Source organism: Typha latifolia, chromosome 11 (genome assembly GCF_019914945.1).
Source record: "Typha latifolia isolate L0001 chromosome 11, TyphaL0001v2, whole genome shotgun sequence".
Lineage (NCBI taxonomy): Eukaryota > Viridiplantae > Streptophyta > Magnoliopsida > Poales > Typhaceae > Typha > Typha latifolia.
Window position 1 is genome coordinate 4,439,689 of NC_133096.1, and position 144,179 is coordinate 4,583,867.

Here is a 144,179-nt window from a genome sequence, read left to right on the forward strand (position 1 = left end):
AGGCTCTAATACCACTTTGATAAGCTATGATACCACTTTGATAAGCTCTAATATCAAATTGTTAAGCTCTGATACCAATTGTTAAGCTCTAATACCAATTGTTAAGCTCTAATACCAATTTGATAGGCTTTGATACCAAAGATAGGCTACGCAATGATTCTTTCAAGATCTGGATGTATTATAAGAATCAGTCTGCACGACCATAGGCAAATATTTGTCAAATATTCTCTAGTAGTCAGACAATTACGAAATAAATTGGATTAGATCTGTAACTTTCTGATCTACAACTTTCGTATTTATGCCCTTCATAGATTTGAACCATAACAGGGACAAAAACACAGAATAATGTGGGTGATGGTGACGGGTAGAGTGGATGTTAGGGTTATGGATGGGTATAGAGGTGAAGGTGGATGGTGGATGTGATTAAGGGATATAGACAAAGGAATGAAGTGGTCGAGATCCCATAAAAGAGGGGTGGCTCGACAGTCGAGGGAGATTAGAAGTTAGGAGAAGCCTTACCGACGGTAGAGGTGGAAGGATGGTGAAGAGGGAGGAGGGAGAAGTCTAGAGAGAAGATAAGAGTTAAGAAATCAATAATCCAATTGCATAATAAATTTGGCTGCCATTCACATATATATAAAGGCTAGCCAACAAGTCTTAAAATAATATGAAACCCTAATTCTAGAGGATTCCCATCGATAGCGTTCGAATGCGCTTGATCACGTTCGAACGCACCAAAACACGTTCTCTGTAAGTGCGAACGTGGTGCAGGCGTTCGAACGCGGGTGTTCGAACCCCCCCTCGACCGCGTTCGAACGCACAATATGCGTTCTCTGTATTTGCGAACCTGATGTAGGCATTCGCAAGGGCGTTCGAACGCGACTCCTCCTACGTTCGAACGCGACCTATAGGAATTTTATTTTAATAAAAATAAATGTCTAATGCAATAAGAAAATATCCTATCTAAGTGTATCAATCCACTCCTTTCCTTGAATCATCCACATCTAAGCCATGGTCTAAACTACATACGCAAAGACCTCGGTTTGAACTATCTACATCTAGGATTTGGTTCGAGCCAACCCCAACTATGACAAACTATGGGCTCGAACAAGTGGGCCCTATAGCAAAACCCACCATTGACCCCTTCTCCTCGTGACAGACAAGATCCACATGAAGATCGAGGACATGTAATTGGAGAGCGACGGAAGGTACAAAAACCACCATAGACACCTTGAGGACAAGGGGGTCGGAAGCATGGTGATGTGAACTGGGTTAGATCGAATCGTATTATGAGGACGTTGGGCTCAATGGATCGAGCTTATATGTCTTTTAATTGATTCATTCTTATGTAAGCCCTTAAGACAAGTCTACTTAAGTTATATAAGCCACTAAGACAAATTCAATATAGTCATATAAGTCACTAAGATAAGTTCAATTAAGTCATGTAAGCCTCCAAGGCTAAGTCCGAGTATGACTCATTGTATTTGACCTATATATATGGAGTGGTTGGGTTTTATTCATCCAAGCAACCAAGCATTCAGAATTAATTAAGTTTAGTTATTTTCTTATCCTCACATTTACGTTTTTATAAAATTCGTTAGATTGTCCTTATATTTCTAAAAGTATATCTAAGTTAGAAACTCAAATTCTACCTCCAACCAAAAACCACCATCACCTCCAACAACCACCCTACCTACGATTGTCTACCACTACCTTTGTCTGTCCGCCACCCTCTAACGATCGCTGCAACATCAAATATTTACCATTTTATCTTATTCTAACATTGCTCCATTATTTTAATTATATTTTTTCATCTAGATATCCAATTGACATGAAACTAGAGCCATTAGAACTCTATTTTGTGAGGCTACCACCATCTAAAATTTTATAACTTTCTAACATCTAGATCGGTCCAAATCTGGTTCGTCCAGCGCCCCCTCCATCACCAGCAACTATTAATGACGAGTCGCCAATGTGGGCAAAAGCATTTTTTAAAGAATTTTCAACCGAGTTGAAGTTGAACCCTAAAGAGATCCAAACCACCCTTAAGGACTCATTTCAGGCCTTAACAAAGGTCCGTAACAATTAGTATCAGAGCTGATGTTTCTTGGACAATAGTTATCACCCGATTCAAGATGAACAAGGAAGGTGCGACCATGGAGGACCAAGAACTCATCTCCATTCCTATGGGAGTTTCTTCGGTACCTCCTCCATAACTAGCAACTGTTGACGACAAGCCGCCAGCGTGGGCAAAAGCATTATTTAAAAAAAATATTGATCAAGTCGAAGGAGAACTCAAAGGAGATCCAAATTGCCCTCAAGGACCCATTTCAACCCTTGATAGAGGTCCGTAATAGGTTTCAAACCTTAGCTGCACTTCTCTGGGGCCTTGACTTTCTTTTTCTATTTGCAGCCATCTTATTCTTCTATATAAAAGACTGCCTATCCAGACAGGTAGTAAGTATTGTTTCTAAGATCTAACTTTTTCTAAATATTTTTGTATGAACCATAGGTGGGCACAATGGAATCTATCGTATTTTTCTTCTTCCTTCTACCTATTTTGAGACCATTTGATTGATAGGAGTTAGATGAGGGAATACAAGAACACTTGGAGTGATAAAATAAAGTATCCAAGCTTCTGATACGATTCGGACTTCACCGACGTCGTCTCGAGTTTGGATTTACCTTAGGATAAGATTGAGTTTTAGGATAAGATTGAGTTTTAGGATAAGATTGTGTTTTAGGATAAGATTGAGTTTTGGTTAGCCTATAAAAGTATGTGTAGGGCAACCAAAATTATTATTGAATATTGAGAATTGAGTTTGCCTTGCCTCCTTCATCTTCTTCGCTCTCGTTCCCTCAATCTCCCCGGCGACGCCGCTTCTAATCTCCCTCGACAGGCCAATCACCCTAGTCCCTTAGGAGTGGCCCTCTTCTCCCCCTTCTTCCAATTTATCCATCGCTATCCTTAACTTTTCCATCATCCATAACCCTTCCACCATCACTTTTACACCGGTGCCACCCCATCAACACCGGCCCTCCACAATCCACCATTACCCAGGATTTCGTGCCTTCATCCACGGAATCCAAAAACAGAGTATCCTGACGTTCGTCTACTAAACGAACGATATCTCGAGATCCCCAACTCCGATTCGCCTCAAACTAGATCCGTTGGAAAGCTCTTTTCCGGGCCTACATCATATCAAAATTTCACAGCGATCCAACGGTAGGATATTTCGGGATCTGATCTCAAAGTTCCGTGCAATATCGTAACAATCTGGTATCAGGGCCATAGCACCAAAAGAGGGTTCGTATCAAGCTGGTATCAGAGCCTATAGCCGAGGAAGGATCGTAACAGCTTCATTCAAAAAATACCAAAAAACCAAACTCTGCCTTATGTAAAGTTGCCAGAGTATCTAGTTGATCTAGAGATTCCATTGCTTCCTTCCTTCCTCGACTAATCGTCACCCTTGTCCCTATGGAACGGTCCAACTTCTCCCTTATCCTATCTTCCATTATACCAAGTTATCAACACCTACACAATTTATCTTAGTTTACCATATAACATTTATCTGGGGTTATCATCTATTAAACTATGTCCTTTGCCCAAATCACCACCACTACTGTGTTCCTCTCATTCTTCTCATAAATTTAGCCTACTCACATGCCCAATTCTACTACCAAATTTAAATTCTATGCCTTATCCTAGCCCTACTATACATAATTTCCAAAATTGAAGTCAAGATAGATGGAACCCTAATACGTTCTTAACAGAAATATACCAGGAAAGTAGTGAAATGATGTCAATGAAGAACTAGGATTTCGGGCATTGTTTTTCATCGCTGCTAGGGAAGATGACGTTGAGGTCGTCGTTGGGGCCTACTTTGACATCGTTGTAGTGGCGAGGTGGGTTTGTGTCTTTTAATTAAATTATGAGTAGTCTTACCTCCTAAGGAGCTTTTCCATATTAGAATATATTACATATTATGTATATGCATTCTATTTTGGCCTCCAATATGCATGATTAATAATCTTATATATAGATTTTTATAGTTGAGCATACTTTATCATTCACTTGATTAGATTGATCATAAATTTGAATATGCTGATGATATATAGAGATGATTAAAAATGTTATATTATATTATTATGTCTTTATGTCAAGATGATCTCTAGCATGAGTATGCATATGTTAAATATATGATTGGAGACTATATGACATAATATTTATTTTGACTCCTTACCACCTAAATTCTTGAGTTGCATAATATATTATAGTATTGGATAAATGCATATGATACGTTATTTAGAAAGAAAACATAAAATTTGATTAATAGGATAGTTGATAGAAAGCGTGAAGATACCCAAGAAGATGTGAGGTTTAAGACGCACTTGGTGGTTTATTGATTGCTCGAATATATTTGTGGTCCTATGGCTTTACGTTCAATGTCATTATTCTATATGCATAACAGACATTCCGACACATGTTGTTTGTTAAGGCATATGTGGTGAATTATCTTCACATGGTTTTCATTAGCTAAAAATGTGTTTAGTCTGGATGGATGTTGATATACCGTTTGTGGATGATAGGGTATGATTGTGACTAAGATATCGTTAGCAGATAGCAGAGTATGCTTTCAACCTTTGAGCATAATGATAAGATTGGATACTTAATGTTAATTGTATATAGTGGTTTAGTATGATGATGATATTATTCAAAGCAGACATTGGTGACTAAGATATTAAGAAATGCATATCCATTATTATCTAATATACCTAAATATCGAACAGTCATCATGCATCATATGTGATTGCATTTGATATCATAGTATGATCATAATGAGCATACATTATATGTATTATATTTGAGAAAGTTATGAAGATGATATGATTGGAGATTTATTTATACATTGTCGAGAATTATATACTTAATCAATCATGACATAATATATACCATACATTTATATATTATTGAGGATATGTGTTTATACTCATTCATGATATGATGCTCATTTCTAATTCATTTTATCTAGTACATGACTTAATCCTTTTGTTTTTCTTTTCTACCCCCAATGGTTTACTCCTTTTATCTTTATATTCTATACCCCGCCCTTCCTCCCAACCCTAATAGCGATTTGAGATATCATGAAGATACATTTTAGAGCAAAGTTGAGACGAGGTAGACGTAAATAGTTGTACAGATGTTTTTTTGTATTCCATTATATTAGATCGTGTTTTTTATATTGTTATGGATTTAAATATTAATATGAGGTGTACAGATGTTTTTTTAATAGAGCTTATTCAGACATTAATAGAAAATAGAGCTTATTCAGAAATTAATAGAGCTTATTTAGAAATTGAGTTGTACAGATGTTTTTTTGTATTCCATTATATTAGATCGTGTTTTTTATATTGTTATGGATTTAAATATTAATATATTAACATATTTATTTGGATAATAGCATGATTTTTCTTATGATGAATTATGTGAGCATAGGTGTATGATGTTCGCGTGAAAGGCCTCGCCCATCCTATTGCCTACGCGACAGTGTGTCAAGTGTGGGTGCGTGGGCGTGCATGTACTAACCAGGGGAGGGTGGCGTTACACTTATAACTCTGCATTATCTAGTAGCGTCTCCTTATTTTCTCTTATGCATATTTACTTTACATAAAGTGTGGAGTTATTTTCCCTCATGGTGCATAATTATTTTCTTATAGTGCAAGTATATGAAGTATTTAAATTCACATTTATAATAAAAAATAATATCATTTAAAAATACTAAATACTACTATTTTAACATAAATCAAGGGTATTTCTATCATTTGATTTAAACATCACTAATTTTCAATATAATTTTATTATTCTTCAAGACTTTGATATCAACTTTATGTCATGTTAAATATAATTATTACTTCTTATACTAATAAAAAATAATATCATTTAAAAATATTAAATAATATTACTACTTTAACATATACTAAATGGTATTTCTATCATTTGATTTAAAACATCACCAATTTCTAATACAATTTATTATTTTTTAATACTTTAATATCAACTTTATGTCATATTAAATATAATTATTCAAGGGTATTTCTATCATTTGGTTTAAAATATTACCAATTTTTAATACAGTTTTATTATTCTTCAAAACTTTAATATTAGTTTTATGTCACATTAAATATAATTACTGCTTCATATACTAATATTGAACTAAACTTTAAAATAACTTATACTAGTATTAGCTCTCTTCTTCTAGTATTAAAAATTGAATAATAGTGCATATTCTAGCCTTATTCCACTGAACACAGTAGTTAGATAGTAATCATATTTTTAATCTTTTTTTATCATTCATGAGCCTAAAAGCTACATATGGACTAGATAAAGAGCCAACCATTCCTAAATACAAAGTCACTTAGACCCACCAAGCTTTTAACTAATATAGTAAGCTATCTAGTCTAGACTTCAAGCTATATACGTCGCCAAACAATTTCTCTAAACTAAACGCTCCTGAGCTGTTAAACCAAGCTACAAAATTACTAAATAATTTTCTCCACAATTTGGGGTTGTAGTTGTTGGTGTCACATTTTTAATATTATTAGTACATTCTTCCTGTGTATGAAAAGATGACTACAATTGTGGATGCACTGTTCGTTGCATGAAGGGTGCCAATGGGCCGAGATGGGCTTCAATATTATTGTCTAGATAGATAGGGCCAATTCACTAGAAACCTGACTCAGGGCCTAAAACGGCTAAGAATACGGTGAGCAACTCAGTCCAACCTTACATCAACCAGGGCAGGATATCTCCAATAGACGTTAGTATAGCTTGGCCAAGCTATCATCTTTGTTTATTATTACTAGTTTCAAGTTGACCTTACAGAGTCATTACGAACCTAGAACCTAGGATGCATGATGTACCTTAAAGTTTATGCTCACAGACCGAATATTAATAATAAGGTAAATTTGCATATAACACAGTGACTTTAATGAAATTATAATTTACATCTTATATTTTTATTATTTACAAATTAAGTACTATAACTTACTGAATATGTGTAGAAAGTATTCTGCATCTGTTAGTTAAACTTAACTAAATCTCTGGATTAAGTTAACTATACTAAAAAAATGATAAAAATATTCTCAATCAAGTCATACTACGAATATTTTAATTATTTTAGAAATAAAATCTTTCTACTTAAAAGAATATTTTCTGTAAATATTTACTAAATCATAAAGCTTAATTTTTAATAATAAAAATGCAGTGCTAAAAAATAGAATGTTATATGCAAATTTTTGTACTAATAAAAACACTAAAATATAGGGTATTATTTAAAATTTTACCTTACTTTTTTTTTCCTCGTCGTTAGTATTTTTTTATTTATTTGTGGGGTGGGGGTCAACAGGATGTTAGGTATACAGTTAGATAGTCGTAAGTTAATAATTGAAGGAAAATACAGCGTGAGAGTGACTTTCCATGAAAGTATGTTAGGCAGTTGGTAGGCAAAGTTGTCTACCTCCTCGAGTTGTTGCCAGTGGCAGTGAGTCAAGGAGCGACTTTAAACAGTCAAAGTGCTGGCGGTGTTAAAAGTAGAACCAAGTGAAAGAGAAAGGTGATGATTTCTCTTAGAATTGATTGGGCTCTAGGTCACAAATAAGCCAAAAAAAAAAAAAAAAAAAAAAAAAAAGGGGGAGAAATGCATTTTTATCACCTTACACGATTTGCTTTTCATTGACGCATTACAACTTAAATATTTATAATTCTAACATCATGAGTTATTCTTAGCCCCAATGAGGAGTAATTAGTGAGATAACATAATATTAAACTAGAGGTTCTGAGTTAAAATATTGTCAGGCCTATTTGTTAGTTAAAATGTTAGCGTACTTCTTAGGCTTATCAAATTTTTCTGAAGCCTGAAGTGATAGAGAATGTTAAAATATAAATAAATTACTCTTTCCTAACAGCTTAGATTTTTAAGAGTAGTTAGTGAGTTTACATATAGAATATAAATATTACATTACTTTTAAAATTAAAAAAATAACAAACCCAAAATGCCCTTATTCCTCTTTTATTTTTATCATAATATTAAAAAGACTTATTCAAGGATATTAAAGGTATTTTGCATCCATACTTAATTTAACTCATCTCTTTAGTACCCAACTATTAAGAAAAATAACATCATGATGTTTAAAGATCTTAAAAGCAAAATGCAGAAATTGAATGATTCATATCTATATAATATAGTATGAACAATAACAAAGGCAAAATGTAGGGTTTTTTTTGACAAATTTTCCAAAAAAAAACAAAATACAAAAATACAAAAGATAGAGCAAGGCCTCATCTTATTATTAAATCATGCTTGTGGTCAGTACTAAATTAGGCCTCTCCAAGGAAGAAATTAGCCCATTGTTTGTTAATCACCAATAGAGACATGGTTACTAACATGTACATGGCTCCTCCTGCTCTTCTCCTTTTTCTCTGAGTTACCCATGTCCCATTATTGTTCCCTCACTCCTCACTTCTTGCTCCTCTCTCTCAGGCTCAAATTACTTGTTCTATGCTTTAGGTCAAGCATTAGGATCTCATTTTTCCAGATCAACTGGCATGTATTAAGTAGTCTTCATTTGATCAGGTCATCTTTGACCTTGAACTTGACGAGCAAAATAAACAGGATTGACAACCTGCTTCACTAGCAACTTTTTAGGCCAGCTCATTCCAGTAAGTTGCTAGGTAGTGGTCAAATTCTAACTAATTAGGGACTCTTTGAAATTGGTGGATTTCACTAGTGGCTTCTATGCCTTCAAGTTTGACAATGAAAATATGACCCATATCTTCATATCAGAGCCCTGGATAATCCGCAGATGTATCCTTAATCTATTTAAATGACACTTGAATATTCAAGCATCCTAGGAGGACCTCATCTTCGCATCAATATGGGTTTATTCTCCAATGTCTCTCTAGAATATTGGAAGCCTCACTTTCTTATTTCACTCGCTTATGCATCAATATGAATCTCTCCAACCCATTAAAATAAAGTTTGCAAATCGACCTAAAAGGTATTGATCTCATGGATATGCTCTCTTATAAATTATGTTGTGTTTGAATTGACGCACCACTTCTCTAGTAGAGGATGCCCCTATAACTACTATTGTATTGATCTTGTTATCGAATCCTAGTGTGGGTAGGAGAGAGGATGAATCAATGCATTTGTACGGGCCATGGATTCAAGTTGAGCACTATTGTCATAGATCTTCTCAATAGCCTCCTCTACCGCACTCGATTGAGGCTTTGCGACCTAGGATATGTGTGGTCTTGTAGGCAACCTCAAGACCTAGGACTTCTTCATGACCTAGTGTCTCATTTATGTCCCGCTCGAGGCATCCAATTTATATGCTTGCTGCCATCCCATCTCGACCTATTGCTAGGTCTCTCCTTAAATTGTTGTTGCACCTAAACGGTTGGATATATCAACTATGCACTCCCTCCCTCGATAAGCATGTTGTGTCATTTATTTATAATGTAACTTCCTTCTCAAAATCTATATTTGGGAACCATGGTGGCATTATTATTGGAGCTCCAATCTTGTCCATTGTACCCATTGTAGTCTCCCTCTTCCTCTCCCCTACTTGTTTCTTTGAGAGTCTTGTCTAGCAGCCAAAAGAAATGGATGCTCAGGTTGATGGTTGTTTAGCACCCTCTTTGGTTCCTAATGGGACCCTTGTTTTGGACTCGTTCTATCCCCAAGGGGCCCCTATGGTTGACCTTTTGTCTTCGAAGGATGTTGTTAGATCATGCTGCCCTAATTCCTCTCTACTTGAGGTGTTTGTAATTAGGTTTAGCTCTTTCCCCTTATGCCTCATATCTTTTTGATTAATCGTGCCTTTATCTCTAGGATCTTCTCTAACCTAACTCTCTTATCTACCATTCTCTCTCCTTTCTCCACTTCTCCAACCTATGCTCCCTTGTCCCTTTTCACTTTTAGTGTATCGCCTTATTCTATCGCCTTCTAATCCAATATGCTAATTTTGTTAGTACAATTTTATATGATAAAAATTTGTGGACACAAAATACTTAGAAATATGTTATACAATCTAAAAATAATGTATCAATTGGTGCGGATCAATCTCCCAGAACAAACAAAAAATGTTTAGGAAAAAATTCTAATTGGATTTTCCTTTTGGGATTTCTCTAATATGAATAAAAAATGTTCTTTACCCTCTATATAAAGAAGCTAGAGGCAAGTCAAAGGCATCCATCTCATCTTTAATTCGATCCCTCACTTGAAGTTTTTAAATTTCTATCAACTATGAACAACTATTTAAAGCCGAGTACTAAGGCAAACACCAACTACAACTTGTAGAACATTGTTAGAGCTAAGTTAGAGGCTAAGTAACTTTAATAATCCAAATAAAACTTAAAGGAGATCAAGTTTTAAACTTAGATAAGAAGCTCTATACTCCATCACAAAGCATATTTTACATATACGGTGAGAAGAGTTATATTCATACGAGTTATATTCATACTTCTAAGTGCATGTTCCTCATCAGAGATTGATATGTAGCACCGAAGGAGCTAATCTACACCGTTGACATCAACACTAACCCACTAACACGAGAAAATTTTAGGAGCAATCCATAGTGACATAGAACATATCAAATATAGATGCAATTTATTCATAGAGTTTTTAATTGCGACTTACTATGGGCAAAAGAGATAGCTTAAACACTTTGGCCATGAATAATCTAAGAGGTTGTAAGTACTTATTGCATCTACAAATCTACAAATAACATAAAATAGATTGATATGGTTTGAACAAAATCATGGTCCTTTTCCTCTGAATAAATAGATAGATTTTCTATGTTAAAATAATTATGCATGTGTCTAGTCATGCTTTTACTTTTTCTACTTATACTCGGTTTTCACCTACTAGAGTCTAATTTTTATAGTTAAATTCTTACTTGATTTTTTAGTCTTAGGAGGATTCAACTTTCCTAGTTTAAATTATATTTGACTTTTTCTTTGATTTTCTATATATTCTAAACCTAGTGAAACTAGGAGTTCTATCTCGCCAAAATTCTAGTTGGTATTAGAGCGGACCACCCTCAAATTAATTAAGGTCATTGTAGGGGAGAATCCATGTGAGTGGAATCCACATAGTTTTTGTCTGACATGATAATCAATATTTTTACACAATATACAAGAGAAATGTCTAACATTTCTACAAACAATACAAGCAAAATAAGCTCATAAAGCCATATGTCACAACAAACCTTAAAATATATATATCCATACACGTTATATATAAATACCCATGTAGGGGCTACAATTCATCTAATGTAATTTATAAAAATAAAATGAATAAATAAATTAAAAATAATCCACACCTGCTCTTCCTACAATTCATCTACTAATTTAAAAATATTTTCACCAAAAGATGATAAGTATAAAGTCTAGTAAATATACACCTCTACAATTTAAAAGTAGTATAAAAAAAAGATGAAACATGATATATATATATATATATATATAATACGCACCTCACAAACCATCAAGTCCTCTATCTTAGGCTCATACAGAGCCACAATAATAAACAATATTAGATAAATACCCATTGAGGAGGGAAAACGTCTAGTAATAATTTTGCCTACCTCTTGCTCGGTGAACAATATGGCCAATTGCCTCATAGACTAAGGGCCTTAACCGTAAGCCCATCATAGGGTCAACATTGCACATCGATGCTTTTCACTCAAGCCATCGGCTCGCAAGCATCACACCACATGTGTGGAACAAGTGAGCCATAGCTCAAGGACCTGACCTATGTGTCACAGGTACCACTAGTCCATGATCCTTACTTCCTAATCATAATTTTAAATCATCTAGTATCTAGCTTTCACACTCGTTTGTGTTATGTCTACTCAAACCGACACACACCATGTTTAATGGTCCCTCTTGATCTCAGCACCTTGACTTTTGGCTACTAAAATATATGTAATATACACATTTTGCCCCCTAACCATAGACTGAGCGGGTAAACAAGCACTATTAAGATAAGACTTAACTATATGGTAATACGTGCAAGTAGTGTAGTGATATGTTACAAACCGACCTAGTGGATAAGCCCAATTACATTGGGTGCAACGACAAGAGTGTGGTCAAGGGCTTTTACATCTAGCCTTTAGATATATATTTATTAGTTTGCTTTTGTTGTTTAGACCATATGTTAGGATAATTTTCTTTTTCAATCACTTGCATACTAGCTTAGTCAGACCCAAGCTCTTTAAGTTGGATCAATCGAGTCAAGTTAGGTCGCCACTAAACATGCTTGCGATGTGCACCTAATTGTAATCAATTAGGTCTTAACCTATTCTTTTATTTTGATGCATTAAGATTGGTTTGAGTCAATTAGACCTAAGCTAGCCTAGCTAGGCCAACCAAGCCAATTAGGGAGCCACTATATAACATGTGGTGCACCCCTAATGAGAGTTATCTTGGATTTATTCATTAATTTGTAAGATCAATCTTCTGCGTTCATGTGTTCCCTAACCACCACAAGAATGGCTCTACTTCCTCTCTATCACCTTCTCTATTGACTACCACTACTTTCACCATCATCATTGCCCACTTACATACCTCATACCCCAGGCTAATCACCACCACCACCACTTCGGCTACCCTTTCATGATCTACTCTAATAGATTCATTCCTCCATCATGAATCTATAAAAATCTAAAACCATGCATCCATCTAACCGTTGGATCTCAATTTACCTCTTAACCTTGTTGATTCGCAATAATACTAACTTTTTCGGACGAGAGTCGAATCCAACTCTATCTTCATATTTGGATTCACAACAATTGTGGGAATAGATTTTGATAGATTTTATTGCTTTGGCAGATTTCATTATTATATCCTTTCTTGGATTTGTGACGGTTTAACTTGTTATAGTGTTTTGTTCATACATCTTATAACTTTGTCGAATTTTATGGTCTTATAGATTTTTATGCCGAATTTCTATATTTGACATTGATTGGTTTTATTGACCTATTTTACGGATTCCTTCACTTCGATTTTAGATTTTGCATTATCTATGACTTTTGATTATATGACCTTCAAATCATTAAATCTCTATGACACTTATTTTCATCAGAATGTTCAAATTCTTCTTCATTAGTATTTGATCATAAGATTCTATCTTATGACCTTAGGATTTACCAATGAATCTTCAAATATTGAAATTTGTTTTCCTAAATTTGTTAATTTGCTGAATTTCTAGAAATCTAAAATATATTTTGAAAATTCAAAGATCTAAAAATTTGAAAAATGAAGTTTCTTCCATTTGAAATCTGAATTTCTGAATTTTACAAAATTAGGAAAAAATTACCAAAAATACTTGGATTTGTGACGGTTTGAGATTGACAAATTATTTTTTAGTCACATTGAGATGCTTAGATCTGGATTGTTTGGGTACTTCCGTCGCAACTTCACTCGGATTTGCATTAATCCTGACACCCTTTCCTTGGTAAACTAGAGTAGCTTGCCCTCGCTTAATGTAGTTTTCTTTTATCTTTTAAATGCACATCAATAGTTCTCTCTCTATTTTAATTAAGTTAAGAGTATAAAAATATAGAGAAATTTGCATATAACACCTTACTTTTTAACAAAGTTGTGGATTACACTCTACATTTTCACTTTTTACAAATCGAACCTAATAATTTAGTGAATATGTGTAGAAAATACCTTGGTTAGATTTAAACTAACACTGTAAAAATATTCTATTAAGTAGAGATATTTTATTTCTAAAATGACTAAAATATCCTTATTTCTAAAATGACTAAAATGCCCTTATTTCTAAAATGAGTTTGAAGATATTTTTATAATATTTTTAGTATAGTTATTTTAATATAAAGGTTTGGTTAAGTTTAACTAATAGATCTAATAGCAAGGTATTTTCTATACATATTCGTTAAATTATAGAACTCGGTTTGTAAATACTAAAAGTGTAGAGTGTAAACCATAATTTTATAAAAAGATACCATATTATATGCAAATATATATATATATAATTATTATTCTTCGTTTAATAATTTAAAATTTTAAAGTAATTGATGAATTATTACAATACTAAAGCAGATATCTTGAGTTTGAATCCTAACTCATATATTATTCAAAACATAAAAAGCTTTATTATTTAAGTCAAATCCATTTCTAAAACCTATCAAAATATTTTAAGTTCCAAAATAATGGCGAGTGTTCAAATATAGAATTGAAATTGTTCTATAAATAGTCCAATCAAAAGTAAATGCAGACCAAAATTGAAAGAAGGAATCAATAATTCCATAGAAATACCCCATCCCTTAGATAACCCTAGGTTATATTGCAATCAAACACATGCTAATTGAATACTTATTCATACTAATCTTCAACCATTTGACTAGTTAATTTTTTAAGAACCTACACTGAATCACTTGAAACTTCTTTAGCATTTGTTATATACAGTTTAACAACAGAATTATCTAAACTCAGAATTTAAAGTGCAGAAAGAAAAAAAAAAAGACAATTTTAATTTTTTTTAAATACTCTAAAATACCATAAGTAGAACTAATTTTCAGAATTAGTATTCTTTTCTCTTAAGATCCCATCTAAATTGTCCAGATTGCTTAGTCAAAGAGTTGCTTTGCTTTTGTAAAATAAGCCCCAGAGTCGTTTTGGACTCTGTGCCTCATCCAGTCAACCATGGTAGGAAGTGATAACTCCTTATCCTCACCGAACTCAGTCAACTTCACTACTTAGCCTTTCAGCTTTCTTCCATTGCCTTGTTAACAGCAATTGCTTTCTGGAAGAAAATAGTTTTACCGGTCATGTCAAGTCTCATTCATTCCAGCCCTCTTTTTAAATAATAGTATTCAGGTACCATTTTGCAAATTTGCTACTGGCAATTTAATAATGAGTTTTTTTTACCGTTCGCCTCTATTATTTTTACAAATTTACAACTGGATCAACAATTCATATAAAATTTTTCAATATTTTAAAATTTTTATTAAGTCTGAGAAAAAATATTTTATATATATTTTAGAATTCATGAAACTAAAAAAAAAAGAATTTATATAGAAATTTCTCTCTCAAATTTGATAAATCTTTTAAAAAGTTTAAAAAATTTATATAAAAAGCTGACTAAGTCAACAATAAATAGTAAGATAATAATAATTTAGAAGGACTAATTTGGTGGTCAAACACTCATTAGCAAGCTCACCATGATAAATTTGCAATAACTTTACAAATTGAAACCATCCAATACTACTTGTTTTTTTTCTAAAGTAAGCCTGAGATTCAAGGGGAAGAAGTCATAAGCAAGAAAGGCAGCTCTTTATATCTTAATTAAATATACTTATCAAACCTAATCTGCAATTAGGCCCCAAAAATAGGCTTGTTTAAGGGGAGAGACTACCTCTGCTGTGATATATATATGGCATCTTAATTATTCTGGTTATAAATTACAAATAGTACAAAGTCAAAAAAAAAAAAACCATAAAAAATTAGTCATTTCCATAGAAATGATGTTTCTTTTTAACATTACCACTGATGTGATAGTGGGCCTCTAGCAAGGGTTCTAAATTCCAATATTTCAACAGCACTATATTATTTTTAGAGAAAATTATAAATAACACTCTACGTTATGATTAAGATCATTTAAAAAAAATGTACTAGATCACACCTCGATTTAAGTTTAACTTAACAAACACACCACAAATTCAATAAAAAGTAGAATAATTCTTCTATTTTAAATAATATTTTTATGTTTTCTAAATTACTTTATCTCGTTTTATCTAACAAGAATTTTGAGATTAAACAGTGATAATTTTTTGATCCTTTGATCTTATGAGATTCGGTGTTTTAGATACGATTTTAACATTTTAAAGGCTTAAATTAATTTTGTAGTTAAACTAACCTAAAGTTCGTACATAATAGAGTCAAAAAATATGATATTGTAAATTTGTCTTATTTTTATTTTTGAATCATAGGAAAGATGTTGGGTTTTTTGTCCCCATTAGCTTGCAGACAGCTGCATTATATGCTAATCTACATAAGTTTCTCTCTCAAAGCCCACTTTTTTTTTAATTACATGTACCTTTTACCTCTAATACCTAATAAAGGATTCTCAAACCTTTAGATTAGATATCATTATGATTGATTAAACCACTTACTATCATTTTTGACAAGAAAGAAAGATAGAGAGATAATATGAAAAAATGGCAGCAATGATGAATGGCCGCACTAAAATAAAGGATATAGAGGGTGGGGGGGGTTTATCTTTAGATTTAAAAAAGAAGCAGCAGAGGACCACATCATCCTTTTCCCAGCCATGTAATGGAAAGCATTTCCCTTTAATTGTCTTCTAGATGGAGTTGATAAAGAAGATGAGGCTAAATATAAAGGGAAGAATTGAAAAGTAATGGAGACTTAGGAAAGATAGTTTTTCTTTTGGAGTTTTTGGTTCTTTCAGCTCTAATTATGCTGTAAAATGGCATTCTAACCTCATTCTAGGCATAAAAGATTTGTCTTCTTCCATTTTTATCATCCTTTTTTATGTTTTTGACTTGTCTGAACATAAAAGGATTGCCTGCTGTTTCTAAACTAAATCGCTAATTTCGACCGAAATTTTATATCGATGCATCTGACATGACATCCATATCAAGTTAAAAGCCAACCCATTCAGATAAATAATTTCCAACCTCAAGTAAAAGAAAGAAGAAAAGAAAACCAATCTTTCTTTTTCACCAAAGATGGTAGAAGCTCCACTCAGTCCTGTGATCCTTCTTCCCCTTACTTACTATTATGCAGTGGTTTGGTTAGAGGACAAAGAAGATCTATATCATTAGTTTTAGGCCTTATTACTGCTTCCAAGTATGGTTATTTCTGCACTTTGGATTGACCCAATTGATGAAGCTAAGATTTGTTTTGGTTTCTTGATCTCTTAACAAATTTGTCTTGCCTTTCACTGAAGCACTTCCATCTATTAGTTCATACGTCCAATCCGATTAGGTTTGCTCAGAAAAGATTGAAACTGACATACACATTCCATGGTGCATTTCAATTAATGCATCATTTACATATCACCTGGATCTCAACCAATTATATTAATTAAAATTTCACATTAACCCCCAAGCATGGCCCACCCAGACCTCATCATTCCATCTCTTCCTTGGATTCTTTCCTTTCCATGAGTTCCTCCTACTCAATTACTTCTCATATATCTTTGCTTTGCATCAAGGAATGAGGAATTGAGTGTGTAAAAAAGAAGGTGAGAGAGACTATATCTCCACTTTCGTATGGAACTGAGAGCTCCTTGGTTATAATTCCCAGAGACTAAGAACAAGCAAAAGTGATCCAAAGATGAAGTTTATGAAGCTTGGAACTCGCCCTGACATATTCTTCACTTCAGAGTCTGTAAGGTGATCTCCTTGCTCAGTCTCTCTACTTATTTTTTCGCCAGCTTCTTATTCTTCAACTACTTTCAATATTCAGGACAATCTCTTCAGAAGTCTCAACTGATCTCAGAATCGAAGTTGACGACTCCCTCTATCATCTGCACAAGGTAAAAACAATATTCATCAAATCAGATAACCCATTTTGATAGTTACTAGCTAGTGTACTCAATCTTGTTTAAACTGTTTGCCACCGCAGTTTCCTCTCCTCTCCAAGTGCTTGCGCTTGCAAACACTCTGCAATGAATCAGCTGACACATCTGAGGCTGCAACCATCAAACTTCCGGCCTTCCCGGGCGGCGCCGAGGCGTTTGAGATCTGCGCAAAGTTCTGCTACGGCATTACAATCACCCTCAGTGCCCTCAACTTCATACCGGCCCGCTGCGCCGCAGAATACCTTCAGATGACCGACGACGCTGATCGGAGCAACCTCGTCGGCAAGCTTGATTCCTTCTTCAAGTCTTGCATCCTGCGGCGCTGGAAGGACACAGTGCTGACACTGCAGTGCACTAGGCAGTATGCTGCCTTATGCAAAGAGCTAGGCATGACCGGCAGGTGCATCGATGCCGTCACTGCGATGATCGTAAACCACCCTGCGAAGGCTAACTGCTATCACAGAGGATGGTGGGCTGAAGACATATCTGAATTGGAGATAGACTTGTACTGGAGAGTCATGGTGGCAGTCAAGTCTGCTGGAATTGTATCAGAGAAGACAATTGGAGAGGCATTGCAGGTTTATGCAGTGAAATGGTTGCCAAACATGGCAAGCGAAGAAGGCCATCAGAGTGAAGAAGAGGTTGCAGAGGCTACCTTGAAGCACAGGTTGTTGTTGGAGAAAATAGTTAGTCTGATACCAATACAGAGAGGCTCTGTGACATGTAGTTTTCTTCTCAGGCTTCTCAAGGCTGCTAACATACTGAGTGCTTCTATGTCCACAAAGATGGAATTGGTTAGAAAAATTGGAGTTCAATTGGAGGAAGCAACTTTGAGTGATCTCTTGATTCCATCTCTGGCATACGGTAACGACGACGTTATTTACGACGTCGACATAGTTATGAACATATTGGAGGAGTTCATGCTTCAAGGACAAAGTCCTCCAACGAGTCCTCCGAGAGAAAAATTCATGAGCGAGAGGAGAAGGTCACGGTCCGCAGAGAATGTCGAATTCTTGGCGCAGGAGAACAGCAGGAGATCATCCTCTTCGTCGCATAGTTCTAAGCTGAGAGTGGCAAAACTCGTTGATGGGTATCTGCAGGTGATTGCAAGAGATAAGAATTTGCCTATGGAGAAGGTGATTGCTCTTGCTGAAGCTATACCAGATTTCGCTCGGCCTGATCACGATGATCTCTACAAAGTTATCGATGCTTATTTTCGGGTAATGTAAAATCTACAACATTAGTCTTTCAAATTATTATCTTTTGATCCTTTTATCTTACTGAAGTGTTCCTTGTTTCTGTTCAACAACCAGGCACATCCAGAGATGGATAAGAATGCCAGAAAGCAATTGTGTCGTATTTTAGACTGCAAAAAGCTCTCTGTAGAAGCCTGTGTGCATGCAGCTCAGAATGAACTGCTTCCTTTGCGAGTGGTCGTTCAAGTCCTATTCTTTGAGCAGGCTCGTGCCGCCATGTCCGGTAGCCAGATGAGCGATCTGCCTACTGGTATCAAGGCGCTAATCGCTAAGTCTGCGATCGGAGATGAACAAAAGGATGCATCAAAGCTCAGCAACTTTGGCAATGCGACGTCTTTGGACGACGAGTGGAGCATCTCAGGCTTGAAATATTCGAAATCGAAGATTGCAACTCTTAAGATGAAGCTTGCGGAAGACGAAGACATCGATGATGATTTTATACCTCGCGAGAGCCTCATGAGGAGCACTTCTTCGAGGTTCAAAGCTTTGTGCTCAATTCCTTCGAAACCGAAGAGGATGCTTAGTAAATTGTGGCCTATGAATAGAAGCATCAGTGAGAGGCACTGAAACCTTGCCTTGGCATAGTCTTTTAAGTAAATACAATGGTCATGTGTAAGTTTTCTACTATTTTCTATCAATTTTCTTCCTCTACTTAATCCATGAACAGCCTCCAGGTTCTTATGCTGTAGGTTATAAGCTTTTCCAGAGAAATGGGATGAAGCTTTTGCTGTGAAAATTGAGAATAAAAGCTCAAGATAGCTTACCACTAGCAGTGATATCTTGTTAAAAAGGTCTCTTATATATGTGTGCATTGTTTTCCTCTCTGATGATTAATCTGACCTTATATAAGCCAAGCAGATTGAAGAATAACTCCAAATATCTCTTCTAATTCTACTCTTCATTTATTCTGGTCATTCATCTTTATCATGTTAACCCTTTCATTCTTTCCTATATTTTTTATATGCATTTAAACCCTCTCATGTGAAGCTCAACACTCATTAAGAATACAAACACTATTTATTTAGAATTATATATAATTATTATACTCTTATTTCATAATACAAGTAAATATAAAAATTAGTATTCCTTGAATAAATGTTCTCTTTTAAAATTAACCTAATTTCTAAAGTAGGATACATTGAGAGAGAGAGAGAGAGAGAGAGAGAGTAACTCAAATGTTCCCCCTTGGTAATCATATCTAACAATCATGGAGTGAGTATGATTTAAGAAAAGGTAAATATATATCATCCTTCTCTGATGTGACGAACCTCTCTATGGTGGAAAAAATAGCCATCAATTTATATTATAAACCCAAAATCAACAGGCACCGAAGGTACGAGATTAATATGCTCGAATCTCCATGCGATCTCCCAAATGAAAGTAATTTAAAATATATGTATATAAAGAAGTAAGAAGTGGAAGATGTCATCTTACATCATGCTTGTATAATATTGTATAATATCTTAAATCTCCACCCTGGAGTTTAAAGATGAACTTGCTACTTGTGCTGCAAAAGGGATCGTTTTATTTAGTTGCTGGGAATAGCTAGCAATATATATGTTTGCTACCCACCCGGGGGGCCAACCGGCAAAACTCTGCCCCACATCTCCCAAAGGCCAGACTTTTCCCTACTCTTTCCACTTCATATGGTCTCTCCACTCCAACCACCTCTTCAGAAAATATATATATATATATACTTTTCTAAAGGAAATTTTTTTCTATTTTACTCCCTGCATTTTAACCACTTTAATGCTCACAACCTAAATCCAGTGTTTAAATTGAGCTCTTTATTTATTTATTTTTTTAATGTTAGGGTCTTTGAACCTTTGGATCTGATAATAATTAGTATACATAACATTATACCTATTATTAGAAGCGATTTTGCTTTTCTTAGGTGGTCCGATATTACCAAACTGTAAAAGCGAATAAATCAATACAAAAAATATAGGCACAAAAATATAAGTGGAAAGGTTTGGGATTCGGCATGGGCCAGCCTTGCTTGGGCCAGTTCAAATGAGCTATTAGATACGCGTGAACGTATTAATTGTACACATTCAATAACTCTGATCACATTTAATCAATTCATTTGCCCTATGTATTCATTTGGAATGCAATTAGAGCTATCGGATGTGTATATTTAATATGTTGTCACACATTTAATAAACACTCGAATTGACTCAAGTAGATTAGCCTATATCAGAATTGCACTAAAGTGGAAAAACCTTGAATGTGAAAAGAGAAAATAAGGAACAACCATAAGTTTAAGATATATAGTCCACAAGTTCTAAATCATCTAAGATATAGATCAATTCGTAACCAAGATTATTCCCACTTATACAACATAGTATAATATATATAATAAACCATGAAAGAATTTTCTCTTATTGCCTTTTCATTACTATCATACGCAATTCGGTTATAGGTTTTTAAATAGCAATCCATCGATCAGTGCCCACATGCCCATCTTGCACCACTAATATTTTTTATGTACTCTATTAGTCTCAACTCCGTTTGTGTATCTACTATGTAGTTCTTTGTACACCATTTTATCTCTATATGTCTAACGCATAGATAAGATCTAAGATATTTTTAGGAGCTTTTATTTACCTCAACTGGCTTCTGTTTGTCTCTCTATTAAGTCATTTTGAAGTAGAAAGCAAAAAAAAAAGAAAAAAAGTTAACTCTATAGGCATCCAAACCCTATGTTCTCCACTTAGTCAAATTAAGAGAAACTTTTGATAAATTTAGACACAATAGAAGTATCGTACTCAGATAAATAAGTTTAGATTTTAACTATTTGGGTACATTTTCTAGTATGACTAGAAATTAAAAAAAAATTGAATTGACTGTCCAAAGTACCCGTGCTCAAACCTATAGCTAAAAGATGGTCTTTGCTCCTCTTCCATTATAATTGTTATTGCAAAATTGTGCTAGTGGTAAAATCGTAAACAAATTAAAGTACTTATATTGAGACGTGGGTGATCCAAGTCAAAGGGCATCAATTAATATATAGTTCTGAGTATATATTAGTAGATATTGTAAGTAAATCTTATACCTATATTATTACTGTAATAAACTAATCCATGATTGAATTTTGTGTTAATTTTCTTTCTAAAATGACATAGGGTTCTCATGTAAAAATTATTGTGTTTGCATTGTGTTATTGTGTTATCTAATACTTTTTCTTTCTTATGATTTAGATCATACACATGATAATTGTCATAATTAACTAGTAAATTGCAATATAATTTTTTTGTTATACTTGCTAGTTGTTGTTAATGTAATTGATATTTTTTTAGATTTGCATACATTTTTTAGAAAAATGGGTAACTCTACCGGTGAACTACTACGTCTTTCTGTGCTATTTCTGGACCTTATTTTTTGCCCCAAATTTTACTATTCATATTCATAGAGGTGTGGGATCATTCTAATAAATTTTGAGCCAATTTTAATTTGCATAAAAATAAAATTTATTTATTCCTCATCGAGCTGATTCAGCATGAATTGTTATGAGTTTGTGCGCCATTTTAATCTTATTTTTTGCCCAAACTTTGCCAGTTAGATAAATTTGAGCAACTTTAATTTTGTGTGAAAAAGTTCATTCATTCCTCGTCAAGCTAATTCAGCATGAACTGCTATAAAACATAAAATCATAAATGGTAGGGTGTAAATTGAAATTCTTCCAAACATAAAATAAAAGCAGCAGCTTCTAAAAAAAATGTGAGCTTCTTGCCTTTCAGTAGACAACCTGAGTGAGAATCCTCTCTACTTTACTTCTACCAAATTGCATGCAGCTCAGCACAGTGCTCTAGATATATATATATTGGAATGTTGTTAAGACTAAAATAAGATTAATGGTCATCTAGCTCCTGACCTACAAAGCTTGTACAAAAAGACATGGATTGCTGGTTGGGTATGCACCAACTCTGGGGGCCAGATCATGACAGGCAAAACATAAGATCCAGATCTGCCTTTGAGTGATATCACTTGCAGATGATCACCACCCCATATATATATTAATTCTAACGCATGCATGCTCAATCAGCATGAGGATTCTTGGGAAAGAATAAGGCATCTTCCACTGCACACTGAGTTGGTAGATCAAACAAACACCAACCTATTAAGTCAAGGCAAAATGTTGTGGGATTTTGTATAAGGATGTCAAATAAGCCATCTAGTCCAACAAAAAGTTGCACGGCATGTAGTGGCACTTTTACTTGTCCAGTGAGTGGTCCTTCTCTTAATTACTCCACTAATAGAGTATACCACCTGGACTTCCTCAAGTTTTTCATCTATCTACTCATATAAAATAGTAGGTTATTGTCTGTAACACCATGTAACCTTGTCAGTGGAGGGTGGTGTGTGTTCCCCAGTCGTATCAAGGGGCCAAGTTGGGATTATGTTTTCCTAGTAATATATATATATATATATATTTATGAACTGGTAGAGCATGTAGGTTTGCCAACTCAATGGGAACAGGATACAGTTTTTTAGAGTTGGATTTGGTTATCTAACCTAATTATTTGTTGGTTATGTTAGTTCTATGGTTTTAATAGTTTGCTATTTGATTTTCATGATCGTAAAATTTTATTTGTATTTATATAATTGATAAATTGTGCTTCAAACTGATTTTTATTTATGTAATATGTCTAATTTTTATCTAGAGTTTTAACACAAGTTATAAGGTATTTGAAGACATAATGATCAACCTTAAAATTAAGAAAATTGTAAATTAATTATGGGAAGCAATGCATCTTGAGTTCTTACAGGCAAGATCTTACATATATAGTCATGGGGATCAATGAGCAATTTGCATATCTATCTTGTAACTACTACTATTATTTAGTTATTAGTTTGATCTACTTTTATAACCATAAGTTTTACCCAGGTTTTATTTATTTTTCCACAGTATTTCTTATATTTGAGATTGCTTATTTGCTTTTTAAATATTCTGCATTTTTATTATAATAAGAAAGTGTTTGGGACATCATGTTTGAGTTTTTTTTATTCGTATTAGAATATTTTCTTCTAAGATAAACATGATCGTTTATCTTGGAAAAATATGATGCATACTTTCTATACTTAGATGAGACTGAAGATAGCTCAAGAGGAGTAATTTAGTGTCACGAATGAATAGTAAGATTATAGACATATAGCTCAAGAGTACTCAAATCACAAGAACAATGGCAAGATTGTGCAAGCCTCTTAGGATAATACTTCTAAGGATGATAAAGCAAGCATCTTGGGATAATACTTCTACGGATGATAATTTAGAACTCGATTAAGGACATTTTATTACTTCTGCCGTTTTTCTGTTATTTTCTATTAGTTCCTGTGATGCATTAAATTTAGAAGAGAGAAGTTAAAGAGATTCTAATAATCATGACATGATAGACATCTATACAAACTGAAAAAGACAAATGTGAAGCTTATAGAAAAATTCAAAGTGGCGGCAGATAAAAGAAAGGCCAAGATGGTGGAGCAATATACGGATATGTTAAAAGATTTGGACACTTGAAGCAAGTGAAAAAAAAAACTTTGAGAAACATTGGATAACTCACTTTTTATCTCTCAATCTTTAATTCTAATGATTGTTCTTTAAAGTTAATTTCTTAGAAGTTAATTTCCATGAGGTTTCTTTGAGAGAAAATTTATTTGAGAAAGTGAACTTTCTATACTAGTGAGTTGCAAAAACCTAAGTTTACATTTGATAAATTTGATGCAAGTTTAAACTTGAATTAACTCCTTGAATCTCAAAAGAAGAAAAATAAGAAGGAATGGCTAGGATACAAAGGTAAAATATCAACTTCCCCTTCTACAAGAAAACACTATAATGACCTCATTTTGTAAAATTTCTACGTGATGCACATATTTCGCATGTGAATGATATTACTAGTATTAAGAATATTAATGTTGAACAAAATGATACGCACTCTGCATACCGAGGAATGATTTTAATACTAAATATATATTCCTACTTATCATCGATATGGTATCAAAGGTCATACTAGAAAATGGTGTAATTTGCGACTCTTGAACCACACAAATTATTATGTTCCTAGATACAATAGCTTGCATGTTTATAATAGGTTTAATGCTTTGAACGATAATTGTTCTTGATTACTTATATGCCACTACATCTATATTTTAAATAGAATTTATAAAACTAGATATTTCTTTCTCGCCCCTTAACAGACATCAATTTTCATAACGACCTACTGAAAAAAAAAATTTGGTACACAATGACCCTCTAAGCTATAAAAATTATATCACTTCACTCATTTTATTAGGATTCTATTAAATATTTTCATCCATAAGTTACTATGTGATAGTCATGTTATAAAATTATGACATATTTACCTATTATATACACATGTAGGTCAAGAGAGAATTTTTTATTAACCAAAATAGAGGTGCAATTTGGTTATTTCTTTAATTTCGCCTACCAAATTAACACGATGAGATATTTTAAATAGTTCAAAAAATTATTATGCACTAAAAATTAGTTTGACAGATCATTGTGAAAAATAGTGGTAGTTCAGGATAGTAAAAGAGAATTATTATCCCTTAAAAATGACTTGAAAGTTAAAATAAGAGTCGTATGGATTAAAAAGAGAGATATCTTTGCAGCCCTTCAACGTGGTGTTATTGGGTGATCCCTTAATTAGATATTTTGCTAGGGAAAATTTGCATTATTATTTGTATGCTCTAGCAGTATATCTTTGTGAGTGTATGTGTATATATATATATATATATGTATATATTTGCATTTCAAGATTTGGTTATTTTTTTATTATTTGTGTTTTTATTTTTTTACTTTAATATCTTTAAAAAAAATGAGAAAAATAAAAACTCGGATGCACTTCTCATATTAAGAAGTTTTTGGAGTGTCGTTCACATGTTCAAGTATAAAGTATATTGTCTCTAAATGTCAAGTTTACTCTTGGATTTATTTTATCTAATTTTATTTTATTTTTCCATTGTTATTGTAGTACCACAATACTTTCACCAAAAACAACTCTTTTTAAAGCTAGATTATCAATGATTTACCTAGACTCCCATTTGCATTTGCTGATGTACAATTATATGCAGTATCAACTATGATACTATAATAAAATGATAATAATTTTTCTCAGGATAGTAGATTGGCCAAAAACTCCTTAGTATTTAGCCTAGTGGGGCAATTTTTTTGACCCAAATAGTCCACCCCTTATTCCCTAAAGTTAATGCCAAGGGTTTTGTTTTAGACAGGTCAGCTGGCACCTCATGGTCCCTGTAAAAGTACTCTAAATTTTTTAGCACTCTATGTAAACTGTAACCCGCCGAAGAGTTCAACATTTATCTTAAACATAAAATATTGATCTTTTGGTGTTTTATTCCTTTTCATGTCATGGGGAACTCTTATTAAGTTGTGCACTTTCTACAAACTTTGTCATGGTAGATCTTACTAGCTAACTCATGAGCCAGGATGTTGTTAGACTGGCTCATGTAGTAAACTTTAATAGAAGGGGACAACAACAAAAGTTAAGCATTCCTAAGACATGTAACTTACACATATTGATCTTTTTACTAAAAAGAAAAACTTTAATGATATTACTATCAAATTTACAAGCTTTGCCATAATAGATCTCACTAGCTAACTCATGAACCAGGATGTTGTTATACACCTGCTCATTAGCGGAGCTTAGTAGAAGGGAAGAACGACAAGTCTTGAGCATTCCTAAGGCATGTTAACTTACATAGAGATTTTTTTCTTTAAAAAAGGCTTACATAATTATACTAGGATTAACTTTTAACTCATCTGCACAGGTACTATTCATTAAGCAAACTAACATCATCTTATTTTAAGATCTTAAAAGAATATTGTAAGATATTAATGATAATAGAAGAAAAATCTATGGTATTTTATAGGGAAAATTTTATTTCGCTCCCTCGTTTTTGTCTTATTTTCTGTCGACCCCTCCTTTTTATGCCTACCTAAATCAACACCGGCTTTTTATAATGTCTTTAAAAAAGCCCTCAGGGTTAGTTTTAACTCGACGGAACATGACGGAATGCCATTTTTAATTAGTTTTTAAGACATAACTTCTCAAATACCAAAAATGCCCCTCATAATTTACTAATTACTATCATGGGTCATCCCCAATTTCTCACTAGGTCTCCATGGGTCTCTTTGTGGGGGCAAGGAAGAAGATCTTTAGGAAAAGATCATCTCTACCGTTGGTCTCTCTAGAGCAAGATAAAGGTTATCTCCATTCTGGTGAGTTGGGGAAGAAAGCTTTTTCTTAAAGAATGCCTAGATAAATTTTAAGATTAGAAGAGAAAGAGAGATTAGGGAAGAGAAATTGGTGAAGAGAGTTGGGAAAGAGAGATTAGAAGAGAGATTGGTGAAATGGGGTTTTGGATGAGAAATGTTGGGTTTTCGGATGAGAGATTGGGAAAAGATGGGGTTTTACTAAATGTAAATGGGTCAGATTTACTAACGGCTATGGATATGAATGTCCAAGGGTATGCTAGTAATTTGAGCATTGTGGGTTAGTTTAACCTGGAGACCAGTTAGTCTCCGTGAAGATAGTTAATAGCAAGGGTGTTTAGTAGATAGCAAATATAAAAAGGAGTCGATTTAGGTAGGCATAAAAAAGAGGGGTCAAAATAAAAACAAGGCAAAAAGGAGGGAGCGAAATAAAATTTTTCCTATTTTATAAATATTTTCACAATTTTGTTCAATACCCATTCAAGAAAGATATGCTAGCTCAGTGTCATGCTCCATCAAAATTTTGACTTAAACCCAAGTGCCTAGTGTGCCCAAGGACCTAAACTCAAAATGTGAATAGGAGTAATTTGACCTTGAGAGACGCTAAGATAATTTGAAGGGACACTTATTTGTCTACTGCTAGATTGCTACTACACTGATGGTGGAAAGAGCAACTTGTACTAGCTTTCTTTGACTTTAGGGACAACTAATAACTCACTTACGACCCTCTTTAACTAAGAAGTGACTTTGCTGCTAGGGGTGCACCAATGAAATTTTGATCATCAATTGCAAGAAAGTGAGTAGCTTAATCCATCTTTAGTAGATTTTTGGGGAGCAGACTAGCAAAGCAGACACATTGTCTTGAGCTCTTCACTACATATTTTACATTTGTATTTTTGTCCATTCTATCTCCATATAAAGGGCTACCCCAGTGAAATGTAATGAATCTAATTTTATGAGTTATTATAATAGAAGAGTATATTTACAATTCTTGTAATATTTAAGAATTCTTGCAACCACCTTTCGCTTCTCTTAACACTACTACACTCTAGCTTGTGAAGAACGTAGAGTGTCTCACAAACTTATAAGCCTAGCAATGGTTAAGTTTATGATTGTACCATATCCCAGTTGTGATTTGCTGGGGATGTCGTCCCCTAAAGTTGCCGTCATCAATATTGCACCTGAAAGGTAGAAGAACCTCAAGTGTAACAAGAGAAAGGAGCCTTAAAGGGATTATATACCCTTGGAGGATTGCTTGTCTCTGTTTGATGAGTACTATGGTGCCTATACGACTATGTGGAGCTATTGGAGAACCTCAACATCTACTTTGAAGAGAATATGTGAGCTATAGAAGAAAGCATCCAAGTAGATATTGGTGCTTTCCTATCTCAAATCTGTGAAATTAGAACGGTGCTCACTTGACGAATTGATGAAAGAGTTGCTAAAATAACCAATTTACAAGAGTACCAATGAAGGTCGAAGAGATGAACATCTTTATATCAAAGTTGCTCTCCTAAAAAAGACATCGATACATGAAGGAGCGTCCATAAGGGATGTACTTAGGTTGTCTACTCATGAACCTTGTAATTTTATAAGCATGAGTTAAAAAGGTTGAGAAGTTCTTTGTAACATAGAGCTCCACATCAAAACCATATGCTTTGGACATGAAGATGAGAGGTCCAAACATCTACCATGTACTCCATTAATATGATGGTATTGCCAAATGGCTAAAATCAAGAAAGGCCTTTGCCAACTCGATTCTTTGGAGGACTTAAAGTGTGAGATTAAAACATAGTTTTTTGTGAAAATATTGATTTCTTAGCCTAGAAAACATGCAAAAGATGAATCATAGAGAGACCCTAAAAAACTATCAAGGAGTTCTTATTTAATGTTGTCCATATCAAACACGATAAAGAAAGATTGCCTATTCTACTTGTTTGATAGGTCACAGTAGTGGTGCACAAAAAATTAGTGATCCGACGTGTTACAATTCCAATCTTCACTACTTAGAAGCTTTTTGAATATGAGGAAAGCAATAGCCACTTCACCAAGCTAAAACTGTCAAAGTTTGGCCATGGCAAAGATGAGGGAGACAACCATAAGATTAATCCTAAGGAGGCCTCTAAAGGGCACGATAAGTCACAAAGAAAACAAATTTCTAAATATGAAATTTCAACGTTGTCCTTATAGGTTATATTGCTACAAAGGCAGTCTAACTCTTTATCACCAACGTCATGAAGCTTTGAGGCATCCTTAAAACTATCATAAGTGATGGGGATATCTAGTTTATCGGCAAACTTTAGACCAAAGTCATTAAGATTCTCGAGATAAACTTGCAGTTATCAATTAGCTTTCATTCGCATGCAAACAAGTAAAGTAAGCAAATCATTGTATTACTCAAGGTTTACTTGTGTTACTATGTGAGTGCCAACTAGCGAGACTAAGTACATTACCTTGATATGGCTTAGTTTTGCTACAATATGGAGAGCAGCAAGTTGTCACATCATAACCCATTTGAGCTCAGGACAAGCGATAATCACTAGTTGTTGTAGGAGAATCCTGTGACAGCCTAAATGCCACTCAATTCACCTCTAACCTCCAAGGAAAGAATGACATTGCAAATATATTACTGGAGAAAGCCACACCGAGAATGCAAAAATAGGCCAACATCAAACGGAAGCCTCTAGAGTTCGAAGTGTGAGATCTTAGACATAGTTCCACTCGTTCAAAATATTATGGAAAGTTCACAAAGGGCTAGTTCGTAATTATAAAAAGCCCTTTTTGACGATCAAGAAAGTGGGCAAAGCGGCCTACAAGTTGCACCTTGTCCTAGATCTTAAAATTCACCTAATTTTCTATTTCATTTGCCTCAAGCCTTATCATGAGGATCTAGAAGACCCTAGCAGAGGAGTGCCTCAGCATGCTCCTACAAGGCTGACCTTCACCATAGATAGAGGTAGAAACTATTCTCAATACTAGCACGGTATGACATCGCCACCAACAACTGAGTATCTAGTGCAGTGGAAAGGGTTGTTATGCAGAGAAACTAACTGAGAAAGAGCTGACTTGCTGTGGTGATGCAAGAACCTTATCGAAGATTTTTCACAACCAGCACATAGCTAGGATGTTTGGCATTAGGTGAGGAAGAATATTATGTCCAATCAAAATTTAACCCAAACCTAAATGCTCGAGGTGCCCAAGTACTCAAATTAAGTTATGACAAGTTGGCACACTAAGGTATTTTAGAGTGACACCTAGTTATCTACTATTAGACTGTTGTTGCTGTGATGGTGAAAGGAGCAACCTACAATAACTTTCTTTGAATTTATGATAGACCTAGGAAGTGACCTTGCTGTTGGGTTGAATTAAAGGGACCTTACCTTGATCACAGGTTGTAAAAAAGAGAGGAGCTCACTCCACCTTTTATGTGCTTAGATTTCTAGGCAATCGACCTGAAAAAGCAGTCAACTTGTCTTGAGTGTTCGACCTTACCTTTGACCTCTATGTAGAAAAGCTAACTCCCCTACAAGTAACACATCTAAGTTTAGTGTAACATAGTGAAGAAAACTGACTTCATAATTCCTACGACCTCTGTAGATTACTTGTCACCGCTATACTCAAAGACGACACATGAACTCGTGAGTCTAACAAACAAACGATTGAGTCGGTGAGAAAAGAAAAATATAATTTCAAAGTCGTCGCTTAAGTTGGGAGGCAGAGTTCATAAATACAGAATTGACAAGACGTAACCGTGGGGGAGAGCAGCTTCATGGGTCCTTCCTTGTCAGGAAGCACCTACTTGGTGGGTTGAAAGAAGAGGATACTCCATACAACGTAGCAATAAGTGGCAACAACGAAGAAGAAGAGTCGCAGCCTGGCCTACCAAAAAGACTGAGCAAAATTTATCATATATCATATTGGTTAGGTGGTACTGCACCCAAACGTGAGGGTTACTAGATAATTTAATTGTCCACTAGCTGTATGATGCCTCTTTCAGCATGGCACATAATTATTCTTCAAAAGCTACAGGCCCCACTGGAGTATTTCGCCAAACTAACTAGCTCTTCTCCTCATACTTAATTGTTTACCAAAATATCTTCGTTCTATATCCATCCTATCTAAAACGATCTATTGTTTTAGATTGTATAAGCTCAACGGAAAACTATTATATTTATATAACACCATTTTGCGTAATATAGTCGTCCTCTGCGAAATGTAATAAGTAAACCATTTTAAAATCTCTCTCTCTCTCTCTCTCTCTCTACGTATGTATATATATATATACTCTTAGAGTTAAATTTCCCACTCGCCTGTGGATGCGCAACAATTAAGCATGTCCTTAATGCCAATGCCCAACAGTGCAAGGTGGGCTCTCTTTACAGCGAAGATTTCAGAATTTATTTATAGATTCATTGGATATATGATTGTCAACAGCTCTAATCGTTCTTTCTTTCTTTCTTTCTTGTTTTTTTAGGTTAAAATGAAATCACATTATTACAATGGAAGTTGTAACAACTCAGGAACAACAATACTAGAATAATGCTGACATAGAAAGAGCAAAATAAAGACATAAACCACCAAAATTCTTCTGTGAAAAATTTATTATATGTGAGATGGATGTAGGATTTGATTTTTTCTAAGTCGATCCAATCAAGTTTTTAATAAAAAAAATATATAATCAAGTTCGAAGATAATAGAAAACAAGTGAAATCAATACAAACATGCAAGGACTTTTTACGTTGAAAAACTCTTTATCAGTAAAAAATTACGGATCCTTACCAAGAGCTAAATCTACTACACTATAAAATATAAGTACAAGATAACTTGCAACTCGCTCCCATAACTTACAACTCGCTCCACAACGATTCCTTGCTTACTAGACTCCGCGATAAACACATAAGACAGTTTTTGTCATATGTAACATGAAGTTGAATACTAACTGAAAGACAATATTCCAACATAATCTCAATAAGATAGTGTCAAATGGTCCTGTTTTTTAGCCTGTCCAAATTAGACACTCTGGACCCAGGAAAACCAATCTACTTGAAGCGGAAACACAAAATTTCTGTCAGCTTTAAGTTGCAAAATCCAGTGGTCCAAATATAAATCGTCTATTCATTCTGACAAAAGTAACCAGCAGACATACTTCAACTGGAATTTGAAGTGGTTTGCTGTTGAGGGGACCCCTACCAATCTTCGTTTGGTCGCTTCACTTTCAATGGGCATTGGCTGCATAGATTATGTCCATAATCCCGTGTTGGGTTCTCTGTCAATAGAGATGGAGAAGTTGACAATATTTCACCACCAGATGTACGGATTTGCAAGTGTTGGCTGCATAGATCCGTTTCCATCTTCCAACTTGACACTAGAATCAAACAATGTTAAAAATAAAAAACTTTAAAAAGGGGTTTAGTATTGCAAGTGTTGAAGATAAGTACACTTTAAAAAAAAAGAAAAGAAAAAGAAAACAATCAAACGTAGTATACACCATTCTTCATATGGAATCATTTGAATGGACTTTTGACAGGATCAAGTAACTAAGCAATATGTAGTAAATATACTGTCCTGAAAGAAACCATCAAAATTATCATCAATCTCAGTCAACATACAACACACTGACTAAAATAACTACAAAAAATTAGAACATTAAAACTAGCATATATCTCAGTGACACAGCATAATGAATGGGTAAAGAGAAGCCTACCACTTAAAAATTGCCAATCTAGAAATTTTCCTTAGGTCTAATTGCCAATCCATAAATAGAGCAGAAATATTTAACCTTTTAAAGAAAAAGAACACTCCACTAGAAACTATTCAACAGGAGTCTAGTGGAGAGTCTTTAGTCCTTTGAACCACAAAATGGTCAACAATCCTCACAGCAGTAACTGGGTCAGGAGATGAAGCAGCTCTCCACTTGCTAGGGTATCTCCTGCAATGGCTCAGGTGTTGTGGCCCTTTTAGTTCTTCATACCATTCAGGATCTAGCTTCCAATCCTTGGGAACCTGTTCATGGAGGTTATTGTAAGGAATATTCAATTCTTGACACGTGGAAAAAATTGCTTTGATAAAATTTCAACAATTTAAATATAAGGCAGGAAAAGGAACATGACGAGGGATGACTCTTTGCTTTCTTTCTTCTTTCAAAGCTTCGCTTGTCCACAGATGAACATATAGAACTGAGCCATCCAAAAATTCAATAATTTTCAACTAATTCTAATGGAACAGTATGCTGCTTAAATCAGCTTGTCGTGAATCCCGGTACAAACTTGTGCATGGTCATAGCTAGTAGATTTACATGACTTGCACATTGGGATGGGGAGATTTCATGACTTTTCTATCTATACTGGCATAGATTACTTTTGCTGTTCTGCAAGATTCAGCTTCTTGGCTGATATTCAAACAAGTTGTTGGAAATAATATATTTCCAAATCTTGAAAATCAAATTCCTCTATCAGGGTTTGTTTACAGAGGAAGCTGGAGGAGATTCATTACCTTGTCAATTGCAAGGGTGAAGACTTCGAGGTCACCATCCACAGTAATGTGAAAACGGGTAAATGCTTTGTAGTTTGCTATGCGGAGTGAAGAGAAGGCTTCATCAAAGTGTATGTTAAACCAATTCACGCAGATGTAAAGATAACTGCCAAATATTAGAGATACAACTGGAGTAGAGAATACCCAGAAATAGAGAAAAAGAGAACTATAATATATAATTGAAATGCTTCGGGACAATGATTGCATCCCTTGCTTGCATATGCTAGTTCTCGTTACTGCCATGACCTGTATAAAAATATTTGCAAATGAACAGAGTTACAAAGGAAAAAGAAGTACAAAAGGTAAAATTACCATGAATAACTCTACCTCAGGAACATCGAAAGCCGACATGAGATATTTTATACATGCAGGGTACAGTCCAAACGTCCATTGCTCCATACGGGCCCGAAGTCCAGTTGGATCTGGAAAGTGCTCACTTTCCATAGACCGATACCAATCATAAAGGGTATGATAACCTGAAAAATATTTGTACATGCATTTCTCTGTTAAAGTTAAATACACAACTTGTGACAATTAAAGTATTTTGCGAAAAAGTTAAGAGCTTCAACAGAAAATGATTATGATTCTAGCAATATGAAGATGATAAAAATGTTACATGAGCTTTCTATCCTCACTTATCTACCTTGTCAGAAAAATAATTCAAACATATCTTTTGCAGACTTCCACTGAAAATGCTTTTTCTTCCGGTGATTTTCTATCGTTTTATTATCCAATAGCACCATTTCTTTGCCCATCTAAAATAAGGTATTTATGTCTTTGTTTTCTACCCATTTGGTTGTGGGACAAGAAAGAAGAATGATAAGAGTAGGGATGTAAATGAGCCAAGCTTGATCAGTCTTGGCTCAAATTAATTTCAAGCCTGGTTTAAGCAATCAAGCTTGATTCGTTAATTTTTTATTTGAGTCTAATTTGAGCATATATCGAGCTCGAGTCGAGTTTGAGACTAAATCGAGCCTTTGGTGAGGTGGAAGATGAAGGCGCTATCAAAGTGGTCAGTGGATGACGTCCCAAGGGTCGTACACATAACAAAGCAGATAGAAGTGGAACCACATGGGAGTAGCCGACAGATCTAAGTTTGAACTAACCATAATACTTAAAATACTAACCATTGGATTTATATCCGACGGCCAAATGCACATATACTTGAATTGAGCCTAATCAAGCTGACCTCTGATCTTATGTTATCAAGCTTGGCTCAATTGGATTTGAGCCGAAATTAATTGAGGTGGATTCGAGCTGAGCTTAGATATGGAGAAGGGATGAAGATAAGAGGTTTATTTGAGAAAGAAAGAGAATTATGTATATAAAAATTCCTTTTTCTTTCTTCCATCCAAAATAAAGGAATAAAGGTCAGAAAAGTGTCACCTGACTAATATGTGACAATTTATGGACAGAAAATCTAATAAAAAATTAATAGAAGGGCATTTGAGAAATTTTAAATAGGTCAGGAGGTCAATGTGATGAGGGGGGAAAAAACAGGCAATAGTTTTGGCCGTCTTAGTGAAATTATCCCATAGTATAAAGGTTAGAAAAGTGGTCACTTGACTAACATATGACAATTTATGGACAAAAAATCTAACAAGAAACTAACGGAAGAAGCATTTGTGAAATTTTCAATAAGTTAGGAAGTCAATGTGTCTCAAAAAAAAAAGGGCAATAGTTTAGGCGGTCTTAGTAAAATTATCCCAAAGTATAAAGGTCAGAAAAGTGGTCATGTGACTAATATGTGACAATTTATGGATGAAACATCTAATAGAAAACTAATAGAAGGGGCATTTGAGAAATTTCATAGAGATCAATATGTCAAAAAAAAAGAAAGGATGAGGGGGGTGAAAATGGGGCAATAGTTTAGAGGGTCTTAGTAAAATTACCCCAAAATATTATATTATCTACTTGTGGTTAGCTTTCGAATTCATTTCCAAAAAGTAATTTGACTAAATTCACTTTAATTTATATACCATCACAAATATATGTAATTAAATGGGGAGCATATATCAAAATATTTTCACTACATACATATTGTAAAATATTACTTAGGGAGAGATTTTGAGGGCAAACCTATCATTTGTCAAAAGGTAGGATGACTTCCCCTTTATTCTAATTTTCTCATCCCAACTTAGAACTCGGACAAAAAAAATTATGATAAATCCCCTTTATTACGTTTCCTTACCCCCAGTCAGTCACCATCTGTTTGGTTGGTATTTTCTAAGATAAAGGGGCTAGGGATTTAACTTTATCACAGCAACCAAACACCACAAAGATAGGTGGTTCCCACTTCATCCCAGCTATATACATCCATGTTCTCTATTTATTCGTACATCCGTATTCTCTATTTATTCATGGTTATAAGTTTTGGCTGATCCCGAGTGGGATCGATAGTCAATCCCAATTCATGGCCTAAACTAGACACTACTAATATAGTGACTAGTTTCAGCTAGATATCAGCCGATCCCACTCGATACGGGTTCTCCCTCTCTTTTCTTTTCTCGCTCTCTCCCTCTCGTAGATCTCGATGATCTTGATGTTCGGCGATGCCCTCCGACTGTATCCCGAGTGGGATCGATAGTCAATCCCAATTCATGGCCTAAACTAGACACTACTAATCTAGTGACTAGTTTCAGCTAGATATCAGCCGATCCCACTCGATACGGGTTCTCCCTCTCTTTTTTTTTTCTCTCTCTCCCTCTCGTAGATCTCGATGATCTTGATGTTCGGCGATGCCCTCCGACTGTATCCGGCGACCTCAAATTAGTATTTTTTTTTCCTTTCTTATCTCTCCAGTGCTCTATCTCTCTCATTTCTCTCTCATTTCTCTCTCATTTCTCTCTTTTTATTCTTGCCAACTCCGGCGAAACCCCTCTCTACTCTCTTTCTTCCTCTTTCTGTTCTCCGATCTCTTCCTCTCTTTCTCTCTGTCCCTCTCTCTCTCTTTTAATGTTTGTTACTGCAGTAGGAAACCTACCGCAATAACAGAGTGTGATAGGGAGGTGAGGGAGAGAGTGGAGAGAGAGAAAGGGAGAAAGAGATTGAGATGGAATAATAGAAAGAGGGAGGTAGAGATAGGGAAAGAGATAGAGTAGAGAAGAAATAAAAATAAAATTATAGCAAAAAATTGCCTTGCAACAATAAGAGAGTGGGAGGAAGAGAGAGCAAAAGAGAGGAAAAGAAGAGGAAGAGAGAAAATGAAAAAAAAATCAGAAAAAGTAAATTTGCCTTCCAATAGTAAGAGAGAGGGAGGAAGAGAGAGAAAGAGAAGAGAAGAAAGAAAAAAAATCTTCTTTGGCCTTGGCAAGTAATAGAGAGGGAGGAAAAAAGAGGGAGGAAAAGAAGAGAGCTAGCTTAGTATTCATCAAACTTTTCAATAAGTTAATACATTTTTTTAGTTTTTAAGCTTCATATATGAGTAATTATTATTTTCTTATTTTTATCTTTTTTTATATATTTTTTTAAATTTTCCTATATTTCTAAATAATTTTTAGAATTTATTTAATTAAAAAATAGTCAAATCTGATATGGTTGGACAATACCGCCGATACATATTATTTTTTCAAATGGCTGATCTAGATCCTGATACCAAGTTTTGAATCCTTATTTATATCCAATCTCATCTATACATAGAAGTGATGATGATCATGATGATAATAATAATAACTAGAAAGAAAAAATGAATTGAGGGTCACATGCACTGCACATGCACTTTTGTCCCTCCTTGCCAGCTTCTTTCTTCTTCTTCTTCCTCTTCTTTTTCTTGAGTGCATGTCGTAAAATTGGCAAATGGAGCTTCGTTGGAACAAGCAAAGACCGCCTCTCAACTCATCCATTGAGTCACTTCTATCCCATATATTTAATTTGGCTTCAATAGATTAAATAGTGTAGTAACTATTATCGTGTTTTCAGATTCCTCGTGAAATTTGCTGGCCAGCGACTTTGGGTCATCGCTGCTCTAGTATAGGAAGCTTTGCCACCATTAATGGGTTCCCAAAGCTCTCGATGGAGACTACGCTCTATAACCTCCCTCCATCGGCTTCTTGACTTGCATCTGATATTGTCGTCAACGTTAGTCATGTCCAACTTGTCACGGCCAATTTCGGAATCATGACTGGCCATGTAACGTAATAGGCATAAGATAGTAAGCCTTAACAATAGCTATCAAACTCTATAATATAAAGAAACACAATTTATTTAATAACTCTACTTTAAATACTCCCCAAAGCAATGATGGTCATGCCGATGCACGTGTCATGCCATGCCACTATCGGCAAGGCATGTGTTCGACACGCCTCGATGTGCCACTAGCACACCTTTAACATATTTTTAATAAAAAGTTTAAGATAATTTAAAGATATTTTTACTAAAGATATATAGGAATAGTCAAACATAAATAATATTCAACACATAATATGATTCAATAAATTTATTAAAACTAATAATGATTCAACATTCTATATTAAGATTAGAATATATAAAATATTCAACATATAATATTAATTGATAATAGTTTAATAACTAAAACTAACATCTAGTTGAATGTAAAATGATGGAGAGGATCAAAGACTTTATTTGCTGACGCAAAAATAATACAAGAATGTTGCATTAAATATTGTCGATAATTTTTAAAATCCATCCATGATGGTATAACTTATTGTAACGTCTCACATAGTCTTTATCTTGGATGGCCGTGCCGATCGACACTTGCTGTGCCAATAATAGCATGACACTTGACATGGGATGTGCCAGTGGCACACCCTCATGCCGACTCGTGCTGCACCATGCCGACTGTCACGCGTGCTGTGCTGTTCCACATGGCCCTGTGCCAGTCATTGTGCCATGTGGAGCCAATTTTTTTCTTATTTTCATCAGTCATTATCAAATCAATTGATCAATTGATTATTCGGAAGTCTTAGATAAAATTGATGATAATAAGACTAGAGATGATAATGATGATGATGATGGTGATGGTGAAATATCGAGACTCAGTTTGGTAGCGGTGATAATGGAGATGAGACATGCCTCCCTGTTACACAATCTTCTCAGAGAGGTATTCTTTTTATAGAGAACTTGAGTTAGTAGATAGCAGGATATTAGAAGAGGTGCACCTACAAGATGATATGAGTTTATCATAACTACTATCATATCAATCACACCCATTATTATACTCTATATCTACAATCTGCATATGCTTATGGTGTGTCTGAGCTTGTATTGGTGCCGTTCATTTCCGTGTATATTCAATATTTATATCATATCATAAGAGAATTATAAAATTTCTATTTATATAAAGACTGTGAGATGTTACAACGAGCAATATTATCAGTGAATGAGTTTTAAAGAATATCGATAGTATTTAATGCAATATTCTCATGCTATTTTTGTGCCGACAAATGAAGTATTTGATTCTCCTCATCATTTTACATTCAACTAGATATTAATTTTAATTATTAAACTATTATTAATTAATATTATGTATTCAATTATATTATGGAGTGTTCAATTATTATTTAATGAATGTCTTCAATCATAGTATGTGTTGAATAATATTTCTATTTAACTGTTGCTTTATCTTTAATAAAATGTCATTTACAAAAATAATCTAAAGATAAAATATTATGTCGGTTTTAAACTTTTAATACATCTATTTAAACCAAAAACTAAACATTGACATATCAAAAATCGAAAAATATCTTTAAATATCCTAAAAAGTTTATTAAAATATTTTAAATGTGTACCAATGGTACGCAGGTGTGTGCCACTAGCACGGCGGGGCGTGCAGATGGTGGCACGGCTATCATTGCTCTTTAGATAAATATAAATTTTATAATTCTCCTATGATATGATATGGTATTGATATTGATATTGATATTAAATATACGTAAAAATAATCGGCACAAGCACACTATAAGCATATACAAATTGTAAATATAGAGTATAATAAAGGTGTTGTTGATATGATATGTGTGATTCATATAGTGATAATGTGATGAATCCATATCATCTTATGAGCATACCTCTCTTAATATCTTACTATCTATAGACTCGAGTCCATCCTTTATTTGACTATAATCATGTTGAGCTTGAGGTTGTCCATTTTCTTTCTTTTGCCTCTCATAAATTCTACTTCATGGTTGATTGATGAATAAAGTTGTCATTCTAATAAGAATATATATAATAAGAAAATGTTTAAAGTTGATTGATGATGATTTATGGAAATAGAAATTTAAAAAAAAAATAGGATCACATGACATCATATTTGTTAAGAAAATGACTAAAGTTGATTGATGATGATTAATAAAAATATGAAAGAAAGATGAGTTATACAATTAGTATCTTCCAAATAAAACTGAAGCAACGGATAATTCTTCAAAATTGAAACTAAAACCACCACTATAATTTAAGATAGAAAAGAATCCTAAGTACTAGTAAATGATTCCAAGTGCACCACATTCATTCATCATGTCAATCAGCATCTAAAAATTAAACAAATTTAATGAGCTAAAAACTTTAGCTTAGCAGATAAATCCATCTAAAAGCCAATAAACCAAGATTTACAAAAACTAAAACTCAACACTTGATCACAATAACAATATGCTCGTAATGTGAATAACAAAGCACAATAATAAAAATAATGCGATTAACAAGCTAAAAACATGTTCCATTTCACTATATAGAACTTTTCAATCTCCATTATGCTAAATGTCTCATTTGGGGGTTGTGCTCGTGGATCGATATCAATTAGAAATCATCTCAAGATGGCACTCAGGTCTTTTCCTCGTAGCTGATCTGGTTAGGTCACATTTAATATCTATCCAATCAATCTACCTTTTTCTAATTTTTTCCTTCACTTTATACCACATTAAAATAATTATTACACCTTTATTCCATAATACTAGTAAACATAAATATAGTTATTCCTAGAATAAATCCTTCATTATGATAATAATAAATAAGAATTGTTATGTTCAATCCTATTCCACATGTGAACAAGGCCCTATGGTCCGAGTGGAATAGCTCAAATAAATAATCCAAGAAAAGAACTTCACCTTTAATGATGGTTCATTTGTATTCAACACAACAACCTCGGCGAGGAAGGAGGAGCAAAGGAAAGGATAGGAGGTGGTTGTGTCAGGGAAAGAGATGAGAGGTCAGGAAATGGAACAATGGCTGAGTTTTTTTCAAATATTACACAAGCTCTCAATTGAGTTTCCCTTCTCGAGTCCTTTGGCATCCTCGGTGATTGCCTTTGTAGTCTTATTAGATAGATAGCTAAACAACCATGGCCGACGGTCATGGATGGCTCTTCTCATCGTCAACTAACCTAGTTGACCTCCTACTACCTCGAGCGGGTGGCATTGGTGATGAGGAGCCTTCCAGTGCGGTCGGCGTGGATCAGCGACAACAAAGACTGTCGAGAACTTCCTCTCTTGCATTTACTTTTTTCCTTTCTTTCGAGAAAGAGAGGGTGAGCTTGGGATTGTTTTAGCTCAAACCCAAGTGGGTTTAGGTGAGCTCGTCGATTGGCCCATCCCTGGCCCAACCCGTTGGTTTTGTTTGGGCCTTGGCCCAGCCCAAGCAGGTTAAGTGACTGGATTGCAGGCTTGCAACCCAGCCCAAGTTCTTGGGCTTCTTTTATCCTAAATTAAATTAGTTTTAATTCTAGAAATTCCATATTAAATTAAATATCTATTTGTTTATTATTAAAGGTGGGCAAGAGATTGGAATATTTTACTTAGACCACAAGTGAGTGGACTCACTCATATTTTATTGGTCTTGTGTTTCATGTTACTATGCTGCATGTTATTTTCATGCAATATAATCATGTTATCTTCATGCAATATATCATGTTGTCTTCGTGCAATATTATTTTTAGTGTATTGTTAATCCTCCGTGCAAATTACAAATATATTGATCATGAATAACTAGTAGAACTTAAAACTGTGAGAGGTATAACTTAGCGGACAATATAGATTGATTGTTCCCCAATTTTTTGTGATGACTCGAGTCTACCTAGAAGTCTAAATAATAGACCTATCAAAGATTATTGTGGTGACTTTCTTCGATGACATTGGAGGGATTAGAGAATAATCTTATACTAGATTGAAAGGCTTCCTATGATGACTATAGTCTCTCTTAAAGTTAGAGAGAAAAGATAGGGTATGTTATCACATATGATCCTAATTAGATCAGCTATAAAAAAAAGACTCGAGCATCATTTTAAGGATAACTTCTAGTTGATATAGATCTATGGGCATAAATCCAAATGAAAAATATCATATTTACTTGATATTGAGAAATTCTGTATAACAAATCTTAGAATAATTACACTTTCACCCCCTTCAACTATTACATTATTGTTTTCACTTTCACCCCCTTCAACTATTACATTATTGTTTTCACTTTCACCTGCTTATTTTTCTTCCTTACAAAGTGACCCCCTAAACTCTTAAAAATCATCAAAGTAGTCCTTCTGTTAGTCAGCTGTTAGGATTTCTATTAGAATTATAGCACATGTATGTCATGTACCCATTCTTACTTTCATAATGACACAATTGGCCTTATTTTGAGAGAGTAAAACAATTCATGCTGATAAGGTACGGTAAAGATAGGCTTTGATACCAATGATAGGCTACGGACCGATTCCTTTAAGATTGACTGGTGGAGTGAAAGTTAGGGTTATAGATGATAATGGAGATGAGAGTGGATGTTAGATGTTGTTTAAGTGATGAAGACGAAAGGGAAGAAGTGGTCGAGATCCTTAGAAAGATAGAGGACTCGATAGATGAGGGAGATTAGAAGTTAGAAGAAACCTTACCAACGGTAGAGGTGGTAGGTTGGTGAAGAGGAAGGAGATTAGGGTAGAGAAAATAGAGATAAGATAAGATGCAAGAAATCAATAATCCAATTGCATAATGATTTTGGCTGTCATTCACACCTTTATAGAGGCTAACCAACAAGCCAAAATAATAATTATTATCCCTAATTATAGAAGATTCCCGCCGATCGCATTCGAACGCACAAAATATATTCTCTGTCAATACGAACGCGATGTAGGCATTTGAACACGCCGAACCGTGAAAAATATTTACCAAATATTCAACCGGATGATGCGATGTAGGCATTTCATGTTCTCTATATTTGGAACCTAATGCAGGTGTTCACAAATGCGTTCGAATGCGCCCCTAACCGCGTTGGAACGCGACCTACAGAAAATTTATTTTAATAAAAATAAATAACTAATGAAATAAGAAAAGACCCTAACTAAATGTATCATACTTTTTTTAGAGGGGCAAAAATGACATTTTGCCCTTTTCTTTAACGTTATTTAATGTTTGATAATTTCTAAGAGTTCTAGGTGTCAAAAGTGACGGGTGAAAGAGAAAAAAGAGTAATAGTTTAAGGGATGAAAGTGTAATTATCCCTAAATTCTTAAACATGTTAGTAGTTATTATTCACATTATCGTCAATTGTGCCTTATTATTTTTGTTGAGCATGCTTAGTATTACCTATGCACTATAAATTGTTGAGATTTGAATAAAATCATACTTACGAATTATGGACTTTATTGGCTTTTCGGTGGATTCACCCTACTGAGCTAAGATTGCTAGCCCATAAAATCGCTCCCTGACTCCTTTAAGAATAAGCACTAGTGACACCCAAGGAACATATTTTCAAAAGAACATTTTGAATATCATAAAGGATCAAATGTTTCTAGCAACCAGGATGAACCTTGTATGAGCTTTGACCAAGACGGTATGCATTACTCATGGTGGCATAAGTACTAGCATGTCTGTGACACCATAGGAACATATTTTCAAAAGAATATTTTGAGTATCAGAAAGGATCAAATATTTCTGGCAACCAGAATGAACCTTGTAAGAGCTTTCATCAAGATGATTATGCATCACTCATGTTGGCATATATACTAGCATGTCTACTACAGTTTTAGAGGATGAAAATTGGCTCATCACGTGAATTTATTTGCAAAGCTTATAGTTCTATGTTCAGTAATTCATAGTAAGAAGAGATGAGATTGTGTACCTGAAGTTGCTAGTAGATGATTCCGAATACAAATCTCAATACCCAACTCTAGCAGCAGCATTAAAATTAAAGCTGCAGTCATATGTACAAAAACATGAAGACTCCCAATAATAGCCCGTCTTCTTCGTGACAATTTTGATGGAACAAATGAATATGATGCCATCAGCAGCGCTAGACATCCTACTGAAGATACGTAAGAGTGTTCCAACATATAAAGGAAAGCACCCAGTATTGTATGAAGGAAGCTTTTTAAGCGGCCAGACCAAGATTCCTCATTCAAGATCTGAGCAAGGTTGCACTGCAAAATGAAGCAGAAGAATAATTCTTCCATATCGATTAACTTCCTTTACCTAAATTAAAGTTGGTCGCAGTTCAAAATGCAACAAAATAATTACTACAATTGATCTTCAAAAGAAACTGTTCAACTTCATTTCTTCTCCGCAGAATCAACAATGATGAAATGGCATAAGCATTATTCTTCCTTTTTATAGTGAATAGGAGTTCGAAAGATCACAGTGCATAGGGGTTAGTAGAGAGATTAGCTTTTCCGTCACGACTTGTTTGCCGCATGTGCTCTTTTACCAACAGGCTGCTTAGACCATCATTTGATGGCCTTGGGCCTGACAAAATAATGATTACCTTGTAATGTATCAAAAAATTAAATATTATTTGTTCTTCAAGTGCTTTTGTAACACCTAGACATAAAAAAACATGTTGCCCTAGATTCTGTCAACAAAGGAAATTGATGTGACGTGTCATGCCTAATTGGACTTGGTCATGAAACATTGAAACTTCTGCTTAGTTGTGTTTCATTAGCTGACTAGCTAACTTTTCATCTGAGTAAGCATGTCTCAAGAGTTCCACAACATTGATTTAGAAAAAAATAAAAATTCATTTAGCTGGTCACTTCTGTTAAAAAATATTTGGACTGTCCCATCTAACCCCATTCATTAGGGTCTCACCACTATTCATTTCCCTGATCCTTTTTCTCAGCATTTGAATGATGGTTCAAAGCTCTTAAAGAATTCTTTCTGTTGACTCTTGATTATTAGCAGATTTCTGGAATTTATTGATTAGCCTCTAAATGTTCTTTCAAAGTAATATTTAGTTTTCTTCTGGTTATGCAGCCTTCAAGCAAAACCCAGCAACTAGATTGCATCTAGAGTTACATCTAAATGTAGGTTGCATGCATTAGAATTGAATCTCTGCATATTTATACATCCTCATATTCGCTGCCTTGCTCCTTGGCTGGAATTCTGCAAAACTATAGACCTCTTAGATCCATCTGGGATTGTAAATCATGTAATTGAGTAATTACTAAGTCATGTAATTGGGATTCCATTAAAGGTTCAAGCAGGGATTTTCATTCCAATAACAAAGTGCCAGTTATCCATCAAGATATATGCCGACTAACAACTTTTTGTGCTTGAATCATCTGAAAGATCCTAGAAAGGAGGAAAGAAACAACAACCTGCGAATTCAGATATCACAATAATAAATGATAAATAAAAAATTTATTTCTCTGCACTATAAACTATGAAGACGAATATGAATACAGGATACGGATATGTCAATACAACAAATCTTAAAAAATAAGGATTCTGATACATTTAGGATAAATAACTCACATATGTATATATTTATGCCTATACACACACAAATATATATATATATTCAATGATAGCCATGCCTTGCCATGCCACCTTTAACATATAATTAATAAAAAAATTAAAATATTTAGAGATGTTTTTGGATTTTCGACACATCAATATTTAGTTTAAAATATAATTAATAAAAAATTTAAAATATTTAGAAATTTCAAATCTATGTATTACAGTCTTTTATTTTAAGATTATTTTTATAAATGATATATTTTATTAAGTATATAAAAATAGTTAAATAAAAATATTATTCAACACATAATATGATTAAATACACTCGTCAAAATAAATTTTATTGATTGAATACTAAAATTAAGATTAATGATTGAACATTCGTAATATGATTGAATACTTCATAATATGATAGAACATTTAATATCATTTAATAAATAATATAAATTGACAATAGCTCAATATCTAGTTGAACGTAGAATGAAGGGAGGAGGATTAAATATTTTATTTGCTGGCACAAGAATAACATGAAATATTGCGTTAATTACTGTGCAATTCTCCTATGAATTGATGTAGATATTAATCATATACTGATTGTGGATATAGTGTATAACAAGAGTATTTTAGCTCTGGTGGATGATTGATATGATGGTAATACGGGTGAAAATAGGTCGGATTAATTCTGACTCAACATGTTATCTTACTCGATTTGGATATTATTCGGATAAAAAATTCCTACCTGACTTCAATCCAAATTCAGATACGGTAGAATTTTTGGAAAAAAAAATCCATATAAAAAATAGATTTTTTTTAAAAAAAAAACTCGGATCAGAAACGGAGATAGATATGGGTCAGATATAATATTCTAGATACGGATATATATATATCAGATCTATTTACCCACATATTTTTTGAATGACTATCAGTTTTTAATTTGCTTATTTAAATGATGAATATTAATATTGTTACTAATAGCATGTTATATATTGATTGTAGAGATTAATTTTGCTAACTTTATATATATTTAACATGCAGGAATTATTTTTTACTCTTAATATTTTGTGTGAATTGTCACCAAAAGAAAAGTCATAATTCATTTATGTGTTTTCATTTAATTAAGGTATGTGTCTTCATTTGATCCGTAACAAAAAATTATGTGTCTTCATTTAATTAAGGTATGTAAATTTTGCTATCCGTCCAATATTCGTATTTGAATTCGTATTCAGATAAAAAATATAGATCCAAATGTGGGTTCAGTACTATCTGATTTGTATCTGATGATGATAAATGTGAATCATTCTGTGAGCTCTCCTTATCACACCTAAAGTTAATTAATGGAAATAAGAAAAAGTTAAAAAAAAAATAGGCTCTACATAACATCATGTTTGTCACATTATAAAAGAAAAAGCCTTATATAATATTTTAGGTTTATCACTCTAATGGATCAATTTCAGATCAATACAGTCTGCTTCGGACTTCATACGACCTATGTCGGAGAGACACAAGTTGGCACGCTCCCGTACAAGCCAGCATTGGTCGGCACATCTCGATAAGGGAGTGTGATACGGGTACACCCCATGCTAAGTGTCGTGCCACCATTGGCATGATAAATGTCGGTCGGCACGAAGGTGAACTTGTAAAATTGCATTTTCTTAATTAAGGAATACACTATTGTTCCATATGATAGTTTATATAAGGAAACCTCCAAATCATCCATTACAAGAACTACCATTCAATAATTCAAAATAAAGGTCCAGTATATTACGTTGTATTTTACAAACTAAGATGTAAGATAAATAGGCAAATTCAATCTCTAAGTCATAAAAAATTGACCATTGTAATATAATTTCCTGATATAGATCACAAAATAAACAAGAGAACCCAATCTTTTCACAAAGAGAAACCTTTCGGTTTAATATGAAATGAAAGACAATAGTTTCCTTCAATTTGACTCATATTAATAGAAATCACAAAAGTACCTAAGAAATATCCAGAAGTATCCACAACAATAAGAAATCAGATAATTTAAGGAAGTATCTGTGTATCCAATGAGTATCATATCTGATGCAAATACGGAGGCATCCATGTTTGAAAAGAACTCACCTGAGGAAATATTGAAAAGACCAAGATAAAGTAGATGATACCACCAATAATATCAAATTGCCAATTCTTTTTGCGGAACTTTAAAATGTTACCTAAAGCAATCTGATAAAGAAACCATAAATTTGTGAAACAATTGTCAGTTTCTAAATGTAAGAAAGACAAAGAAAGTTGCTAAAGGGATAAGTAAGCACAAAGAATTAGAAATATGAATGTGAATCATGGAAGATGCATGTGAGTCATACATAGATTTAAGAGCTGGTTGACCTGGATAGCATAGTATGATTGTGAGGCCATATGAGATAGCTCTCATCAAGATATATGTCTTATAGTTTCTGCATAATATGAAAAGAAAAATAGAATTTACCCTATTAGAATCATCATAAGATGGGTAAGTAGCCATTGTCTCATAGGATGTTCCATCAAATCTGGTGAAGCTTCTAAATACATGAGTAGGATGCAAAAAGGCCCCACCACAACCATTGACAAGTAAGTGTTGTACATGTACAGGCTTTTCTGACAAAACAGCAGAATGACGCATATAATGGTGCAAATCCCCCGCCATGCGAAGCTTACATCTTCCCTTCAAGTAATCGCATATTAAGTGAGAAACATTTTTTCCAGTAGTCTCATTCCAGTACCAATCAAGAAGCCAATTCGGTTCGTGGGTCATCACAATTACAGAGTCCTTACAGCCAACCTGCAGGAAGTTTCACAAGCTTTAGATAACTAAAATTAAATGAAGCAACTTCATAAAAAGAAAACTTCTACCTTGTCAAACAAAATTAGAATATTTTTAAATCATCACCAAGGAAACCAACTGAGACAGCACCTTCACATCTGGACTGCGACGAGGTCAAGGCCAATGTCTTATCTTTTCGGCCTAGTACTTTGAGCGAAGCCTTTAAAGACGCCACAAGGGTGGACCAGAAACATGCAGCTTTACAATGTGTATTGAGGAGCAGCTGGACCAACAGAGACAACCAGTATGCGCCAAGGATAGCCAGTGCGCCCGGCAATTCGACAGCACCTCCTTGAGCCCCACCGGCTGCATATGAGCAAAGGCTAGCCCCACAGCCCACACCAGAGGCCAAAGGAGGTGGAGCACCCCCTACAATTCGCACTCTCACACTGTCAAAGGTTGATGAGCTGTGAGCCAAAAGGAGTTATGCTTTCGGTGCGACAAACAGTTCACCTCAAGCCATCCTTGAGTCAAAGCCACCAGGAGCGTAATGTTGATCGACGGTCAAGACAACAATACGAAGGGCATTGTTGAGGATGATATGGCCATGGAGGACATAGTGGAACCCATAGATGAAGGCCTCGAGGAGGAGATATTCGCCGAGATATCCATGCATGCTTACTCGGACACGAGTGCTCTAAAGACACTGTGAAGGACGAGCTGGTCAAGAAGCAAGGTGTACATATTCTCATTGACACCGGAAATACACATAACTTCTTGAATGAGCACTTATACAGAGGATAGAACTGGAGGCCAAGCCTACTATAGGGTTCGAGATGACCATAGGGGATGGCACCAAACTTTGGGCGACAAGCATTTGTCGCGGTGTTTCTTTGCTAGTGCAAGGCCACAACTTCATCATGGACTTGTATCCGGTAGCACTTCCAAGACCTGATGTGGTTTAGGGCACCCAGTGGCTCTAGACCCTTGGCCAAGTCACATTCGACTTCTCCCACATGCAGCTTACTTTTCAGCATACAATTACTGATCAATGTACCGTGCATGGGAGAGAGCCTTCATACATCTTAGAAATGGTACTGACCAAACTTGAGCCCATACCGAACTCAGGTAAAGCCGTTGATTTGGTTCAGTTATTAGCTGATATTGCTGGATTGTTTGAGGCCCCGAAAGGGCTACCCTTTATTAGGCATGCTGTCCACAGGATCGAGATTATACCAAGTGCTAAACAGGCCAACATTCGGCTCTACTGATTTCCACATATGTAGAAGGAGGAAATAACAAGGTTGGTCGCTGAAATGTTGGAGCAAGGCATTATCCAGCCGAGTAAGAGTGCTTACTCATCTCTAGTGTTATTGGTGCAAAAGAAAGACGGAAATTAGCAATTCTACATCAACTGGAAGACATTATCCAGCATGAGATGCTCGTAATTCTGCACGTTGTGACCAAATTAGTGAAGTCTACCTTACTTTATGAGCGAAAGTATTCACACTCCAACGCAATAGAAGTGGGTCATCGAGCTATTAGAATACGACTACGAGCTACAATACAAGAAAGCAAGGATGGCCGTGCCTGTCGGCACGCCTCGTGCCGACCGGCACTTGCCGTGCCAGTAGAGGCACGGCACTTGGCACGGGGTGTGCCAGTGGCACACCCCCGTGCCGAGCCATGCCGACCGGCACATGTGCTGTGCCGATCCGGCATGGCCTCGTGCTGGTCATGCGCCAATGTAGAGACATTTTTTTTAAAATTTTTCTATTTCCATCAATTTTTATCAAATCAACTTTACTTATTTTCTTAACAACTATGATATGACATGTGAAACCTATTTTTTTTTACTTTTTCTTATTTCCATTAATTAACTTTTGTCATTTATCATTTTTTAAAATTGGAATGACAACTCATTTGCCAGACCTAGACAACCACAAAACTGAATTTATCAGAGACAGAAGAAAATAAAAGAGATCATCTCAAGCTCAATATGATTACAGTCAAATGAGGGAAGGACTTGAGTCTATAAGTAGCAAGACATCAGGAGAGGTGCGCCCACAAGATGATATGAGTTCATCATAATTACCATCATATCAATCACACCTACTAGAGCCGCAACACCCTTATTATACTCCATATCCACAATCTGTATATGCTTATGGTGTGTTTGTGCCAGTGCCAGTGCCGGTCGTTCCTGTGCATATTCAATATTCATATCATATCATCGAAGAATTATAAAATTCTTATTTGTATGAAGACTATGTGAGATGTTATATCGAGCAATATTATCAGTGGATGAGTTTTGAAGAATATCGACAGTATTTAATGCAACATTCCGATGTTATTTTTGTGCCAACAAATGAAGTCTTTGATCCTCCTCGTCATTCTACGTTCAACTAGATATTAGTTTTAATTATTGAACTATTATCAATTATATATTGAATGATCAATTATGTATTGAATGTTATTATGTGTTCAATTATATTATGAAGTATTCAAACATATTATGGAGTGTTTAATCATTAATATTAATTTTAATGAATGTATTCAATCTTATTATATGTTGAATAATATTTATATTCAAATGTTTTTTTACCTTTAATAAAATAGGTTATTTACAAAAATAATCTAAAGATAAAATATTATAACGTAGATTTTAAATTTTAATATTTAGACAAAAAATCAAATATTAACATACCAAAGACCAAAAAATATCTCTAAATATCTTAAAAAATTTATTAAAAATATTATAAATGTGTGCCACTGGCACGGGGGGGCGTGCCGCTCGGCACGCCCTGTGCCGATGGTGGCACGGCACGGCCATCACTGCAAGAAAGGAGCTGAAAACAAGATGGCAGATGCATTATCATAGCTACCCATAGTGGTCGAGTTGGCATATCTCAATCCTAATCTTTTCATTCCTCAAGGACTTACGAAAGGCAAGTACCACTGACCCTGAGCTGTTGAGGTCATTGCAGGAGTTGAAAGACGACCCCCATAAGCCATCCTGAGCTTGAGAGCCACAACAAATTACTACTAGATAGCGGGCACATCATAGTGCCCATGGATGACGCGTTGCGAACCCATATCATGGATCACTTTCACTCCACATCAAAGGCCAATCATAAGTGCACTATGAGGACCTACAAATGTTTGTAGAGTTGCACATAGGCCGGAATGAAGACGCAACTGATGGGGTACGTGAGGACTTGCGAGATATTCCAAAGAGCTAAGGCCGGCTCTATAAGACTAGCATGATACGGTTCGGACTTCACCGATGTCGTCTCGAGCATGGATACCCCTTATGGGTGTCTTTTTTTATGATTTTAGTTTTTTATTTAGAGAAAATTAATTTTTTATAGGTCGCGTTCGAATGCGAATGGGTGCGTTCGAATGCACTTGCGAACGCCAAAATAGAGAACGTGAAATGTGCGTTCGAACACGATCAGGCACGTTCGAACGCTTGCATCAGGTTCGCATTAACAGATAACACCTTTTGTGCATTAGAACGCGTTCGACCCCGTTCGAACGCAGTCGAAGAAAATCCACTGTTTCTAGGGTTAACAATTGTAATTTTTGACTTGTTTGATTAGCTCTTAAAGGTGTGGATGGCAACCATGAATGCATTATTGAATGAATTAAATTTTTGCCCTAATCTTCTTCTTTTCCTTCTCTCTCATTCCCTCATTCTCCAGCTTTGCCGCTTCTAGCCTCCCTCAACCGGCCACTCACCCTAGTCCTTTTGAGGTGGCCCACTCTTTCTCATTCTTCAAATTTCTCTTCCCTTGCCCTAACCCTTTTATCATCCATAATCCCACCATCACCACCTTACTCACTGGTGCCACCTCATTATTGCGCCTACCACCTCCATAATCTACCTAGGATCTCGTACCTCCATCCACGGACTCCCTGACGTTTGTCTATTTATCGAACGATATCTCAAGATCCCGCCATCCGATTTTCTAAAATTATATTCGTTGAAAAGCTCTTTTCTAGAGCTGTAACATATTAAAATTTCACGTTGATCCGACGGTAATAATTTTCGGGATCCTTTTCCAAAGTTCCGTGTTAGATCCTGTCTAGATTTGAAAACGGGATAGATCAAACTTTAGCCCAAGGGGAGATCGTATCCTGTCGATCCCATAGCGCATTTGGGAGGATATCTATATGAATTTTATCGAGGAATTGTTGGTGATTAGGGATGTAAATGAGTCGAGCCTGAGCGAGCCGACTCTAGCTCAGGCTCAGCTTGAAATTAATTTTGAGCCTAGTTTGATATTTAAGCTCGACTCACCTCAAATCGAGCCGAGCCAGCCCGAGCCTAAGTCGAGCCCGAGCTCAAGCCCAATCCTAATTGGAGGAGGATGCGGCAGCGACAGCGGCTTGCCGAAAGAGGAGGTGGAGGTAGCGGCTCGCCGAAAGAGGATAAGGAGGTCGATGGAGGAGGAGACGGTGAGAACACCATTTCTCTATGTCCAAGTCTCCTGATAGATTTGAGATATGGAGCCGCTGGGTTTTACTCTAATGGAAGATTACCATAAATACCTGCACAATTTTCGACGCATGCAGACATCTCTTTTGGCTGATGAGGTCATGGATATCATGTCACAAATGTCCTCTGCGACCCATAGAGCTCTCTTTGGAGAAAGAGCTCACTAGCTCACTAGGAAGTAATAATCTATAGCTAGTCTACAGAAGTCTACTAGTGCCACTCAATCCATAGCTAGTCTACTACTAACACTCTTTATGATTATAATTTCCATAATTAATTCTATGAAATTGAGATCTACTAAGGCAAGTCCTAGTTCGAATCGTATAAGCCTTTAGAGCTAGTCTGAGTAAGACTCATTGTACCTGACATTTATATAAAGGTTGGGCTTCTTTGTTTAGAATGGAATTGAATAGAAGGAATATTGAGTTAAGTTAAGTTAAATTTATTTACCTTGCATTACTTATCATCCTTATTTTTTATCGTAGCCGTTAGATTGTCGTTATCTTTCTAGGAGTAGATCTAAGTTAGAAACCCTAATTCTACCTCTAACTCATAGCCATCATCACCTCCAATAGCCACCCTATCCTACGGCCGTCCACCACCACCCTTGGCCGTCGGCCACCCTTCGACGACCATTGTAACGTCGGATATTTACTATTCTGTCATATTCTGATCTTGCTCTAATATTTTAATTATATCATTCCATCTGGACATCCAATTGACGTGAAACCAAAGCCATTAGAACCCTATCTCGTAAGGCTACTACCATCTAAATTTTAATAATCATCCTACGGATGGATCGTTCCAGATCTGTTCCATAACATCTTGGTTTTGTCACAGGTAATGCTACAAGACTGAAATTACAAGGGATGCCGCTAGTCAGATTTTGTAGTGTATTTCCTAGTTTCTAATTATTTACTGCAGGATCAGAGACAGTAGGCCATATAATACAGAAGTATATCTGCAAAGTACAGCAAGTTTATCCTTCCACACCTGAACAAATCAATCTACAAAAAGATTGGCCTATACCTAGGAATAGAAAGTAGAGCAACGTCGTGGCGGCGTGGCCTCTATAGAAAAGTCGTGTGACCACATGATCCACACATTTCCTCTTAAAATATCACCAATCATATTTTGTATAGCTAAACACCTAAACCTAACCATGATCATTTAATTCATTCACCAGGTTATATTCATTGAAACATAGAAGCAACCTTAACCATATTAATAAAATGAAACTTCAATCACAATAAACAAAATCAAGTGACTTGAGCAAACAAAACTCACCTTGTTTTGACATAATTCAGCAAAATACTTGAATTGATACACATCAATGTCCCCATGAAGAGCTAGATCAAGACCAAATATCCACCAACCCCCTGGGAGCTTCAAAGCAAAATAACTCTTCTTCTGGGGAAGGAACCACCCACCCAACCAACTCTTATGACATATATACCTCATAAAAGTATGCAGACCATCAAACCAATCTGTGAATAACAGGAAAATCAACTTAGACTGGAATTGGCTATTACCTTTGCAAGTAAAAGTGTAAAACCATGGATGAGAGTTTAAATTAATAAGAACAAGAAGTATATTAAAGTACCTTGGATACTTAACTAAGTAACAGATAATGAAAAATATCTTAACATTTCTATACTCTGTAATATTGATATAAGAGAACAAACCATGGTTTCCAGGAATTATAAAGCACTGTGGTCCATCGTATTCTTTCAGCTTCAATAGTCCTTGAGGAACCTCTGGTTTGTCCACCGCAATATGTTGAGCCTTATACCAGGGGGGAGGCTGGAAAGCACACTCAAAAGGGCTAAAGAAACGTCTTTCATATGTAAATGAAGAAGGGTTTGGATACCTGTTCATTAACTCGACAGTGGTGACAACCATAAAAGAAAGTGGTTCAATAGCAATATGATACTTCCTCATGCATGATATGGTCTATTAATGTGGACATCTAAGTAAATGGCAAAGTAAAAGAGATAAGTACTTATTTTTGCAAGAATATCTATCAAATAGTCAAGATCTACAGATACATACTTTCACAAGATTTTTCACAGTACGGAGATCATTCTCTGAAAATGAGACATAAGAGCATTCATCATGAAAGATTCGTAGAAAAATTACAAAAGTAGAGAGTATCCTTAGATTTAATACATATTTTAAGCAGTCAAATTTGTGCATGTGGTAGCTTGGTGGCACAAAGGAGAATCTACCGGAGCTATCTATTGTGAAAATTTAAAATAACACCTTGAAAGATGCAAATCTGTACAAAGATGCAAGTTGCCGCCATAGGCCAACATGTATCATGGTGATGGGGTATCACTAGATGGCACAAAGGCAAGCCGAAGATACCCCACACATATATTGAGCTAAATTCAGTAAAATTACGGAAAATTAGGGACAATCACAAAATTCAAGCTTCATTCTAGTAAGATTCATGTAGGTCTACAACACATGGGCTGATCCGAACCAAAATCTTGCAATTTTAGAAGAATACAAAATACAGGTTTCCCAAATTTTGTACCTAACCTCAAAAATTCTGAAAAAGAGTGGCAAAATAATCAAATTGGACTCTATTTAAAGTATGATTCAGCTAGATCTACCTTCTAGTGTTGGTCTACTTTAACTTACCACAATTTTGTTGTCCAATTTGAAATAAAACATGTAAGTTATGTCTTTAAGATATCTCCTCTTGACAATAACTTATATTCCCATTTCTATACAAAACTATATCTCCTACACCAATATACATGGCCAAATGTCTTCAACTTAGCCATGACAAGCTATTTTAGGCATTAATGTCTTTAAAACCTGTTTTAGGCTATGCCAAGGCATACTAATGTGCTAGCAGCATGTCAAGCTATGCCCATACACAGCAAAGCACATACCCTGTCAAGTCTAGTTTGGCATGTCCTATGGCACTAGCACAACAATCGGTGAACGTATACACCATAAATGTTTTGTATCTACATAGTACAGATCCTATTAATAAACTGCATATGCATCTATCAATGAACTCACCTTCTACATATGCCCTATGAAGCCTTATTTTTGCTCACTTATCCTACCAATCTTTTTCTGACCACTAGTTCACTAGGCTCTCATGTTGAACTCAAAGTCAAAAATTTAAAAACCAAATTATCAATCTTCAATCTACTGTGTCCAATGGGAGCCACTCAAGAACATTCCCATAAATATGATTCATTTCTTCAAGTTAAGTATTAGTCAAAAGCATTAGACAACAATTCCAATCATTTCTCTTGGTATGTTCTATTATTCCACAAATCAAGTACATCTCCAGAATATCCCATGCAAGCCTCCAAATGCATGTCTACCAAATAATCTAAGTATTGCAAGAAGTTGAGAATACCTAATTTCTTTGTTTCAAAAGACATCCACTTTACCGCCTATGACCTATTGGATGAAAAATGCCTAGGTTTTGGTTAGGTCTAGGTGATAGCCTCATAATCTTTTATCATGTTTTAGTCATGGATGGCCGTGCCGATTGACACGCTCCGTGTCGACCGACACTTGTTGTGCCAGTAGTGGCACGGCACTTAAAACGAGATACACATCATGCAAACTCGTGTGCCAAAAAGCATGGGTGGGTGCCAAGCCAAGCCATTACGATCATTGTGCCATGTGAAACCTTTTCACTTTTTACAATTTTTTCTATTTTTATCAATCATTTCCAAATCAACTGACCAATTGATCATTTAGAAGGCTTAGATAAAATTGATGATGAAAGACTAGAGATGATAATAATGATGATGATAATGATGAAACTTAGTCTGGTGATGGTGATGATAGAGATGAGACGTACATCTCTATTACACAACCTTCTTAGGGAAGTATTATTTTTACGGAAGACTTGCGTCTGTAGGTAGCAGGACATCAAGAGAGGTGCGCCCACAAGATAATATGAGTTCATCTTCATTAATCACACCCAGCAGAGTCATAATATTCTTATTATACTCTACATCTACAATCTACAGATACTTATGATGTGCATTTACCTATGCCAGTACTGTTTGTTCCTATACATGTTCAATATCCATATAATAAAATAGAAAAATTATAAAAAATTTATTTGTACGAAGACTATGTGAGATGTTACAACGAGCAATACTATTAGTGGATGAGTTTTAAAAAATACGACAGTATTTAATACAATATTCTCGTATTATTTTTGTGCCGACAAATGAAGTTTTTGATCCTTCTCATTCTATATTCGACTAGATATTAATTTTAATAATTGAATAATTATCAATTAATATTATGTGTTGAATGTTATTATGTATTCAATTTTATTACGAAGTGTTCGATCATTAATATTAGTTTTAATAAATGTATTCAATAATAATGTGTGTTGAATAATATTTATATTTAACTGTTACTTTACTTTTAATGAAATTGATCATTTACAAAAATAATGTAAACATAAAGCACTATAATGTAGGTTTTGATATATATATTAAAACCAAAAATCAAAGATTAACATACCAAAAACCCAAAAGCATCTCTTACTATCCTAAAAAATTTATTAAAAATATTATAAATGTATACTAGTGGCATATAGGAGTGTGAGCATATAGGGGTATGCCACTAGCATGCCCCATGCCAACCGACACGTTCTGATGGTGGCACAGGACGAAATATGCCACTAGCACAACTATTGTTGGTTTTAGTAAATATTAATAAAAATATGTGGATTTGAATGGCTTAGTATGGATCATAAAAGAAATTTGTTAGTTTATTTTCTTGATTTCACAAATCACTTCAAATGATCGCCTAGGCACTTATCTAGATGACCCATTGTTTGCCAATCTATGATTTACAGCCTTTTAAAATTTTGCCTAATTTGCATATAGTTTTATCAACAGTATATTGAAGTCGTATTCAATATCTAGATGACCCATTGTCTAGTTATTCATTATTATTTTTCCATATGGCTAGGATTTAGGAGAAAATAATTAAAGTCGTATTCAGCTATAAAAAGTTTGATGATCTCATTAGCAATAAATGAATAGATATTACTCAACAGATAGGTACTATTTCAATGCGCAATGTTGCTGTAAACATAGATTGAAGTTTCAGCCAATCTCAATCCGCATCAACATAAACGGATCGAGATGGCCAAAAAGGACTAGTATTAATCAATGTTTTGAAAGGCGGTGACGGGCGACAAAGTAGTCTAGCATTTTTAATATAAAAAAATAAATAAATAAACATACATAATACAAATATATAATATACATTATATACTTAATATAGTATATACAGAAATTTTCATAGTGCACTAAACCAAAATACTAAATAACACTAATTCAACAAAAATGTCAGAAAAAGATTAATACTAAAAGTTAACTCACTGTTAATCAACAAATTAAGTGATTAACATTTAATAGTATGTTACAAACCAGACTAATGAAAGAGTTAGATTGGGTATTTGGATTTAAGAGAGTTCTTGATTTTGATAAAGGGATGGAAGAGAGATGATATAGGGATAAGGATACTTGCGATTAGAGAAGAGAATAGGATGAAGGGGAAGAAGGGGTCGCTCCTAAAAGAATTAGGGTCGTGACAGATGAGAAGGATCTAACCAATGTAGGCTAGGGGACGATATGAAGTTAGGGTAAGAAGAAGAAGAGAGAGAGAGGGAAATAGGGAGAAAGAAGATGGATTCATAATATAATGCAACTAGGATGTACTTCACAATACTTAGAGACTATCTTTGGACCCAAACAACAAAAATAAAACTCTAAAAACCAAGCGTTCTCGCCACGGCGCGTTCGAACACGCCCAAGGCCGTTCAAACGCGCAAATTCTATTCTCTGTTTTTGTGAATGTATGCAGGTGTTCGAACGGGCCCAAGGGTGTTCGAACACACAAATCTCGTTCTCTGTTTTTATGAATACGTGCAGGCGTTCACATAGTGCGTTCAAACGCAGTCCCAGGCATTCGAACGCCTCCAGCAAAAAGTCTTATTTTCCAAAGCAAATTTATTTCTTCTGATACAACTTGCTCTAGCTCTAGTTGTATCAATTGTAACACATTTTCCTTCAAAAAAATACATTCAATAGAAACAGAGAATATTAAGTAATTAACAATCTTAATTTTTGAATTAACAAGAGAAATTAAGTAATAAGAAACAAAGAAAAGCATATTATTAGATAATTATTGAATTAATTTCTGAATTAAGTAATTAACAATCTTAATTAATACAAACAGAGAAAAAACATTCAATAGAAACAGAAACATTCAACAGATAAGCAGATAATTACTTCTCTAATTGAAATGTTAGAAACAAAGACAGTTAGACAAAGAGTGAGACTGTGAGAGAGAGAGAGAGAGAGAGGGAGAGAGTGAAAGAGAGTGTAAGATTGTGAGAGAGTAACTGAGTGAGAGAGAGAGAAAGGGAAAGAGGATAATGGCCTATACTTCTACTGCCGATTGTGGAAGGGAGAGCCGGAGAGGACGTTGCCGCAAGCCACCGCCTCAACTGCCTCGTCGCTCGCTACCGCCAGTCGTGGAAGGAGAGCAGGAGATAGGAATGGGGATTTAAGGATTTAGGGATTTAGATAGGAGAGCAGCGAGAGAGAGAGGCGTAGCGAGAGAATTTTAACTTTTAATATAATGGTTAATGGGTTAGTTATTTTTAGTGGATATCTAATCCGTTGTAAAAACCCGATAAGGCTGGTCGGCGGGCCGAAACACCAGCCCACCTTATTGGGCCACACGGCCCGCCTTACGCCTTTTGGCACTCAGGCAGCATGCCAAGGCGGCAAAACTGCCTTCCACGAGCACCAGGCAGAATAACGAGGTGGCCAAAGTGCTACCCTGCCATGGCGGCCGCCTTTTTCACTTTTCAATACACTAGTATTAATGGTTCAGACCGGGCCATATCGGGTTGAAATCAGCTATATCGAGCCAAAACAAACTAGTATCAATGGTTCGAATCTAAGGCAAATCAGAAACTCATATAATTAAGTAATAACTTTATCTATTTTCTCTCTCACGCTCTCAACTCTTTTCTCATGTTTTTCTCTCAATGCATCCCTCCCCCAAATCTTGATGATGTCAAGCAATGCCATAGATTAATAATTGGTAAAGATAATTGTGCCGAAGGCACGTGCCATACCGATCCCCAGTCCACACGCTCTTGCCACACCTTTGGAACACTTTGAATAAATCATTTAGGGTATTTAGAAGATACTTTTTGTGTCTTTGGCATGATAATTCTTAGCATTTTATTTGAATATATATTTATATATTAAAACCTACATTAAAGTCTTTTGTCCTTAGATCATTTTGGGAATTTACGCCAAAAACACAATTTATTTTCTTATTGTCACTAGCCCATTTTCAGTTTTCTTTGCAGATGAGCCATTCCCTTTATTTCTTCTAAGTTTGGGCTACTATCATTTAGTGCTCATTAAATACTAATGGGACAATGTAAGAATAGCGAGAATTGACCCATACTCTTTTTCATTTTCTCCTTTTCTTCTACTTCTTTTTCTTCGTTTTCTTCTTTAAGTGCTTCTTTAATCTCTTAATCCATTTTTTTTTTCTATGTAAGTCTCTCTAATCGCTCTTTAATTATTAAAGTAAGAGACTAATCAGAAATAGTGGTGCAATAATTAAAATTAATAAGAGACTAATTATCTCAGAACTAATTCTGATTAATCTCTTATTTTATTAATTAAAAAATGATTAGATGACTTGTATAGAAAAAAATAATTAAGAGATGGGAGAAGAAACAACAATAGCAGAAAAAGAAAATATATATATTAACAACTTTCGCATATATAATAACTTCCGCACATTTATTAATAACTTTCGTTGTTTTTTCTATACACTATAGAATTTACATACTTCATTATTACAATTTACATAAAAATAAATAATAATCATGCAAAGTCATATTTTTTGTTATTTAACTAATATTAATTATCTCACTATTCTCTAATTAATCTCCTACTTTATTAATTAAATAGCGATTAAAGAGACTCGTATAGAAAAAAATGATTAAGAGAAAGAAAAAGAAGCAATAGAAAATGAAGAAAAAGAAAAAGAAAAAGAAGAATAAATAGTAGCAACATATGAAAAAAAATAAAAATAAAGAAGAGGAAGAGTATGGAGCCACTTCTCTCTCTTATAGTGTCACATCAATATTTAATAAACATTAAATAACAGAAGAACAAACTTGGAATAGAAAAATAAAACATAACTCGTATGCAAAGGAAACCAAAAATGGGCTTGATTGACAAAAAAGAAAGCCAAGTGTTTTTTTTTTTTGTGCCGGTCATTTTTGTAAATAACATATGTTATCTAAAATATAGCAATAGCTAAGTAGAAATATTATTCAAAACATAAAATTGAAAATATTTCTTATTGACAATTCAATAATTAAAAACTAACACCTAGTCAATGAAGCACGGATACGGACATGACACAATATGGACACAATAATATAGCAAATCTTGAAAAACTAAGATACAAACACTGCTAGGATATGCCAATAAATAAATTATATATATATACACATAAAATTATAAATTATCGATTTATAATTAAAGATACATAAAATAGCATATTATGTTCATACAACAAAAAATAGGTGCACAAAGCAACAAAAATATTATAACATCACAAAATATATAAGAGTCTATGGTAACTAACAAATAAATGAGTGACAAAAAACTCTAGTTCCATCACATAATACAATAAAGAGTTCAATAGGTAACTTCATTCTTCGATGGGTGTCTTCGGTGGGTGTCTCCTTGTTCTCATTCCATTCATCTTTAAATATTACAGTCTCCAAATCCGGATAATCTTGGCTACTTCTAATATTCCATCACCATCAAAATTATCAAATCCATCTCCCCTTGTGTCCCACATTTTGATTTCTCCTTCCAAGTATTCTTTAGAATTTATTGATAGAAGGTGAAGATTACTATGTACAAATACTAAATCTTTAGCTCGTTCTGAAATTATCTTGTTTCTTTTCATTGAATCAATAAATGAGTGCGTACTCCAATTCTTCTCCCAACATGAAGATGAGTAAGGTTGTCTAATTAATTTAAGCACTAAATTTTGAAAGCGCCATGATTAACCCACTACATCTTTGGATCAAAAGAATTTTATTCTTCAGTAGACAAATAATCCACAAATTCTCTAACACGTAGAGAAACCAGTATTGCCCGCCTATATAATTCTTCTCTCCTCCGCATTAGTAAAGAATCTCCTTAAGAATTTGTTCCTTGTTGTGGAAACTTCTATACAGTGCTACACGATTTGAATCCTCTCCAATCCATTTTGAACTATAATACCTATTAAGATGATTTACAGAATATGATTATCAAATTAGTAAAAAAATAGAAAGTCATATAAAAGAAGGATGATAATCACCTTGAATTTAAAAAATGTGCTAAGTGGAATGGTGTATTACCTTTGTCTAACCTATCGACTAGAAATCTTATACACCATCGAATAAAAGGAGACTCCTCGCTTTCCATCTTTTGTTCATACCTATAAATGATTGTCTTAACATGTTTTATTATTGTATCCCACATTTCATATATCATATGCAAACAAGGTGTATCAATATCTGTAAATCTCAACATGTTATAAAGAGGCTCTGTGAAAGCAAGTATATAGTCAATTTATCCCACCAAATGTCACGGAGAATTTATCCTTTAACAAGCTGTCTTGCCCAAATCATCCTCTCTATAAGAACTCAATCTACCACTGATCACCATTGATTGAAGGCCTTGTTTGATTATACTGAATCTCTTTCAGCATTATAATTACTGAGGCAAAGCGAGTGTTTACAATGGCAAGCACCTTCAAATTCACAAATTCATTAAAAATGGCTAACCTCATTGAATGTTGCATGATAAAAATTTTGATGCACATCACATCTTCCACTACTGAAATCTAGTTCCACTCGTCAAAAACAATTTCATTCACCTTAATATTATTCGCTACACATTTTTTTTTTAAATACGGTTAGGAGTATGAACTATACATAGGGTCCAAAAAATATTTGGAAATTGATTATAAAGTATCATCTTTGCTGCCTTGCAAATAGGAGCATTGTCAATTATCACCTGAATTACATTTTGAGACCCCACTTCTTCAATGACTTCACTAATCAAAGTAGAAATTAAAAAAAAAATCCGTATACTCTCCTTCACAATTAAAAGCCCTCAAGAACATAAGGTTACTCTCAGTTACAGCCGAAAGTTTATGAAAGGTTTTCTCTATGCATCACTCCATCCATCACATACAATAGTAAGCCCTTTCACCCTCCATATGCTCTTGATATGTTCTAACCATCCCTGAATATGCAATCTTTCTTGTTGAAGGAGAGTAGTTCTCAGTATAGTGTATCGAGGAGGCAAATACCTTAAAGGTAAATTATTTGCTGCAAATGAATAGGCGCTAACATAAAAATGGTTCCTTGCTAAATGAAAAGGCAACCCTACTGAGTAAAACATCATTGCAATCCATAGTGCAATTGGTTACACACATTGAAGTTAAATGCCTTTTAGCTGTTATTACTCTTCTTTTCTTTGGCTCTCCCTTTCTTAATGTTTTTGTCATACCAAATCTTGGATATGTAAAACTACTAGATGTTGAAACTTGGATACCTTTCGACAAAGGAATTAGCTTGGGCATTGCAATTTTTATTCTCAATTCAGCCTCCTCCACAACTCTTTTCATTTTCATAATATGTTGGTCATTCACTTTTAGGCAAACCTTAGTTCCATGTCCAATTAGTCTCATCAAATGTGTTTTTACCCAATATTATATTCCCTTATAAACTTGCTAACAGCAATTGCATTAAAAATTTAAATTGCCTCCGCCTTATCTTAAGTTTTGTGACTTAGTTACATAATCATCAAGATTCCCAGTTTCGGCTGCGGTTTCGGCCGTTTCGGCCGAAACGGGTGGGAACGGGTCGGATCCAAGGGGACATCAATAATTGATGTCCCCACCCCCCACCTGCCTCTCTCCTTTTTCTCTCTCTCTCTCTTTCTCTCTTTTCCTCTCTTTCTCTATTTTCTTTCTTTCTCTCTTTTCTTTCTCTCTCTTTCTCACGGATCTCTTACTCTCTTTCTAACCAGTGACTGAGTAGTGCGTAGATCTCCATCTCTCCAGTGACCTCGACCTCCGGCGACGTTCTTCGATAACCTCGATCTCCGGCGACCTTGGGTAAATTTTTTTTTTAGTTTTGTCTTTTTTTCCATTGTGCAGTAGCTGCACCTGCTGCTGCTGCAGCAGAGAGACTTCTTTGCCAGCAGAGCAGCAGTAGCAGCACCTGGTGCTGCTTATGCAGTTATGCCTCATAAATTTTAAATTATTTTATATTTTATTTTGATTTTTGTTTATATTTTTTAGTTGCAGAGCTAAAATATCAATGGCTCCAAAAGAGAAGTCATATGATACCGACATTGGGTGGCAACATTGCAACACTATTGGGCAAGATAAAAGACGCGTTAAATGCAACTAGTGTGGAAAGAAAATGAGTGGTGGTGTCAATCGTTTGAAGGAACATTTAGCTGGAAGATAAGGAAATGTAGCAGCTTGCACTCAAGTGTCTTTGGAAGTTAGAAAGTAGACGTTGACTCATTTAATTGGCAAAAAGAAAGATAAACAATCTGCACAACAAATAGAGTTAATGATTTGTGAAGAATTGATGCATAATCCTGTACACATTGATAATGATAGCAGTAAGCAAAGTGAGGAGGATGAGGAGGAGAGACAGATGAGGAGGGCAATGAAAGAGAGTAGAAATATGCATAGAGAAGAGGAAGAGATGAGAAGAAGCACTGGTGGTAACTTTTAGAGATCTAGATCAGTTAATATACGAGGAGAGAGAGAATATAGGGGCAGCAGTTCTACCCATAGGACTCCTGGTGTTACAGCAGAGTCTGAAAATATTGGACCAATGGATACATATCTTCAAAAAAAATGGGTCGTACACAGACTTCAATCAAGACAGCTCTCAAAGGAATTAAAAATGCAAAGAAACACATTGGTAAAGCTATCTCTAAATTTTTCTTCTACAACCATATTCCTTTCAATGCAGCTGATAGCCCTTACTATCACACTATGGTGGATGCTATACAATCAGTAGGACTTGGTGTTCCCCCTCCTAGTTCAAATGATATTGCTACTAAATATCTTGACTCAGAGGTAGATGAACTTCATACTTATATTGAGATATTTAAACGGTATTGGGATGAATTTGGTTGTACACTGATGTGTGATTGGTGGAGTACACAAAACAGAAGAAATATAATTAATTTCTTAGTGTACTCTGGCATGCGAACAATATTTTTGAAGTCTGTGGATGCTACTGCTCATTTCAAAAATGCAGATTATATTTGTTAGTTGATGGATGAGGTGGTACAAGAAATTATTGAAAAAAGAGTAGTCCAAGTGGTTACTGATAATGGGGCAAATTATAAAGCTGCTGAAAATTTACTAATAATTAAAAGACCTCATTTATATTGGACGCCATGTGCTGCACAATATATTGATCTGATGTTAGAGGATATTGCAAAAGAGCCTGAAATTGATATGGTCATATGTGAAGGTCAGAGGTTAACAAATTTTATATATAACCATGGTTGGGTTCTTAATTTACTCAGGCAGATGACTGGTGGTAGGGAGATTATCAGACTCGGCGTCACTAGATTTGCCACTCACTTTTTAGCCTTAGAGAGCATCATGCGCTACAAGGATAATATTATGCGGATGTTTACATCACAGGAGTGGTCTATGAAAATTAAAAATATGAAACCTAAAGATAAATCTTTAGGTGAAACTTTGAAAAATATGGCTCTTAGAAATACATTTTGGGATAATATTACAGTTGCTATCGCAGTATTTGAGCCTCTTGTCAAAGTATTAAGACTTGTAGACAGTGATAACAAATCTGAGATGGGTTTCTTATATGAGACAATGGACATAGCTAAAGAATCAATAAAAAAAAAATATAGTCCAAAGTTATAGGAAGTAGTGGAAGATGATTGATTCTAGATGGAATAAACAACTACATAGAGATATACACGCTGCTGGTAAGCATACTTGCCCGATATTCATAAACAAATTCTGTGCGATAAAGAAGTGAGTTATGATTCAATTAAATAATTTTATTATTATTTGTTTCAAGTTTTAACTTTCAATATAATCAATAAGCTAATAATATATTTCTGATTTCAGATGGAGAGATAGATTGAGAGCCGGGCAATGCAGTACTGCTAAAGTTGCTGCAGCTATATCTCATAACACTCCAGCTGAATGGTAGTCTATTTATGGACGGGAGGAGACACCAAATTTGACGTCAATAGCAAAAAAGATTTTAAGTCAAACTGTGTCTTCATCACAGTGTGAAAGAAATTGGACTACTTTCTCCTTAATCCACACAAAAACATGCAACCGATTGACAATGGAAAGATTGGAGAAGTTAATTTTTTGTCATTATAATATGAGATTGAGGGAAAGAAATTTAAGAAGAAAGACAGAAAATGAACAACTGATTGATTTAAATCATGTTTTTGATGAAGAAGACCCCTTAACTCCATGGATCAGAGAAATAGAGGACAGGTTATTAGATGACAGAGATAACCCATGGTTTGATGAAATATTGGAAGAGACCACGACGAGGGCGAGGGCTGGTACGAGTCATTCAGCAGCGAGAGATAGTATACCTACTAGTACTAATCATAGTCCTGATGATTCATATGGTGGTGACATCATTCCATCTACATTTGTTGAGAAAAGTCAAGGAGGCATAAGGAGTGAAGACAGAGAAACTGAGGATATATATACATATCAGCGACGTCGTCATGAGATGCATTTTGGTTCCTATGATTATGGTACATCGAGTATTTATTGTTTGGAGCCATCACAAGATCCATATGCTAGTTATTATCCTCAGTATCCTCAGTATTCTCAGGCACAAAATCCAAATGCTGGTTATTATCCTCCTCAAACGCAAGTCACACAATAAGATCCATACAATATGACTAGTATGATGGAATTATTTTTTGGAGCATCAGGTCCCAGACATCAATATTTACAAACTTATAGTGATTATGATGATGAAGACTATAGAAATTTACGAGAACCAGCTCGATATTCAACAAAGTTTTAAATTTTGAGTAAGTTAATACATTTTTTTAAGTTTTTAGACTTCACATGTGAGTAATTTTTGTTTTCTTATTTTTTGTCATTTTTTCTAAATTTTTCTGCATTTTTCTGCATTTTTAAATAATATTTAGAATTTTATATAATTAAAAAATAATCCGATCCGATACGAACGGCCGATACGCATCGTTTTTCTAGACGGCGGATACCGATCCCGATCCCGATACTAGGAACCTTGATAATCATACAATGGAGCACTATCATCTACATTATCATTATTCAAACTTCCACTAGCTCTACTAAATTCTAAACTTTGGTTGTTCATTTTTTCTCATCATTGCATTCACTATAATATTAAAATAAAATAGTTAACAAAATAAATGTCACTCACTAACTGTGTCAGAACTGAAAAAAAAATTTGAGAGTAGAGGGTTGCACGTGCATTAACATTGTCACAACCCGAAATCGAAATCATAATCGGCCATGTACCTCAATACGCTTGAGATACATAAAGCTTTACTAATACTTCCTAGTATACAATGACAAGAATAAATAAAAAGAATTTACTTTATTTAATTTAAATTTTTTATTATTATTTATTATTAAAGATAGTGATTTTTAGCATGTGGACTAAAGATTAGAGATTTCAGTTGTCTTACTTAGACTCAGGTTAGTAGGTTTACTCACATATTTATTCATATTATACTTCGTACATTTTATCAAACCATATATTTCTTTGTGTGCAAATTTATTTATCTGTGCAAATTTATTTATTATATTTTTTGTGCAATTTAATTATTATAATTCAGTGCATCGCTTTAGTTTGTGTAAATTACAAATTTTAGTGGTAAAAAATATAACTAGTATTGGTATGACTTAGAGAACAATCCCGGTATAAATCGCTTGTGACTTTCCATGGTGACTCAAGTCTAACTAAAAGTCCAGGAAAAAGTCTTAGTTCTACTCACTGTGATAACTTTCTTAGGTGACTTTATCGAGATTACAAAATAGTCCTAAGATAGATCAAAAGACTTACTGAGGTGACTCTAATCTCTCTCAACAGTTAGTAGAAAAGACAGGGTGTATTTATCACATAGTGACACTTCTTAATGACTCTAACCAGATCAGCTATGAGGAAAAGACTCGAGCGTCATCTCGATGTAGCTTCTAGTTGATGTGGATCCATAGGGTATAAACCTATTTGAGACGAACGACATTATTAGTTTTTAGAATAATTTTAATATGTTGAAACTAAGCATGTTATGAGTTATAATTTTCTATTATTAATATTGTCATTATATTAAAAGCGTGCTTAGTAGAAAATGTCATTTTATATCACTGAATTTAGATTTTATTTAACACTATAAATTTTAGATTGTTGGCTCATAGATTTTTGCTCTTCTAATATTTTAGGTAATGGTCAACGTGGCGACTCAGCGAGATGCATCAAGACCCTACCTCCACTTAGGACCTACCTATTTACCTTTCCGTTCCTTTCATCTTATGTTTTAAACTATTTGTTAATTCAATTCATTTAGAAACACATCAATCATGACGTTGTTTATTTTCATTACATTTAATTTTAAATTAAATAAAGAAAATTCTTTTTATTTCTTCTTGTCATTGTATACTAAGAGGTATTAGTAAGGCTTCGTGTATCTTAAGCGTATTGAAGTGCATGGTCAGTTATGATTTCAATTTCGGGTTGTGACAAACTGTATTTACTATTTAAATAAAAATTAATGTGACCCAACTAAATCATGGAATTACTATTTAAATAAAACTAACATAGAATTAAACAATCAATAAATTAACTCACACTCTCATAGTTACTATAAATACTATTTAAATAATACTAAAATAAAATTTAAATAAATCGCTAACTCAGTGTGTTTAAATCACTAAATAAAACAAAACTTTAAATTGCTGTCACTATTCACTATTGTAGTGACATATAAAGAAAAAAAACCCCACCTACACCATTAATCAAAATAAAAACCCACCTACCCACCCCATCTACCCACTCCTCAACTCAGCTAGAGAGAGACCTTCGCAAGAGTGCAGAGTGTCAATGTCGGGAGAAGGGGAGCTTCATCGTCGGCAGCGAGAGCATTGTCATCGAGAGAGGAGGAACTTGTCGACGGGAGAGTCGTCGAGGGAGGAGATCTAAGGTAGGCTACAACTTGGAAGTTTTTTGGTTTTAGGGTGAATTTGCGGGTTTTAGAGATTGGATTATAGTTTTACATGCTATTGGGTTTGGGGAAGGAAACAAACCCTAAACCAAAATCTATTGCCTGCGACGTGTCCATAGCATGTCCAATTTTCTTTTAATTATCAGATACTCGTTGGCATATCCAATACATGTCAATGGCTTATCGGCCAAATGTCTATGTGTCCTCGATGCAGACACGGCCACGACACTCATTTTGCCTGTCCGTGCTTTGGAGCACCCAATTGAACATAGTTAATCTAACATGTTCCTATTTAATTTTGACCCAATTTGTATGAATGTAACATATTAATTTCAGATTTTTTTTTTAATTTTGAGAGAAATCTAATCATGCTAAAACTATAGCAAAAGATTACAAAATTTGGGCTCAAATCAATTCATATAAAATTAATCTAATATATTCCTATACTAATTTTGACCCAATTTGACATTAATTTTTATTTTTTAAAAATATAGGAAGATTTTTGGAGCAATCAAATCTTTTTTCTTTGATTTCTACATTTTTCAAGAGTATTTTTCATAGATTTAACACCAAATACTAAATCTGTGAAGAAAGACCCTTACAAATAATACAACCCAAATTAGTATGTGAAGTGTAAATAAATTTTAAAAAAAGAATATGTGTAGACTAATATGGGTTGGCACAAAATTGTGCCAATCTAGCACACACCGTGCCGATCAGCAAGGGTCGACACACCTTGGCGTAAGGTTGTGCCAGTAGCACAATTTGTGCTGGGTGCCAATACTCTATCGGCGTAGCATTTGCCGGTCAGCATAGGGCATGCCGACCAGTACAACAATTATTGAATTGGTTACTTTCTAATTTCTACTACTTAGAGCATAGTTTCTAGTTTTGGCCGATCCCAGTTGCTGCTGCAGACGACTGCAGCAGGCAGCTGTCAACTGCTGCTGATAGCAGCAGCTAGAGAGAGAGGGAGAGAAAGAGGGAAAGAGAGAGAGAGTGAGGGAGAGAGAAAGGGAGAGAGAGAGAGGGAAAAAGGAAGAGAGTGAGGGAGAGAGGGAAAAAGGAAGAGAGTGAGGGAGAGAGGGACAGCTGCTGTTGACAGCAGCAGCTAAAGAGAGAGGGAGAGAGGGAAAGAGAGAGAGAGTGAGGGAGAGAGAAAAGGAGAGAGAGAGAGAGAGAGGGGGGGAAAGATAAAAAAAAAGAGGGTGAGAAAGAGAGGGAAAGATAGAAAGAAAAAAAAAGTGTAGAAAAGAATGGATACTTCAGACTAATAGTTAGAGGAATAGAAAAAAAGAAAAGAAGAAAGAGGGATTTTTAGTTTTTTAGTTTTTAGGCTTTATATGTGAGTAATTATTATTTCTTATTTTCTTATAATTTTTTCTAATTTTTTAAAAATTTCTCAACATTTTTAAATAATATTTAGAATTTTATTTAATTAAAATAATCCGATCCGATACGGGCGGCCGATACATATTGTTTTTCCGGACGGCCGATCCTGATCTCGATACCGATTTTTGGAACCTTGACTCAAAGCATTCCCAGCATTCCCAAATTCAATGGATAATCCTATAGATAACTATAGGATTTGTAAAATGCATGATAGGACATAATTTAGAAAAGTTGAATTATGTGATGCTTGGAAAGAATTCTTGTAGGCTTGTAGCATGTCCAAAAGCAAACACTTGAATTGAATGTGAATTCAAAATAATAAAAGGAAAAGAATGTGCAATATAGACAACTTTATAGCATAAACATATTGTGCTAGATACTTAGTTTGTAATATCATCCCTTTGTCATACTTAGTAAATAATTTGGAGCCCTCCACAAATGCACTTAAGAATTATTATACGTCTCAAAATAGTAAAGATAACAATGAGAAGGCTACAAATGAAAATTTTACTTTTTTTTCTGCATCAGAACACAACAGAACATGTTGTAGAAGCTTCTAATGTATATTATATATGGTAATTACTGAGAAAACAAACAAAAAGAGGAAGCAAGAAAGACAGCAAAATCCATTCCATATGATGGGTTCAATATCATTCTCAGTTCAGAAAATCAGCATTCTAGTGCACCACAGATCAAAAGGAAGGCTAGCTTACGCAAGATCCCCTCCGATAAGAAGCAAATCTCCACGTGGAAGCCTACACATGGAGCCGTGAACTTTTAGCTGAATGAAAGGTTGGGCCAAAAGTCGAGCCACTGCATAGGATGAATTTCCACCATCACCAGTATCAGCAATGAAGTCAAACCACATATCTTCTCTTTCATCAAAATGATCATACAAAAGATCGTGATTTTTAGCTTCATCTGGAACCTTGTTCATTGCAGCCTTACAGGAGAATGTAGAAGATTAGAAGAGGGAAAAGAGAAAATACAGTCTCAAAGTATGAGTAATGAGTATAGTCACGGCTCACGAGATATTGAAAATCACTAGAAGCAAAGTATTTTCAAACATTTACTGAAAAATATATATGAAAATGGGATTTGCTTACCTTTATTTTTTGATAATGTCAACAGCCATCTGGTTATTACGGTAGGTACAATAAGTTATAGGAATCAAGTTATTCTACTAAGCAAAGTGGGAAACATAAAGTTCAGGCTAAGGAAAAATAACTTCAATGGAACTAATAGAAGCATATACAGGCTTGAGGTGATATATTCTAGCAGCTAACCTGCATCATGCGCATATCAAATCGGCCAAGGAAAAGTGTTACAGATACCAAGAGATCAAATACTGTCTTAAATAAATCAGCTGATGTCCTGTATCATGCAAATGAATGAAGATGTAAGCATATTTTCTAATCTGATCAAACTTCAATAGTTACTAGAATACCTACCCAGAATACCAAGGAACCATATCCAAGAAATCAGGTTTCATCTGTTTTTGCAATTTTTCATGCTCCGATAATGATGAAGGGTGAGTTAGAGCCCATCTGTAAGGTTCAGAATGCATTACTAAAAGTATATTGAGACAAGGAAACATCAGACTGAGCTGCATGCAACACTCAGCAAGCATGAAATAACAACCAGACTAGACAGGATAATTGGACAGGCGAACTACCAGACCAACCACTAGGCCAGTTTGGTTTCATCAATGAACCCAAGAAGTCATTGAACTGACAAACAATGTACAACCTGGCAGTTAATGTAACTAAGCGGATTGTTAGAGAACCAGTTGGTTTCTTCATACTCTCTCAAAGACCTAAGTGCCCTTACTATATTCATTAAGAGTTCTCCTTATCCTAGAAGCATTTTGGTCTTGAAGGATTAGATCTCCTTAAGTACACCAGCCCTCTGTAAGTTAAAATAACACATCTATGAATATAAAAACTAAATAGCTAAAACTTACAAGTTACAAATCCATGAACATGTTAACATAGGATTGATTACATTACTATTAGATCATTGCTAAACATGTTGATGATTTTGAAAAGGTTAAGATAAATTTGTTAGCATGAGCAACTAGTTCCTTCTCTTTAGTTACATCCTTTACATTCACATTAAGCCTTAGTATTAATAAGTGATATAAGCAAATCTGTCAAGTAATGCACTCAAGTGTTTATGATTAGATAGAAAAGGGTTCAGTAGCTGAAGACATCATATATTGTGAAGTAGTGTTAGAAAAGGATTCAGTGTCGAATAGAGTGAATCTAATAGTATAATTTGATCTGATTAATGTGAATTAGTCTAATAAAATTTACATACAATATATATTATATCATATATAAGTACTTTTAAAAATTTTATAAAAAAAATACTAGACCATGTTGTCATCCATCTTGGCACCTGCCTTCAGCCTAGGCACAAGGCATAGGGTGACTGCCTGTAATCCGTAACCACCTTTCAATACAACACTACTCAGAAATACCCTACCCAACCCAAAACTACTCTTACCAAAATATCTTACCCAAGAAACATTACCCAAGCTAAGAAACTAGATTGAAAAATTGTCGGATCCAAGTTGTTCCATCTTGCTTTAAGATTAGATGTTGGAGAAGATGAAAACCATTGTGTTCTAAAAAATAGATAGAGGCATTTATGGCATTATAGAAAACAATTGTTTCCAGTGAAAGAAATATTTCCATCTACCCAAATGGTAGTGTTAAGCTAACCCAAGTTGTTTTCTATGCATATTTGGTAAAAGAAGGCTCAATTTGCAAATATTGAAAATACACCCGTACACCGCAAATAGATGAAAAAGCAAGATATTAAATGCAATTTTCCCTTAAGAAATTACATATTATATATGTTTTTTTTATTTTTACATAGATTAATGCTCAAACTGGTTGACTCAGTGGTTGAACTACTGAACCAGTGACCCCGGCATCTAAGTAGGTTAACATCTGTTTTAGTTCTAACAGCTATGTTGAAAATTCCCTATATTGAAATTTCCAAATTGTCAGAAAAAGATGATCTAGTGGACAAGCTCTGGCAAAGAAAAGACTATAGAGAGCAGGATTCCCTGTTGTTATTTTGATGACTCAAACTTGTGACAACAGTGCTTATTGAGTTCACATCTTTTCAAGGAACTTGACATGCTAAAGATAATATAGCAAAGCATATGCAGAGAATTATGCATACCCTGATGACCGCTCCACAACGTAGTTAGCCATGTAAAGGCCAATGAAAGTTGCCCATAATGAATATAGGGGAGAAATTTCATCTGAAGGACCAGCACAGGATCCACTGCAGACTAACTGGAGAGTTGCATGATCAGAGCAATGAAAGAAAAATATATGGGTATATCGGTAAAAAAAAATTATAGGGCTTCAGATGCAAAGAAGAATAAGAGAAATAAAGAATCACAAGAAAGAAAGGAAGAAATCAAATCAAATCAAAGGTAACATCATACCTCCCCATAGATGACCCATTTAGACAAAAGCGGATAATCATTAGCAGATCCAACCGGGGCAAACCAAGATGAACAGATCTGATCTTTCAACTGATACATATGAAGAAATCTTGATATCCAAGTGTTGCCATCTTCATTTTCCCAAAGTGAAAACAAGTAAGTAATGGAATTCCTCCTGTCAAAAGATTTTTCTCTCTGTAGAGCACGATTACCACAGTGACTATAGAATACACAACATGCTATACTTATCACCTGCATAAGATGAAAGAAAGCAACCAGTCATGGAGAATTTTGACAAATAAATGTAGTTCTATTCCCCTAGTACCTGAAAAGCCTCAAACATATGTAACAAACTTACAGTGCAATTCTGAATGATAGCCAATATTTCTGGTATCTTTCCCGCCACACGAGCTACTAGCCCAATGTACCAAAGGCCAAGAAATACAATATGAAAAGCAATAAGAAAAAGGACAGATGAAACATATATTGTTAGAAATAAAGAAAGATTCATCCTCATGTCAACCCCCATTGACTGAAAACTGGGAAGATGATATAAAGATGCCACAAAAATCCAAGCGACGTACCTGCATATATTTAATATTTATTTTACATAACAATGCTTTATTTCCTTCGAATGATTAAATATCAGTTGCTTCCAAAATATCAGTATGGAAACAACATCAAGGTAGGTTCAGAAAAATTACTCACCAACGGTTAAAGTTTGAATAACTTGGTTTAATTGTCTTCCCCAAAAATGGTGATGAGAAGAAATAAAAGAAACCAATCAAGCAAAGGTACATGGACCACCACTTTATGTTGTTGTCCAGCTTCTGTATGAGGGTATGCATATTGTCGGATGAGATGAAGAAAAGACATCCAACTATTACAGCAGTCATAATATGCCTTGAATGTTCATGAGGATAAGGGTATGTATGTGTCAAGATCGTCCTAACCCTCTCTATTTTAAGGGTGTCCAACAATGGACTAGCAGTCTGTTTGTCAGAACCCATCCAGAAATCTCTAGCAGTTCATAATACTATTAAACTCAATAAAGGTACGAAGTAAGCTCTATCTTCGCCAGACAGGAAACTTCAATATGCGTATAATCTGCATAGATATAGTCAAATATGCAATGATGTTAGTTCATGGAGTCTTTGATTAGGAAAGGAACACATATATCTTTAAAACAGACAAGATGGAGCTAGAACAAGTTTGTGAAAGGAACTCTAAATGTCATAGCTTAAATGATAACAGAAATATTAAACAAGTTAACTAGGAAGACAAGGTTCAGCTATAATAGTAACACAGACATCCAACCTCAATATGGGTGACACCTCTTCTCTCCACCACTTCATTGTGCAAACTAATGATAAAGGCTTCATAATTTAGGCTTATTCTACCAAAGAAAACCAAAGTAGGAAGAAAAAAAAATCGTGGTGAGGATTTGCATCTCATAATTTAGCTGCACCACTTCAATTCACTACCTTCTACATTTCAAAGATAAAAACAAAGCCTTGGACTACTCTTTCTCCAATCTAACATTGGAGTTGTTGATGACAGAGGTCGAGTTACCATCATCATCTAGGGCATTTTCCAACAATATGATGGTTGATATGCAAGAAATTAAATGGATGGGAGAGCTGTAACAGAAATGGTAGATTCCAGGACTTTCAACCTGACATCAACTCTCTAAATACTTGCTTTATGTCTTTTTCTGTTTTCTGGTATTTTCAGGTTAATTTCAAGCCCATTAGCTGTTGGGTCTGCTTTTTAATTTGTTTTGGCCTAGTTGGGTCATGGTTTACTTAGGGTTTTATGTTGGCACTATAATAGTTAAAAGACATTGTGTTTAAAGAGTTTTGATGAAATAAAGACGGCTTAAGCTTCTTCAAGGGTTTCACGAAGTGTAGGGTCTTTTTCTGTAGATCTACTATCTTCTTTCATTCCTTATGTGTTCTTCGATATCTCCAGGACATCGCAACTTCATTGAAAGCTCAATCTCAGATATTTTGATCCAAACATCGTCGGCTTCCAGATCTGAACCTTCAGATTAGATTTCAAATTTCATCTTTAGATCCAGCTTCAGCACAGGTTTACAATCCTGGATCAGATTTCTTCTTTCCATTGTTTCAGATCAAGAGATGAGTTCCAGATCTGAACCTTCAGATTAGATTTCAAATTTCATCTTTAGATCCAGCTTCAGCACAGGCTTACAATCCTGGATCAGATTTCTTCTTTCCATTGTTTCAGATCAAGAGATGAGTATAACGATTGGTAACATCTTTCAAGACCTCATATTTAATTTCTTATTCTTAGATCAATTATTGCTGGTAGATTGATCCCTTGCATTGGCATATATGTTCTCACATTAACCTTTTCTTACAATAGCATTTGGTGGAATTTTTTAAAACCTATCAATTTTCTGCACCAGAACCTATAAAATTGACTATTTGTTACTCTTAATCTACTTCTTTATTAGTGTTTTTATTTCAATTATGAGTGAAGGACCCTATTTAGTGAAAGTTTCCATGCTTCCAATGATCAAGTCAATCTCTTGAAACCAAGACACATTGCTTATGACCATAAATTTTAACAGTTTCATATGTTTATTTAGAGAATTTCTATTTTACTAGCTTCTCTTTATTTAAATTGTCCATTTGTTGAATTCTCTCAGTTTAGACATTTACATATTTGAGGTTATTTGAGATCATTTAAATCTTCGAGTCACTTAGTCAAATTTGAATTTAGTATTTACTATTTAAGGAAAAGTTTGACGAAGCTGTAACTCTAAACCATGAAGAATTAGATGTCATGGAAAGAAACATAGTTGACATATGAGTTCAGATATATCTCATGGATATTTAACTTTTATGATTTACATGATGTTCCTTTTCTGTCTACCCAAATTGGGTGACTTCTAGGGCTATCTAATTATATAGCATTCTAATTTATTCTATTAGACAAAAGAAATTGCTCAAAACCTTACTTTTCCACCATTATTCTCTATTTTCTTGGTCTCTTCTCTAATTTGTAGCATCACAGTGTGGAAGATTTGTGGAATTCACCTCCTCTCCTTTCAAATTATGTACTGATCTAATTCTTGCATCCATCCTAAGCAAATAAACTCCAAACCCTTCACATGTTTTTAGTAAACAAGAATGCAGGAAAGGGAGGACATGTCATATAAAAAGCATTATAAAGTGATACCTCCAGTAATAGTTTCGTCATGCAGCAAAGAGATCAACTTGGGAATTAAAAGAAGAGACAAGCAAGATCGATCCACACCTTCTCTGAACTTAAAGGTTTGTTACTTTTAGTTATGAAACTTTTAACAAGGATGAGGTTTATTGACCAGTACTGCTGCATGAATCAACTTGGGAATGAGAAAAAGAGAAAAGCGAGATGTATCCACACTTTTTTCTGAACTTGAAGGTTTGTTAGTTTCTATAATGAAACCTTTTAATGGGGCTGGTGTAGTGCCTGTACTACTGAACAAATCTCCTGCTTGGTCTCTAGTAGCATTTCATTCATTAGCTCCACATTGTTCATGACACATAGTTGAATACCTCCTTTTTCTAAGTTGTAATCTCACTTCTTATACCCTAAATTAGTGGGTTAATATTGTAAAGTGGCTAACAAATAGAAATCTTTGTTCAAAGCGATCAAGGTATGCTAATTCAAGGTAAATGAGGAGATTAGGATTAATGATTTGACTAACTTAATCAACGATGATAAAGATATAATAATCGGAATGAGTGTCTTAATAGGATAAGGATGTTATCCAAAAAAAAACTCTTCAGTGGTCAGAGCTTCCTTTTAAGATTGTCACACGCTTGACATTTATAAAATAAATTTAAAAAAAAAAAACTTATGTAGATGTCTTAACAAACAGTCAAGTACATTCAAACTGGACAAAAGTTACAAAACTAAGGATTGAGAGTTTCCACAAAAAAAGTGCTCAGATATATGAGCAACTAAAATTCAGTGTATGCCCAACAGAATGCAAGTACACTCAAATGCCACAACATTAATTAGCCATTGCCAGGAACATAAAAACGTTGCAATTTTCCACAAGCATAACAAGCCAAAAATAACTCCAAGTGCACTTCCATTTTCACTAGAATGACAACAGGTATTAGTCTCTACCATCATTTTGCTTTTAACGTTCTTCAATCAAACATTACTATCAATTAAGAACCCCAACCGCTCACCTTTTTCACAGCATTGATCCACCAGGTAAAGAAAACCCAAGAAACAAGACCCACAAAGAAATTAATCCAAGAGACCAAGGGAGAGATTGACAAAATAAAATCTTTAAACAGATAGGCGAAGAAAGAGATACCGGGATACAAGGGGGCAGAGACGAAAGAGAGGGGAGTTTGGGATCAGAAGGGGGGTTGCGTTGGCATCTGAAATGTTGGGGGAGGGAAGAAACGGCATATTCCCCAAAACAGACGCACCCACCTTTGTTCCTTTTTGCCAGGAAATTATGTTTTTATTTAGAAGAAATTACATTTTACCACCGCCCCGATTAAGCCTAAATTTATTTTACCCTTGAAGAGCTTCATCTGTGTAAGTTTAACCCCTGTGATTAGATCCGAATTATAACCATTACTTTTTTTCTTCGTATTTGATTAAATCACACCTCAAATGATAATTAGAGTTAAAATTATAGAGAATTTGAATAAACAATTTAAGGTCTTTAATATTCAGATAACAAAAATATAACATAAACATCTACCTATTTAATATATTTATCGTATTATTATTATCTAAAATATAATTGGTACTATTTTAAATGTCTCAAAAAAATATTATCTAATTCTCTACAATTTAATATTTAATAGGTATCTTTAAATTCAAGAAGTGATATAAATTTTATAGTTATACTTTCGTTTAAACCACAAGGATTGAAATGATATAAATAAAATTATATTGGAGTAAAATGTAATTTTGTTTTCTTTTCTTTATCTTTGCTTTCAAAAATTTTCAGTTCCGTTCCGCGTCCCTGAAAATGTATTTTATATAAACTTTTTATAATGGTCGAATATATAATTAGAAAGGTTTAAGGTATCCATGAAAAGAATAATATAAATATGTTATGAATCGGCTTGATATGATTCGTAGCGATTGAGATTTAGGTTTGCACGGGATTTAAGATCCTTAGATGGAGGCACGGATTCCTAGATATAGGATGGAGATGATGATGGAGTGGAGGGCGAGTAGTTAATGGAAGTAGCTCAGCAATAGATAATGGTGGTGGTGGTTTGCAGATATGGATACAATAGATGGTTAAAGACTATGATTGGCCTATAATTATGATAAAAACTGTATGGAAGATAAAGATGGTTAAGATAAAGTGATGAAGGGAGAGAAATAGGCATGTCTTATGGGAGTAGGAAGATCAGCAGAAGAGGGAGATTAAAAGCTAAATAAAACTGTGTCAACGAAAGAGGTGGCACTGTTTGATAAAGGAGGAGGAGGAAAATGTAGAGGTCGGCGGCTGATGTGATTCCAGACTATATTCGATCACCTCAAAAGACATTAGGCTTGATACATAAAGTCTAGTTATCTTATTTATTATTCTTATGTGGTTTAGTCAAAGTCTTAGTATGTTAGAATTTTATTTAATTAGCTAAATCTAGCTCTACATAGTTTTAGAAAAATATTCGCAATATATTCTACAGGTATTAGAATAATATCTATTAGGTTTTTAATTATTGGCAATTGTGTACAAAATATTCTAAGTATATTTTTACATGTATATGAGCTTTATACAAGTCTAGAATATCTCTCGTTTGAAGAATTGCAAAATTATTGGAGATAAGTTGTTGAGTTCACACTGCGTTCACAAACGCGTTCGAACACGGGTACTTGCGTTCACACAGACCGAGAGCTGCGTTCACAAACACGTTCGAACGCAACATGAAGAATTCAAGTTGTCGCGTTCGAACGCACTCGGGCCCATTCGAACGCACCTGAGATCAAGTCATGCCGTTCGAACACACCTGAGCTGCGTTCGAACACACCCGGGCCACGTTCTAGCGAGCAAGACTGAGAGGAACAAAGTCGTTTGGATCGACGGGTTGTTTTGTGACTCAGTCTTGTAACTGCTACTATTCTAGTGATTGGTTTTGATCCGAGTTTGGATCCGTGGTTTTTTTCCGTTTGGGTTTTTCTGCGTTAAAATCTTGGCGTTCATCTCTGCTTTCGTTCTTAATATTTCTGCGGACTTTTACTTAAGTGAATAAGTGATATCATTGCCTAGTACTTAGATACATACTTGTGTCTAGGAGTTTTTCAATTGGTATCAGAGCAGGTTCTCTCACCATTTAAGAGAGATCAGATAGGCATGGATTTTCATAGATATGGACCATCATCTATTAGACCTCCTATCCTAGATGAATCAAATTATGGATATTGAAAAGCTAGGATGAGAGCTTACTTGAAGTTTATAGATGAACGAGTATGGTTTGCTGTTGTGAACGGTTGGAGTCCACCAATGTATATGGTGGATGATAAACTTGTTGATAAACCGATAGAGTCATGGGATAGATCAGACTATGAAAAAGTTGGATGGAATAGCAATGCAATAAATGTAATTTTTAGTTGTGTTTCCTCAGAAGAATTTAGAAGAATTTCTACTTGTGAGATAGCAAAAGAAGCTTGGACGATCTTAGAAACTACTCACGAAGGAACTATGGTTGTAAAACTTTCTAAACTTCAGAAGTTGACTACTAGTTTTGAAACTCTACGTATGGAGGAGAATGAGACATTTGATGAGTTCTACGCAAAGCTAAGTGATATAGTCAACTCCAGTTTCAACCTAGGAGAAAAAATTCCTAAAAACATAATTGTCCGTAAGATCATTAGGTCTCTTCTAGAAAGGTTTCAAGCGAAAGTTACAGCTATTGAGGAAAGTAAGGACATCGATTCTATGAAAGTTGAACATTTGGTAGAAAATCTACAAACATTTGAGTCCAGCCTTTCGAGACCGAGGAAGTCCAAAGGGATTGCCCTATCCACAGTTGAACAAAATATAGAGGAGTCTGATGACGAAGGTGATTTAGATGTTGAGATGTTGGCCATGTTCGTCAAAAAGTTTAATAAATTCTTTCGGAAGCCAAACAAGTTGAATGCTGAAAAACTTGAGAAAAACAAAGTCTTTGTAAAAAAGAAGAATACTGTGAGTTCGAATACAGGTGTGAGCAACAACAATGTCAAATAGAAAAATAAGAATTCTAAGAATAAAGTTCAATGTTTTGAATGTTCTGGTTTTGGACACATAACACAAGAATACCTTAATCACCTTAAGAAGAAAGGTAAAGCTATGAAAGTTACTTGGGATGACTCAGATGAATCTGATGATGATTCTGGAAAAGACAAAGAAAACTTTGTTGCTTTTGCCTCTTCTCTACTTAATATCGATTCTGTTATTAATACTGATAGTACAGATGATCATGATATGTTACTAGCTGAGGAAGATGAATCTGAAATTCAAAAGGCATATAATGACCTGTACCTGGAGTCGTTTAAACTCAAGAAAAGCAATCTTAGACTACTTCAACGACTCAAGGTAATCGAACCAGAAAGAATTCAATTTGAGAAGTACAAATTGGAACTTGAACGTGTCAAAGACCTTTCTGAACAACTTGACAATGCAAAAAATAAAATGAAGGCTGATGAAATTGAACTAGAGCGACTGAATAAGGAGGTGACATTTCTAAAAGGGAAGAACAAACTTGACGAGATTCTAAAGGCTCAGATCTCTGAAAAAGACAAGTATGGTGTTGGATACACTAGTAATTCAAATAATAATAAAACTCTCTTTGTTTCTGCAGGTATACAAAAGGAAGAGTATCTGAAGTCATCAACCGCATTTACAACGCAATCCTGGATGAATGCTTCTAAACTAAATGTGAATTTACAAACTCGTGAATCGTCAACGGCACCAAAGGTAAACTTTAGTCACACTCCTCGACAAAAGGTGAGTAGAAAAGGGTTTGTTCCGACATGCTATCATTGCGGCATTTTAGGGCATATTCAACCTCATTACAAATTTTTGCAAAAACCTAGAATTGCTTTCATTTATGGGATGAAAACAAAGGCCATATGGGTCAAGAAAAGTGATTTGAAATGTTATGTTGTGCATACAGTCTTGAAAGCTTTAAATTCTGATGTGTGATATTTAGACAGTGGCTGTTCAAGACATATGTCGGGTGACAAATCGTTATTTTCTAATCTTGAAAAACATGAAGGGGGAGTTGTGACATTCGGAGATGGTAGTTCATCCAAGGTAATAGGTAAAAGAAAGGTAAGTTCTCCGGGGGTTTCTATTCTTGAAAATGTTCTTTATGTTAAGGGCTTGAAAGCAAATCTTTTGAGCATTAGTCAATTTTGTGATGAAGATTATGAGATCTTTGGCATCAATGTCTTAGATATGTGAATCACAGAGAATTATTTACTCTGTCCAAACAAGAAGTGGTAAGAGGAATACCTAAGATGAAAGAAATGTCAAAAAGAGTGTGCGGTTCGTGTCAAATAAGAAAACAAATTTGGATCTCACACAAGAAGGTAAATGTAGCTACCACCGACCGTGTGCTTCAATTAGTTCACATGGACTTGATGGGTCCAACAAAAATGGAAAGTCTTGGAGGTAAACGCTATATATTCTTAATGGTCGATGATTACTCCAAATATACCTGGGTTGCCTTTCTACGTGAGAAGTCTGAAACCTTTGAAGTTTTTAAATCACTATGCTTAAAGTTGCAGAATAAAAAATCTACAACCCTAGTTAAAATTCGTTCTGATCATGGTAGAGAATTTGAAAATGAAATTTTTTTTATATTTTGCGATTCTCTTGGTATTCAACATGAGTTTTCAGCTCCTATAACTCCACAACAGAACGGGATTGTTGAAAGAAAGAACCGAGTTGTGCAGGAAATGGCTAGGGTTATGCTTCACGCTAAACAAGCTACTCAAAGGTTTTGGACAGAGGCGGTCAATACAGCGGTACATGTGATAAATCGTGTTTATCTAAGACCAGGTACAAAAATGACTACTTATGAAATCTGGAAAGATACAGATGACTGGAAATTAAGAATCAGGACGAGGACAAAGTTGAAATGAACAAAGATGACTGCAACGTACCAGAACCATCTGCCAGAGTGAAATCAAATCATCCACTATCACAAGTGATCGGAGACGTGAATGAACCAATTAAGACAAGATGACAAATCCAAAGTGAGGTATCATTTACTTGTTATACATCTTCTTTTGAACCTAAAAATGTGAAGGAAGCATTGTTAGACGATTCTTGGGTTAATGCTATGCATGAGAAATTAGAGCAATTTTCTAGGAATGATATTTGGTATTTAATTCCTAGACCTAAGAATGTGAACGTCATTGGAACAAAATGGATTTACAAGAATAAAAGTGATGAAAATGGCAATATAGTTCGAAATAAAGCTAGACTTGTAGCATAGGGATATACTCAGGTTGATGGTATAGATTTTGATGAGACATTTGCTCCTGTTGCTAGATTAGAATCTATTTGTATACTGTTTGCTATTGCTTGTCACTTAAAATTTAAATTATTTCAAATGGATGTTAAAAGTGTTTTCTTGAATGGTACTCTGAATGAAGATGTTTATATAGAACAACCAAAAGGGTTCGAAGATCAAAAATTTCCTTCTCATGTGTTTAAACTAAAAAAGGCCATCTACGGGCTAAAACAAGCTCCAAGAGCTTGGTATGAGAAGTTGACACTTTTTTAGTGGATGCGGGGTTCACTCGAGGGGGAGTGGACAAGACATTGTTTATTAGACGGTCGAACAAGAGTTTAGTTGTGGCACAAATATATGTGGATGACATTATTTTCGGGGCAACGAGTCAATCGTTAGCTAAGGAGTTTGCAGATCTCATGCATAGTCATTTTGAGATGAGCATGATGGGTGAGTTGAAGTTCTTTTTGGGACTTCAAATTACTCAATTAGAAAGAGAGATATTTATCGCTCAAACTAAGTATGCTAAGGATCTTGTGACTAAATTCGGTTTAGAAAATGCAAAACATGCTAGAACTCCTATGAATACAACTACCAAACTAGGTAAGGATATTTCAAAAAAAGTGTTGATCCAGACACTGTATAGGAGCATGATTGGTAGTCCTTTGTACTTAACTACTAGTAGACCAGATATTGTATTTAGTATCGGTGTGTATGCTAAGTTTCAGTCTGAACTTAAGGAGACACATTTGTTTGTTGTGAAATGTATTATAAAATATATCGATGGCATAGTTGACTTATACGCGAGTTAGTTGAAGACAAAATAATAGCACTAAAACATGTTGAGACGGAGAAACAGTGATTTAATTAAATTTATTTTTGACTTTTTGATTTAATCTCTATAAATAGGTCCTTATGGCTTGTATCTTAGGCATGGAATGAAAGATTAATTAGGTTTTGCCCTAGCATCTGATACACTTAGTTAGAGTCTTTTCTTATTGCATTAGTTATTTGTTTTTATTAAAATAAATTTTATGTAGGTCACGTGCGAATGCGGTTAGAAGCGCGTTCAAACACCTTTGCGAACTCTTGCATCAGGTTCATAAAAATAGAGAACATGAAATGCATTTTTGAACACAGTCGGGCACGTTCGAACACCGCGTTTGAACATCTCCATCGTGTTTACATCGATAGAAAACATCTTTTGTGCGTTTGAACAAGGAGATCAATGGAGAGCACACAAAAGAAAGAAGACTCAATCCACGATAATCCTAACCGAGAGGCCGATTCCCTTAGGGCGTCCATGCTAGGATCGAGTCAACCAACGTCCATGTGTGTGAACATGGGCTTAGCAGATGAACTTAGGGGCATGTTCCAAATATTGCTACATAGGGTGGACGTAATGCAGAATGATCATAATGCCTTGAAAGAATATGTCATGAACCGATCAACTTCGTCATCTCATCGATGAAGATCGGTGCCTCAAGAAGGACCAGTGGTGAGACCACACCGAACCGATACCCCACAAGTCCAGGTATGACATGTTAATGTCAATGATTCTCTTTTACCTATTCGTAAACATCATCTCCCACCTTCGATATAACCCAAGGCCAACGGTGGTGGAACCCGAGAGGTGTGCGGCAATGTTGTAGATCTGTGGAGGTTGATGATCTTGTTCAATTGGTTTGATATTATTCATACGTCTATAGAATATTCTATTAATATTTTTCTAAAACTGCGCAAAGCTGGATTTAGCTAATTAAATAAAATTCTAACCTACTAAGGCTCTAACTAAGCAAATAAGATAACTAGACTCAATCCATTGAGCCAATGTCCTCATGATGTGATCCGATCTGACCTAGATCACATCAAAATAGTTCAATTAGACTCACTAATTCATTTATTAACCAAACAATGACTTCGGTTAGAAAGCATCTTAAGAGTACTTTTGTAACTTTATTGATTGAGTTAAATAAATAGTATTACAGTTAAAAGTAGTTAGTTAAAATATCAGTACAATGTTTTTTTTTAAAAGAACGTCCATAGACCGCTGCCATACATCTAGAAAGGATTACATGTGGCAAGAAGTTATTCATTTGTCCAAAGGTCAGAAGACTCTCTACAAATGGCTTGCTTGGCCAAATTGTGTGTAGACATTGTTACTTCTACTGGTGAACCCTAATTTGAGCTAAAGGTTCCTCTCTAAAAGAAGTTTACAATAAAGGACTGCATGATGGATCTCCCAGTCTGGATTTGGCTCTAGAGAGTTGATCCAATTGACTAAAGTTTGACTACCACTAAACAACCATGCTTCGTTTCTCAACAAGAGCTGCCAGAACTCCAAAAGGCCAGCTAGAATGGCCTAGCTTCCCCTATTAACGGACTTGGGTAGTGGCCAGGATACACTAACTTTGCTAGAGGAGAACATGGAGAGCCAGGCCCGATGATTATGCCGATGCCACCTTGAAGATTGTTGCACCAAGCAGCATTGACTCAACCTACGTAGTAGAATGTGGGTGCCTCTAATATGAAGAGTTGAGCTAATTGCCAAAAAAGCTTGAGAATAAGATGTTTGGGCTAAAGACTACCTCTCTCGGTGAGGTGTTTTTTGTTTTTAGAGTATTTTTCTTTGACGATTTTGTAACTCGATCCTTCCTTATTCTTTATAATTCTCATTTAACACCCTAATATTATTTTGAACTAATATCGACCAAATTATTAAAATACCATCACCACTATTTTTCCTCCTCTTTGCCCCTCTTCTGACAAAGACATGGGTAATTTAGATATTTATAAATTATTTTATATATTATAATAGAATATTTCTTTGCTGGTACTGTTTAAATTAATCGAGGGTGTTAAATAAAAAGTATAAGGAAAAACTAAGGGTTGGGTTACAAATATCCTAAAGACGATATGTGAATCACAAAATAAATAAAATATAGGGTGTGATTTATAAAATTTTATTATTTTTAAACACCTTCTCACATCTTGTTTTCTAGATGGACCACAGGATGGAGAAGCAATAGGCCACATCCTTAGCCTGGAAGTTAGAGTGGAGAGATAGGATCCAATCTACTAAAAAAGGAGGTCAAATTGAAGTTCAATTGAGTCATTTATAATATGAAAAACTCCATCCAAAAGTCGCTCACAAATATATGATCACGATCGGAGACAATCGTGCGTAGTATTCCATGCGATCGAACGATATCTCTAACAATATTTTAGCCACTGACTTGGCTAAAAATGGACGTGACAATGCATAAAAGTGTGCATACTTGCTCAATTTGTCAACCACCACAAAAATAATGGAATTATCACGTACCAACGAAAGACTTCTATGAAATCTATAGAAATGTCTTCCCAAACATCATCCGGTTTCAATGTGGTTACCTTAGCCCTTTGACAGACTTCGCAAGCACGGACAAAACTCCTCACATCTCACCTTAGTCCTGGCCACGTGCAACTCTGTGATATCCTCTTATAAGTCCTCAAGACACCCTCATGACCAGCCTTTGGTGTTTGGTGAAAGTCCTCCAATAATTTCTGTCGCAATCCGACATTTGTGGGCACCTGAATGCAGCGGTCTAGCAACAAATCACTTTTGTTCTCCAATTTCGAATGGCGCTACGAATCATCCAATGCCTCCTGTAATAATCTCATAACATCTGGGTCAAATGTACTTGCATACCTCGACTCGTCAAAACAGGAAAAGTTGGAGAAGAATAGGCTGCAAACTTGGCAGTATCGGGTTGGCGGAATAGTGCATTCGTCGCTCTATTTTTCATTCTTTTATTGTATTAAATGTTATAATGATAACCCAACAATTTTGTGCCCCATCTCTGCTATGCCGGAGTATGAATACGCTGTCCCATAAAGCTCTTTTGATCGGTTCAAATAATGAATCAACTATTGATCAAATAAAGCCTCCACTTTATCACCGTATGCAGAATTGTCAACATCTCTCTCTCGCAGGTCGATAACTTGCCCTTCATTGCCCGATGATAAAGTTGTAGAATCCCTTTCTCCCGTGCATGTGGATGTCTCCCTTTCCTTTTCTCTTCTTCGAGCCGCCATGGATCTAGTGGTTGATGTCATTGCAGATACGCGCCAAAGAAGGCTGGCTCTAATACCAACTTGTTACGGTTGCCTTTCGTGAAGGTGATTATTTATCCAATTTATTAATCTGGACAAAACACAACACAAAATTTGTGAAGGTAATAGAGATTGATCCAATCACTGGAACAATTTGAGATTTGGATATGTTGTTCCTTTCGAAGTTAGGAATCTAACACAACTAGAATTTTGTCAATCGGGCTAGTAGGTTGAAAGTTATGAGAAAAATTGATACAACTTGAAGCGAATACGAATTAGGTATTCAAACGCCATCCATTTGCATTCAAACATGCCTAGCAGAAGCTATCTTATTTTTCTAAAATATATAAAAAAAATTAATACAACTTAAAGCGATTTAATAATGTCCGCAAGCGCAACACAATCCCATTTTGTTCAAAAGTTAGGGACATGCAAGGCAATGGTTAATTAGTGAAATCAGAGGTCACCAAATTGTACATACAATTGAGATTGGTGAGCATGTATGTTTGCTAGTATATTGATTCTTACGCATGGTCTGCATTGTGTGTATATATATAGCTAGATACTCTCAATCCGAAATGTTCCTACTTTAACATGATTGAAATTTAGAAATATTCCATTGTGGGATGATCACTTATTAAGCTTTTTTTTTCAAATAATACATATGCATGCACTTGCTTCTTGACTGAAGCATAGTCCTATCACATATACATCAATACAATCCTTGAAATGTGAGGAGTTTCCAAGTCAGTTTTACCATAGAAAAAATGACCAAACTAGCTATTAGCTTAAGCTATATGTGAAGTAACACAACAGCGCAGGAGCAAAAGATAAGCCCGGAAGAGCAAGCTAGCTAGTTATGGTGTATAAAGTGTTAGGAGAAGTGGTAGAAAACTCAAGAGAAAAAGATTGTTCTATTAATATTTACACAAGATGAGGTAGATAAAACTTTAAACTTTCTTACTTCACTTGCTTTACTTGTATACTAATATATAAGATAATATCACATATATATATATATTAGTTTACATGACTCTTAGTTATACTAGATGACTCATGTTACATGACTCTTTGATTTTCATCATCTAAGGGTCACCTTAAAAACAAAGTATCAATATTCTTGATTTCTACACTAGCCAATTAATCTAATTGACTTAGTAAAATGGGCTAGCTTAATATTTTAACATTTAGAAGGAACTATGGCTTCTTTGGGCAGAAAAGGATGCCCTTAACCACAAGTCCTCTCTTCCACTGTCCACCTTCACACTCAAACAAAGATATATCCATCTCTCCCTCTTGCGCAGCTTGTGCCCTAAATTCGCCAACTTTAAGTTCCATCCATTTCCCTCTTGGCTTTTCTTGCAAACTCTCCTTGCGTTCTTGAACACTTCCGTCTGGTAGCTTGATTCTAAGATTCACAGGAGTATTCCATCCATACATTGGCTCATTCATCATTATTATAAAGAAAACCTCGTATGTAATTCCCGGTGTAAGATCGGAAATGTTAAGTTTTCCATGAATTTCCAGCCAGCAGACATTCAGTAGTAATGCCACGTCAATCTCCTCATTTCTAGCAAAAAAAAAAGAAAAAAAGTTACAGAAAGAGTTAAGTCAACTTGCTTAAATGACTACAGCGCGCAACAATGAGAGAAGAGTAGAAACTTTTGAAAGATATAAGAAATCATCGTGCCAAAAAAAGGGGAAAGATGTACCAATAAATGGACTCTCGCAAGCATTAAGATTTATTCTTTCGTGCTTTAATTGTTCTTATGTTGCTTTCTAAGTTTTCTTGACATATATATATTTCTTCTAGGTTGATGTGTTCATTGGAACAGCAGCATAAAATTATCTGAATCAGTACTTTTTTATTAACTCTCATTTACCTTCAAGAACGTCTACCACGCCATAAAATGAATTCGTTTTAACAGCATTTCTCACAAGTTTAAGTTGATTGCTTTGGTCTTGGCCTGCTAACTCTTTTACTAAAAAGCTTTGCTCATCATCTAATGCTGTCTCTTTTTTATTCAAGTTTAATTTCCTGAAGAAATAATATTCAGTTGTAGAATTTAGTTTTACCTCGTTTCTTTTAGAGGAAACCAATACCAATATGCTGGCTCTTCGCTCCATGTAATTGACAGGCCCCTTGCAAACAGCATGACAGACTGCATCAATCCAAGCATGAAGCATGAGAGTTAGCAAACAAATTATGACAAAAGACCTACTAGTCATGAATAATAGAACAATTTTGTCCAACTTTTCTGTGAAAGTAAGCTCATTTTTTCATTTCCAGACATCAAAATTTTAGGGCAACAATTATATGAGATAAGCCTCATTCATGACAGATCATCAATTCAGAAAATATTCTAACTTGTCTGTGTTGTGTACTAACAAATCCATCTTCTGAAAGGAATCATAATTCAGACGGTAAATTGTACACTTTTACTATATATTCTAGAGTGTAATGTGATACTAAGTCATAGTTATGAACGTGAAAATTATAATATAGCCTAGAAAAAAAGTTTAGAGAACCTTTTTGAGACATTCCTTTTGGGTTGCATGAGATAAACAGTGGTAAACTTACAGAAGCTTTCATGACATATTCCTCATTAACATGATAATATTAAAACTATATTATCTATCTGAATAAGAATATTAGAACCTGAGAATACTTATCCAAGAGTTAAAACCATAAGAATGGAGAAAGTTCAATACCAACTCACATTAACTGCAAAATATGTGAACATATAAAATTGCTAATCTCAAATAGTTCTTATGTAGATGTGATATTATTGCATTTGAACATATTCTACTATGGCCAGATATGGTGACAATTGAAGCTCACTATATTTTTCGGCTTCATGAAGATTTCATCGTCGAGGCTACTCTTAGGGGAGTTAACTGCTTCCATAGGATTTTTTTCAATCAGAGGAGCGTATGCTGTCGGCAGTGCAGCTCCCATTGCCTTCTACTAAATCCTTCTTCGGGTTTAGAACTCATCGAAGAACTACTGAGTTAGCTTTTATACTAGACTATGATGATATAAAGTTAGTGATGTCTTCGAATACACAGCAAAAGAAGCTTTTGATCTTTAATAGATATAAAGGAATAAATGCAAGTTGATTGACATCTTTCTAAAATTTGCATATGTTCCTTGAACTTTGAGTAATATTATCACGGGAAATTTAAAAAAAAACTACATCTTTTAAAGAAATCCTTTACGTTTTACAAAAGATATCTGATATTTAACACCCTACCATTACTTTAGGTAACCATACTTGTAAAATTACTACATTCTTGATAGAGAAAAATACCCATTAGCATAGGAATAATTATGTGACCATGAGAAAAACTATTCCATGTGAGCTCATTGTAGGCACTAAGGACCGTAACTTAGAAATTTCAAAAATATCATTTTAAATAAATTAAAATTTTTTCCCTATATTCTTTTACTCAGATGAGTTAAAAAATTATTCAACAAGGTGTTAAATGGACACATATGTGAAAGTCAGAAGCATTTTTATGGGGTTTCTTTTTCACCAACTTCCTTTTTATTATTATTTAAGGGAATCTACTTTTGATCTGAAGAGAGAAGTGGAAAAAGGTGATCAGATGCTGCATTACAAGTTAGTAACTTAATTATACTGCAACTTGCATTTACAATTCAAGGGTTAGACAACTGATCAGATGCTGTCTTTGTAGTGCGCTCTGCTTTTCTCTTGTTAATACCAAAAGAGCTTTAATGACAAATATGCAGGAAGGAAGACTCTTGGCTACAACTTCTCTTCGTCTTTTCAAGAGAATATGTTCTACTTGGGAATGAATTCCTCCAGAATATTTCTCTTTTGTGGACATTTTGGGAGGCCTACGTGTAAATTATTGGTGAAGGAAAAAGAAGAGGAGAATCTCTGTATCACTTCATCTAGAGTACAAAAGTGAATGGATTACTTTTTTTAGATTTAAATTTAATAAAAATTATATTTCTAATAGAAGGTTGCGAAATTTGTACAAAAAAACACAATAGATTTTTATTTTGTCACTCAGTCATATTTTCGGTTTTCTTTGTAGATGAAGTTTACTTTTTTTCCTTTCAAATTTAATTTTTTGTCATTTAGTGTCTCATTAAATGCTAATGAGACACTATACAAAAAAGAAGTTATCACATACTCTTTTTCTTCTTATTCTTCTCCAACTTATTTCTTGTTCTTGTTCTTATTCTTCTTCTCAGTTGCTACTTTTCTCTTTCTTCTTTTTCTTCTCCTACTTCATTTTCTTCTTTTTCTTTTTCTTCTATCACTTAATCTTTCTCTTTCTTTTTTTATATAAATCTCCTTAATCACTATTTAATTAATAAAATAAGAGACTAATTAAAATTTTTTAAAATTCTTAGATTAACTGCAAAATTCTTAAATTAACTACGAAATTTATAAATTAACTAATATCCAATATGAAATCATACAACAAAATAAATATTTGTTACTTTCTTTTAATTACTCATAGTACTAATATTCTCTCTTTCTAAAATGTTGATTATAGCATTTTATTTTTTTTAGCTCTTTCAATTGGAATAAAATCTCATGTACACTTAAAAATTGTGTTAAAATAAATATAGTGCTCATAACTATTAGAAAAGTATTAGTAATTATAAAATATTTCTAAAAGTTTGAATGTGGTAGTATACTCCTCACCCTCATTTTTATGACTATAATTCATAGTTTATTTACAAAATGTAGTTTAAAGAATGACTTTTGCATACACTCGTGTATGTCCGGGCAAGTCACATTATCTTTGGGTGAGTTGTCGGCAACGTATGGAGAAGCTCCCTACACCTTTAGCCGTAAAAAAGAGTGTGGTCATTTAGTAAAATCTCTTTCCAATCCATGTCAACTAACTTACCATACCCTTAGGAGCTAGAATCTTTGACAGCTTAACTTCTAATATTACTTCATCTATGTCAACAGCTAACAAGAATATCTTCCTTTCCCCTAATAATTCTAAAGACAACATTACTACCCAAGCCAAAATCCTAACTAGAGCTACCCCCAAGCCTAATAAATCTTATGGGCAATACTCCCCTCTTAACTACTATCACTGTCCTACAGGAAAATAACTCTCCCCCAAGTCATGGCGAGAACTCTCCCATTGAAATGGAGGCTTCACCTGAGGTCAATCCCACCTTTTACTGCTACACTCCTTATATGGTTAGCCACAATAGCTCAAGGTAGTGAAAAAATTGTTAGAATAAAAGAATATGATCCAAAATACGGAATTAAATTCTATAAAGGATCGAAAACTAAATTCTCAAAGATCATCATACCTCTAGCTATTGGTGTTCAAATTTACACTTCAAAACTTATGATTTTTCTCACGTTAGCTTTGGATCTTTTAAGCTCTCAAATACTCTAGTTTGATGGTGTGACTTTTCTGAATTGAGTGAAAAAGCTTAGGAACCAAATCCACTATATATTGCCTAGCTCTCATCAAGCTTTATGGCTATAAGTTACCATATTGAAAATAAACGTTCATCTCATGAGAAAACTTTCATCTTAATCAATAAGAAAACTTTTATCTTAATAAATAAAAAAACTTCTATCTCAATCAATGAGAAAACCTTCATCTAATCAATGACAAAATTTATTACCATTATGAATGTTAGTAATAAGAGAGGGAAATGTTTGGACCATAATAAATTGGGTTAAAAGAAAAAGGGTTACATTCTCCCACTTAATCCATACGTTTGACCCGATCGATATCTTAATTTAATCTCATTGATTATCGATTTTAAGAAATAAATATACGAATCATGGCGATAAGTCCTCTGATAACAAGTATTATCTTCCATGTATTACGATATGTTTAGTTCTTAAGTATTATACTTTATGTGGTAACACTTAATGAATAAACTTTATGTTTATTCTTGGTCCTATGAATTTTCTCAAATACTTAAGGTGCATATTAATATGAAAAAACATCGTAATTAATAAGAGTTTCGTTCATAGATTGTATATACAATTACATAGTGGAACCAAGTCCCATTTTCTCTACATGATCATTGAATTTCAATGGTGGCATTCCCTTAGTCAAAGAATCAGCGATCATTAATTCAGTGCTTATGTGCTCAATGACCACTTTATTTTCCTTAATATGTTCCCTTATGGCTAGATACTTAATGTTGATATGTTTACTTCAACTTCCACTTTTATTATTCTAAGCCATAAAAACAGCAGCTGAATTATCGCAGAAAATTTTTAATGGCCTAGAAATAGAATCCATAACTCTAAGCCCAGATATGAAATTCTTAAGCCATACACCATGTGAAGTAGGCTCAAAACAAAAAACAAACTCTACTTTCATTGTAGAAGTGGCAATCAAGGACTGCTTGACACTCCTCCATGATACAGCTCCACCGGCTATCATGATTATATATCCAAATATTGATTTATGTGAATCAACACAACCAGCAAAATTAGAATCTGAGTATCTAATCACTTCCAAATTATTTGTCCGTCTATACATAAGCATGTAATCTTTAGTTCCTTGAAGATATCTCATCTTTGCTGCTCTCTAGTGGTCCATACCTGGATTACTCTGATATCGTCCTAATATTCCTATAGCATATGCAATGTCAGGACTTGTACATACCTGAGCTTACATCAGGCCTCCTACAGCAGAAGCATATGTAATGTTCTTCATTTGTTCTCTCTCTAGATCGTTCTTCGGGCATTGGTTTAAATTAAACTTATCACCCTTTATAATAGGAGCTACACTCGGTGAACAATCTTTCATCCGAAATCTCTCCAAAATTTTATTAATATAGGTTTCCTGAGATAGACCTAAAATACCTCGAAATCTGTCTCTATGAATCTTAATGCCAATGACATAAGATGCCTCACCCATATCTTTCATATCAAAATTTTTAGAGAGATTGTTTCACTTCATGAAGCAGACAATATTATTGGTTGCAAGTAAAATATCATCCACATATAGAACAAGAAAACATATCTTACTCCCACTAACCTTCTCGTATATGCATTGATTCATGGGATTTTCAACAAATCCAAATGAAGAAATTATCCTATGAAATTTGAAATACCATTGACGGGATGCTTATTTTAAACCGTATATAGATTTCTTAAGCTTACAAACCAAATGCTCACCTTTACTAGAGAGGAATCCTTCAGGTTGTTTCATATAAACCTCCTCTTCTAGATCTCCATTAAGAAATGTTGTTTTTACATCCATTTGTTGTAACTCAAGATCAAAATAGGCTACTAATGCCAATATAATTCTCAAGGAATTTTTCTTAGATACAGGAGAAAAAGTCTCTTTGTAATCAATTCCTTCTTTTTGAGTGAATCCCTTAGCAACAAGTCTCGCCTTGTATCTCTCAATGTTGCCTAATAAGCCTTTTTTAGTCTTAAAAACCCATTTACAACTTATGGCTTTTGCACCATCAAGCAACTCAACAAGATCCCAAACTCTGTTACTCTTCATTGAACTCATCTCATCTTTCATGGCATTGTACCATAATTAAGATTCTTTGCAACTCATGGCTTGTAAAAAAGACTCAGGATCATTTTTGGCTCCAATATTATAGTCAGATTCTTATAGGTACACTATATAATTACTAGGAATTGCTAACCTCTTAATTCTAGTAGATCTTCTTAATATCATATTATCATCTTCCTGAGAAGTATGAGGTTCAACTTGTTGTTCAGAAATTTTATGCATCTCTTGAACAACATGATCTACTGGACTGTTGTCAATAGCTTGAAGACTTTCGATAATTGGTTGTTGAACACCTATTTGTACTTGAGGGGTGCTGTGAACAATTAACAATCTATCACCTGAAGTGGAAGGTTGAGACTCTAAATGATCAGTATCAGAAACTATATTCATGATTTGATCGCTCCCACTCATCAAGTCATATTCAAGAAATTTTGCATTTCTTGATTCTACAATCCTAGTGCTATGAGATGGACAATAAAATTTATAACCTTTAGACCTTTCGGTATATCCAATGAAATACTCACTAATGGTCCTTGGGTCAAGCTTTTTCTCTTGTGGATTATAGATCCTAACTTCATACGGACATCCCCAAACACGCATGTCGCAAACTCGATTTTCAACCTTTCAATAATTCAAATGGTGTCTTCGAGACAACCTTAGTTAGAACTCGGTTTAATATATACACTGCCGTCTTTAGTGCTTCAGTCTACAAAAATTTAGGAAGATTGGAGCTGCTAAGCATACTCTGCACCATGTTTAACAATGTTTGATTTCTTCTTTCTGCCACATCATTCTGATCCGATGAATCAGGCATGGTGTATTGGGCAACTATCCCATGCTCTTAAAGAAACTTAGCGAACGGACCAGGTGCTTGTCCATCTTCAGTGTATCTACCGTAGTACTCTCCACCTCTATCTGATGTCACAATTTTAATTTGTTTTTCGCATTGTTTCTCTACTTTAGCCTTAAATATCTTGAAGACATCTAATGCTTCATTCTTATTATGAAGCAAGTAGAGATACATATATCATGAGTAATCATCAATAAAAGTGATGAAATATCTTTAACCATATGAGTTCACATCTGGACTACATATATTAGTGTGTATGATTTCTAATAAGCCCGAACTCCTATTGGCACCCTTTTTGGACTTATTGGTCTGCTTTCCCTTAATACAACCAACATATGTCTCAAAATTAGTAAAATCTAGAGTACTAAGTACTCCATTATTTACTAATCTCTTAATTCTTTCTAGGGAGATGTGTCCTAATCTTCGATGCTATAACATAGAGGAGTCCTCATTAATATTACACCGTTTAGTGCCAATGTGAATATGTATTGAATTATAAGTGACATTATTTTGCAAATTAATACTATAAAGATCATCAGACAAAATATCATTCCCAACATAATCAGAATTGTAAAATAAACTAAATGATGTGTTTGAAAAATTAAAGGAATATCCCAATGGTACAAGTCTGGAAATTGAAATTAAGTTTCGTGAAAAACTTGGAACATAAAAGGTTCTATTTAATTGCAAAACAAAGCCACTGCTTAAAGTTAATAAACATGTTCCTATAGCCTCCACATGTGGGCTCATCTTGTTCCCAGATAAGATATTTTGCTCACTTCTCACTGGCTTAGTTAGGTTTTGCATACCCTGCAAGGAGTTTGCAATATGGATTGTAGATCTAGAGTCAATCCACCATGTGTTAATATTAACATTAACCATATTAGATTCATAACAAACAAATGAGGTTGGATTACCTTTGCCTCAAGCCATTTCTAAAATTTGGCACATTTCTTTTTCATGTGTCCTTTCTTTTTACAGAAGAAACACTTGACCTTTTTTTTGATATCAGCTTAGGGTGGTGTTTTACCCTTCCCCTTCTGATTAGCTTGAGTCTTTCCCTTCTTACGGGTTGTAGTCAGCATTGCACTTTCACCTAGCTCCATCACCAACCTCCCTTCTTCTTAAACACACATGGTTATTAACTCATTAATTGATCATTTTTCTTTATGTGTGTTGTACGAGATCTTAAAAGGCTCGTACTGTTATAGGAGAGTGTTCAGGATATAGTGCACTAGGAAGGTTTCAGACATCTCAACCTCTAGTTTCTTAAGTTGAGTCGCAATGTTCCTCATCTGCATGATGTGCTCATGCACACCTTTGACATTAGTGAGCCTTAGAGAAGAGAACTTCATAATTAGAGTGCTTGCTAAAACCTTTTCTGAAGTGATGAATTGGTCATCAATGGCCTTAAGCAAGGCTCGGACACTTTCATGTTGATCTACTGAACTACGAATACTAGCAGATATTTTAATTTTAATGAATACCACGCTTAGACGATTGGATCGCTCCTATCGTTCATAAAGCGTAATGTTTGCTGAAGAGATAGTAGTAGTGATTGCAGGTAGTTCATCTTTTCTTATTGCATAATCAATGTCCATCCACCCTATATGAAGGAGAACTCTCTCCTTCCATAATTTATAGTTATCCCCTTTTAATTCGAGAATATCACAACGGATATCAGATAAAATCTCAGTTCGTAAAGCTGCATTCAATATTACATGCTTATGTTAAATTGAGGCATAAATGAAATTATGTTTTACCAATGTAAATCATACTTGGAAAAAATGAATCGAATGACATAAAATTTGCATGTGGGCTAAATTTTATTTCAATAAGATTCATTATTCTTTATGATAGAGTTTCTCAAACTATCTTAACTCATAATTCTATGGGTATATTATGAGCATAGTTAGATATATATATCTTAAGCTTTATGATAAAACTATCAAATTATCACTTAATTCATATTTCCTGTGGGTAAATTATGAATAATTTGATATCATATCCTAATTAATTATTTAAATATAATAAAATTTCCTGTAGGATAAATTTTATTATATTCAAATAATTAATTACAATTTAGACATATTATTTTATGTGATCTTTAAAACTGTAACAATATAATTTTATTTAATTAAAGATGCTGTGGCTATCGTTTAATTAAATAAAATCATATAAATCACTTATTAGACATTTTTTTAAATTCAATGTTTTACCATAATATTCTTTATTGCATATATTATGCATGTTATGATAATTGCAAAATTCATCCCAAAATTGCATGTATTAATTTAGAACATAAATATTAATCCATGCAATATATAATGAGCATAATCGATCAATTTGCACAATTTAATTTAACTTAAAATTACATTTTTTATTCTAAGCATAAATAAATAACATATGCGAGCAACATAAAATAATGCTTAAGAATTAAATTTTATAATTATATAAATCTCAAAACTATTATTTTCCTAAGCCAAAAAAATGGTATTATCACAAAATGATGAGAAATATCATTTTTACAAATTATGGTCATCTTCAATCTTCATCCAGGTCACACACCTAGTTTAGACCCAGAAATTCCATCACCACAACTTGGCATAAATTCAATATTTTGATGCTAAAAACTTCTTCCCTTTTTTTTAAATTAAACATAGAATATTTAGAAAATCAATATCTTAAGGATTTCTAACTTTATTTATTTTTGCATAAAAAATAAATCAAAAGAAAACTTTAATTTATGACAAAAATCTTGGCAGCAAATAGAGAAGAGCATAGAGATTATTCATAAACACCAAGGCAGAGATTAAAAAGTGCTCTAATACCAAATGTTAGAATAAAAGAATACAATCCAAAATACGGAATTAAATTCTATAAAGGATTGAAAACTAAACTCCCAAAGATCATCATACCTCCAGCCATTGGTGTTCAAATTCACATTTCAAACCTTATGATTTTTCTGACGTTAGTTTTGGATCTTCTAAGCTCTCAAATACTCTAGTTTGATAGTGTGACTTTTCTGAATTAAGTGAATAAGCTTAAGGACCAAATCCACTATATATAGCCTAGCTCCCATTAAGCTTTATGGCTATGAGTTACCATATTGAAAATAAACGTTCATCTCATGAGAAAACTTTTATCTTAATTAATAAGAAAACTTCTATCTCAATCAATGAGAAAACCTTCATCTAATCAATGAGAAAATATTCTAACCATTATGAATGTTAGTAATAAGAGAGGGAATCGTTTAGACCGTAATAAATTGGGTTAAAAGAAAAAGGGTTACAAAAATTACTCTATTTGCTTCCATGAAGGCGGTGAAATTTGACTCGCCAATTGGGTGAAAATCAATGAACTTTCTTGCTTGGAACTATTACAATGGGGAGCGAGGGGTGAGGAAGGAGGCCCTACAATAGTCTGTAATTTGCACTACGCCCTCCTTAACTCAACATCTAGTGTTATATATCTTTTGAAAACAAAATGTAAGGATAAGAAAGTTCATTCTATTATTGACACTCTTCCTCCTAAAAATTGATTTGTAGTTATCACGATGAGTTTATCGGTGGTCTCTGACTTCTTTGTGATGATGTCAAGATTGAAGTCCTTATAACTTGTGATCTTTATATTCTCGTGCTTGTGAACAAGGATATCCCTACGCAAAGTTGGGCACTTTGTAGTGTGGATGGTGACCCTCATGGCACTGAAAAGTTTGGTCTCATGGTGCACATTGTCTACTATTTAGATAATAACATTCCTTTGTGCTGTCTTGGGGACTTTAATGCCATTGTAGCTCTAGAGGAGAAAGAGGGAGGTGCAAAGGTTAGCTCCTCAAGATCAATGGACTTCTTGGACCAGGTAAACAAAGTTGGCCTAATCGATTAGTGTTTTGTAGGTCCAGCCTACACTTGGAGTAAGAGGAGGTTCGATCTTGGCCTAATTAGAGAAAAGCTTATGATACACTTAGTTAAGAACTTTTCTTATTGCATTAGGTGTTTATTTTTATTAAAATAAAATTCCTGTAGGTCGCGTTTGAACGCTGGAGGGGTTGCATTCGAACGCCCTTGCAAACGCCTGCATCAGGTTCGTAAATACAGAGAACGCATATTGTGCGTTCGAACGCGGTCGGACGAGTTCGAACGCCCGCGTTCGAACGTCTGCATCGCGTTCGCACATATAGAGAAGGTACGTCTTTTTGTGCGTTCAAATGCGATCGGGCGCGTTCGAACGCGATCAACGGGAAAGTTTTAGAATTAGGGTTTCATATTATTTTAGGACTTGTTGGCTAGCCTTTATATATATGTGGATGGCAGCCAACTTCATAATGTTATTGGATTATTGATTTCTTGCCTCCTATCTTCTCTCTGGACTTCTCCCTCCTCTCTCTTCACCATCCTTCCAACTCTACCGTTGGCAAGGCTTCTCCTAACTTCTAATCTCCCTTGATTGTCGAGCCGCCCATCTTCTTTGGGATCTCGACCACTTTATTCCCTTCGTCTATATCCCTAAATCACATCCACAATCCACCTTAATCTTCATATCCATCCATAACCCTAACATCCACTCCACCCGTCACCACCACCATCACCCACGTTATTCCATGTTTTCGCTCCTACTACAGTTCTAATCTGCAAAGGGTGTAAATACAAAAGTTGTAGATCAGGAAGTTACGGATCTAGCCCAATTTGTTTTATAATTCTCTAGCTAAAGAAGAATATCTGATGAATATTTTTCCATGGTTGCGTGGGCTAATTTTTATAATACATTCAGATCTTGAAGGAATAGTTGCGTAGTTTATCTTTGGTTCAAAAACTTATCAATTTGTTATCAGAGCAGGCGAACCTCAGACCTCAATTAATGGTTGAAACAACGAAGATGACATCAACAAGGACATGCAACTTGATGCTGCATGGGGGCGCCATGCGTCACTTGTTCGACCAGCTGAGCTCGGCCAGCTGGCCGCGGTAGGCCCCACCCTACCGCCACCACCGACTCCCCTCTTCCCACCGCCTCTCTTGCTCTCTTTTACTTCTCTCCACCCTCTCTCTTGCTCTCTTTTACTTCTCTCCACCCTCTCTCTCACTCTCCTCTCTCTCTCAAACTCTCTTTCTCCCTCTCTCTAACTACATCGTTGCCCCTCTGCCGGCCTGTCAGCCGACGCTACCTCCCCTAGAGCCGCCGCCGCCACCGGTGAGGTCTCTCACTTCCCCTCTTTCCTTTTCCCTCCCTCTCTTTCTCTCTCTCTCTCTCTCTCTCTCTCTCTCTCTCTCTCTCTCTCTCTCTCTCTCTCTCTCTCGTGTGCGCGCGCGCACGCTAACAACAGAGTCGTGCTCATTGGAGCCGAGCCGCCGGCCGGTGCCCTCCCTCCTCTCCTCCCTTCTTCTCCTCCTCCTCCTCTTCTTCTTCTTCTTCTTCTTCTTCTTCTTCTTCTTCTTCTTCTTCTTCTTCTTCTTCTTCTTCTTCTTTCTTTTTCTTCTTCTTCCTCGGCTTCTTCTCCTTCTCTTTCTACACAGTGTTGGGCTCAGCCCAGCACTGTAGCTAGTAGTGCTAGGTCGAGCCCAGCACTGATGGCAGTGATTTATTATTTTATTTTATTTATGTTATTTATTTATATATTTTCTTCTTAATTAATACAAAATAGATTATTTAGACATAAACTATTTTAATAATATTATATATTCTTCAATATAATTATTATTAATTATAATTTGTATAATTAATGATTAATTAGGTATAAATATAGGTAATACTTATATTTATTATTTATATGTCTATTAAATTAATATATAGATTTGTAAATTATAATTATCAAATTTATATACTAATATTCTTATGAGATACAGTTTAAGTAATTCTAATAATTTATTATACATTATTATTTTGTAACAAATAAAATACTAGGCTTATGTATTTATTTATTATTTTATAAGGTAATGATTACATAGTCTCTAATTAATCAAGATATAATTATAATTAGATTTTTATCTATATTTATATTAATATTTTTATTTATAATTAAAAATCGAGCTTGTTATAAAGATAAGTAGAAATTCTAAAACTTACTAAATCATCTTATATTACATGAACGGATTTTAATTAGATGAACGGCTAATTTCATGCTACTTAAATATTTTCAAACCCTGAACCCCTTATTTAAGACCTTATGGACCTTGCTAGAGATGAATGTCACTCGGTTGATTGGCAGATGTAAGGGATACATGGTTTGCGTCTTCTGATCAGTGTGAATAGTCTTTTCCCCTAGACGCTTTTCTTAAATTAGGATATATTATATATTATGTACATGCATATTTTGGCCTCCAACATGATTATATGTCTTTATATAGAGATGATTTCAATCAAACATATTTTATCATGCATTTTGATTAAACTGATATGGGATTTTAGTACATTGGTGATATATAGAGATGATTAGAGATGATTATACTATTATGGTTTTATATCGGGATGATCTCTATCATGAGTATGCATGTGATAGACTAGTAGAAGTATACATGTGTTAGATACGTGGTTGGAGTCTGCATTACATCATTTTTCTCTTGGCTTCTTTACCACCTAAATTCCTGAGTTGCATGATCTGTTGGAGTATTGGATATATGCATATGATTTATCATGTATAGGAAATCATAAAAGTATATGTGTATGTGATGTGATGTGATATGATGTGATGGCTGGAAAGGTATCTAGTCCGGACTGGTACTGGACATACTCTTAGCGTATGACAGAGTATGGTGATGGCTGATGGTTGTACTCTTAGCGTATGATAGGGTACAACTATTATTGATATACTCTTAGCGTATGACAGGGTATGATTACTTTCTTCTAAGATATCCTTAGCATATGGCAAGGTATGATTATTTTCTTTTGAGATATCCTTAGCGTATGGCAGGGTATGATTTATCTATAGAGATACCTTTAGCGTATGGTAGGGTATAATTTATTTATAGAGATACTCTTAGCGTATGATAGGGTATGCTTTGAGGTTGTGACATGATGTGTATTGAGTTTGGGGCCGGGTACCGTAGTCTAGCATGGTGGATGATATTTAGAGTTGAGACGGATGATTATGATAGTGAGAGATATATGGATTATATCTGTCTCTTACATATACGATTATCTAGTAGTTGGCATACATCATGCATCATCATTGATGTGACTACTATCATTGGATCATAATTGTTATACATGATATGTTGTTATATTCGGTGATGTTATATGGTAATTTTATTATGTGATATATTTTTGGTTGAGGATATAATATGCTCATTCATGAGAATTGATTTTATTCATATATATATCATTGAGGATACATATATACATGCTCATACATGGCATCATGCAGCTTTCTGATTCATATTATCCAGTATATAATTTACTCTCTGTTTGACATCGATTCAGGGTAAGATCTATTCACTGAACCTTTTGCTCATGACTCTTTTTATTTCTTTTCTAACCCCCACAAATATTATGGTACATGACACCGACTTGAGATATCCTGATGAGATATTTTAGAGCAAAGATGAGGTGAGCTATTGACGTGAGGTGGTATAGAAGCTAGTTTAACCAGATTAAGTTGTATCATTGTTTGTTATATTTGTACTTTATTATATCAGATGATAATTTGTATAGTACATGTCAGATTATAGTGCACTTGTGTATCAGTTGTTTAGTTGTATCTTGATGGTTTATTGTGGCCTTTGTGGGTCCTGCCAGATTAGGTAGTGGTTTAGTGTATATTATTGTAGACTTAGATATTCATATGTTAACAGATTTATTTTGTTGATAATATGATTCATTTGGTGTTGGATTATGTGAGTATGAATATATTAGCATGTATTATTTGATGATGTCATGATTATATGTACACAGGAGTGTATCTGTGCGTGACGGGCCCCGCCCGTCCTGTCGTATGTGTCGCGCGTGCTGTGTTGGCGCGTGGGCGTGCATGTGCCCGTGCTGGGCGGGGGGCGTTACACTTGGACTTTTCAAAATTCCAAGGTAGTGATCCAACAGATTGCGTGTTTCAAGTTGAACAATATTTTGATTGTCAAGGTACAACAGAAGATGCAAAAGTACAAATGGCAAGCTTTCACCTCTAAAGAATTGGTTATTTGTGGTGATGGATTTATCGGATGGGCTGATTTTTGTAGGAGGATTACACGCAGATTTGGGACAACGACATATGAAGATTTTGCTGCCAGATTAAGCAAGATGGTTCAGAGGACGACCGTATTGAAGTACCAAGATGAGTTTGAAAGAGTTAGTAGTCGTTATGAGCCACCTTGGCCCAAACCGACATTGATGAGCATATTTATTTCAGGGCTGCGGGATGAGATACAATCGCTTATGCGTATGATTTGTCCTACTACTCTTGAGGAGGCCTTTGAGAAGGCCGTGAGGATGGAGCAAAAACACAAGGCGCTAAAGATGGCAGCGAAAACCAATTGGGACAACCGAGATGGGTGGTTTGCACCTAGAACGCCGGCTGAAAATTCTACAGTTTCAAAAATAGCGGCTGCGAGTGCTAGACCACGACCACCTTTGAGACCTTCTTCCGATATTAGAGGAGGCACAAGACACTCCGTTCGAACTCTCACACTTGCTCAGGTCATCGGTGTACTAAACCGATCGGGAGTGTGATGCTTATCGACAGTCTTGAGGAGGATGATGAGGTTATTGATGATGGAGAGTGTCCAGAGGAGGTCTATGAGGAAACCGTTGAGGAGGGTGTGGAGGAAGATATCCAAGTTGAAATATCGATGCATGCATATTCAGGTACTTCTGCGCCGAGGACGTTACGAGTAGACAGACTCGTTAGAAAGCATTCTATGCACATTCTCATCGATTCGGGGAGTACACACAACTTTCTAGATGAGAGGTTAGTGAGGAGATTGGGTTTGGATGCCGAACCAACCATGGGATTTGACGTTGCCATTGGAGATGGCACGAAGCTTAAAGCAGAGAGCTTGTGTCGCCGGGTCGGTATATGGGTGCAAGGACACGACATCATTGTGGACTTGTATCCATTGGCACTGCGAGGAGCGGACATTATCCTTGGTACTCAGTGGTTATAGAGTTTGGGACCCATCACATTTGATTTTCGGAGCATATGGATGAAATTTAAACAAGGAAAGAAAAATGCGCAGCTGGATGGTGTTCGTCTTTCACCGATTCCTGTGATGTAGCCTATGATGGGGCTGCCTTATGCGTATGATTTGGCCTTTCTTATTTAGTTAGGACCAGCAGGAGATGAGCCTCAAACGAGTTCATGTACTACCATTGAATTGTCTAATTTATTAGATAACTTTTCTGGACTATTTGAGGAGCCGTAGGAGTTGCCGTTGAGGCGGCAGACTATCGCATAGAAATTGTACCCGGGGCTGCACTGACGAATGTGAGGCCATATCGGTATCCACATGTGCAAAAAAATTTATCTCAAAAATGGTAGCCGAGATGTTGGAGCAAGGTCTCATTCAACCAAGTCATAGCTCATAATCATCTCCCGTGCTATTGGTGCAAAAAAAGGGCGGGACATGACGTTTTTGTGTCGACTATCGGGCATTAAATGCTATTACCGTCAAGGACTGGTATCCCATTCTGGTTTTCGAGGAGTTGCTAGACGAGCTTGCAGGGACTACTATATTTAGTAAGCTTGACTTGAGGGCCGGATATCATCAAATTAGAGTTCACCCGGCGGATGTGCACAAAACTGCACTTTGAACTCCGGACGGGCATTACGAGTTTCGGTTGATGTCTTTTGGTCTCACGAATGCTCCAACTACCTTTCAAGGCCTCATGAGTTATATATTTCGGCCTCTCTTGCGAAGGTATGTCTTGGTATTTTTTGACGATATTTTGGTGTATAGTAGGACTGAATTGGAGCATTGGTGACATTTCGAGGATGTGCTGAATTTGTTGAAGCAAAACCAATTGAAGATTAAGAAGTCCAAGTGCCTATGGGGAGTACCACAAGTGGAATACTTAGGCTACATCATTTCAACGGATGGTGTAGCGGCGGATCCTCAAAAGGTTACATGTATGACCGCTTGGCCTATTCCTACTACTACCACCGGATTGAGAGGATTTTTGGGGCTGACCGGATATTATCGACGCTTCATCACCGGGTAAGGCAAGATCGCTGCTCTGATACGATCTTCCCTTAGGCTAAGGTTCGATCTCTTCCAATTCTCTGATCTGGACTGGATCTGGCATAGAACTTTAAAATAAGATCCCAAAAGATGCCGCCATTGGATCGACGTGAAATTGTGATATGTTGTAACCCCAGAAAAGAGCTTTCCAACATATCAATTCAGGCGAATCAAATATGGGGATCTCGAGATATTGTCCGATTAGTGGACGAACATCAGGGTGGTCTGTTTAGGATCCGTGGATGGAGGCACGAGATCCTAGGATGATGGTGGTTGGAGGTGGACCGACGTTTGTGGGGTGGCACCAGTAAAAAGTGGTGATGGAAATGTTATGGTTGATGGAAGGGTTAGGACAAGTATTGGATAGATTGGAAGAAGGGGAAGGAGATGACCGCCCCTAAGAGTCTAGGGTGATTGGCCGATTAAGGGAGGTTAGAAGCGGCATCACCGGGGATTGAGAGAATGAGAGAGAAGAAGACGAAGGAGGCAAGGCAAAACTCAATTATTCAATAATCAATAATCAATAATGACCTCTGGTTGCCATCCACATCCTTTTAGAGGCTAATCAACTCAAAAGTAACCCTAAATAATATAATTTCACCGACCGCATTCGAACGTGCCCGATCGTGTTCGAACGTGCCCGATCGTGTTCGAACGTGCCCGATCGTGTTCGAACGTGCCCGATCGTGTTCGAACGCATCGAGTTCTCTCTTCATTGGATTTGCGAACGCGATGCAGGCGTTCGAACGCGCGATCAAACGTGCCTGTTTCCCTTCTCTGGATTTGCGAACGCGATGCAGGCGTTCACAGTGCCTTCGAACGAGGCGTTCGAACGCACAATGCACACTCTCACAACCCGCACAACCCGTTCACAACTGCATTCACAACCGCATTCGAACTCACTCCACCCGCGTTCGAATGCGACTTATAGAAAACTTATTTTCTTGGAAATTAAACATTAAAATAAAAAAACAAAGACACTCCTAAAGTGAATCCATGCTCGAGACGACATCGGTGAAGTCCAAATTGTATCATGCTCCTCTCACTTCTTTGTTAAGAATGACTCTTTTAGATGGACAGATGAAGCCACTTTAGCCTTTGAAAAATTAAAAACAGCAATGACGACGGCACCCATTCTAGCGCTACCGGACTTCACCAAAGAGTTCATTATAGAATGTGATGTGTCGGGCGCTGACATAAGAGCTGTACTAATGCAAGGATGATGTCCCATTATCTATCTTAGTAAGACTTCATCACAAAAATCTCAGGAATTATCGACTTATAAGAGAGAAATGTTTGCAATTATGCATGCGGTGACAAAATGGGTGCCTTATTTGATCGGTAGACGATTCATTATACGAACCAATCAAAGGAGTCTTCCATACTTTATGGGATAGCGTATTCACACTCCGGCACAGCAAAGATGGGTCACAAAATTACTGGGCTATGATTATGAAATTCAATATAAGGGAATGGAAAATATAGCTGCGGATGCACTATCGCGCTCACCCGTTACTGCCGAGCTTGCAGCTTATTCTTCTCCTACTTTTCCTTTCCTTGATAAGCTGAGGTATGCATGTACATCTGACTTAGATGTTATGAGATTGTTACAAGTGGTATTGGATGATCCGGAGTGCCATCCAAAATTAGAAAATCGAGGCGGTTTGCTGTTGGACTACGAGTGCATTTGAGTGCCCGCAAATGATGGATTTCAGTAGAAATTGTTAGAGCACTTCCACCAAACTACAAAGGCTGGTCATGAGGGTGTCTTGAGGACTTATAGGAGGATATCACAGAGCTGCATATGGCCTGAACTGAGACGAGATATAAGGAGTTTTGTCCGTGCTTGTAAAGTCTGTCAAAAGGCTAAGGCAACCACATTAAAACCGGCCGGATTACTTCAGCCTTTATCTATACCGGACCGTGTTTAAAAAGACATTTCTATAGATTTCATAAAGGGTCTTCCGCTGGTACATGGTTATTCTGTTATCTTTGTGGTGGTTGACAGATTAAGCAAGTATGCATACTTTTCGACATTGTCATATTTGTTTTTAGCCAAGTCGTGGCTGAAATTTTTGTTAGAGATATTGCTCGGTTACATGGCATGCCACGCACGATTATCTCGGATTGTGATCGTGTATTTATGAGTGACTTATGGATTGAGTTTTTCAGATTGCAGGGGACTCAATTGAACTTCAGTTCAGCCTGCCATCCATAGACGGACGACCAAACCGAGGTGGTCAATCGAGGCATTGAGTAGTGTTTGAGGTGCATTGTCGGAGAGATGCTGAGACGATAGTTGGAGTTCTTACCGTGGGCGGAGTGGTCTTACAACACCGCCTACCATAGCAGCATTGGCATGACTCCATTTGAGATGGTGTCTAGACGCACGGCTCCGACATTACGCGCTTATGATCTAGTGGCATTTGCAGATCGTACGGAGGTGGACTTATGATTATGAAAGCAGTAGTGATGGGTCACAAAATTGTTGGGATATGATTATAAAATCTAATACAAGAAGCGAATGGAAAATAGAGCGACAGATGCACTATCGCATTAACCCGATACCGTCGAGCTTGCAGTTTATTCATCTCCTACCTTTCTCTTCCTTGACGAGCTGAGGTATGCATGTACATCTGACCCAGATATTTTGAGATTGTGGCATGAGGTGATGGATGATCCGGAGCGCCATCCAGAGTTAGAAAATCAAGGCGAGCTGCTGGACCGTGGATGCATTCGAGCGCCTGCAAGTGATGGATTGCGGCAAAAATTGTTGGAGCACTTCCACCATACTCCAGAGGCTGGTCATGAGGTGTCTTGAGGACATACAGGAGGATATCTCAAAGTTGCACGTGGCCAAGATTGAGGCGGGATGTGAGGAATTTTGTTGGTACTTGCGAAGTCTGTCAAAGGGCTAAGGCAACCACATTGAAACCGACCGAATTACTACAACCTTTACCTATACCGGACCGTGTTTGGGAAGACATTTCTATAGATTTCATAGAGGGTCTTCCGCTAGTACGTGGTTATTCTGTTATCTTTGTAGTGGTTGATAGATTGAGCAAGTATGCGCACTTTTTAGCATTGTCATATCCGTTTTCAGCCAAGTCATGGTTGAAATTTTTGTTAGAGATGTTGCTCGGTTACATAACATGCCACGCACAATTGTCTCGGATCATGATCGTGTATTTATGAATGACTTTTGGACTGAGTTTTTCGGATTGCAGGGGACTCGATTGACTTCACTTCAGCCTACCATCTGCAGACAGACGGCCAAACCGAGGTGGTCAATCAAGGCATTGAGTAGTACTTGAGGTGCTTTGTTGGAGAGATGCCGAGTCGATGGTTGGAGTTCTTACCGTGGGCGGAGTGGTCTTATAACACCGCCTACCATAACAGCATTGACATGACTCCATTTGAGGTGGTGTATGGACGCACGGCTCTGACGTTACGCGTTATGATCTAGTGGCATCTGCGGATCGTATGGAGGTGGACTTAGCTTTGATGGATAGAGACGCCACATTGAAGAGGTTGCATGCTCATCTTAAACTTGCTCAAAACTGCATGAAGTAAGTTTATGATTGTAGCCATAGGGAGCATGAGTTCAACATCAACAATTGGGTATTTGTGAGGGTGCAGCCGAATCGACAGGTGACCTTACGTCCGATGCATAACCAAAAGTTAGCACATCGCTACTTTGGTCTGTTTCGAGTGTTGGAGCGTATTTGTCCGGTTGCATATCGTTTAGAGCTGCCGAAGGGGTCGAGAGTGTATCCTGTTTTTCATGTTTTATTGTTGAGAGAGCGCATTGGAGATCATGAGATTGTTGGATCGGTTCTACCGGAGCCATTGGAGGAGATAGAGATCGTAGAGCTAGTTCAAGTACTTGCTAGATGCCGATGATGACATGGTACCAGATTGGAGATGGAAATTCTAGTTGAGTGGCTTAGCAAGCCATCCGATGAGGCGACATGGGAGTTGGAGACTGATATCCTAAAGTGTTTCCCCGACTTTTCACCTTGAGGGTAAGGTGGGGGAAGTGTGGTGGGCTGATACACTTAAATAGGATCTTTTCTTATTGCATTAGGTGTTTATTTTTATTAAAATAAAATTTATGCAGGTCGCGTTCGAACGCCCTTGCAAATGCCTACATCAGGTTCGCAAATACAGAGAACACATATTGTGCGTTCAAACATGGTCGGGCGAGTTCGAACGCCTGCATCGCGTTCACACTTAAAGAGAATGTGTTTTGGTGCGTTCGAACGCGATCGATGAGAATCCTTTAGAATTAGGGTTTCATATTATTTTAGGACTTGTTGGGTAGCCTCTATATATATGTGGATGTTAACCAAATTTATTATGCAATTGGATTATTGATTTCTTACCTCTTACCTTCTCTCTAGACTTCTCCCTCCTCCCTCTTCACCATCCTTCCATCTCTACCGTTGGTAAGATTTCTCCTAATTTCTAATCTCCCTCGACTGTCGAGCCACCCCTTTTCTTTGGGATCTTGACCACTTCATTCCCTTCGTCTACATCCTTTAACCACTTCCATAATCCACCTTCATCTCCATACCCATCCATAACCCTAACATCCATTCCACCCGTCACCACCACCATCACTCACATTATTTCATATTTTTTCCCTACTACAGTTCGAATATGTGAAGGGCATAAGTACAAAAGTTGTAGATCAGGAAGTTTCGGATCTAATCCAATTGGTTTCATAATTTTCTGACTATCGAATATTTAACAAATATTTTCCCACGGTCGCGCAAACTAATTCTTTAATACATCCAAATCTTGAAGGAATCGTTGCGTAGCCTATCTTTGGTATCAGAGCCTAACAATCACATCCACAATCCACCTTTATCTCCATATGTATCCATAACCTTAACATCCACTTCACCCGTCACTACCACCATCACCCACGTTATTCCGTATTTTTGCCCCTTTCACAGTTTGAATCTGTGAAGGGCGTAAATACGAAAGTTGTAGATTAAGACATTACAGATCTAACCAATTAGTTTCATAATTTTCTGACTAAAAAAAATATCTAACGAATATTTTCTCACGGTTGTGCGGGCTAATTCTTGTATACATTCGGATCTTGAAAGAATAGTTGCGTAGCTTATCTTTGGTTCGAGAACGTATCAACTTAATATGATTCTCATCTCATCGTCCTTGTGCTACTTCTTTCTGATTGCTCGAGTCATACACCACCTGGCTATGTCGAATGATCACAATCCTTTTCTCTTGATCACTAGACTAGCGTGGAGAAGAAGTGGTTGTCAATTCCCTATTTGAAAATTGTGGAGTCCTTCATTCCCTCGTACAAGGAGTCTTAGAAGTGCTTCTCTGGCAAATAAGCCTATCTCATACAATCTAACTTCCTTCACATATCGTTTAAAGCCCTAGGCATGTTCTAATGCAGCCAATTTGAGGAAGAGTTGAGAGCCACCGAAAGCAAGAATATTAAGCTCCAAGGAGGTAGAGGAGGTGCAATCAGCCATTTTCTTGAGCAAACTCTTTAGAGTAAACATGAAAATTTATTTTTGAAAATTAAAGTCAGTAGCATCAAAAGGCTAGAGCTAAGCACCTAACTTGGGGGCATCATAACACAAGCGATTTTCACTCTCTGACGATAATTAACAAAAATACTGTTAAGGATATTAACTCTCTCATGGATTAGGTTTTTGATAGCAAAGTCATCAACACTAAGTTTTTTGCCCTATTTCAAATCCAATAACCTCCTCCTTTGAGAAGCATTGGTTGGTCTCAACTGCCTAGGTTGTCCTAAACAAATATCAAAAACTTTGTGTTGGCACTTCAACTGAGAAGATTACAGCTACTCTTAATACACTGGGTCTAAACAAATCCCTTGGACCAGATGGCTTAATGGCCCACTTACTTTAATCTTTTTGGCCGGTCCTCAAGGAAGGTGTTTGTGAAGGTGTTCGTCATTTTTTCGTCACTAGTTCTATAGATAAAAATTTGAACCGTTCTCTCATCATTCTTATTAGCCGAAAGGAGAATCCGATCAAGTTGGTGAGTATAGGTCAATCAGCTTATGTAATACTATTTACAAGCTTATTGCAAAGTTACGTCCTATCTCAAAGCCTTTCAAATGTAAAAAATGGTGCTTTTTTTCTTCTTAAGGATGATCTATAAAATAACTTTTGATAGTATGGAATGGGCTTTTTTAGAGCATTGTTCGATGATGTATGGATTCCCTACTAAATACATCAACTTGATCATGCAATGCATCACAATACAAGCCTAGCTATTGAGATTATAAGCAAATGAATGGATTTTTCAACCCTTCCTATGGTTTGTGCCAAGGTTTGCTAAAATCTAGGTATGAGGCCTTTAGTTTCGTACTGGGCAAGCTAAGAGAGGCCATTGGTTGGAGGCCCAAGCTGCTTTCCCATGTCGGTTGGCTCATCCGGATCAAAATAGTCCTCTTATCTATTTTCATATACTTTATGAGTTATGTTCTTCTGTCTTGCTCTTTCATTAATAAAATGAATTCCATAATCTATAATTTTTTATGGGGTTTTGAGGGCAACCACTGATGCTTTCACCTCTATAGATAGAAGAGCATGTGTATGCCTCTTGATAGAGTTAGCTTGGGCATTAAGAGGCTGAAGACTATTAACAAAAGTTCGTATCCTCAAGCTTGCATTAAGACTAATTATTCTAAAGCCCAACTCTCTATAGACTAGACTCTGTAATGAGAGTTATTTTTGAAACTTTACTCTTTAAGTTACCTCTGTAAAATATAAGGGCCCGTGCACCTAGTAAGCCATCCTTCAGGTTAAAGACTACTTTCGAACTTTAAAAAAAAAAGACTATTTTTGAAGCAATATTCAGTGAGTGGGTGGTAATGAGAGTCTATAGACATCTTAAATGATCTCTGACTCCCAAATTGCAAGCTTTTCGAATTGCCAATCTACTTATAAAATTCTTGCAAATAGGAATTGGTCGAGCTCTTCCTCCTCTGATCTCTCTGTCAGGCTTTGGAAGGCCATTTGGAAAAAACTCTCATTCCTCCTCATGTCAAAACATTCATTTAGAGAAGTCTAATGCCCACTCTTCCTATAGGAATTAAGCTATCCAATTTTATTCACCACTTAGATGAGCTCTGCCCTACTTATTATGAGGAGGATGAAACCATGGATCATTCTGCCTGAATTTTTAGCGACTCACTTACTATGGCAAAGTTGATGAATGGATAATGAAGAATGTAGATGGGCAGATTCACTCCATTATTAGGGAACCTAAAGATCTTCTAAATTTATATCCCCTAGTTCATGTTTATTAGACATGCAGAGGTAACAACAAATATGCTCATAACTTGGCTAGTAGTTTTGCATAAACCATTCTTGTGAACCTTGGTCTGGCCAGAAATTAGACATCTTTTGTAACTTGGGCAATTAATGAATGCATTTCATAGTCTACAGACTTTTCATCAGAAAAAAAAAATTGTCATTCTTCTCAACTTCTTGAGATGCAAGTTTTTTAATTTTCTCTTAGATGCATGAATCATGCAATTGAGTCACATTCAATCCAAAGAGTCAGGATCCCACAATTATTAGCTGATCAAGAGATTGGTCAAAACTTCCACAAAATATTTCCCCTCTTTAGGTACGCCATTGGCAGAAACGATACCTTTTGATATAGTTTATCCCCTCTGGACTTTCACTTTAAAGAAGAAATTTATCAGTTGCATTGTAAGAAAGGGCACAGAAAAAGAAGTTTTACATGCAGAATTTTAATGTTCTCAAGTCACAAAAGTAAGACTATCCAGAATTACACAATTGTTGGATGATACCCATATTATCATCATATTTCTCATCCTTCTATACAATTTGAGTCACTAGAGGGCAAGACTTCATTGAGACCCGAACAAGCTCAAAATTGGGTCCTGGTGCAGCTCTGCTGGAGCATTGTTTCCAAACTATTTTGTTCTAAAGTCGGTCTAGCCAACTTGAGATGCTTTCTTGCGAACCAAATTGCAAGTCCTGTTACAAGGTATAGGAAAATTCTCATCATATTTATCATAAAAGCCGGAATATTGGTGAAAAGGACATAGAACCACAATAATCTTACAGAAAGCAGTAAATCAGGAGGTGTGCCCAGCTCTATGTTATCAAGATCAGAGAATCCATAGCCTGTGCCTGTATTTGTATCAATCGTCTCATGCATCCCATGGATTAAGTTTGGAAAGTCGAAGTGCAGTGATGTTTCAAGAGGAAAAGAATCAAGGACTTCATGGCACAGCAATGGATCATCCAAACATTTTGGATCTAGTTCTTCCACAGCTTGAGATTCTCCAGCCAACCAGGCAGGGTTCTCACCTTCATCCTTTAAGCAAACAATAGCCAATGTAGGTTCTTCATCTGGACACTGTACAACCTGAATGTTAAGTAAAAAATATAGCTGAGTTGAGTGCTAGAAAAGTACATTGTTCAAGCATCAGAAGGACCAACCAGTCTGACTAGATTATTCTCAATTTACCTGGCTTTGCAAGTTCATGTTATTTTCATTATGACCACTTGCTTTATGCTGACTATTCTTCTTCGGGCGTGGTGGCTCTGGAGTATTTGTTTTTGGAGTTGTAGGACCAATCCGGACAGCAAACATGTCAGTCTCTGCATTGCCTGGATCCATGTCAAACATGTCCGTTGGCTTTGTCTGCAGTTGGTAGAAAATTTTGGAGACCACAAGTTCACCATCTTTTTCATCTTCTTCTGTCCCAAGATGATACTGATGCATCACCCAATTGGCTTTGCCTGGTTTGCTACCCCTTTTTGAACTTTTGTATAGAACCATTATTTTCTTCCAACCTTTTTGAACACCATTCTCAATAATTGGTTTTGTCTTACCAGTCTTATGCCATCTCACATGCTTTCCAGGGATACTATCATCACTATTGATCTTCCTACGCTTGCGATGGCCTGTAGCGTATGCATTTGATATTCTGTGAAAGAAATGAACACTACTGCCATCCTTCTTGATACCTGATATGTGAAAATATTATGTGCCTAAGAAATTTATGACCATGAATTTGGAATAATATAAAAAGCCAAAAGTATCTTTACCAGGAAGATTTTCAGGATGTGTATAGCAAATTCCATCATACTCCTCTAGGGTTGGAATAAATTCATCTATAAACATATGGGATGCAGAATTTCCCAGACCAACTTTTCCCTCTAAATGTTCTAATAGTTCCAGATCAGATGGATCAAACTTAACACCAGCAGGTAGTCCAGGCCATTCTAAAGTAACCTGCAAAGTGAAGAGACCAAAAAAAGAAAAAAAAATAGAACTTTAATGTTAAGACTAAAGAAAGCAACAATATGCAAGTCCTGCAGCAAGAAATCTAAATATAGATAACTTAATATGAAAGGTTATACCGAAAGATTTATCACATGTAAAAAGAACTTGTAAAAATGATTGTTGGTGAACTTCACCTTGGTTTCAATTTAGATGCTCCAAATGAGTTTTGGTTGATAATTCTAGAAGTTCTAGTAGTATTTTCTCTTTTAGAAAAAAAGAGAAAAAATAAACAAGGGCAACTATATTTTCCTAGAGGTGTATTTAATCTAGGATATTCTGGCTAATTAGTTCCTCTTGAAGTAGTTACTGTTAAGGAATTAATTATTCAGAAATCGGATCAGATTTAAGCTATCTGAATCCTCACATGCAAGAACTTCAGTTAGAAAGAAATTTACTCAGATCTCTGATATTTGCTTTCAAATTTATAGGAAAGACTTCAAATCAGGGAAAAATAAAATAAAATATCTCCATTATTTGGAAAGATAAAACTGAAGGTGATCTGTAAACAGCTTTGAAGAAACAACGGAGCCTCGTTATCACTTGTGAGCAGATTCACATTGTTATCAACCCTGCGGTAGTAACTAAAATAAAAGCTGTTCATTCCTTTTCTAATATCTTAGATAATGCAGTATGTAGTCTGGTTTCAATTAAAATAAACTTGAATTGAATGGACAAATTTATCAGTTGGGCATTTCCAAGTTAATGTTAAATTTCCCTGCTGAGTAGCTTTATCTCAAGTGTGATAATAATCCTTCCCATCCTTTACAGGTTACCAGGCCACTAAATTTGAAGCTTTTCCTCTTGATGGACACTGATAGTTATTTACCTTAATCATTTCAGATTTTCCAAGTTTCAGTTGACAAATTTTGTCCCTAATTTTACCTGATATTTGAGCATAAGGCTTAATAAATAGATACTATAGATAGTAGATCTACTAGCTTCTATCTCCCAACCTAAAATCATGCAAAGGAGATGGAGTTCTTGTGAACTTAACCAAATTATTGTTTTTCACTTAATACACAAAAAGGAGAAGAATCACATTCAGAGTACATGGCATCAATGACAACTGATTTATATATAAAGGAGGCTTGCCAATTGAAATGATTTTTCTACCCTGTCATGGTATTGTTAAGATTGAAACACTTTAAGAGATTTATGAAATGGTAAATCAATTACTAATAAGAAAGTATTTTCTTCATCACATCAGCATCACGTATGCACATCTGTTTAGCATTTACAACCACGAAACCCAACCCATGTACTTAGGAGATGCTCCCTGTTTCTTAATACTTAAATCTTGGGATATCTTGGTAACCGCCTATCATCCAATATCCAGATTTCAGTCCCACATGTCAAGTCTGGTATACCCTCTAAAGCAACATTCACGAGATCATAGAAGAGTCAAATCATTTACAAGCTTGACAAACAACCTTAAACTTACTTCCTGCATTTGATCAAGTATGTGGCTTTTAGGCTCAATTTAATTTTAAAACAATATCTACCATCTCAAGAAGCTTTGAACAAAACCACTTCTATAAATTGGCCAGCACTTAAATAGAATCAAAAACTGTAAAGACAAATCAGCACTTAAAACTGGTTAAACCATCTCTAATGGACAAGCTTAGTACATAACTGGTTGCATTAATATAACTTACTGTAAACTACCAGTCATTAGGAAACAAAGTAAAAGTACATAAATAAGAGAATAGATACAAAGATTTATTTTGGGCTACTCTAGCATCTTCTTTTTTAGTTATTTGTTTTCACATGTCATCCTGTGTCAGTGATTGTTCAATGCAAAATTCCTTTCACATTCTGTGAAATAGCAAGTGATATTCTACTCAAAACAGAAACATCTTCCAAAGTTTCTTCCAAATTGTTTATGTAATTGATTTCCCTGAGTACTCCAAAAGCAAGTGACCTGAAAACCTTTATCTTCCAGAACATATCAATTCCAGTTCAATATGCAATATTTTACTATTTATCAGACTCGCTGCACATAATAACAGAAATTATGGCACCCCAATGCATTTCTTCTACCAAAACGAGGTCTAGAAGTGCATGATGTGATCAGCCTTGTTCCCATTCCAGAAACAACTAATTCCAAGGCAACCACTTCTATGAATGACACGGTTTATGATTTTCATCAATTAAGGAAAGAGAAAGAGAAGATTGTGTTGAAAATATCACTGCAGATGCATGTGTCAGTAGCAACACTTATAAAGAATTGAGTCATCATCAGCAATTTTTATATTATGCAACTCGTATCCAAGTAAACATCAACTAGTCCATTTACTGCCCACAGATTAGCTTTATATATGTCAGCAAGTAGGAGATGTTTTCAAGATGACTCTATGTAAGAGATATTTTAGGTAACCACCACAACAACAAATAACAAGCCATGAATCCCAGTGGGACCGACTATATGGATAATTTTCCTCCATTCAACTCGACGTTAATGTAAGTTTCTCTGCTAAATAGAGTGCTGTCTTTTGTTACTAGTTCAAAGTTCAAACCACGTCATTATTTTGTCTTCCTCTCCCTTTTACAGCACCCTCTGTCTGAATAATATCTCTTGACCACGTGGCTTATTCTCTATTGGATCTGCCCTTAATTTATTTTATATAAACACATTTCTTGTCCTATCTTTCATAGTAACCCGTTGATCCTCTCAAGTCTTCATCCTCCTTAAGTTAGCAACCCTGAACTTCAATATAATGTCCCAAAGCTGCGCTTTCCCATCCATCAAGCATGGCTGGAGTTATAGACATGTAATGAAATTTTACTTTCAACTTTCAACTTAAGGGGTACATAACATCACACAATACACCAAATGCACTTTTCCAAATTTAGCTATCCTACACCAATTTTATGCACAATCTTCTCATCAATCTCACCTTCTTCTTGAACCGTTGATCCTAGGTAACAGAAAAATTCTTTCTCAGGCTTCTCCCATTAAGTATTATTTTTTTGCTATCTTGTTGTCTGGATTTACTAGTATTGCTTTCTATGTTCTTAGTGTTAGTATTCGACTTTTAATTTAGCCCATGTTCACTTCCTAAATAACTTTTTTCTTATTATAAAATACAACTTATTCCAAACTAACAGATAAAAATCATAATAATTCTATTCTAAAATACAAAGTTATAAACATTATTCATCAAAATTACATCTTATACTACACAATAACCCAATTACTAGTTTACTGTTAATATTTATCCCGTCAACTTATTTTATATCAAATCAAAAAATATTTATAATAATTTTATTAAAAATAGCGTTAAATATATTTTACCACCTTATACTTATGTCAAAAATCATTTTATCTTTCTATGCTTTAAAAATTTTCAAATTAGTCTATGTACTTATGATTAAAATGAAATCGTTAATTTTTTTTATTAAACTTAATTGAACAATGCCAAAATAACCAAAATACCTCTATCGTATTTGTCAAACAAGACATGCAAATTTTTGAGATAATGCCCACTAAATGGTACTCAGTTATATTTGATAGAAAATCTAATAGTCTCACTTTTATCATAAGCATAAGAGGATCAAGTAATATTTGATATAAGTGATAAAATGTATTTAACTCTAAAAAAGAAAACAAATTTTTTTCTATCTTTTTCTTCACTGTATATAACATTAAAGATAATTATTACATCCGTATTCTAGAATACAAGTAAATACAAGAATAGTTATTCCTAAAATAAAGACCTCATTTTAAAAATAACAAAAAGGAATACCTATTCTAGAATTGACCTTAGTCATAAAGTATTCGAGGCCTTAGTGTTCTAACTCTTACCTAATTTATGAATTAGAACAATAGTATCTACAAATGAGACACACCATGGGTCCTCATCTTGAGCTATCCCTAGTTAATTACAATAACCAATGGAACTTAATGATTACATAATATTGAACCATGATGCAAGCTTATTGTCATAGGAAACTTGCTCATCTCCCTTCCGATCATTTGTCCCGTTAGTCATAACTCTAGATAGAGTGCAGAATATAATGTTAAAAAAAAGGGATGTTTCAATTCAAAGCACTATGTAATATCAAAAGGACTGGAATATATGAAACTCAAGATTTTCCAATCAATGAACTTGAATTTATATATAAAGCAGAATGGACAATGAATTATTCATAAAAACTTACATCACTGTTATCAATGATGTGTTTGCAATTGGGGCACTCCCTATTTGCTTCCAATCCAAAGTCATTGATCTGATAGTTAGAAAAGCGAGAAGCACTTTTTATTTTCTTTGCAATTCCCCTACTAGTTACAAGCCATGCCCTGCAGCAAAAGTAAGCAAACAACTTAGCTCCATGAAATCATGAAGCAGGTCTCAATAAGGACAAATTTTGTCTATATACATACCAGATTGCAAAACAAATCAGAGTGAATCACTAATAAGGAAGAGCATTCGGTGAAAATACTAATCATAATTGCACTCATAAATATTCAAATATGATTCAACTTAAAGCTTAAGCATGTAATTTCTGGCCCAATATCTTATATCAACCCTCATCAACCTTATCTTTTATTCTATATCAAACAAAAAATCATGTGACTCTAATGATCTCCCTTTTCTCCATGCAAGCTAATTAAAGAAGCAACTAGTGCAGTTTTTGGCTCTGATCCTACCAACTATCTAACGGATACAGCTGGGTCAAGCCAGAAATCACGGCTCTTTTGAGATACCACATATGCTAACTAGACCACCTATGCAACTTCTGAGTTCTGACAAATGTAGTTTGTGTGCTAATTTACATTACTTCATAAATGGGACACATTGAACTTGACCTCTCGTACTAAACTACTAATTTTTTTATACTAGAGATGGTGGAGTTGATCACAGCTGAACCAAGAGCTAGAATCCCAAATCCCAACAGAACTAGAATTTTATCTGTATGTTGGAATCCAATTCAACTTGAACGCTTAAGCAAGTAGGTTGCTAACTCATTATCTTGTGTCAATCATTCTCAACTTTATGCTTATTCCATCTGCATCAAAACACATGTGCCTCCAATAGCATTCATTATATAGTTTGTTTTCTGTGCAGCTTGTCTTGGTTTTGGTAGTGATTTATACAACATGTGGAATAAGAAAATAGTGCCTAAGGTATCATATATGTTGTAATAGATCAGTAGCTTCCAATCTGTTTCAATTTTTATGCTGAATATAGAGTTGACTTGGGGAAATATAAGATCATTCTTGCTATTTTTCTATACATCTTTTGGATCTTTTCTTCTAGTTTTCCAAGAATTGATAGGGTAAGATTGTATAGAGGCTTGAGAATGAAAGATCCGCTTTGCATGATCAAAACAAGAGGATAACAACCGAGTTGGGATAAAATTGCTGAATTGTTGCCATCACCAAATACCATGCCTCTAGAAAAAAGTCCACAAGTCACTATATCTGATTTGTCGACAACATGGAGAGAGCAGAGGAACCGCTGCAGACTGCAGTAGAAGGGGATGCGGAAAAAAGGGTGGAAAGTGGTTATGATTTGGACTATGTTTAAACCTTGCTGGAAAGGGTTAGATCCCCTGACTGATTGTTAGATATTTGTAACTCCAAGTATATGATTAACAACTTGTGACTATGATTAAGATCCATTGGACAAAGTACGGTAAGGTAATTTACGCAGACTTCAATAATGACGGAAGGGTGAACTGCAAATATTGATAATGTAGATTCCAATGGCAAAAAAGCTTAAAAGGAAGTTGTTAACTACAAATTTCTCTAAGCTCAATATTCTCATGCCCATTTGCCAATTGCAACCTAGAGCCTAAAACCTTGAAATGTTTTCACTTCTTACAATCCTAAACACCTTTTTCTGAAATAACAAAATCAAATATAAATTCCACCGATTACGCAAATGTCCAACAACACTCTAACTACATATCTTCCACATAAAAAACAAAAGGATAACTAATCATCAACTACTAAATACAAGTAAATACTAGAAGGGCAAAGATGGCAAGAAGATCAATAAAAGAAAGCGATTGAGCTGAAAGAGCAATGAAAGAGGAAAAGAGATGGAAAGTCCTGCGAAACTCGATAGTGAAGCTTCCGATGAATTAGTCCTTCGAATTTAGAGGAATTTGCTACGCCAAGTGAGAGCAGCAATAACCTTATTAGATCCTATTTCTGCAGTACCACCAATGTATTATCCTGGGCAGCAATCTCCATGGAGAAATCAAACAAGGGAAGGAAAACAAAAGGGCAATCCGACAAACCAAATCTGAGAAGAATTACTAATTAATCCTCTAAAACCCTAAACCCTGTCTCACTACCACCAATTCTCGAACCTAACCTACCCCCTCCCAAGAACAATCCAGGATAAAATCTCCTATAGCTTCCCGCAATATCACCCCAAAAAAATGGATTTTAGAAAGATAAATACCTCGCCATCCTCCAAGATAAGTGGGGGGAATTCACAGCATATCAGCTGAGTGGACGAGAAGGAAGGGGGGAGGGGGTTTTATATCATTACATGGAAAGAAGAGAGTCAGTCACAAGTCTCAAGTCTTCGAAGGAAGAGGACTCGCTCCAACCCCTTTTCTCCACTATACGAAGAAATCTCGGCGGGAAACGAAACCCCTCCTTTAGGCTCGGACTGGTGCAGCGGGTCTGGCTCGGGTGGAGAGAAGACACGGCTCGAGGACCGAGCCGTGTGGCTCGGTGTTGGTGCCTCGGGATGGGGGGACACTCAAGCAGTGCTGGCTTTCTTCCTGCCCAAGCTAAGATTGTTTTGATAATGTTTTTATTTTTTTAATCTTACATAATACTATAGTAGCCAATGACGTGCAGGTTAGTAATGGCTATGGCTTTTAATACTATGAATGGAACACATATGAGTTTTTTAAAATATATATAGAAAGTTTTTAACCCAATTAGCCCTCCCAAACTTTTACCCAGAGCCACATTTTTTTTTTTTAAAGAACTGAAATTTTTTTATTGATTAACTGCCTCGGTTACATGGAGCACTACTAACATCGGCAGCCAAAAGAGTAACCAATGAGGGAGGGTAACACCCATCCCACGTGACACTGAATCCCATATTTCTACCGTAATTTGAGAGCCAGTCCGGTGACTTGTTAGCCTCGCGATAGATATGGTAAATAAACAAAAATGGGTAAGTAGATAATAGCTGTCTATAATCATCTATGATTGAGAATATAGACCATGATACATCATGCACACCATTTATAATATTGACCAGGAGCTGAGAGTCCATCTCGATCTGGAGTGAGTGATTCGACTATTCTGAATGCAAACTAGAGTGTCGCAAAGACTTGCAGCTTTAACAGCAAGCAAGGAGGAATATTTTCCACAGCGATTGCTAGCCATAATCAAGGAGCCTAGTGGGGAGTGCAAAATGAAGCCTGCCCCACCAAGCACGTTGGAGCCCAAAAATGAGTCGTCAATGCTTAGTTTGAGGAAGCTCGGCGGGGGAAGGCTCCCAATGGATAAATCAGAGACTAGAGGGATTTGTTTGCTTCGGTAGAGCCAATTGCTCAAAATATTCATAGGCCAGTGACATGCTTCTTTCCTATATAATCTTCGGCTGTTCTTTCATAGAGTTAAATAGAAGGTTATTTCGATAATTTCATATTTTCCACAATAAAATAGCAATTACCATTAGAATCAGATGCCGATTATGGGACGGTAGTAGGGCTTTTTCAGTGAGATAGGACCCCTCAGCCCATTTGGGATCTAGTGGTGCAATAGGCCAAAAATCACCGAGAGCACACCTAAGGATTTGAGCAAACAAGCACGTAAAAAAGAAGTGGTAACTGGACTTAACCTTGCTACCATAAATGGGGCAATCCTTATCAGAATCCAATCCCAGCCTACTCAGAGCGAGTCTAGTTAAGAGTCTGTTTCAATAGAATTTCCAAAGAAAAACCTTGATTTTCATAGGTATTCTCAGCTTCCAAAGAACTTTCCAACCCTTCCAAGGTGACAGAGGGGGTTGCTCTGTGTGCCAGAGGAACTGATAAGAAGATTTAGCTGGGGCCTAGCCCGAGAGGTTTGGAGCCCAAATCCAATAATCATTACTATCCCTAAGAGGAATGTGGATACTCTAGATTCTCTTGCAGAGCTCATGGCTGAACAACTAATTAAGCTAGTTGTCATTCCAATTTAAGTCTCTGATAAGATTAGGCACCTTAGCCGAGGGTGAGGAGATGTGGACACTAACAAAAGTAGGCCACTTGTCGAGAGGAGTGCTCGAGACCTAGGGTTCAGAGAGGATAGAGGTGTTCTTCCCATTACAGATAATTTTAAGGTAACCTTCACGAGTTTGACTCATGGCATTTGAAATCAATTTCCTATAATATGCATGCTTAGGCTTGAGAGAAGTTGCCCAAGATGGGCACCCCTATACTTAGCCTGAACCAGCCTAACCCAGCAGCTATTATGACCATTAAGGAGCAGGAGAACTCGTTTAGCGATCAAGGAGATATCCATTAAATATAGGTTCCTAATAGCGAGCCCATCATGGGACTTAGGGAGGGCTAGAGTATCCCACCCGATCAAATGAAGCCCATGGTGACCAGAGCTTTTGGACCAGAAGAACTATCTAGCAAGCTTAGTGATGCGGTCTAGCACAGCTAAGGGAGTCCACGAGGAAGACAAAAGATGAACATGTATATTATTTAGAACAGAGTTTATCAACGTGAGACGACCAGCCTGGGTCAAATTTGCTTTTTTCCACCTTGCCAACTACTCATCAATATGAGTGAGGAGAGCCTCATGATCATGAATTAACATGCGGCTAGGGGAAATGAGAGCACCGAGATACTTAAAAAGGAAAACACGTAGTACGCACACCGAGGATGTCCACAATAGTTTTTCTACAGTATTTTTCATAGACTGTGAAAACTAAATATTAGATTTGCCCACATTTATCGTCAAATTTGTAAGGTTTCGAAAAGATTAAGCACTAGCATAAGTTCTCTACATTATTTATCATTAGCTTTGATAGTAACTAGCATATCATCAGCATATAACATATGACTAAGCTTAAACCTTCCAATAGAAAATAGGATAATCCTTCCTTGATTAACCACATTATTTATAAGAGAAGATAGCACTTAAGCAACCATAATGAAAAGATAAGGTGACGGTGGGTCCCCTTGTCGGACACCAAAGTGCCCTTGGAACCAAACCGAAGGAGAACTACTTATGAGGGCAACAAAGGACACATTGGTAATACAAGCCCAAATCCAAGAAATAAATTTTGATGGAAAATTCATGAGTTTAAGAGTATTAAAAACTGTGTGCCAAGATATGCGAACGTAAGCTTTTTCCAAATCAATTTTGAGAACCATAAAATCTTTCCCGTTTTTCTTTTTTAACAAGGACATCGAATGCACAACTTCTTGGGCAATCATAATGTTATCATGAATGTGCCGGCCTACCACAAAAGTAGACTACTCAAGTCCTACCAAGTCAGGCAACATGGCCGGATCCATCCAGCTAAGAGTTTATCCAAGTGGTAGGTTTACGGAACAATTCCTTCAAGATCTGAATTTATTGTAAAAAGTAATCCGTGCAATCGAGGGAAAATATTCACCAAATATTCTCCCATAGTCATAAAATTATGAAACCAAGTGGGATCGATCTATAACTCCTAAATCTACATTTTTTGTATCTATTTCCTTCATAGATTCAAACTGAAACTATGATGAAAATATGATATAATGCGGATGATGGTGGTGGTGACGGGTGGAGTGGATCATAGGGTTATGGATGATAATGGAGATGAGGGTGGATGGTTGATGTTGTTTAAGGGATAAAGGCGAAGGGGAAGAAGTTGTCGAGATCCAAAGAAAGAGGGAGGACTCGACAGATGAGGGAGATTAGAAGTTAGAGACTTTGCCACCGGTAGAGGTGGTTGGTTGATGTAGAAGGAGGGAGATTAGGGTAGAGAGACTAGAGAGGATAGAGAGGTAAAAAACTAATATTCCATAAGCATAATAATTTTGGCTGCCATCCACACCCTTATAGAGGCTAGCCAATAAGCTAAAATAACAATTATTAACCCTAATTCTAGTGGACTCCCGCCGATCGCGTTCGAATGCGCCCAACCACGTTCGAACACACAAAGAACGTTCTCTGTCGATGCGGACGTGATGCAGATGTTCGAATACATAAAGGCGTTTGAACGCGCTTCCTTTCGCGTTTAAATACGACCTATAGAAAATTTATTTTAATGAAAACAAATAAGTAATACAATAAAAAACAAATCTAACTAGGTGTATTAGCCCACCATGCTTCTCCCACCTTATCCTTAAGGTGTCAAAGTGGGGAAACGCTCCAAGATGTCCGTCTCCAACTCCTATGTCACCTCATTGGATGGCTTGCCAAGCCACTCGACTAAAACCTCCATATCTAATCTGGTACCATGACGTTGTCGACGCCTACAAGAACTGGCTCTATAATCTCTATCCCCTCTAATAGCTTTGGTAAAAATAATCCAACGATCTCATGATCTCCAATCCGCTCCCTCAGCAATGAAACATGGAAGATAGGATGGCACTCTCGACCCCTCAGGCAGCTCCAAACGATATGCAACTGGATTGATACGCTCTAACACCCGAAACAGATCGAAGTAGCAATATGCTAATTTCTAGTTTCGCATCGGATGCAAGGTCACCTGTCAATACAGTTGCACCCTCACGAATACCCAACTGCCGATGTTGAACTCCTACTCCGGATGGTTGCGATCATAAACTTGCTTTATGTGATTTTAAGCAAATTTAAGATGGGCACGCAACCTCCTCAATGTGACGTCTCTATCCATCAAAGCTAAGTCCAGCTCCATCCGATCTGCAGATGCCACTAGGTCATAGGCGCGTAATGTTAGAGTCGTGTGCCTATACACCACCTTGAACGGGGTCATACTAATACTGCTGTGGTGGGCAGTGTTGTAAGACCACTCCACCCACGGTAAGAACTCCAACCATCGTCTCCGTATCTCTCAAACAAAGCACCTCAAGTATTGCTCAATGCCTCGATTAACCACCTCGATTTGACTGTCCGTTTGTGGATTGTAGGCCAAATTAAAGTTCAATTGAGTCCCCTGTAATCTAAAAAACTCTATCCAAAAGTCACTCATAAATACATGATCACAATCCGAGACAATCGTGTGTGGCATGCCATGTAACCGAGCAACATCTCTAACAAAAATTTTAGCCATTGACTTGGCTGAGAATGGATGTGACAATACAAAAAAATGTGCATACTTACTCAATCTGTCAACCACCACAAAAATAATGGAATAACCACATACCAGCGGAAGACCTTCTGTGAAATCCATAAAAATGTCTTCCCAAACACGGTCTGGTATCGGTAAAGGCTGTAGTAATCCGACTAGTTTCAATGTGGTTGCCTTAGCTCTTTGATAGACTTCACAAACACGAACAAAACTCCTCATATCTCGCATTAGTCCTAGCCACGTGCAACTCTATGATATCCTCCTATAAGTCCTCAAGACACCCTCATGACCAACCTCTACAGATTAGTGGAAGTGCTCCAATAATTTCTACTGCAATCCATCATTTACGGGCACTTGAATGCACCCGCGGTCTAGTAGTAAACCGCCTCGATTCTCCAACTCTAGATGGCGCTCTAGATCATCCAATACCTCTTATAACAATCTCATAACATCGGGGTCAGATGTACATGCATATCTCAGCTCATCAAGAAAAGGAAAAGTGGGAGAAGAATAGGCTGCGAGCTTAGCAGTATCGGGTTGGCGCGATAGTGCATTCACTGCTCTATTTTCCGTTTCTTTCTTGTATTGAATTTTATAATCATACCCCAGCAATTTGATGACCCATCTCTATTGTGCCGGAGTGTAAATACGTTGTACTATAAAGTATGGAAGGCTCCTCTGATCAGTTCGGGTAATGAATCATCTACCAATCAAATAAGGCCTCCACTTAGTCACTATATACAGAATTGCCAACATCTCTATCTCATAGGTCGATAATCGCTAGGATTTTTGTGATAAAGCCTTACTAAGAAAGGTTATGGGACGTCCTCCTTGCATTAGTACAGCTCCTATGCCAACTCCCGATGCATCACATTCCATGACGAACTCTTTGGTGAAGTTCGGCAAAGCTAGAACGTGCGTCATTGTCATTGCTGTTTTTAGTTTTTTAAAGATTGTAGTGGCTTTATCCGTCCATCTAAAAGGGTCCTTCCTCAGCAAAAAAGTGAGAGGAGAAGCGATCTTGCCATACCCGGTGATGAAGCGATGATAACCCAAGAATCCTCGCAATCCTGTGGTGGAAGTAAGGATTGGCCAAGTGGTCATGCACGCCACCTTTTGAGGATCCGCCGCCACTCCTTCCGCTATAATGATATGACCTAAATACTCCACTTGTGGTACTCTACATAGGCACTTGGATTTCTTAATTTTCAGCTGGTTTTGCTTCAACAAAAGGCTCATGAATGCCTTCTATGTGTTCGAACACAGTCGGGCGCGTTTGAACGCGATCGATGGGAATCCACTAGAATTAGGGTTAATAATTATTATTTTGGCTTGTTGGCTAGCCTCTATAAAGGTGTGGATGGCAACCAAAATTATAATGCTTATGGAATATTGGTTTCTTACCTCTCTATCCTCTCTCTAGTTTTTCTACTCTAATCTCCCTCCTCCCTTTTCACCAACCTACCACCTCTACCGTTGGCAAAGTCTCTCTTAACTTCTAATCTCTCTCATCTATCGAGTCCTCCGTCTTCTTTTGGATCTCGACCACTTCTTCCCTTTCATCTTTATCCCTTAAACAACATAAACCATCCATCCCCATCTCTATTATCATCCCCCTATCATCCACTCCACCCATCAGCACCACTATCATCTGCACTATATCATGTTTTCATCCTAGTTGCAGTTCCAATCTGTGAAGGGCATAAATATGAAAAACATAAATGAGGGAGTTATAGATCGATCTCACTTAGTTTCATAATTTTCTGACTATGGAAGAATATTTTATGAAAAAAATTTCTCAATTGCGTAGACTGCTCCTTATAATAAATTTAGATCTTGAAAGAATCGTTCCATGATCTATCATTGGTATTAGAGCCCGGTTAACCTCGGATATTAATGGTGGAAACAAGGAAGATGACATCAACAACAAGATCAATGGAGAACACACTGACAAGAAAAGACTCAATCCATGATAACTCTAGCCGTGAGGCCAATTCCTTTGTGGAGGCCATGGCAGGACCGAGTCAACCAATGTCCATGGGTAAGAACATGGGCTTAGCGGATGAACTTAGGGGCATATTTCAAATATTGTTGCATAGGGTAGACGCAATGCAGAATGATCACAACACTTTAAAGGAATATATCATAAATCGATCGGCTTTGTCATCTCCTTGACGAAGATTGGTTCCTCAAAAAGGACCAACGGTGGGACCACACCGAACTGATACCCCACAGGTCCAGGTACGACATGTTAATGTCAATGATCCTCTTTTACCTATTCATACACATCATCCCCCGCCTCCGATACACAACCCAAGACCGGTGGTGGTGGAACCCGAGAGGCGTGCGGCACCGATGCGCTTCGTTGATGAAGACGATTAGCGCTTAGAGGATAATGTTGATCCCTTCAGAGATGGTGATAGACGTGCTCGAGGATTTAGAGAAGGAGATCAACAAGCACAAAGGTTCAGATTGGAACCAAGGATCTTTCGTGAACCCAACAATGCTATCTGAGGAAGAATCACACACTTGGACTTCCCAAAATTCCAAAGCGGTGATCCGACAGATTGGGTGTTTCCAGTGGAACAATACTTTGATTGTCAAGGGACAGCGAACGACGCAAAGGTCTAGATGGCAAGCTTTCACCTTGATACGATTCGGACTTCACCGACGTCGTCTCGAGCATGGATTCACTTTAGGAGTGTTTTTATTTCATGTTTTAGTGTTTAATTTCCATTAAAATAAGTTTTCTGTAAGTTGCGTTCGAACGCGGGTGGAGTGAGTTCGAACACGGTTTGTGAACGTGGTGAAGAGAATGTACTGTGCGTTCGAACGCGATGCGTTCGAACGCACTGTGAATGCCTGCATCGCGTTCGCAAATACCGACAGGCGCGTTCGATTGCGCGTTCGAACGCCTGCATCGCGTTTGCAAATCCAGAAGAGCGAACTCGGTGCGTTCGAACGCGGTCGGGCGAGTTCGAACGCGGTCGACGAAAATTGTGTTTTTGGGGTTAATTTGAGTTGTTGGTTAGCCTATAAAAGGATATGGTAGGCAACCAAATTGATTATTGATTATTGAGATTGAGTTTTGCCTTGCCTCCTTCGTCTTCTTCACTCCCGTTCTCTCAATCCCCGGCGACGCCGCTTCTAACCTCCCTCGTCCGGCTAATCACCCTAGTCCCTTAGGGGTGGCCCTCTTCTCCCCCTTCGTCCAATCTATCCCACACTTGCCCTAATCCTTCCATCAACCACAACCCTTCCACTATCACTTTTCACCGGTGCCACCACATTAACGCCGGTCCACCTTCAACCACCATTACCTAGGATCACGTGCCTCCATCCACAGATCCAAAACAGACCATCTGACCTTTGTCCACAAATTGGACGATATCTCAAGATCCCCACATTCGATTCGGCTGTAACTAGATTTGTTGGAAAGCTCTTTTCTGAGGCTACAACATATCAAAGTTTCACATCGATGCGACGGCGGCATATTTCGGGATCTTATTTCAAAGTTTTGTGCCAGATCTAGTCCAGATCAAGAATTGGAAGAGATCGACCCTTCACCAAAAAGGCGAGATCGTATCAAGCTGGTATCAGAGCTCCATAGCCAGAGGCGTGATCGTACCAGGTCCCTTCCGTAGTTGTCGAGGGCTAAGGGACCCGTCGACAATGCGCCATGCTCATCGTCGTTTACTGCTGCGTGGACCTACTGAATGGCTAGAGACGACCCAACCGCACAGCTCACTAGAGACAGCATCTGCCCTGACTCAGCTTGTGCCGATGGCTCAACCTAACCAGTAGATGATCTCGCGCCACTTTGTACCCATTGACTTCGAACAACATCGAAAAATAAATGTTGTGTTTTTACTATGATGACCGATTTACCCCCAGTCATAAATGCAAGCGCCAGTTTAGCCTATAAAAGGATGTGGTAGGCAACCAAATTGAATTGATTACTGAGATTGAGTTTTGCCTTGCCTCCTTCGTCTTCTTCGCTCCCGTTCTCTCAATCCCTGGCGACGCCGCTTCTAACCTCCCTCGTCCGGCTAATCACCCTAGTCCCTTAGGAGTGGCCCTCTTCTCCCCCTTCGTCCAATCTATCCCACACTTGCCCTAATCCTTCCATCAACCACAACCCTTCCACCATCACTTTTTTACCGGTGCCACCACATTAACGCCGGTCCTCCACCAACCATCATTACCTAGGATCCCGTGCCTCCATCCACGAATCCAAAATAGAGCATCCTGATGTTCGTCCACTAAACGGACGGTATCTCGAGATCCACAACTCCGATTTGCCGGAAACTAGATTTGTTGGAAAGCTCTTATCTGGGGCTACAACATTTCAAAGTTTCACGTCGATCCGACTGCGGAATATTTCGGGATCTTATTTTAAAGTTTCGTGCAAGATCTAGTCCAGATCTGAGAATTAGAAAAGATCGATCTTTAGCCCTAAAGGAGAGATCGCATCAAGCTGGTATCAGAGCTCCATAGCTAGAGGCGTGATCGTATCACACCTCCAAGGAATGGCATTGCATTGGTATCGATCAACTATTCGTGGTGGAGAATTTACCAATTGGGCTAACTTTTGTAGGAGGATTACACGTAGATTTAGGACAACGGTGTATGAAGATTTTAGAGGATGACCGTATTGAAGTACGATGCAGAATTTGAAATAGTTAGTAGTCATTGTAAGCCACCTTGGTCCGATCCAACATTGATGAGCACATTTATTTCAGGGCTGCGGGAGGAGATACAGGGGGATATTCGTGCTCTTTGTCCTACCACTCTTGAGGAGGCCTTTGAGAAGACCGTGAGGATGGAGCAAAAGCACAAGGCTCTCAAGATGGTAGTGAAAATAAGTTGGGGCAACTAAGATGGGCGATTTGCGCCTAGAACATCGGTTGGAAATTCTACGAGTTCAAAGACAGCGACTGCTAGTACTAGAGCACGGCCACATTTGAGACCTTCTTCCGATGTTAAAGGAGGCACAAGACCCCCCATTTGAACTCTCACACCTGCCTTGGTGGATGAGCGAAGAACAAAGGGTCTTTTCTTTCGATGCGATGAACGTCCTCCGATCATCGGTGCTCCAAACTGATCGGGAGTGTGTTGCTCATCGATGGTCTCAAGAAGGATGATGAGGTTGTTTGTGATGGAGAGTGTTCAGAGAAGATCACAGAGGAAGGCGTGGAGGAAGATATCCAAGTTGAAATATCGATTCATGTATATTCAAGTACTTCTGCACATAGGACATTGCGGGTGGACAGACTCGTTAGAAAGCATTTTGTGCACCTCCTCATCGATTTTGGGAGTACACATAATTTTCTAGACGAGAGGTTAGTGAGAAAGTTGGGCTTGGATGCTGAACTGACCATGGGGTTTGATGTTGCTACAGGAGACAGCACGAAGCTTCGGGCGGAGAACTTATGTCACCGGGTCAGTATACGGGTGCAAGGACACGACATCATTGTGGACTTGTATCCGTTGGTACTGTGAGGAGCGAACATTGTCCTTAGCACTCAGTGGTTGCAGAGCTTGGAACCTGTCACATTTGATTTCCGGAGCATGTGGATGAAATTTAAGTAAGGAAACAGAGATGCAGCTGATGGTGGGGCCACCTAGTGTGATTGATTTGGCTTATCTTCTTCAGTTAGGACCAATAGGAGATGAGCCTCTAATGAGTCCAGGTACTAAAAAGGAATTGCCTAATTTATTAGATAAATTTGCTGGACTGTTTGAGGAACCAAAGGAGTTGCTACTAAGGCGAATGGCGGACCATTACATAGAGATTGTGCCAGGGGCTGCACCGGCGAACATGAGACCATATCGGTATCCACATGTGCAAAAAGAAGTTACTCATCGCCCGGGCACTAAATGCTATCACTATCAAGGACCAATATCTCATTCCGATCATAGAGGAGCTATTGGACGAGCTTGCAAGGGCGACCATATTTAGCAAGCTTAAATTGAGTGTCGAGTATCATCAAATTAGAGTTCACCTGGCGAATGTGCACAAAACTGCATTTAGGACTCCAGACAGGCACTACGAGTTCTGTTTGATGCCCTTTAGTCTTGATATGATTCGGGCTTCACCGATGTCATCTCGAGCATGGATACACTTTAGGGGTGTCTTTTATTCTTATTTTAGTGTTTAATTCATAGAGAAATAAGTTATCTGTATGTTGCGTTTGAATGCGGGTGGAGTGCGTTCGAACGCGCTTGCGAACGCCTGCACTAAGTTCGCAAATACAGAGAGTGCAGAATGTGCGTTCGAACGTGCTTGCGAATGCCTGCATCACATTCGCACATACAGAGAATGCAAAATGTGCATTCAAACATGATCAGGCGTGTTCAAACGCGGTCGGCAAAAATCTACTGTTTTAGGGTTAATAATTGCCATTTTTGAATTGTTTGGTTGGCCTCTAAAGGTGTTGATGGCAACCATAGAATCATTATTGAATGAATTGAGTTTTGCCCTAGTCTCCTTCATCTTCTTCTCTCTCATTCTCTCATTCCCTAGTGACGCCGCTTCTAACTCCCTCGACCGGCCACTCACCCTAGACCCTTAGGGGCGGGCGGCCCACTCCTCCCCTTCTTCCAATCTATCTATTACCTTGCCCTAACCCCTTCCATCAGCCGTAATCCTTCCATCCCCGCTTGCCCACAAGTGCCACCCCATTATCGTTGGTCCACCAACATCCATGGATCCATAGACAGATTCCCTAATATTCGTCTACTTATTGGATGATATTTCGAGATCCCACCGTCCAATTTCTCTAAAACGATGTGGATGGCAACCAAATTCATTATTTATTATTGAGAATTGAGTTTTGCCTTGCCTCTTTCGTCTTCTTCGTTCCCGTTCTCTCAATCCCCGGTGACGCCGCTTCTAACCTCCCTCGACCGGCCAATCACCCTAGTCCCTTAGGGGTGGCCCTCTCCTCCCCTTTCTTCCAATCTATCCAACACTTGCCCTAACCCTTCCATCAACCATAACCCTTCCACCACCACTTTTCACCGGTGTCACCCCATTAACGTCGGTCCACCTTCAACCACCATCACCTAGGATCACGTGCCTCCATCCACGGACCCAAAATAGACCACCCTAACCTTTTTTCATTAATCGAACGATATCTTGAGATCCCCACATCCGATTCGCCTGAAACTAGATTTGTTGGACAGCTATTTTCTGGGGCTACAACATATCAAATTTCACGTCGATCCGACAACGGCATATTTTAGGATCTTATTTCAAAGTTTCGGGCCAGATCTAGTTCAGATTAGGAAATTGGAAGAGATCGAACCTTAGCCTAAGGGGAGATCGTATCACAACCACCATCATCGTAGGATATCGTGCCTTCATCCACGGATCCTAATCAGACCCTTTGACGTTCGTCCACTAATCGGACGATACCTCGAGATCCCCATATCCAATTTGCCTAAAATTTGATTTTTTGGAAAGATCTTTTTTGGGGCTACAACATATCCAAATTTCACGTTGATCCAACGGCGGCATCTTTCGGGATCTATTTACAAAGTTTCGTGCCAAAATCTATCAAGATCTGAGAATTGGAAGAGATCGAACCTTAGCCAAAAGGGGAGATCGTATCACACCGGCCACTAACGGCCCCATAAAGACCTCGTGGGCTGCTGCTTTTCTCACCCAGACGGCTGAAAGGTTCTTGTCGTGGCTGCGACTAAATAAAGAAGAAGGAGAAGAAGATTTTGTTTTTGCCAAACTCAGCCTTCCACAGCAGTCGACCACTGCCACCCCAAGAGAGACCTCATTGGTAGCTATTTTCATATTGCAGATGGCCGAAGGCTCCTTGCCATGGCTGTGACGGGACAGAGAAGAAGGAGATGAAGATTTCATTTTTTGGGCCAACTTCAGCCTTCCATCGCCACCGACTGCTGCCACACCGCCGGGAACCCTGCCAAAGCAACTACCAAAGGTGGTCACTGCTCAGCCATGGCTGCCACGTGCCAAGGCAACTCCTATGGCAACGGCTGATAGAGAGGGAATTATGGGAGAAATATTAGGGATTTCAAAAATTTTCGAAATCCCTAAGTGGTTAGATTTCAAGATAGCTACATGGTTGGGCTTGACCAGGTTGAATTGCTAGACATGAGCTGGGTTGGACCTAAGAACCAAAAGGGTCAAGTCAAGTGTGAGTCATCTCTGGACTTGGGAACTCAATTAAGTTAAATAAGAGACCTGATCAGAAACCCTCTACTTGACTTAAGTCGAGTTTGCTTATACCAGGACACATTTGACTTGGATCCTAATCCATGGTCTGGGCAGAATGATTATGAGCACAACCAACAGTCAGTCGGCTGGTTGAACCTAACTCAAGTCACTAGGTGGACCTAATCAGGATCCACCAACTACATCTAACTCAACCTCCCAAGTGCAATCGGATGCACCAGATTTCTATAGCTGAATTGACATTAAGTCAATTGGTTCGACCACCCGAGACCAAGTGAACTCAATGTAGACGGACCTGAATCCCACCTTGGGCCAGTAGGAGTACAAGTATCCAAGCTCGACTGAGGATGACCCACAGAACACAGCAAGTTTGACTTGAGTCACCTTGAGGACAAGGTGTATGGAAGCGTGGTGGATTGATACGATTCGGACTTCACCGATGATGTCTCGAGTATGGATACACTTTAGGAGTGTCTTTTATTCTTGTTTTAGTTTTTATTTCATAGAAAAATAATGCGTTCAAACGAGGATGGAATGCGTTCGAACATGTTTGTGAACGACTGCATCAGGTTCATAAAAATAGAGAACGCAAAATGTGTGTTCGAACGCTTCGCAAAAATAGAAAATGCAAAATATGTGTTCGAATGCGATCGGGCGTGTTCGAACACCGCGTTCGAACGCAGATGGAGCACGTTCGAACGTGCTTGTGAATGCCTACATCAGGTTAACAAATACAGAGAACGCAAAATGTGCGTTCGAACGCGATCGGGCGTGTTCGAACGTGATCGGCGAAAATCTACTATTTTAGGGTTAATAATTACCATTTTTGAATTATTTGGTTAGCCTCTAAAAGTGTGGATGAAAACCATTGAATCATTATTGAATGAATTGAGTTTTGCATTGTCTCCGTCGTCTTCTTCTCTCCCGTTCTCTCGTTCCCTAGCATCGCCGCTTCTAGACTCCCTCGACCGGCCAATCACCCTAGTCCCCACTCCTCCCCCTTTTTCCAATCTATCTATCACTTTGCCCTAACCCTTCCATCATCCATTACCCTTTGACCTCCACTTACTCACTAGTGCCACCCCATTATCACCGGTCCACCATCCCCCACCATTATCAAGGATCTTGTGCCTCCATCCACGGATCCAAAGATGGACTCCCTAATGTTTGTCTATTGATCAGATGATTTTTGAGATCACACCATCTGATTCGCCTGAAACTAGATTTGTTGGAACGTTTTTTTTCTAGGGCTACAACATATCAAAATTTTACGTCAATCCGATGGCTGAATCTTTCTAGATCTATTTTCAAAGTTCCATGTTAGATCCTATCCAGATATGAAAATTGGGATAGATCGAACCTTCACCTAAAGGGGAGATAATATGAGAATATTGGTTTCTTGCCTCTCTATCCTCTCTCTAGTCTCTCTACTCTAATCTTCCTCCTCCCTCTTCACCAACCTACTACCTCTACTGCTAGCAAGGTCTCTCCTAACTTCTAATCTCTCTCATTTGTCAAGTCTTCCCTCTTATTTGGGATCTCGACCTTTTCTTCCCTTTCGTCTTTATCCCTTAAACAACATCAAAAATTCACCCTCATCTTCATTATCATCTATAACCCTATCATCCACTCCACCCATCACCACCACCATCATCCGCACTATATCGTATTTTTATCCTAGTTGTAGTTGGAATTTGTGAAGAGTGTAAATAATAAAAATATAGATCAGGGAGTTACAAATTGATCCCACTTAGTTTCATAATTTTTTAACTAAGAAAGAATATTTAGTGGATATTTTACCTTAGTTGCACGGACTGCTATAGTTGGCAACAAATTGACAGTAATAGCCTGTCAATCTAAGGAAGCATCATAATTCTTTCGGTGTCTTTGGGATCTTCTATTACACCTTGTTTTGCACCTTGAAGGGATCGGCTCCCACTCCCACTGCTAATATGATGTGGCCAAGATACTCTACTCTCGGCTGGTCCCATAAACATTTGGACTTCTTTACCTTCAGCTCATTGTCTTTCAAAATATGTAATATTTCCCCAAGGTGAACAAGATGCTTCCTCTATGAACAGTTGTACATAAGGATGTTGTTGTAGAAGACAAGCACAAACCGCTTCAATAGCACCCTAAAGATATCATTCATCAACCCTTGGAAGGTGGAGAGGGCATTAGTGAGTCCAAAAAGCATGACCTTGAACTCATAATGCCCGTCATGTGTGCGAAATGAGTTCTTGTGCACATCCTAGGGCCTCACACGGATTTGGTGGTAGCCGTCTCGCAAGTCTAACTTGCTGAAGTAAGAGGCCCCTAAGAGCTCATCCAAGAGTTCTTCAATGATAAGGATGGGATACCTATCCTTCACTATGATGGCATTGAGTGCATGGTAATCCACGCAAAATCACTATGTTTCATCCTTCTTTAGCACTAGGAGCACTAATAAGCTCTGATACAAAATTGATAGGCTCTGATACCAATTTGATAAGATCTAGAACCAAAGATAAGCTACGCAACGATTTCTTCAAGATTTGAATGTATTACAAGAATCAGTATGTGTGACCGAGGGAAAATATTCTCCAGTTGTCAGAAAATTACGAAACTAATTGGGTTAGATTCGTAACTTTCTGATCGACAACTTTTGTATTTATGCCCTTCACATATTCAAACTATAGCAGGGACTAAAACATGGAATAACGTGGATGATGGTGGTGGTGACGAGTGAAGTGGATGTTAGGGTTATGGATGGGTATGGAGATGAAGGTGGATAGTGGATGTGATTAAGGGATATAGACGAAGGGAACAAAGTGGTCGAGATCCCAAAGAAGAGGGGTGGCTCGACAGTTGAGGGAGATTAGAAGTTAGAAGAAACCTTGCCAATGGTAGAGGTGGAAGGTTGATGAAGGAGGAAGGACAAGTCTAGAGAGAAAATAAGAGATAAGAATTCAATAATCTAATAGCATAATAAAGTTGGCTGCCTTCCACATATATAGAGAGGCTAGCCAACAAGTCCTAAAACAATATGAGACCCTAATTATAGAATTTTTCCATCGATCGCATTCGAACGCACTAAAACACGTTCTCTGTATATGTGAACGCGGACGTTTGAACTCGCCCGACCACGTTCGAACGCACAATATGCGTTCTCTGTATTGCGAATCTGATGCAGACGTTCGCAAGGGCGTTCGAATGCGACCCCTCCTGCATTCGAATGCGACCTACAGGAATTTTATTTTAATGAAAATAAATACCTAATGCAATAAGAAAAGATCCTATCTAAGTGTATCAGCAGCCCACCACGCTTCCCCCACCTTGCCCTCAAGGTCAAAGTCGAGAAAATGCTCCACCAACTCCCATGTCACCTCATCAAATGGCTTGCCAAGGGATGAAAACATGGAATAACGTGGGTGATGGTGGTGGTTACGGGTGGAGTGGATGTTAGGGTTATGGATGGGTATGGAGATGAAGGTGGATGGTGGATGTGATTAAGGGATATAGATGAAGGGAACAAAGTGGTCAAGATCGCTCGATAGTTGAGGGAGATTAGAAGTTAGGAGAAACCTTACCAACGGTAGAGATGGAAGGTTGGTGAAGAGGGAGGAGGAAGAAGTCTAGAGAGAAGATAAGAGGCAAGAATTTAATAATCCAATAGCATAATGAAGTTGGATGCCTTCCACATATATAGAGGCTAGTCAACAAGTCCTAAAACAATATGAAAACCTAATTCTAGAGGATTCCCGTCGATCGCGTTCGAACGCACCCGATCGTGTTTGAACGCACCAAAACACGTTCTCTGTATGTGTGAATACGATACAAGCGTTCGAACGCGGGCGTTCGAACTCAGGATAATTTTTCTTTCTTTGTATAGTCTACTTGACTCTGGATTAATTGCATTAGAAGTCCATGACATTCCACCTTTGGCAGTCCCACAATCAGCTAAAGTTGGGCTCCAAGCCATGGTCGAATTCTGTCTAACCGCACTCGTTTGCCACTTTGTTTAAAATCCATCCACATTTCTGAGAAGTCAAAGGTCATCGGGCCTAAACTTTGCATCCATTGAGTCCCCAATATAATGTCAGCCCCTCGTAAGGCCAAGGGGTCAAGATCCAAGGTGAAGGAATTGCCTTGAATCTTCAAACGAACCCCTTGGCATATGCCGTTTGCTTGGAGCGTCGTACCGTCTCCCAAAGCTACATTGAACCTAGAGGTAGCGTCTATATCCATTCCTATCTTCTTACCCACACGTTCATCCATGAAGTTGTGGGTGCTCCCAGTGTCGATGAGGATCCTCATTGTTTGATTCTTCATGGTGCCATCAACCTGAAGCGTCCTAGGTGCATTAGCGCCGGTGTAGGCATGCATGGATATCTCGACATGGACCTCCTCGCTGCTCTCCAATGCTTCTTGGTCTTCCGCCAAGTCCTCTAGTTCATCCTCCACATCTTCTGCTTTGTCCTACACCATCACCATGGCCGCGGTCCAGGCACATTTGTGCCCAGGAGTGAATCAATAATCATAATAAAAACACAACCCTTTAGCTCTTCTTTCTTCAACTTGAACTGGGGTAAGTCTCCTCATGGTAGTTTGGGGAGGTCCCCTCACCTTTGGTTGTGGCTGTGGAGGAAATCTTGCACCTGTTAAGCTCGCTGGAGATGTTGACACATGATGTGTGGTTGTGATTTACAGAGGCACTCCTCTAAACTCCGTGGTGCTCCAACCCCCTTTTGCCACCAACTAAAGCACTCAAAGCTTCTCTGAAAAAGGGAACAAAGTGGTTGAGATCCCAAAGAAGAGGGGTGGGTCGACAGTCGAGGGAGATTAGAAGTTAGGAGAAATGTTGCTAATAGTACAGGTGGAAGGTTGATGAAGAGGGAGAAAGGACAAGTCTAGAGAAAAAAAATAAGAGATAAGAATTCAATAAACCAATTGCATAATAAAGTTCGTTGCCTTCCACATATATATAGAGGCTAGCCAATAAGTCCTAAAACAATATGAAACCCTAATTCTAGAAGTTTCCCATCGATCGCATTCGAACGCACCAAAACACGTTCTCTATATGTGCGAACGCGGACGTTCGAACTCGCCCGACCACGTTCGAATGCACAATATGCGTTCTCTGTATTTGCGAACTTGATGCAGACGTTCGTAAGGGTGTTTGAACGCGACCCCTCCTGCGTTCAAATGCGACCTACAGAAATTTATTTTAATGAAAATAAATACTTAATGCAATAAGAAAAGATCTTATCTAAGTGTATCAGCCCACCACGCTTCCCCCACCTTGCACTCAAGGTGAAAAGTCGAGAAAACGCTCCAAGATATCAGTCTCCAACTCCCATGTCACCTCATCAAATGGCTTGCGAAGCCACTCCACTAGAATCTCCATCTCCAATCTAGTACCATTTCATCGTCGACGTCTAGCAAGTACTCGAACTGGGTTTACGATCTCTATCTTATCCAATGAAGATCATTGGAGAAGTTTCGACCGGTGAGTTTGGATTGGCATCCCTAAGAAGGTATCGAGGGGTCGCTGGTTCTTCGTAATCTACCCACTCGTCATCGTCATCATGGAGAGGTGGATTTGGTCCTCGATTGCGGTGAAAAGCTAACGGCGGTGTGATACGATTCGGACTTCACCGACGTCGTCTCGAGTTTGGATTTACCTTAGGATAAGATTGAGTTTTAGGATAAGATTGAGTTTTAGGATAAGATTGTGTTTTAGGATAAGATTGAGTTTTAGGATAAGATTGTGTTTTAGGATAAGATTGAGTTGTTGGTTAGCCTATAAAAGTATGTGTAGGGCAACCAAAATTAGGAATTGAATATTGAGAATTGAGTTTGCCTTGCCTCCTTCATCTTCTTCGCTCCCGTTCCCTCAATCTCCCCGGCGACGCCGCTTCTAATCTCCCTCGACAGGCCAATCACCCTATTCCCTTAGGAGTGGCCCTCTTCTCTCCCTTCTTCCAATTTATCCATCGCTATCCCTAACCTTTCCATCATCCATAACCCTTCCACCATCACTTTTACACCGGTGCCACCCCATCAACACCGGCCCTCCACAATCCACCATTACCCAGGATTTCGTGCCTTCATCCACGGAATCCAAAAACAGAGTATCCTGATGTTCGTCTACTAAACGAACGATATCTCGAGATCCCCAACTCCGATTCGCCTGAAACTAGATCCGTTGGAAAGCTCTTTTCCGGGCCTACAACATATCAAAATTTCACAGTGATCCAACGGCGGGATATTTCGGGATCTTATCTTAAAGTTCCGTGCAAGATCGTAACAATCTGGTATCAGAGCCATAGCACCAAAAGAGGGTTCGTACCAATCTGGTATCAGAGCCTATAGCCGAGGAAGGATCGTAACAATCTGGTATCAGAGCCAGGTTCCTCGGACAAGCGCTTCCAATGACGACCACCAGATCCATGGCTGCACGGCGTGATGATGAAGAAGAGATTCTCCCAATAGAGGAGGAAGAGACGATTGCGGGGACTTCCACCCGCGGAACCATCCGATCTAATCGGAATACGGAAGAGCCTAGCGTTCTATCCATGTTGGGGTCTATTTCAGAGCAGATGGCCATCAACCACCAGATGATGATGGAGATGATGCGGGAACTACGGGCGCCAAGGGAAGCAATGTCTAACGGGAAGGCACCATCGACCCCACGACGCGAGTCCACCCCTTGAATCAATCCTCACCGGTTCAGCCTTTGCAACCACAAGAGCCGCTGCTACCACCACCCTATGGGCAGAGGCAAGCAAGGATGGTTACACCAGGACCAGTTGCGGGTGAACCCATCCGACGAGCGAATCACCATGGAGACCACATTGGAGATCAAGATCCATGGGCGGGCCGATACGATCCGGAACCACGGCGAGTTGATCTAAACCGAAGGAGGGATCATCAACCCTTCATGGTGCATCCTCCGCCGGTTAGACAAGGAGTTGGGCATGATCTGGAACGAGACAACGGCATTCGTGGACAAGTCGTGCGTTTCGAATTCCCAAGTTCAAAGGTGGCGATCCAATTGATTGGTTGTATAGGGCGGAGCAATTCTTTGCATACCAAGGTACGGCGGAAGAATACAAGGTGACGCTTGCAAGCTTCCACCTTGAGGATGCGGCGCTTCATTGGTTTCGATCAGCCAATGCCATTGAGGCCATCGAAACTTGGGCTGAATTTTGCGCCGATATCACACGGCGATTTGGAGTATCGGGCTATGAAGACTTTGATGCTCTCCTCTCAAAGACGGTTCAGAAGACCACGGTTGGGTCATACCAAGAAGAATTTGAGAGGATTAGTAGCCGATGTCATCCACCATGGACGGATCGGCAACTTCGCAAAGACCTTCATCTCCGGGCTGCGGGGTGACATACAAGCCGATGTGAGGGCTTTAAGGCCTAGAACCTTAAAGGAGGCCTTCCAAGATGCGTGCTTATGGAAGACAAGCATAGAGCCATGAAGATACACTGGAAGCAGAGTTGGACAAGCCAAGGAAGCCGCAATCAAGCTCTACCAAACATAGCGGCGGAAACACTAGCGGAGTACCAGGGCATCGTTGTGCTAAACCGATGGGATCGGTGATGCTCATCGATGGATTGGAGGAAGCGGAGGATGAGCTTGCAGCTGAAAGCGCAGATGTGGCTGGACATCGAGGAGAAGAAGTTGAGGAGCAAAACGTGGAGGACGTTATAGCTGAAATCTCCCTCCACGCCTATTCGGGGACGGCGGCGCCAAAGACATTGCGGGTGAACGGAGTAGTCAAGAAGACCACAAAGTGAGAATCTTGATTGACACCGGGTCCACCCACAACTTCATTGACATGAGGCTCCTTAGGAAGATTGGGCTCGAGTCGGAACCCACGGAAGGGTTCGATGTGACGATTGGAGATGGCACCACCTTGCGAGCAGATTCTATTTGTGGAGGTGCAGAATTGAAGGTGCAAGGCCAAACTTTCACATTGGATCTTTATCCATTGGCCTTGCAAGGTGCCGATATTGTTTTAGGGACCCAATGGCTTCGGAGCTTGGGGCCCGTGACCTTTGATTTTATAAGCCTCACATTGACCTTTTGGAGAGATGGTCAGAGAGTGTTGTTGGATGGAAGTAAACCGCTGCTTGAACTTTCAAAAAAAGGGAGCTCGCTTCTTTCTCGGCACCCACTTTTCCTTTCTTTTCAGATCTACGAAGAGCCGGTGCAGAGGATAGTGATCTGGTCCGACTCATGGAGGAGTTGAGAGCGAACCCCTCAAGCAACCCCGAGCACGAGGAGCGCAATGGGTTAGTACTAGAGCACGGGCGAATCAAGGTACCCCGAAACGAAGAGCTACGGAGGCTATTGATGGCACACTTCCATGATACTCCTATAGCAGGTCATGAAGGGGTATTACGTACTTACAAGCGGCTGGCCCAAAACTGTACTTGGGTTGGGATGAAGACGGACGTGAAGAAGTATGTGCGTGAATGTCAAATCTGCCAACGAGCCAAATCGGAGGCGGTTTATGGGCGCACTCCCCACATCTTGCGTGCCTACGATAGACTCGCGGCGACGGATAGGACTGAGCTTGACTTGGAGCTTGCTGATCGAGATGAAACATTGAGACGGCTCAAGACTCACCTAGCCACAAAGACAAAACCGCATGAAGCAAACGCATGACAAAGGCGGACGTGAGCGAGAATTTGAGGTGGATCAATTGGTGTTCGTTCGAGCTCAACCGTATCGACAGTCCACATTGAGGCCAATTTTGAACCAAAAGTTGGGATACAAGTACTATGGTCCGTGCCGAGTGCTACAACGAATCGGTCCAAGAGCTTACCGATTGGACCTACCTGAAGGAACCAGGGATACATCCCGTCTTCCATGTCTCGGCATTGAAGGCCCAGATCGGGCCTAACCATGTAGTGGGTTCGACCTTACCCGAACCAATGGAGGAAGATGGCTCCAATGAGCCGGTTCGAGTCCTAAGTCGTAGGAGAAGACGCCAAGGATCCAGATTAGAGACTCAAGTGCTGATTGAGTGGTGGGCAAACCTGCGACGAGTCTACATGAGAGCTAGAGACAGACATCATGGATCGCTTCCCAAATTTCAAACCTTGAGGACAAGGTTGCGGAAGCGTGGTGGATTGATACGATTCGGACTTCACCGACGTCGTCTCGAGTTTGGATTTACCTTAGGATAAGATTGAGTTTTAGGATAAGATTGAGTTTTAGGATAAGATTGTGTTTTAGGATAAGATTGAGTTTTAGGATAAGATTGTGTTTTAGGATAAGATTGAGTTGTTGGTTAGCCTATAAAAGTATGTGTAGGGCAACCAAAATTAGGAATTGAATATTGAGAATTGAGTTTGCCTTGCCTCCTTCATCTTCTTCGCTCCCGTTCCCTCAATCTCCCCGCGACGC

The 144,179-nt window shown here is 36.8% G+C and overlaps 4 protein-coding genes across 7 annotated transcripts; 1 reads left to right on the forward strand and 3 right to left on the reverse strand.

Annotated features, from left to right (window-relative positions):
- The first annotated feature begins 17,171 nt into the window (after positions 1 to 17,171).
- Positions 17,172 to 19,685, forward strand: LOC140798174 (BTB/POZ domain-containing protein At1g67900). Its single transcript, XM_073151939.1, has 4 exons — positions 17,172 to 17,451; positions 17,525 to 17,594; positions 17,684 to 18,859; positions 18,953 to 19,685. Exons 1-4 carry the CDS (start codon positions 17,393 to 17,395, stop codon positions 19,460 to 19,462), a joined length of 1,815 nt encoding a protein of 604 aa, XP_073008040.1. The 5' UTR covers positions 17,172 to 17,392; the 3' UTR covers positions 19,463 to 19,685.
- Positions 19,686 to 31,989: 12,304 nt separating this feature from the next.
- Positions 31,990 to 78,317, reverse strand: LOC140798038 (uncharacterized). Of its 3 annotated transcripts, XR_012110768.1 has the most exons (18): positions 78,200 to 78,317; positions 74,566 to 74,964; positions 74,216 to 74,441; positions 73,858 to 74,109; positions 73,587 to 73,702; positions 71,843 to 71,938; positions 71,678 to 71,765; positions 71,105 to 71,334; positions 54,315 to 54,499; positions 53,917 to 54,116; positions 47,814 to 48,146; positions 47,450 to 47,551; positions 43,734 to 44,031; positions 34,008 to 34,156; positions 33,642 to 33,926; positions 32,929 to 33,152; positions 32,638 to 32,714; positions 31,990 to 32,514 (listed from the first exon to the last, which is right to left on the reverse strand). XR_012110768.1 is itself a non-coding variant. In XM_073151758.1 (17 exons), the coding sequence occupies exons 2-16, from the start codon at positions 74,865 to 74,867 to the stop codon at positions 32,964 to 32,966; spliced, it is 3,051 nt and encodes a 1,016-aa protein (XP_073007859.1). In that variant the 5' UTR covers positions 74,868 to 74,964; positions 78,200 to 78,317; the 3' UTR covers positions 31,990 to 32,514; positions 32,929 to 32,963. The 3 variants fall into 3 exon arrangements, 2 of the variants coding, with proteins under 2 accessions (XP_073007859.1, XP_073007860.1); XM_073151758.1 differs by lacking the exon at positions 32,638 to 32,714; XM_073151759.1 differs by lacking the exon at positions 32,638 to 32,714 and having other exon boundaries at positions 78,069 to 78,203.
- Positions 78,318 to 88,394: 10,077 nt separating this feature from the next.
- Positions 88,395 to 90,518, reverse strand: LOC140797828 (protein PHLOEM PROTEIN 2-LIKE A1-like). Its single transcript, XM_073151504.1, has 3 exons — positions 90,298 to 90,518; positions 89,532 to 89,617; positions 88,395 to 89,025 (listed from the first exon to the last, which is right to left on the reverse strand). Exons 1-3 carry the CDS (start codon positions 90,412 to 90,414, stop codon positions 88,653 to 88,655), a joined length of 576 nt encoding a protein of 191 aa, XP_073007605.1. The 5' UTR covers positions 90,415 to 90,518; the 3' UTR covers positions 88,395 to 88,652.
- Positions 90,519 to 113,685: 23,167 nt separating this feature from the next.
- LOC140797917 (SUPPRESSOR OF GAMMA RESPONSE 1) lies at positions 113,686 to 121,874 on the reverse strand. 2 transcript variants are annotated; one of them, XM_073151622.1, is made up of 6 exons: positions 121,739 to 121,874; positions 119,484 to 119,622; positions 115,085 to 115,271; positions 114,501 to 115,003; positions 114,093 to 114,389; positions 113,686 to 114,004 (listed from the first exon to the last, which is right to left on the reverse strand). In XM_073151622.1, exons 1-6 carry the CDS (start codon positions 121,744 to 121,746, stop codon positions 113,951 to 113,953), a joined length of 1,188 nt encoding a protein of 395 aa, XP_073007723.1. In that variant the 5' UTR covers positions 121,747 to 121,874; the 3' UTR covers positions 113,686 to 113,950. The 2 variants fall into 2 exon arrangements, with proteins under 2 accessions (XP_073007723.1, XP_073007722.1); XM_073151621.1 differs by having other exon boundaries at positions 114,093 to 114,398.
- Between the last annotated feature and the right edge of the window lie 22,305 nt (positions 121,875 to 144,179).

Excerpts from the sequence above, each read along its gene's own strand:
- LOC140798174 (XM_073151939.1), top strand. The coding sequence starts at position 17,393 with ATGAAGTTTATGAAGCTTGGAACTCGCCCTGACATATTCTTCACTTCA. Across the intron at positions 17,452-17,524 it reads TTCACTTCAGAGTCTGTAAG|GACAATCTCTTCAGAAGTCT; the intron begins GTGATCTCCTTG and ends TTCAATATTCAG. Across the intron at positions 18,860-18,952 it reads TTATCGATGCTTATTTTCGG|GCACATCCAGAGATGGATAA; the intron begins GTAATGTAAAAT and ends TTCAACAACCAG.
- LOC140798038 (XM_073151758.1), bottom strand. The coding sequence starts at position 74,867 with ATGGGTTCTGACAAACAGACTGCTAGTCCATTGTTGGACACCCTTAAA. Across the intron at positions 48,147-53,916 it reads CTGAATTATGTCAAAACAAG|GTTGGCTGTAAGGACTCTGT; the intron begins GTGAGTTTTGTT and ends AACTTCCTGCAG. Across the intron at positions 33,927-34,007 it reads CGGCTTTCGATGTTCCTGAG|GTCATGGCAGTAACGAGAAC; the intron begins GTAGAGTTATTC and ends ATTTTTATACAG.
- LOC140797828 (XM_073151504.1), bottom strand. The coding sequence starts at position 90,414 with ATGGGAGCTGCACTGCCGACAGCATACGCTCCTCTGATTGAAAAAAAT. Across the intron at positions 89,618-90,297 it reads TCATGAAGCCGAAAAATATA|TCTGTCATGCTGTTTGCAAG; the intron begins GTGAGCTTCAAT and ends GGATTGATGCAG. Across the intron at positions 89,026-89,531 it reads TTTCCTCTAAAAGAAACGAG|AAATGAGGAGATTGACGTGG; the intron begins GTAAAACTAAAT and ends TTTTTTTGCTAG.
- LOC140797917 (XM_073151621.1), bottom strand. Across the intron at positions 114,399-114,500 it reads ACATGAACTTGCAAAGCCAG|GTTGTACAGTGTCCAGATGA; the intron begins GTAAATTGAGAA and ends CTTAACATTCAG. Across the intron at positions 114,005-114,092 it reads CTCCTGATTTACTGCTTTCT|GACTTGCAATTTGGTTCGCA; the intron begins GTAAGATTATTG and ends ACCTTGTAACAG.